We start from the raw sequence: 144,179 nt of genomic DNA on the forward strand, positions 1-144,179 counted from the left end.
GATTTAGCAGTGAGGAGATCATTGGAGACTTTAGTAAGAGCAGTTTCAGTAGAATGCATAGGGCGGAAACCAGATTGCAGGGGGTCAAGGAGGGAGTTAGCTGAGAGAAAACGGGAAAGTCGAGAATAGACCAGGCGTTCCAGGAGTTTGGAGATGAAAGGGAGGTTAGAAACTGGTCGGTAGTTAGCAGCACTGGATGGGTCCAGGGAAGGTTTCTTTAGTAAAGGGGTAACAATAGCATGCTTGAAAGAAGAGGGAAAGACACCAGAAGAGAGAGAGAGGTTGAAGATTTTAGTTAGGTGAGAAGTGACTGCTGGGGAGAGAGACTGTACCAGATGTGAGGGGATGGGGTCACTGATGCAGGTAGTGGGGCGAGCAGAGAGAAGAAGCCTGGCCACTTCTTCCTCTGTGACTGGCTCAAAGGAAGAGAGTGAACAGGGTAAGGCATCAGAGAAAAGTGGATTTATGGAGTTAGTGGACTGAGAAATTACTTCCTGGCGAATGCAGTCGATTTTATCTTTAAAGTAGGTGGCCATGGGTTTTGTGATACTACCCCAAATATCATATTGCACCTAAAATTTTGGTAACCATGCCACCTAAGCTGGAGTGAATGGAGGAGGTGAAAGGGATTTTGGTACAAACACTCTACATATGGATCATATATTATGCCACAAGAGTTTATTAATACTTCTCTGTGTATAAGAAACAAAATTCAGACTTATATACAAGTTTTGTTATACATCATCATGCAAAAACAAAAAAAATAACTTATGTTAAGCTCACAAATCTTATGTTTTGTATAAGGCGTATCTCACTCAAACGCAGACTGAAATATCTCCTGCCCTATTTTGATGTACGCCTCTCTCTCCTCATCAGTCATAAATGACACCAGACTCGGATTCTGGCTGACTTCACTGTACACATGGGGCTGGCCACCGACCATGACCACTGGGTCGTCCGCTTCAGCTTCTTCCTCCTGCTCGGCGCTGCTCATTGTTGATCCTACTACCGGCTTTGTCCGTTTTTTTTCTTCGTCGGACTCGCTGGTATCGCTTTCTGACTCGCTTTTGGCAATTTGAGTTGTTGTTGGACCAGGTCCAGATTTCATTTCATGTATTAAGAGAGTCCTTATCACTTCATTGTCGGCACCACTGTCCTTCTTATTGCTGTTTTCATCTACACTCTCAGGTTCTTCAGGTGCTTTGGATACAAAAAGATAAAAATTGTTAAAAAAATGTTAAAGGAAACCTACCAGTACAGTTTCTTACAGACCAAAGCAGCCATAAGCAGTATATATTTGTTAATATAACTCCTTAATATAACTGCGCATGCGCCGTCTGCTTTTCACAACACAGCCACACTGACGAGCAGCCGGCTCAAAGCATGATCCCTACATGCAAGTCATTGTCTCTCTGGCTGCCACGGAGAAGAAAGGAGGTGGGCAGTAAGCTTGCTGGCGGTGTGAATATATTATGACAATGGAACCTCAAGGGGCTCTGGTGACATCCCTAACAGCCCCTCGGGCAGCGGGCTCATTAGCATATATATTTTTTAAGTTAATTCTTTTTTTTCTGGGAAAACATGACTATGGGAAGGAATTATATGAACAGATAGGGCATGAGCAGTATGTAAATGACGCTGCTTTATATTACAGGAATGTGCTGGTAGATTTCCTTTAAGATTTTTCTGGGCTCACCGGAAAGCCCTTAGAACTGGTTGGGCTGGGAGTTAAAATAGACAGTGCAGGGGAAGGGGAGGCAGAAAAGGGTGATTTTTGCCCAGTCTTGGTCTTCCAAGGGTTTCCGAGTGAGACAAGAAGATTCTTACAATTTATGTGACATCAAGAAAACCTTTGGTTCTATTTTAACACTTTTAAGTGAAATTAAATCTCCAATGCATAAGAGCACATTGGGAAATCAACCTCAACCGACAATCACCAATCCCAGTGACCATCACCTTGTTCACACAGAGGCCGTGGTGACTTCATGCATTTCCCTCAATACTCACAGAGTTTAGGCTGGACTTCTTCTGGAGGGACATCGATCACCGTACTTTCCTTCATCCACACCGGCTGCTCCTTCCCCTTCTTCTCCTTTACCTTTTTAAGTTCCGTCTCGCGGACATTTATGGTCACATTTTGGACATACATATTGTCCCCAGATGAAGGTCTGTTTGCCCATCTCCCCTGGTGCATTTGCATATCAATAACTGACATGTCAGACATCTGTTCACAGCTAAAGTAAATTATGGAAAATTATAAAGAGTGGCCTCCAGAATTTGGCTGACGTTTATTAGTTATCATAAAATATAGTTAATTAGTTGCATGATCTTGTATATTAACAGGGTTGTACAACTAAAGTTATGGCCTTTCCCTCTGGGATCTCCAGCAATCCGAAGAAACGGGGTCCAATTTTCACCAATTCTTGGAGTTTAGGTATAGCATGTGACTCTCTCTATTCAAATGTTTGGGAGTGTTGGATATTGTGGAACACAGGCTTATTGTACAATAGGGTGATATGGATACTGATGCCATTATAATATGTGGACTATAGATGTGCACAATAGCTGGTGTCAGTGTATATGGCTATGTAGGGGACACTACAGCAGCATTCCCTATTGATGCCGGCAGACACTCACCTGTTAGCCAGCTCTGGGATATACGTGGGTTGTGGTTCCAGTAAATCACATGGGAGCACAATGTCTTCCGTTTCTCGGAGAAGCAGAAAAATCGGTTCAATCTGCTCATTAAATCTAGCGAGCAATGTCCTGGCATCTCTTTTGGGCATTGATGAGAAATCCTCTTCTACTTCAGCATTGCAATAAGTACAGCGGAACAGCTCTGTGTATGAAAGAGAATGATTATTAAAGAGTTACTTTACTGGGAACTGATATGGATCCTCTGTACATCTCATCAAATGCTGCATGCACCACACAAGCTGATGGGGTGTATATTCATGGACAGAATGGGGGAGATGCACCAGAAATATACGGTAGCATGTTGAGTCAAGAGAACAGTGTACACTTTCTGCATCAAATGTATGTTTTAAATATTCTTTTTTGCCCATCAAGATGTCCATTCCTTGGCTTTAAGAAGTATTCTATTAATAAAAGATTAGACATCAGACAGGGCCGGCGCCAGCATTGGGCCTACCCGGGCGAGTGCTGGGGCCCTGAGTTGTTGGGGGGCCCACAGAAGGAATCCATGGGGGTGAGGGGGACTTTATATAAACAGGGCCGCATATGCCATGAGGCGGGATGAAAATTCCACCTCAGGCAGAAGATGAAAAGCCCTGAAGGCGGCGGCAAACAGCTGTGGGCGATTCAGGCACTCGTCTAAATCACCCATTAGCAGTACGGACCTGCCGCTGGCAGTATTTAAATGAATAATATATATATAACTAAACTGGGGGTTGAGGGGACTATTTATGGGGGGATAGATATAAATTGAACTAGGGGTGGGGCTGATGGGTTGGTGTATATAGCTTAACTGGGAGGTCAGAACTTAAATAAAAGGGGGGAACAGAAGTCACAGCCTTGCTCACCTTCCTCACTATTATAAAAATGAGCTCCAGGACTAAATAAAAGGTAGTTTACAACAATTGGATCAACAAGTTAAAGACTGGGGTTGAATCCTTGTGGGCTGCTCTAAAAGCTAGTGGTGTCAGAATTAGTGAGGGAGAACAGCTGACAGGTTCCCTTTAATCTTGTCTGCTCTCCGTGAAATAAAGTTTACCGTTTGTTCATATAAACATATTTCTGTTTGTTCATAGTCTGGAGCAGTTGGCTCCACGGTTCGGTAGTGGCTGGGTTTTGGAAACAAGCTGCTACAGAGATATAGAGCCAACATGAGGATGTTATAAAGGTTGTCATAATTGTCACATGTGATTCTCCCTTTTAAAACAAACAGAACAAAGCCCATAGTGTGCGGCTCACCCTGTTCTTTCCAGAGTTCTGGCATTTTCTGTTCTGGAGCTGCTTCTCAAAGATCTATCAGTAGCAATTAATTGGGTGGAGACTAAACGGTTTCTGTATCTGCCCTAAAGCAGTGTCAAATTTCGGCTCCCTGCAGTTCCCATGATGCCTTGTGTCCCCCTATTAAATGAAGTCTATCATCAAAATCCATCATGATAGACCAGGGACACTTGTAGATCCAGGCACCGTGACTGTGGGCATCATCTCATATTTGTTATCCATGGCCTCCATCCTTTTAAATCAACTTTCAAAATTATGGCAATGATCCAGAGGAGCTAACCTAGCCTCTCTGTGATCTGGATTTACAGAATATTACACTGTCTCACCCTCATCTCTACTCCCTCAGCAGTTCCTACTCACTTTGCTTTTCTTTTACATTTTGAAGTGCAATTTAAACACAATAGGGAACTGCTTGGCTGATCTCATATGCGTTTCCAATGAAAGGCATGGGATCAGAAACAATGCGTTTTGCATTGATTAAAAAAAACAAACAAAAAAAACACAACCAAACAAACATCTTAGATATCGCTGTATCCTGATCGAACAATATATTAAATGGATATTAAAAAATGGACATAAATGGACATAAAATACTGTGCCTTAACCCTAACCTAAATGTCAGAATCGGCACTCTACATTTTATAAAAAGTGATCAAAAGGGTTTACAATCAAAACATGCCATCATGTCCCGCAAAAAAAAAAAAAAAAAAACAACACTTACACAGCTCTATAAGCCAAAGGGTGCAAAGTGATTAGTGTCAGAAACATGGCAAAACAAAAGGGTTTAAAATCTAATAAAACCTATATACAGTAAATGTGATATCCCCATGAGTGCCCCAACCCAGAAAATAAAGGGGGGTTGTAATATAGAGCACACAATGAAAGCTGTAAAAAAACAGCCCACATGGAAATATCAGTTGCATTTTTTGGTCAGTTTCACTGCATTGGGAATTTTTCGTCACTTCCCAGTAAACGCCATGAAATATTAAATTCTGCCACTAGGAAGTAGAATTTGTTATGCAGAAAACAAGCTCCAAACATGGAAAAATAAGAAGTTGTGGGTTAAGGAGAGGAGCAAACAATGGAAACACAAAACCGAAAAAGGGCATCGGCGGCAAAGGATTAAGATACTGTACAGGACGGATTCTACTACTTTATTTTAGTCTGTATAAAACCTGATCAAAACATGAACATGTAATAATAATTCCTTTATATACAGCACACAGATTACGCAGCGCTGAATATTCCCCTACCTGTGAAAGGGTCAAACAGTTGGTTGACCTCCAGGTCGGAGTAGGTGCTGTGACACCCGGGACACTTGAAGGAAGCCCTTATGGTGGATTCCCTCTCATCGGACTCAATCTTCCGGCGCACATGATCCAGTTTATACTTGACCACATCCACCAGCAGTTTGTAGTTGATGTAATAATAGTTGTGTTTCGTGCTCTTTCCGTTGGCGCCGGTTTCTATCCGAATGCGACATTTGATGCATTTATCAGCTTTCAAAGTGTTGAGGATTCCTCGGAGCTGCTTCTTCTCAAACTTAAGGAGCAGAGCCATGTCATCCTCCTTGACACAAGGATACCGGATCAGAACATCAAGGGCCAGCGAATGTTCTAGTCCATAAAATCCTCGCACTATGTACTTGGCCAGGCGCTTCAGGGCGGCAGGCACCTCCGTCATGGTGTCGTTATCTCCCATTGTGAAAGGTCAGGCATTAGGTTCCTAAAGAATAGAGAAGACGGGAATGATGGGATATGGATGTGATGAAGATGTTCCTATACATATTATGCAGCATCAGGAATTGCCATGGGGAATACACGGCCACCCTCCTCATCTCACATGTGAGCTCTGCTGTGCATCATCCTCCCGCTGGATTCCCTGATGGCTCTTCTGTACATGGACTCTGGAGTGTACCTGGCGTTCATGATTTCAGCCCTTTGCATCATTCACTTAAGTCTGTGTTTTGTCACTGTCAGATCTAAGTTTGGGAGTGTAACTAACGGTGTTATTGAGATGTATAAGAAAAAGCTATTCAGCTCTCCTGATAGGACACCGCTCACAAAGCTTTCTGCACGGAAGAAGCACAGTCAGTAAAGCAGAAAACATATGGAAGTTCCAGCAAAAGAGTCCTTGAAAGAGTTGGGTCCTGGGTTAAAAACACATATTTAATATTGGATTAAGTAGGAGAGACAGGGCCCCATAGCAGACTTCTGAATGGGCCCCCCCCCCCTTTTCCCTTAAAAAAAAAAAAAATTTATATACTCACACATGTGAGTTACAATCACACAGTATATACAAACACATATATATATATATATATATATATATATATACACTCACCGGCCACTTTATTAGGTACACCTGTCCAACTGCTCGTTAACACTTAATTTCTAATCAGCCAATCACATGGCGGCAACTCAGTGCATTTAGGCATGTAGACATGGTCAAGACAATCTCCTGCAGTTCAAACCGAGCATCAGTATGGGGAAGAAAGGTGATTTGAGTGCCTTTGAACGTGGCATGGTTGTTGTTGCCAGAAGGGCTGGTCTGAGTATTTCAGAAACTGCTGATCTACTGGGATTTTCACGCACAATCATCTCTAGGGTTTACAGAGAATGGTCCGAAAAAGAAAAAACATCCAGTGAGCGGCAGTTCTGTGGGCGGAAATGCCTTGTTGATGCCAGAGGTCAGAGGAGAATGAGCAGACTGGTTCGAGCTGATAGAAAGGCAACAGTGACTCAAATCGCCACCTATTACAACCAAGGTAGGCCGAAGAGCATCTCTGAACGCACAGTACATCGAACTTTGAGGCAGATGGGCTACAGCAGCAGAAGACCACACCGGGTGCCACTCCTTTCAGCTAAGAACAGGAAACTGAGGCTACAATTTGCACAAGCTCATCGAAATTGGACAGTAGAAGATTGGAAAAACGTTGCCTGGTCTGATGAGTCTCGATTTCTGCTGCGACATTTGGATGGTAGGGTCAGAATTTGGCGTCAACAACATGAAAGCATGGATCCATCCTGCCTTGTATCAACGGTTCAGGCTGGTGGTGGTGGTGTCATGGTGTGGGGAATATTTTCTTGGCACTCTTTGGGCCCCTAGGTACCAATTGAGCATCGTTGCAACGCCACAGCCTACCTGAGTATTGTTGCTGACCATGTCCATCCCTTTATTACTACAATGTACCCAACATCTGATGGCTACTTTCAGCAGGATAATGCGCCATTTCATAAAGCTGGAATCATCTCAGACTGGTTTCTTGAACATGACAATGAGTTCACTGTACTCAAATGGCCTCCACAGTCACCAGATCTCAATCCAATAGAGCATCTTTGGGATGTGGTGGAACGGGAGATTCGCATCATGGATGTGCATCCGACAAATCTGCGCCAACTGTGTGATGCCATCATGTCAATATAGACCAAAATCTCTGAGGAATGCTTCCAGCACCTTGTTGAATCTATGCCACGAAGAATTGAAGCAGTTCTGAAGGCAAAAGGGGGTCCAACCCGTTACTAGCATGGTGTACCTAATAAAGTGGCCAGTGAGTGTGTGTATATATATATATATATATATATATATATATATACACACACACACCCAATATCCTAGATTCTGGGCCCCCTAGAAGCGGAGGCCCCATAGAAGCCACAATGCCTGCTACCCCTGTAGTTACGCCCCCGATTTAATAGGTATGCATTAAAAAATAATCATGAGGGGGTAAACTAATATACTACGACTAAGACTTGTCTAGAATCAAAACACGTCAGATATTTTACCCCCCTCATGGCGCCATGATTATTTGTTATTGCATACCTATTAAATATGTGTTTTTAACCCAGGACACACCCCTTTCAAAGACTTTTTTTCTGATGGAACTTCCAAATATGTTTTGTGTTCTTTAGATTATCAATAGGCAGATTACCCACAATTTAAATGTAAAAATATGGGACATAGACACCCTAAGGAATCTCGTGTAAACATGTTACATGAGGGTGCATCCACACATTCAGTTTTCCAGATGCAGTTTTTGAAGCCAAACCCAGGTGTGGGTCATAATGGGTATATAACATACAGAACAGTATATAACATATAGAACTGCTCCTCTTCTTTCACTCCACTCCTGGACATCAAAAACTGCATCTAAAAAATTGAATGCGTGGTTGCACCCAGAGGGCTATGTTTGGCTGCTTTGAAAGCTTTTTCAATATTGCTGGAAGAATAAGCAGCCATGTTAACTTTGGGACCCAGCTGCTTACACTTCCAGCAATGAAGAAGAAAAGCTTTCAAAAACATGCATTTAAAAACACATCCAAAAACATCACAGATGAACGCACCCTCTGCAACCCCTTTTAAACTATTACCTACAGCTGCTCTGGGGATTATTTGCCACCGTGATTGCATGATTATTTGCCACCGTGAACGCCATGTGTGTCTTCACCCTAAGGGTGATGTCACATATGGCGTTTTTAGGCCGTTTTTAGTTAGTGCGTTTTCAGATTGTAAAAAACGAATGCGCTTTTTACGATCTGAAAACACACTAACTGAAAATGGCCCAAAGACGGCCAAAGGGTGATGGCAAACGCAAATGCGGCCCGATCGCATCGGCGTTTCTATGGAAATGCCTGTGATCGGGAACAAGCCACCGGTGTTTTGCATTAAATTAAATTTGCGTTTGAAAACGCAAACGCAGACAAAGCGCTACGTGCGATCGGGCCGCGTCCCGCCCTGGTAGGCGCGTCTTTGTCTGTGTTTTCAAACGCAGACAAAGCGGAGCGTGTGGCACCAGCCTTTACATTTTTGGCTGTATTTACATTTTCACAGCTGCTCACACTTACACAAATAAGGAAAAACAGATTTAAACCAGCCAAACGCATGGTAAACATGCAAAAACAACTTTTTAAACCGCATGCCTTTTTTGTCTGTTTTTCTTAATTGCGCAAATTCAGAAAACCGGATGCGTTTTTTTTTTTACGATCTGCAAACGCACTGCAAACTAAAAACGTCCAAAAAACGGCCTAAAAACGCCATGTGTGACATCACCCTGAGGGCGCGTTCACACGTTCCACTAGCGCCGCGTTCATAACGCGACGCTAGCGCACAGGGGGCCGAGTTTGGGGCGATCGCATATGCGTTTCCAGAGAAATGCATGCGATCGGGTTATTAATCGCATGCGTTTCCCGGGAAACGCATATGCGATCGGCCCGGGCCCGCCCACTGTGCGCTAGCGTCGCGTTATGAACGCGACGATAGCGGAACGTGTGAACGCGCCCTTAGGCCGGCGCCACATGTGCCACTTTGCCCACCGGGACGGGCCTCGGCCCGATCGCATCGGCGTTAATTTAACGCTAAACACCAGCGGCGTTTGCAAGCACAGACATGCAGACGTGTGGCGCCGGCCTTAGGGTGAAGACACACATGGCGTTTTTGGGCCGTTTTTACTAAGTGCGTTTTCAGATAGTTAAAAACGCATGCGTTAAAAAACGCATCCGGTTTTTAAAAACGCATGCGTTTTTCAAAACGCATGCGTTTTTGTCCGTTTTTCATTGCGCAATTTCGGAAAAACTGACAAAAACGCATGCGTTTTCAAAAAACGCATGCGTTTTTAACGATCTGAAAACGCACTTAGTAAAAACGGCCCAAAAACGGCCCAAAAACGCCATGTGTGTCTTCACCCTTAGGGTGCATTCACACGTGGCGTTTTTGGATGCTTTTTTTAAAACGCACTCCAGAAAGGCATGTGTTTTGCTTTTCATCATTGTTGGAAGTGTAATAAAGCAATAAAGAAAAACGCTTTCAAACCAGCCAAACGCATGGTAACATGTAAAAACGCATGCATTTCTGGAATACGCTGAAAAAACGCCACATGTAAAATAAACCCTCTGTAACACCTTTTAAAGGAAACCTACCACTTGAAGTGACAGGTTTCAGATGGAAATGCTGAGCACCAGCTCAGGGTGAGCTGGTGCCGGAGCTTATTTTTGTTAGTGTTTTAAACCGCGGTATCGCGGTTTAAAACACTTTTTAAACTTTATAGCCAGCGCAGGGAGGTACGCGCTCGGCGCTTAACATGCGCGCGACCGTGCACGCGGCTACATAGGAAGTGAGGGAGAGCCGCGCGCATGGTAAGCGCCGAGCGCGTACCTCCCTGCGCTGGCTATAAAGTTTATAGCCGGTTTAAAACACTAACAAAAATAAGCTCCGGCACCAGCTCACCCTGAGCTGGTGCCCGGTATTTCCATCAGAAATCTGCCACTACAAGTGGTAGGTTTCCTTTAAACTATTGCCTACACCTGCTCTGCACTGGAATTTATTTGCAACTTTTACTAAAGATATAACAGGAGCAAATCATATAAACTTATTCACAGTGAACCTTGCTGGGCGAAGTTGCAAATTTTGTCACAATTACATAAAAAAAACCCTGCAAATAAAAAGGGACCCCCATAAATGTACCCCAAATCCTGTTCCTAATAAATCAGCCCCGTAGTGTTCACAGCCACATTGTATCTTTAGGTTTTATGCAGATAGCAGCTCATATTTTGGATTTCGGTTTATATTATGTATTGAACCTATAGTGGCATCACTTTCAGCTTATGTTTAGAAAACTTGCACTTTATACACATATAACTTACCTTAGTGACTTTTAGATAACTTGTTTGAGACGGCACAACTTGGGTAGTGGTGAATGACACCTCCCTGCTCCTTCATTATTAGAAACATCCATCAGCTGTGATCATTCAGGGCTTAGGGCGCGGTCACACAGTGCGTTTTGGTTGCGTTTTTAAACGCATTACAACAGCTGAGATGAGGTGATTTGACTACTTCCATTGCTGTTAACATTTGCGTTTACAAAACAAAGTGTAAACGCGATGTGAATGCATGCATTAACCAGGCGTTTACATTTGCGTTTTGTAAACGCAAATGTTAATAGTAATGTAATTAGGCAAATAACATCATCTTAGCTGTTGTAACTAAATGAAAACGCAACCTAAATGCACTGTGTGACAGCGCCCTTATGGGTGAAGACACACGTGACGTTTTTAGGCCGTTTTTAGTTAGTGCGTTTTCAGATAGTTAAAAACGCATGCGTTTTTAATTGCGCAAATCCGGAAAACCGGACAAAAACGCATGCATTTTCAAAAAAACTGATTTTCAAAAATGGATGCGTTTTTCAAAAACGGATGCGTTTTTCAACGCATGCGTTTTTCACTATCTGAAAACGCACTAACTAAAAACGGCCCAAAAACGGCCTAAAACGCCACGTGTGTCTTCACCCTATGGCTGCGTTCATATGCAGTGTTTGCATCACATTTAAAGGCCGCGGTCACACGTATGCTAGGCGTCCATTCATAACACGACACTAGCGCACAGGGGGAGGTCCCTGGAAACGCATGTGCGTTCGGGCCGAGGACCTCCCCCTGTGCGCTAGCGTCGCGTTATGACAGACGCCTAGCAGTACGTGTGACCGCGGCCAAAAACGCACCACAAAAGCCCAGGGACAGGGCTCGGTCTGATCGCATCTGCTCCCTGGCGTTTGCATTTGGTTTGTAACTGCGATACACGTGACATGTTTTGCATGCGTTTCAAGCAGATCCCCCTCCCACTTTCGTTTTGGATTCGTTTAAAAATGCAAGAAAAACGCCACGTGGAAAGGTGCCCTGGGGGCAACAGCTGAGGAGAGGGTAAATTACATTACTGTTAACATTTCCGTTTACAAAACGCATCATAAACACAATGTTAATGCATGCGTTTTGTTATCGCATGAGCTAACATAATGTTAACAAACGTAAACAGTAACGTATTTAGGCAAATCACCTCTCATCAGCTGTTGTAATGCGTTTCAAACGCAATGAAAACGCAGGCCAAAACGCGCCCTTGAGGGCGCTGTCACACGTTGCGTTTGCAAACGCAGACGCAGACCAAACCGCGCCCACCGGGGCGGTCCGCGGTCCAATCGCATCGGCGTTTCTCTATGTTTCTATGGAAATCGCCGATGCGATCGGCACGCGGGCCGCCCCAGTGGGCGTGGTTTGGTCTTCGTTTGCGTCTGCAAACGCAACGTGGGACAGCGCCCTAAGCCGTGTTTATACAATGTCTTTTATATTGCCTTTTTAATGCTTTGGGAAAGACGATCCCGTTCCTCCTCATTTAAATGCACAGCTTTTTGGCCCTTCTGTCTATGGCTGTGGTCACACGAACCGCTAGGCGTCCGTTCATAATGCGACGCTAAGTCCTCGGCCTTGAACGCACATGGTTTTCCAGGGAAATGCATGCGATTGATAAGCCGATCGCATGTGTTTCTCTGGAAACGCATGTGCGTTTGGGCCGATTAACGCCCCCTGCACGCTAGCGTCGCGTTATGAACGGACGCCTAGCGGTACGGGTGACCACAGCCTCTATGTTTTGTTTTTGAAAAGCACACAAACTTCTAATTGTGTTAAGTTTAAAAACACAAGTCAAAAGCACCATGTGAACACGGCCTAATGCACAGGGCGGGCCGCGGCCGATCGCATCGGCGTTTCTATGGAAATGCCTGGGATCGGGAACGCGCCGCCGTTGTTTTGCATTAAATTAACGCAAAAAACACTGGCGGCTCATTCCCGATCACAGTCGGTTCCATAGAAACGCCTGTGATCGGGCTGCAGCCCGCCCCGGTGGGTGCGGCTTTGTCTGCGTTAACGCTTACAAACGCAGACAAAACGGCACGAGTACCCCCACCCTAACTGGACCCTCCACCTATAAGGTCATGTACCTAGTTCTCACCTCTCCCCGTGTAAGTACAGGACAGGTCCGCCAGCGCTGGAGAGGGGAGCACACTCTTATTTTAGATGGTCCATCTCTACTGAACATTACAGAATCCCTATGATAAGTTTTATCCTTCTTACATCCTTATATTCTATTCATATAACAATAATCAAAGACATAATAGATAAAAAACTACAAACATCAAAAAACTATTGGCCATGTGTTCAGTGAGATGGAGATATGTCACTATGCATGAATGTCTGACCCCTGCTGCAGCCTCCTGAGTTCAGGGGACTGGTAGGTGGTCCCCGTGTACATAGGGAAACTGCTGTGACATGCTGTGGAGGCTGATGGCTCCGCCTTTCTCCGCCATTGCCACACCCCCTTTTTGTAAAGTAGAGAGTGACTTTTTGCACACATGGTGGGCCGTGGTTACACGTAACAGCTAGGCGTCCGTCATAACGCGACGCTAGCGCCCAGGGAAATGCATGCAATTGTTAAGCCGATCACATGCGTTTCTCTGGAAACGCATGTGCGTTCGGGCCGAGGACCTCCCCCTGTGCGCTAGCGTCGCATTATGAACGGACGCCTAGCGGTACGTGTGACCACGGCCTGGGAAAGAATATTTTCTAGATGCCCCCCATTATCTTGTGTGTGGCATCACCCTAAAACCGACTAAGCTTTCAATAATGACACAACATGAGGAGTTTAGTAATAATTTATTTCTTAATCTGTTCCCATAAAAGCGGCAGATTTCTCACAATTAAATAAAATTTTTATCTTCCATACAGTAAATGATGAAGGAAACAATAGATTTCTCTGTAAATTGACACATTATACAGAAATGCCCTAATACTGGGCACCTTTCATCAGTTTTAGGGCGTGTTCACACTTGGCGTAAACATTGTTTAGGTTGTGTTTAGAAATGCAATACAACAGCTGATGAGGAGCCGTTAACATTTGTCTTTACAAAACTCAATGTTAACGCATGTGTTAACACTGCATTGACACATACATTTTGTGACCTCAGTGTTAACATAGTGTTAACTGTAGTGTTTTTGTAAATGCAAATGTTAACAACAATGTAATAAGACCTCTCCTCTCATTAGCTGTAATGTATTTCAGAACACAATGTAAATGCCACATGTGAACACGCCCTTATGGCTTTGGCTCCATTTTTGTTCTAGACTCAGACAGACAATATTCACTAGTGACATTAGGGGTTGTAGAACTTTTTCCTGGATAGAGTAACCCGACTGGTGAATGGATATTACTAGCAAAATATATCTTAACTGAGACTGTGTTACTATGTGGCGTCTCCATTGGGTTTTGAAACATCTGAGAAGAGGAGATTTGCCTAATTACATTGCTCTTAACATTTGCGCTTACAAAACACAATGTTAACACATACATTAACATTGCATTTGTAAATACAATGTTAACAGAATATGAACACAATCTTTTATCTTTCCTCCTCTCTTGTATTTAGTTTCAAAACGCAATGTAAAAGCCACATGTGAACGTAGCTTCAAACTACAAATGTACACAAATGTATTTTTGGCTGTGTGCTAGCTGTTGTTTCACGGCTGTCATATATGCATGGGCTGTCATATATGGCTGGGACTTCTAGCCCGAATGAACGAGCGAAAAATGGTGGTGTTTCCAGGCAGTCCTTTTCTATAGTCACTGGAGCGTGAGCGGATCTCATACGCCAATGACACAAGGACCACAAGTGCAAGTGGTCGTACACAAATTCCAAATCTTCGCACTCAATGTAACTAGAGATCCACCAATTATTGAAAAACAAATACCGTAATTGTTTTGAGGATTCAGTATGTCATGGGGCATTAAAGGAATGTCAGAAAATACTAAGATAATAAAAGCCATTGTCCCCCCACAAGTAGATCTGCTGCCGGATGTGCATCACACAGACCACATGTGTCAGTAGTTCACACTTGGCCTTTACATTGTGTTTTGAAAAGCAATACAACAGCTAAGGGGAGACAAAACCCAACCATTAATGCAGCGTTAACAATACTTTAACACAGTGTTCACAAAGTGCATGCGTTAATGCATATGTTGACAATGTGTTTTGTAAACATACGCGTTAACGACAATGAAGTTAGGCAAATCCCCTCTTCTTAGCTGTTGTATTGCTTTTTAAAACGCAATGTAAACTCCACATGTGAACGCAGCCTCATTGTTGGCCCTGGTTTCTACAGTAGAAGTCTCTGACACTGCTTCTACATGAAGCCACAATCATGGATCCTATCTGCCCATGGGGGGAATGCCACAAAAATCAATGTACAGAACATGCTGTGTCACGCCTGAAGAGCTCTTATTGCTCCGCGAGAACATGTATGAACACAGGCCAAAGGTCACTTTATTCTGACCTGAGTTAAAGCCCTAAAACATGCTCTGATCAGAGGATGGCAAATACCTTGCAGTTATTCTTCTCGTAATATGTGGAGTATTATTACCGATACAGTCAGATAAAGCGATAAATATTTTTAGCTCATTCTAAGGCATGTTTATCATGAAGACATGAAAAGTCGATTTCCTATGATTTCCATGGTTGGTATCCCTAATGGTCGGCGTTATTCTGGGACTACAGCCTGAGATATAATGAAAACCCCTTTATAAAATGTCTGTATAGTTATAGGAGACTTTCGGGCTCCCATTATGTGTGAGCAGTATATATTATCTGTCTATACAAGGCGTCTATCCAGTGATTGGGATTTGCACTGCAGCATGTCAAGAATTCTGGAAGCTCCACTAACCTTAAAGTGTCAGAGGTCGATTGTAAAGATTTTACTGATAAAATCTGATTTAGATGGAATAAGTATGATAGGGGAGGAAGTATTAAGAAGCGGCCCCTAGTGCATTTGGCTTAGCTACACATTAGCAGCAGTCTAGAATGGCTTGTTACTTTGTCCTGTTCAGTAAGGTGAAGTGCACTTCTTCTTTCCCCTGTATGTAGCACCGGGCTTGGATTACTTCGTACAGGTTTTCCTCACCACGGCATGCAGGGGTCGGGGCAGTCCCGCAGATAGGCTTCAAACTTACTCTCAGATACGGACATCAGCGTTGTGTATGTGGTAAGCTGTGGACAATACATAGAGCGAGATTATGCTCCATAACATGATGGATGGCAAACTGTTACTACTGTATATTTCATGGTTTTCCAGGCTTTCAAAGAGGGAAGTGGCTTAGGACCATGAGAATCAGATGTGAATATCTGGCACAACTTGGATCACACTACGACTACAAAAACAAAAGGCACGAGGAGTAAAATCGGAGCAAGCTCAATCAAAATCAAGTGGGAATTGTACAATTTGACTTCTGGTTTGTAGACAACTGGTGATAGAGCTATAAGATGCCATATAGAGAGGAGATGAGAAAACGTTTACCTTGTTGAGAACAGGTTTCGTTGTGAGCATATTGTAGATGGTGGCAAACGAAATATTCTGTAAAATACAAGTACGCAGTGATGACGACGCAAATTGTGGTTATGTTAAGAAGTTTCGCAAAAACATGGTAAAGCAATTACACAAAAGCAACAGAAAACGGCAACAGCGCTACAGTATATGGGGACATTATGGAGGTTACTTGTTGTTATAGAAAGGAAAAACTACAATGATCCGTGAAATAACTTGAAACTGAATAATTCTTTATAGCAGAAATTTACAGTAACAGTCATCGGGGGCGATTTATCAGAGCGTGCACGCCAGTTTTATCACGTAAAAACCCTTAAATAATTTAAATTCCTAGTGAACCGCCAGGAATTGTGATTATTTTACCCTTTACGCCAACTCCATGCCAAATAGTTGTGGAGCTGTGTGAAGGGGGCATGCCTGGGGCTGTGTGGGACAGCAGGACGAATTCCTGCCCCGCTTCTGTGCACTGACAATAGCCTGCAACCCGGGTGCCCCCTTACAGCAATGCATGCTGGGTGTCAAGATCGTGTGACCCAATGCTGCTCCCTGTACTCCTATATTAGAACTGCTTTGGTCCGGAATGCATTTCTTCTTTTAATACAATCTCCCATCCACGGTGCTGACAACCATTGATACTGAGAAATGAATGAGCCTCTTTTTTTGCACAACACAGACCACAGCATCTCTGACACTCACATAGATAGTGTTTGGGAATGGCAGAGATACTTGAGAAATGTGCTCAGCAATTTCCAAAACTGCTATACTACTCCCATGCTCAACCTACTGTTACACCCATCGGTGAGAACAGGACCCACATTGCTGGGGCTCCCGTTTTTGTAATCGGTGGGGGTCCCAGCAGTCAAACCCTCACCGATCAGCATGTTATCCCTATTCTGTGTATAGGGATAACTTAAATAGTTAGTACAACCCCTTTAAGATGCAAAGAATTAAAACTGCATGGTCACTAACACTAAATTACCTTTTGGGTAGTCCTATTCATGCACTTCATAGCTGGTGCTCTTCTGTTATCAATGGGCAGTGGGGGCTTCCAGTGGTCATAATTAGTTTCCAGGACATACCACTGGCCTTTCTGAAGATTGAGCCTTAAATTCACAAAGGATTAGTATTCAGCAAGTACAATAAACATATGTTTTTTTTCCCACTCACAAAATACTTACTCCCAAATATCAAGGCACAATTGTCTGGAGCGGGTGATCACACAGGCCTCCCCGGATTTGCTGCCACCAAGTATGAAGTAAGCAGGAGCGAGTAGCACGGTTTTAGACAGTAGGTTTTTCGCTTCCTCATAACTGTGTGGTGTAAAAAACAAAAAATGTCAAGTTATGCTTCCTAGAAGGTGACAATGCAAAATGTTTTTTTTTTTTTTTTTTTAAATTTGGTATCTTTCTATTGACCCAGAGAAAAAAGTTTTTATGTTAATTAGGTTCCATGATAAATGTATACATTTTTTATTGGCTAAAACAATATCAGATATGTTTTTTTTAAACTATACTGTAGAGAAAGGGTTAATAAACATTCATGAGTAGAATATATGAAACTTAAATTTAAGCTATTAAAAAAAAAACTACATTTTGTCGCAACAAAGACCTCAAAAAGAAAATGGAAATGACCAGGTCATTAAGGTGGAGATAAGAGGTTAAAAAGTCTTGCGTCTAAGGCCCCCTGCAGACAATGTTTTTTTCCTACGGCCGCAAAAAACTGTTCTATTGGCTATTTTGGGCGACAGTATTTCCCCAGTGTCTCCTCAAAGTAGGTCCATGAGTATTCCTGGTTTAATCCTTTTTTGTGGATTGCATAAAAAAAACGAGAGGTTGTTACCTAGGAACCGACCACAAATACAGACGAGACACAGATGACACACTGTGGGGCAGCAGCTCCATTGAGTTCTATGGGAGGTTAGAACCGCAAACACACCCAAGAATCGGACCTGATGTGAGTTTTTTCTCATGGGCACTAGACTGGGGACTATATGGAGATGTGTGTATGAAATGGGTCTATGGGTCGAATCACCTGAGGAAACACCGATCCTGTACATGAGGCATAAGACAGAGAATTCTGGTGCAAATCTGTGGAGTAACTCTGCACCATAGCGTGTACTGTAAATACGGATAGTACATGACATATAATAGATATTTACCTAGTAGCGTTTTCCAGTACACTCCTAGTGAGGAAACTCATCCAAGCCCCTTGCCTTATTCCAAGGATCCATTCAATTACACCTGTACATGCAAAGAGAAGCAGGTCTGAGACATCCAATCACAGGAGTGATATGGAAGATACACATCATTATGGCTGTACTGAGAACAGTGTCACTACAATGTACAAGTACAAGTGCCACTTAACACGTAAGGAGTCAACTGTTCCCATACATAAGTGTGTGCCTAGCCGAATGCATAGATGTCCCGGGCACTTCAGGATAAGGAAAGCAGGAAGGTTTCATGGGGACGTGTTGTACTAATATAGGAATAGGGCGTGCAAGACCTTGTGGAGATCAAGAATTTAAGGTACAAGAGAAGACTGGAGAACAATACAAAGGACACTGGGGGAATGATCTGCATAACAACCCTGCAATGTCTTCCATGCACTCACCTATATAGCCGCCATCAAGACTGAATCGCTCGTTCATGGTGAGAGTCAGTACACCCTGACAAATAAACACATACTGTGAGGTCCGAAAAAGTGATGGATTTGTCACAAAAAAAGCGAAGATGATTTTGCAAAGGTTTTAAACACAATAGTAAATCTGCAGCATAGTGTTTGCATGGAGAGAAAAATATATAGTGTACCACATCCTATATCCATATAAGTAAACTATATACCTATGGGATTGGGATCAGGCATTTACATGACAGTCACATTACCTGCCATTCCAAAACAGAGGGTTAGTACAATACTGGCAACTGTATACTGGGAACTTACTGGTTTCATTCCAGTTAACATTCCGACATATCCAGCAAAACTTGTAGACAAGAAAACGGTTTTATTACTTCGCTGGAAATTCACATTGACAACTAAAGGTCTGAGCATCTCAGTGATCATCCACGAGTTATTCTTCACATCCCACCTGCGGAACAAGGAATAAGAGACATAGAACATTACCGTCAATGTATATAGAACAGACTAATATGGGGGAGATTTATCAGAAGTCTTTGAGGCAAAACTGTTCTAGTTGCCCATGGAAACCAATCAGAGTTCAGTTTTCATTTTATAAACAGATGTGGAAAAATGAAAGCTGGGCTCTGATTGGTTTCCACGGGCAACTAGAACAGGCTTGATCTCAGACACTTCTGATAAATCTCCCCCGTAGAATCTGTCATATGGACTGTCAACTGCTATTTGCTTTTTTGTATACTACAGATGGAGTCTCTGATAAAATGATATCACAGGTCCCTTGTGTAGACCGGCCAATGCCAACATTACTCATGCTCAGAGATTACAGCAATGTTGAATATGTCAGCAAAATAGGATATGGGTAAAATCAGTAGGGCTGCACAGTGGCTCAGTGGTTAGCACTACGGCCTTGCAGTGCTGGGATCCTGGATTCAAGTCCCATCCAGGTCAGCATCTACAGAGTTTGTATGTTCTCTTGGTATTTGCATGGATTTCCTCCGGGTCTTCCGGTTTCCTCCCACACTCCAAAAACATACTGGTAGGTTGATTACATTGTGAGTCCCATTGTGGACAAGGACAAGTTCTGTGCTGCGTAATATGTGTGCTGTATAAATAAAGGAATTATTATTAAAAGCATTGAACTCACCCAAGGAATAATCCAAAATCCAGGTTTCTGGCATGGAATAACTTGCCTGTATAATAAAAGGATTGATATTAGAAGACATTCAGCAATCATTGATGTACGTAATATGTAACAGATAAAAGGTAAAGGGTTACCAGACGTATCCTCCGCCACCACTGATGTGCACACAGTGAAGACTTCATAGAAGATATTGAATAACATGACTTCTCCTGTTATGATATAGAAAACAAAAGCCACTATTTAGCAATCTACTTAAATGTATAACCAAAAACTATGGGGGGCATTTATCATGCTTTGTACACTAGTTTTGTGGTGTACAAGGCATAAAAAATTTGCAATGCCTGGTGCATAGCTAGGAATTTTATCCTTTCCCATGACTTTTTCCCTGTTTGCCAAGCTTGTGCCACGTTTTGGCTAAATTTACAGCATCTGGCGCCAGATTCTAGGAGCCGACATCGACACCAGGAGTAGATATCAGCTATGTGCAGGAAATACTATGGTCAGCACCCAATAGTAATTATGGGGTTTTGTGCTCCGATGTGGCGAGAATTAAGTCTTGCTCATGATGCACCGGTCTTAATACATTCCCCCCAAAATATTTAGCCATGTTTGCAAGAAGCTTCTTTGTTTTCACTAGAGAGAGAGCTTCAACCACAACATTTATTTGACATGTCATATGTATCTTATCACTGTGTGTGAGTGGCACCCAACATCAGGATTTCTATTAAATGCAATACCACGAGGTGACTGATCAGCTGCCCCATGTGTATGTAACAGTTCACACATACCTAATGGCAGTCCAGATGCATCTGCTATACCTTCAATTTCTTCATCAAAAGGCGGTGGCAGTTTTCCAACAAGAGCGGGCTACAAAGCAAATGTCAATTGTTAAAGCATTAGATTTTCTATATTCCAGGTTTTGCAACCCAATAAAACCCAGTAGGTAAAAAGGGGCTCATTGGGTAAAGTTAGTGTGTAGGTGCTGAAGCACAGCAACAGAGACTATCTGCACAGATGTGAACAGCGTCATAACAAATTCCTCTGCTTCCACAGTTGATCTTTTATAAGCCGCTATGATACAGACCAGAGACACTAGATACTAGCACTAGCGCCTTATTATATCCCTACAGACCGGGGCCTCCATAGTGCATTTCTTTTCAACTTATTCGATGGGTTTCACATTTTCCTTTAAGATACACACATTTTCAGACAGTCAGTAATAGCACCCAGGTAACTTTATAACTAACATTTCCCAAATGTCTTCTTCATAACCACATGGCTTTTTATGCATCCTCTCTCTTTTCTAGGTTGTCAGGAGGTTCAGAATTTTGGGTGCAATTTTTCTGTTATCAAAATGGATTCAATTGTAATCGATTGTACAGTACAATCTGCGGTAACATGTAAAATGACCTGGGCTTACTAGAACCATGTAGGCATCTACCCCTGAGGAAGTCGCTGTTTACGACGAAATGTGCGGGATGCCAGTTACCTCACACATGGTTTCCCCCTGTGGTTGTTGTATCACTGGATCTCTATAAGGTTCTAGAAAGCCCAGGCAATTTTTCATGTTACCACAGTTTGTACTGTACTGTTGATTACATTTGAAGCCATTTTGGTAACAGCTTGTTCTCTGCTTATATCTGTTGTGCACATGACCTAAGGGTGTGGGTAACGGGACTTTCTTTTTTTATTTTGGATAGGTTTTCAATGCAAAAATACATTTTGTATGTGGACTATAAAGTGTCTGAGAGCTCAGCTTTCATTTTCTAACAGCTGCTAATAAAATGAAAGCTGAACTCTGATTGGTTTCCATGGCCAACTAGAAAAGTTTCACTCAGAAACTTCTGATAAATCTCCCTCATTTACTTAGTCTGTTTCAATTCCAATACGGACTGTGGTACGTTTTAATGTGTTTTTAGAGTTATTGATCTTTTTGCCTGTACACACTTTTATTCCATTGTAGTGGTGGCTTCTTGTTTGTGGGTTGGCTACATTAGATGCTATTTGGCTGTTCAGACCTTCTTTTGTTCTAGCTTTGTCAGACACTAGTAATAATTATGTCCTGCACTGATAAATCATAACATATCTATTACTTTACACTATTCACTGCACAAATATCTGCATCACCTCTATGCTATAGATGGCCAACTTACCAATTTGGTGTCTACTAAGTCGATAAGTTTTTCGCTGTGAAAGAAATATTTTGCCAGGTCCTTAATATGCTGAATCATGGAGGCTAGCTATGGAGAGGAGGCAAAGAAGAAATAAGTCATCTGTAAAGTAATCTATAACACATTGCTGATGTCCTGCATTTATAACAACATAAGGAGAGATATAGAAAACATGGAGGAAAAAAACGGGAATCCGTCGCAAAACCAATAAAAGGTCCGCAGTAGGAACCATAATTCGGTGGCCACAATCCCATAGAAAGAGAGATAATGTTATTAGATATTAGCCAGCCAGACGTGCAGCAATGTCCTTGTATGTGGTCCAGTTATCCCACAACTATACCGAGTACATGAGCTGAGCCGCCATGGACTTGCAGGATATTGGGCATAAACATAAGAAGCCCTAGTACTGTACATGTAAAATTGGGGATTCTCTATATATAGCGTTTCTCCAAAGATAAAACAGGGTCTAATATTAGTTCAGTTTGGAAGATGTGAAGCCGGTGGAAGTAACTAGGGATTATTCTCAAAGGACTTTCACTCCCACTCCGAAGAGGCTGAAAATCCTACCAAGGCTTATTTGTGAGGAAACGCTGTACGCCTATGTACTGGTATACACTCACCTGCTCTTTCTTATCTGTTATTATCTTCTTCCATCTTTCAGATGGTGGCTGGTCCAGATTAACTGTGTACCACGGTACATTTCCCTGGAACCTGTAAGGGCGGCAATGGTGATAATGAGCACAAGCTCATCCGGCTAAATCTGGCGCGCTATGAAGTAATGGAGCTGCATCATCTAGTAAGAGGAAGCAATTCTCCAGCTCCTATGGGCAGTAATGGTGGCCATGATATCAAAACAAGTGATTTCACTATAAACAGGGAACATATACTGCATGTCAATTATGGGGATCATCAGTGACCAGGCATTAACATGAACAGTGGACATACAGATGTTAAGATCACTCTAATTTATTTATTTACAGGCAGTCCCCCGGTTACGTACAAGATAGGGTCTGTAGGTTTGTTCTTAAGTTGAATTTGTATGTAAGTTGGAACTGTATGTTTTATAATTGTAACTCCAGACAAATTTTGTTTGGTCTCTGTGACAATTGGATTTTAAAAATGTTGGGTTGTCATAAGAATCAGGATTAACACTAAAGCTTCATTACAGACACCTGTGATAACTGTTATAGCTGATTATTGTAGCCTAGGACTAAAGTACAATAAATTACCAATATCCAGAGGTCCGTTTGTAACTAGGGGTCATCTGTAAGTTGAGTGTTCTTAAGTAGGGGACCGCCTGTATTGGATGTATTTACCAACTAGCCTATGTACCCCTAGGTCTCTATACACTGAAAGGGAACCTAACCCACACTAACTAAAATATCTTTTAAAACAGGCGGTCCCCTACTTAAGAACACTCGACTTACATACGACCCCTAGTTACAAACGGACCATTGGCTATTGGTAATTTATTGTACTTTAGTCCTAGGCTACAATAAACAGCTGTAACAGTTATCACAGGTGTCTGTAATGAAGCTTTAGTGTTAATCCTGGTTCTTATGACAACCCAACATTTTTAAAATCCAATTGTCACAGAGACCAAAAAAGTACTGGCTGGGTTTACAATGATAAAATATACAGTTCCGACTTAAATACAAATTCAACTTAAGAACAAACCTACAGACCCTATCTTGTATGTACCCGGGGACTGCCTGTACAACTATCCCTATATTGTCCCTCCACATGCCTTTAAACTTCAACAGTCCGTTCGTAGAGTAGATTCACTGAGTTTGCATATTCATATTATATTATTCCAGCTCAACCACATCTCCAGCTTCCATATTGATAAGGGACCTGCTTTCTCTTCAGCTCAGTCAACTCGGCTCTGCTACTTCATTTAGCCCTGGTTGTGTGACCTGTTAAAGAGAATTCCTGAGGGAGAGTGGAGGTAGGAATTGATTTCTCTTCAGCAAGCGTCTCTCAAGTACGTCTCTGTGTACAAGTACACAGGCACGGGGCAGGAAGCCTCATTTGTGGCATAGTTGCCAAAATAATCACAAATTCTTGCAGAGCGCAAGAATTCACAATTATTTCAGTGCTTCTACACCAGAAAGCTGTGGTACAAGCACTCATATATCCTCCCCAGTGTCTCCATCAGGCAACTGAGCTGGAAGAACATGAATATGCTGGACATATGAGGATAAAGAATGATCGGACTCACATGGGGTAATTTGCATAGATGGCGACTCAACTTTACAAATGGATTCATCAACTCTACAGGGGTGGGGAGAGGGAGAATTTAGGGATAGCTGTAGTGCGACATGAAACGCCTTTCCACTGCAGATGTGTCATCCGCAGCAAATAAGTGAAATGTGACAAGTTCCAGTGTGCGAATCAACCAGACAATTGTGGTTTGTTTCTGAGATTTGCAGAATGGCTGCACTTATTAAGGCTTTTAGTTTGTTGAAATAGAAGTTATACAGTTCCACAGTCCACCCCTAAGTGTAATAGAATGCCAAGCACATTATTTCCCACCTAATAATGCTATTAGTCCCTGTGACCAGTCCCACCACTGCCCATCATGGAAGGTGCACGTGTGCAGCAACATCAGAAGGGGATTCTTAGTGGATCATGTAATGATTTCCATATATATCTTTGTAGCTGAAAGAGGGAGGACCAGGGTTAGGGATTTAGGATTTATGAGAGGGTGATCTCTGCTTCATAGCAGAACCAGGTGGGAGAGAATGCTAGAGCTGATGCGGGTGGTGGACACTGATGATATAGATAGATGGAAGAAGAAAAACAGATCACATAAGTACAATGACATAAATGAATGATAGTGAAAGTGGGGATTTGTTTGTGTTTCTTTACAAGCTTACCATTCTCTTACCCTATATATATATATATATATATATATATATATATATATATATATATATATATATATATATATATATATATATATATATGAGCCAGCGGCTTATCTCCTTCTATACAGATAACATAGCGGAGCAGGGCAGGGCCTTTGTTCCTACAACCACCTTATAAGCAGTGTGTAAATCCACTGAAAATACTGAGTTAATATTCACTTCCTAAAAACACTTACGTTGGTCCAGCGGGAGGGTAGGTTCCACTTCTGCAATCTTCTGTGTACTGTAACAAATCATTTCCAGTTATCACATATTATCAATTTACATTAATCAAAAATACAGAAAAGCAAAGATGTCCAGAAGTTCTAGGTGCTTATTTAGGCTTCCTTTAAAATTTATGTCCATTAAAGGGAACCTGTCCCAGGGACCTCATTTTCATTAAAGACAGGTAGCCGCAGCCCATCACACTTGTAGTGCAAATAATGCGTTAACTAAGAATTTGCATTACAATATAATTGTGAGTTATAACTTACCTTGCACCCTGACAAAATCCTCTATGTAGCCCCAGGGGTTGGGCTTTGGTTTGGATGCATTTTAAAAAAACAACATGTGACTTGTCTTCACTGCAGACTGCTCAGCTCTTGGCCCCCACCTTTGTGCTCCTGTACAGCTCCTCCCTCCTGCTCTTTCACAGAGGTCACAGCCTGATGTCTGACATCAGTGGGAGAGGGAGGAGCTGTACAGGATCACAAAGGGGTTGGCTGAGAGCTGAGCAATATTCAGCACAGATAAGCTACATCTTGTTTTTTGAAATACATGCAAACCAAAGCCCAACCCCTGGGACTACACAGAGGATTCTGTCAGGGTAAGTTAAGTAATAGCACACAATTATATTGTAATGCAGATGCTTAGAGAAGGCATCTATGCATTCCAGCCTTTATGGGCTTCTGCAACCTGTCTTTAGTGAAAATGAGGTCTCTGGTGACAGGTTCCCTTTAAATGATCATTAAAAATCTTATACTTTAGTGGAAGTCAAAACTACCCAAAAGAACTATGGGTCACATTACTTATACAAACTCACATGCACTGTATGATCACCATGCCACAGCCTTACAGCGGAATAAGAAATAGTGACACACTGATACAGGTGAGCGGATTACATGTGGATCGTGATACAGTGTATGGGACAGATGACGCACAGTAAAGAAAGTCCAGAGAGAAAACATTTTCCACTGTAGATTTTGGATCAGCAGCAAAAAAGTGACATGTCAGTGTGAATAAGAATCTAATCATTCATACTGCATCAGGCTTGTGGTTCTGTAAGCTAGATCTAAATTTTGCTTACCTGAAAATTTCTTTTCCTCGAAGTCCAAAGGCAGCACTGATGGGTTAGAGTCTGGAGTCCTAATTATGACAGAAGAACACAATAACAATGTTAATTAACAATAAATCAATTAACCAACTGCCCTATAAGTATCCTAAGAGTCAAGGAAGAGGCGTGTTTTATGCAGCAAAAAAATTATTTTATTGGGAGGGAATATAATAGTGCTGCCTTTGGACTTCGAGGAAAAGAAATTTTCAGGTAAGCAAAATTTAGATCTTCCTCTCGTCCTACAGGCAGCACTGATGGGATTTAGGTAGCAAATCAAAGGGGGGGACAAATTTTCGAAGCCACTGTAGATAGCACCGATACGCCAAAGGCTGAGCCAGCTGAGGAGACATCCAGCCTGTAATGTTTAGCAAACGTATTAGAAGAAGTCCAAGAAGCTGCTTGACAGATCTGATCTATAGAGAGCATTGCATACTCTGCCCAGGAAGTAGCGGTAGATCTTGTAGAATGAGCCCTAATCTGTAAAGGTGAAGGTTGTCCCAAGGCTCTGTAAGCCATAGAAATACTCTGCTTTATCCATCGAGAGAGAGAGAGGCTGCAGAGGCCTTCATCCCTTTTCTTGGACCTTGAAATTGGAGAACAGAGATTCAGATTTTCTAAAAGATTTTGTCTTCTCTAGATAAGTCAAGACGGATCTTCTAACATCCAGAAGATGCAGAACTTGCTGATGAGCATTAGCAGGAGTTGGACACAAAGCTGGAAGATAATATTCCTGATTTAAATTAGAAACTGAGGCCACTTTAGGAAGAAACGATGGAACTGTTCTCAGTATGATGCAGTCTGGTCTTATCTGTAAGTATGGCTCTTTGCAGGATAAGGCTTGCAGCTCTGAAATTCTTCTAGCAGTGGAAACGGCAACTAAAAAGAAGGTCTTCCACGATAAACATTTGAGAGAAGCTTCCTGTATAGGCTCAAAGGGAGGTTCTGTGAGATGATGTAGGACCAAGGCAAGATCCCACTGTGGACATGGTGGCATAATAGGAGGTTTGATGTTCCTTAAAGCCTTGAAGAATCTCCGTACTAAATGATTAGATGAGAATCTATTGTTATTTAAAGCATTGATTGCAGCAAACTGAAGCTTCAAGGTAGCAGGTTTTAAACCTTTATCAAGGCCATCCTGTAGAAAAGTAAGAATATCTGAGACTGAAGGTTCAGATACAGAATTATCTGAACACCAGGATGTGAAGACTTTCCAAACTCTACCATAGGACTTAATGGTCGCTGGTCTTCTAGCTGACAACAATGTCTTTATAACTCTGGATGAAAGACCTAGACCTGTTAGGGTCTTCTTCTCAATCTCCAGGCCGTAAGCTGTAGCTTCTGTGGTGATGGATGGAAAAACCCCATCTGTTCCAAGAGATGTGGAACTGCAGGAAGTTTCCAATATTCGCCCTTGGACAACCTCATTACAAGAGGAAACCATACTCTGCGTGGCCAAAATGGTAGGATCAGAATTGCATTCGGTTTCTCTTCTTTGATTTTGTAAAGTATCCTCTGAATGAGCGGTATCAGAGGAAATATGTAAATTAACAGGTTGGTCCAGGGAAGAGACAGGGCATCCACTGCATAGGGTTGGTCTGACCTGTAAAGAGAGCAAAACATTGGCAACTTCGAGTTCTGTTTGGTCGCCATCATGTCCATTTGTGGACAACCGAACCGACTGACAATCTGTTGGAAGATAACACTGTTCAGGGACCATTCCCCTGGTCTTAGTTGAGAGCGGCTTAAAATGTCTGCCTGAGTGTTCAGAGACCCTCGAATGTGGACTGCTGACAGACTCTGAAGGTTTTCCTCGGCCCAGGAGATAATCTTTTGACACAGTTTGATGAGGGGTGTGCTCCTGGTACCCCCTTGCTTGTTTATGTAATAAACACATGACAGATTGTCGGTCTGTACCTTCACATGCTGTTTTTTCAGCTGGGTCTGAAAGAATTTCAGGGCTAAATAAATGGCTTTCAATTCTCTTTGATTTGAGGACAGAGTCCTGTCTGTGGAATTCCATTTGTCCTGAACCCAGAGATTGCCGAGGTGGGCCTCCCAACCTGAGGATGAGGCATCGGTTGTCAGGATCTGGGGTTGAACAAAACGTAAAGATCTGCCGGACGCCAAATTATTCCTCAATCACCAACCGAGGCTGACTCTGGTCTGAGGAGTTAGTACAATCGGTTTGTCGAATCCTGCTGGAGATTTGTTCCAAACAGCCAGAATGTTGAGTTGTAGCTGTCTGAAATGTGCCTTTGCCCAAGGAACTGCTTCTATTATTGAAGTCATCAGACCCAGGACCCTCATGGCTGTTCTGACCGTTCTGCATCTTGTCTTGATAAGGTAGTGCACGGACTGCTTGATTTTCAAGATTCTCTCCTGAGGAAGATGAATAGTCATACTGCACGAGTCGAGAATAAACCCCAGGAACTGAATTCTGGTTGTTGGAATAAGAAGGGATTTTTCCCAATTGATTAGGAAACCCAGTTGTTGTAGAAGATCGATTGTCATCTGAAGATGAAGTTTCAAGAGAGATTGATTTTCTGCTATGATCAGCCAGTCGTCCAAATAGGGCACGATCTGTATCCCCCGAAGTCTCAGTGCAGCCGCCAGAACTATGGTGGTCTTGGTGAAGACGCGAGGGGCTGATGTAATGCCGAATGGCAGACAGGTGAACTGGTAGTGAAGAGTTCTTGAATTGGTCACAATTGCTATTCTCAGATATTTTCTGTGACCTCTCCTGATGGGAATGTGGAGATAAGCATCGGCCAGGTCTATTTTGGCCATGTAGTTGCTTTGCTGTAGAATGGCGGTGGCTGATTTTATGGAGTCCATCTTGAAAGCAATTTTGGTCAAGAATCTGTTTAGATAGCGGAGGTCTATAATTAATCTCCACCTGTTGTTTGGCTTTGGTACAGCAAATATGGCGGAGTACACTCCTTTTCCTCTTTCAGACAAAGGGACTTCTTCTAGAGCTCTTTTTTGGATAAATTCGTGCAACAAGGGAAGGATCTGAGATTTCTCGATTTTTGCACTCAAAAATCTTTCTGGTGGAATCTTGTCGAATTCCAAAGCATATCCGTTTTTTACTGTGGACAGTACCCAAGCATCGGATGTGATGTCTGTCCATAAGTGAGCGAAGTCTGCCACCCTTGCACCTACTGGAGACAGACCTGGCATGGCGTCAGAAGTCAGGCTTCTCGTTTTTTTTACTGTGGAAGACAGTTCTGTCTTTAGACTTCTGAACTCCTCTACGTCGGTTACGAAATGCACGAAAAGGTCTATCCGGTCTTGCTTTTCTAGGTGGAAAGCTCGGTTTTTTGGAGGTACTGGCTACTTGTGGAAAAGAGTTCCCCTTATCTTCACTAAGATTCTTCAACACCTCCTTCAGGTCTTTCCCAAACAAGGAAGATAGGTGGAAGGGAAGTGAACAGAAGTGATGTTTGGAGGCTACATCCCCTGTCCAGGGCTTTATCCACAGGGCACGATGTGCAGAGTTAGCCTGCAAGAGTTAGCCAGAGTTAGTTTTAAAGAGTCAAGAGAAAAATCACACAGAAAATCGCCTGCAAGTTTAACAGAAGACAAATTCTCATAAATTTCTTCTCTAGGGACTCCATCCAAATGTCCCGACCAATCTGGCTTAGCCATAATCTTAAGGCTCGTGCAACAGGCACAGTAGCAAGAGATGCCTTAGCCATGGCTGCTGAGAGCTGATAGCTTCTGCGGAGCATAGCGTCAGCTTTCCTGTCAAGAGGGTCTTTAAGTAAAGAAGATTCATCTGCAGGAAAAATAGATTTTTTAGATCGTTTAGCCACTGGGATATCAATCTTGGGAGGCAATTCCCATTCTTCAGATTCTTTAGGGTCGATTTTGTATACTGCTCGAAAACGAGACCCCAAATCAAATCTTTTTTCAGGCTTAGACCAACCCTGTTCAAAGAGGACTTTAAGATCAGGATGACTAGGCAATACTTTGGCTTTTTTCTGGGAAAATAAAAAAGTGCATCTTGGTTAACAGAGTCATTATGAGACTCATCTGTCTCCATTACACTTTTAACCGCCTTGATCAATTTAGAGGTTTTATCTTTGTGAAACAGAAAAAAATCCTCAGATACATCTGGCCCAGAACCTTCCGATTCAGGGCTATCCCCAGAAATTATCTGGGCTTCTGAGAAGCTACTAGAAGGCAAAGATATAGAAGATGATTGCCTATGATGTTTTCTACGTTTATGATGTCTTTTAGACTTCTTTTTCTTTGAACTCATCTCATCAAATACAGCAGACATTTTTTCCTTCATCCACTGAAAAAATACGTCTCCTCCTGAAGTCTGAGCAGGAGCTGCACAAGGGGCACAAACATCATCAGGGCAATCATCTGGTATAGGCTGCTCACAGCTAATACAGTCTCTATGATGAGACTTTCTCTTCCTTTTACCAAGGCTGGACATCTGTAACACAAACAACAAGTGTTAGGACATGCCAAATGAAGGAACAAGGGCACTCATGAAAGGAACAAACCTTAAGCTCAGACTGACTCTGCTGCCTGGCAGGTGCAGAGAGCATACCTGAGCAGTACAGCCTTAAAACATTCCCAACAGGAAATGCAATGCACCTGGTCAGAGGCGACAGCCGGGCTAACAACCAAATCCTTCTAACATAAGAAAAGGATGCAGGGGACGCGCTGAGCCCTAAGGTTAGCAAGAGCTTTGTTCACAACAATATAGAAACCACCTTACGGTACATTGTAGATGGTGGCTTCAGGAAGGGGGAGATGCGGCAAAACAGCAGCTATATCCCAAAGTATTGAGTGCAACACAAATCTGACCTCCACTTCTCTGCTTATTCAAAAGCCGTACCTGAGAATACAGCGGTTCCCGCTTCCAATGGGAGACGCAGTAGGAGGGGAGTTTATCCAGAAACTCCGAAAATACTGGACTTCCGCCACCACGGGGGGAAGGACAGCCTCAGAATGTAGTTTCACCAAGATTGCCACTGGTAAGACATTTGCTTCTACCCTGCTGGACGTGCACCACAGCCCAGGCCTCAGGGGAGCAAGAGGATACTGGCAGTAAACCTAATTAGGACAGAAGAAAAAAACACGCCTCTTCCTTGACTCTTAGGATACTTATAGGGCAGTTGGTTAATTGATTTATTGTTAATTAACATTGTTATTGTGTTCTTCTGTCATAATTAGGACTCCAGACTCTAACCCATCAGTGCTGCCTGTAGGACGAGAGGAACAGAGTTATACACTTCAATAAATAGACTATAAATGAATCTTTATGTGCAGCTTACATTAACAACTTTGTATTTATCTACAAGTATCTTTGTTTCTTTAGCTCACAGTTCCTGAACTGAAAGACACAATCCTTATCTTTAATATGACACCAAAAGCAGGTTTTTAGGTGCTATAAAACTGAAGATAGAGGTGTCCCATGCGGCCTCTAAACTTGACTCATCTCAGGCTAATATGACTCTTCTCTACTTGTTTTCTAAAGACTTTGCTGGAGTTTTTTTTTTTTATTGGTAAACAGCTGAGATTTCACATAAAGGAGAGAATACTAGAAAGGACATTCATCCCCTAAATGAGGGGGTTAGTAGTTTTATGGGGTACATTCTGGAGACAGGTTCCCTTTATGTAATGCCCCAGTGTCACAGCATTAATGGACTAGTATGGTTGGACTGGAGATACCTACCTCCTACTTTGTGGTGGTGGGAGGGTTTTGATTATTGGGGTCCCTATGCTGCTGGCTGTAGCGCCTCCTGCAGGGCGCTGCCCCTCATTACTAGCAGTGTACCCGGAAGCACATTACACAGCACAGCCTGCACATAGTATGGTGTCCCACAGTATCCCAGCCGTGTACGACAATCCATTATAAGGTATAGACTTACCGGGGGCACGTCCTGCGCCAGGGTCAGGGCACCCACCACCAGCAGCGCGATCACCCTCCGCATCTCCCCAATCTCAGGCACACAGTAAGACAATCTCCTGACAGTCACATGACCGCCCTCGGGACGTACCATTCTCCAGCGCGGGGGACGCCTGTCATATGATTCAGAAGTCACTGCTGTGCGTGTGTCATGAGGCAGTGTCTGTAATAAGTGACAGTGGAAGTAATGCAGGAAATATAATAGCAGCTAGTGGTGTAATAATGCCTGTCAGCCGTGCACATCCAGCCGGGAATTCTAATGATACAGAGATGGATGTCCCATCCCCTATATAGAAGCACTGAAATAACACATTTATAAAGTTTGGTTGTGTCTTAATATCAAGAAAAAATCTAAAACCTAGAGATGCTGCTTTCATTGATACCATTTTGACAACTGTCCAACTAACTCTGGTACCTTCAAGGGGTTTTCCCATAAAAGAAACTTTTTAAATTTCAATCCCCTAGTGATGTGTACACAATATAGATCATTTTAACCCCCTTACTTTACAATTTTACTCAGTTTTATTGCTGTTTTAGCTCCTATCGTTGTGTATCGATAGTCGTTGTGTGGGTGGGGACTGTCTAAGCAGACACATCATATACCCTTTAGTGCTGTGTGCTGACAATGTGGTCAGGGTCCAGGTTTATATACACTTTCATTTAGCTTCTGAACATTCACTAGTATCTAACACATAGAAAGAGAGAGATGAGACAGATCAGAGATGATGAGATCCATGAGATGGATATAACACATGACATTCTCAGCTCTATCACTATCTATCAGCTCTATCACTATCACAGCCATAACATACACAGATCTGCTATATACCTCCCTCTCCTCAAATAAAGATCTTATCTGCCTGTGACGTGTAGCTTAACTCCCCTCACAATGTTGTTGTTTGCCGGCAGGAAGTCAGTGTCTGTGTGAGCTGGTCTTGAAATACAAGGATGGGTGCTTGAGGCAGAGAGAAGCTCATCATAGTGTCAAACAGGAGAGCAAGATGTCTGCTGTCCCTAAACTCAGATGATCCAGGGGCAACCAAAATTGTGTACACCAGCACTGATAGAGACAGGTTAGAATTATATGTGTGAAATGCTGTACTTTTGTTAATAACAGTGAATTAGAGAATGTGTTATTTTATTTTCCTGAGAATATTTAAGATTCTTGTCATCATGGGAATACCCCATTAAGAATCCCAGTACCAGAACTGCAGTTCCTTCGGCCGACAGAGGGGCGATATGTATCTTTGGCTCTGGCTGCCTGTGATACATGCATCTATATGGTTTTTCTTTACATCTGAGTTTTTCTCTTCTTTTGTGACAATTGTAGGCTCCATGGGCAAAGATTTCACAAAGCCGGAATCTGAAAGTGCATGTGGGGTATAGAATTACACAAAAGAAGTTGCTAAGGCTAAGTTCACTTTACCGTCCAATAATCATTTTTTTGTTTATTTGAAAAGTAATGAACAAATGTTTAATGAAAAAAAATGTTTTTAAAAATCCCATTAACATCAATGTAAATTTTATGCCATCTGTTCTGTTCCGTTTAGGGAGGTATCTGTTAGCCATATGTTTTTTTAAATGAAAAAATGGATGGTGGCTGCAGTGCTTTCCATGCATGGATAACGGATACTCGCCAAACTGACCATTACAGATGACATAAATTTTACATTGCTGTCAATAGGATATTTAACCGATATGTTAAACCTAGTATGGTAAGGTACAGAGTTTTAAACGGTAGTGTGAACTTTGTCTAATGTTGAACAATACATCAGACACACACTGGCGAACTTCTTGACACACACGGAATAGGTGCAAGAAAATGTGCAAAGAAAGGAAAGAACAAGCCAAAATAAAGATAAATGCCCCCCTGGGGACTACTTGCATCATATTTATGTACAGTATAATACAAGAACTCCCATCCTGTGCAACGTTTTCAGTCTCTAGAATTTGAACATCCTGGTTTGTTTCTAGCGGCTGCACATATTTCTCTACATCCCGTCTATGGGTTACTTCCTAAAATGTCGAGGATTATATTTTACGACTAACGAAATACAGTTCCTCTTTTGAGTCATCGTGGCGTGACCCAACTCATGATACAAAGGATTAGGTAAAGGATTGTTGCATTACATGGCTTCCAATAATATAGTTATATAATAGCTAGGGTATCTAATACTAATATCTAGGGTAAAGGCTGGCCTCTTATGCATTTTTCACACCGATTATCCTGTGATTGTTGAGGTCCGACGCTCAGACACCACCTTGGAGCAGCTGATCTACATCCTCCTGGTGCCAGAACCTTTAGGGTGCAGCCACACATTCAGCTTTTTAGATGCAGTTTTTGAAGCCAAAAGCAGGGATGGATCATAATGGGTTATCATTAAGAAGTGCTTCTCCTCTATTTTCATTCCTGGTTTGGGCATCAAAAACTGCATCTGAAAAACTTAACGTGTGGACGCACCCTAACTGTGGATGGAACTAGTAGCAGATACCCCCGTTATTACTGGGGAACCACAGCTCAAATATAAAATGGGCTAAGCTACAGTACCCCAGCACCACCACTTGTAAAATGAAGGTGTATGGAGGCCTGTCTGCTAGCTAAATTACAAAGGACATTTCAGTAATTATAAAGATTCACATGGCTTGTGAGCACCGAGTATGGTGCACAGGGAAGAATTCCATTACAGATCTAACCTACTGTCAGGTAATCCATTGTGCATCTTCTATGAGAGCTTTCACGTCAGTCTTTGGCAAAAATTGACTTCCCAGTCTTTCTATGGTCTGACTACGGAATAGAGTAATATAGCAAACACATGACAACGTCTTCATTCAAATTCCTCCTTGACCTGCAATAGGATGTATGGTAATGCCATTCTAGTGATTGGTGGGGTTCCCAAAATGTACCCCTACCTTGTGCATATTTGATAAAAAATTTTTACATTCCATCACACCTATTGGTAGATTAACCCTTAACCCTGATGGGTAGCTCCCAGCAGTGCAAGCATAACTGTATGTTTATTTATATATGTTTATCGATATGTTTATTAGGAGCTCCACTCCTTTACTTAAAATTAACTTTGTTTTTATGCCAATATAACCCAGATGCTCCAGGGGGTGTCTCCAAAGCAACCTCTGTTGTCAAGGGGTTGTGGTCATTACACGCCTTTGACGCACTTCTCCCCCTCCCAAATATCACTGCAGTAATATCTTCTCTGTACTGCCGCAATATTTCATGAGAACTGGACCCTATTGCAATCCGGAGAATGGGGGGTCCCGTTCTCACTAATTGATAAAGGGGCAGGTTGAGCATTTTCCAACAGATCCTTACAATACAATGGAGCAGCAGGATGCATGCTCAGACTCCATCACCACCCATAAGGGAGACCATTGCCCGTATTCTCCAGATTCCTGGGCGTACAGTTCTTGTGATCATTAGGCATCCCAGCAGTCAGACCCTCACCTCTCAACTTGTTACCGAGTGTTATTCAGTTTACATTTCATCATTTTAGTCTTTGTTTGACTAGAGGAATATGTCCTATAATGAGGGATAGAAATGTTGCTGTGTTATCACATAGTTCAATATGCCATTTTAGGTGAGTTGGGTAAAATGACCTTGTTCCATCCATTAATACGGCAGGCCTTCTTTATAGTAGTAGGAAGTCTATCCTGTCCCATCAGTAGCCACTGTACATACATTTTTAATTAAAAAAATCTTTAATGTGCCATAGAGTTACATGAGAAAACAATACTGAAATACAACATAAAAACAGTTTCTCTCCATCCACAGCAATGACATGTATAGCGGCCATCTTTACTTGCAGTATCGATCTGCTTTCAATTTTGATCTCCTGTAAGAATAGAAACAATATAAATAAGAAGCTGATAACGCATTTCCGTATTGTACTAATACTCTGTGTTCTAATGAGAATTATGTCAAGGCAACATCCCACTCATACGTTACTACCTGCAGACACTTGCCGGGTGCTAGCGGTGGTTACAGGCTGCTCTGACACTTGGCGTCTATATAGCGTTTCTAAACACAATGCAGCAACTGAAGAGCAGAGATTTGCCCAATTACATTGCTGTTAACATTTGCGTATACATAACACAATGTTATTGCATGTGATAGCATCACAGTAACATTTGTGCTTTGTTAAGATTATAAATGCAACTGTTAAAAACAATGCAATTAGACAAATCTCCTCTACTAAGCTGGTTTATTGTGTTTCAAAACCCAATGTAAAGGCCACATGGAAACAGAGCCTCAGTGGCTCCCGACTTAGTCTATTTCAATAGACTCCACATATGGCCCTCGTTTCCGCAGCCCCAAGTATGAGCGGACTGCCCAATCAGCAAATTATAGAACAAGCCACATGTGTCCTGTGTTCACAGATCTATAGTTATACTGTGATCTGCATGTGAGTGGAAATCTCAAACTCCAATAACATACAGGCTGCAAAGAAACTACAGGTTGTGGCCTGAGATTGTATGTTGATGTGAACTGAACTATAAGAATCCATTCAGTGGCTGAAAGTGTGCACTTTAAGAAACTGCTGAAAGCCTTTTGCTTAAACAACAGAAAAAAAAAAAATAAAAAAAAAAAATATATATATATACATACAAACACTGAATTACTTATTACTTCTTGTGTAAAGAGTTGTAGTATTTTTTCTGTGTGCCCAAATTGTGAGAGAATATACACATCACTCATCAAAAACTGCATTTAAAAGGATATGGTAACGGCCCTGCCTAAAGCAGATATATCATTAGGACTTAAGTAAAGCCAGCCAGGCAAGTAATAGAGGAGCCCTGAAGTGTGAGCCGCCATGATCATTGTAATGACTTCTCCAATTACTGCAGACAGAAGAACTGTCCAGCCATCAAACACCGTGCAGGATGGAAGGTAAAATCAGGGCACGTCACACTTACTGTATTTCTGCTATGAGTAATTAAAACTAATTATAGTTAAAGTTTGCAAGAGGACATACAGTAACACCTTAAAGAAAATCTACCATCAAAATCAAGCAGGATAAACCAGAGGCAATTACTCATAGATCCAGGCACTGCAACTGTGGCGCACTGTACTATAAGGTACACCTTTGATTTCTGAGAAAATCAAAGGATTTTTTGTGCGCCTTATAGTCAGAAAAACACAGTATTAATTTAATGAACCAGATGAGCTCTGGGTGGGGAAGGGGGGGGGGGGTGTTACCAGAGCCCTGCAGTGCTGCAGATTCATAAGCTGTTACACTGTCTCCCCTCCCTCTCAGCACTTTCCCTCTTCAGCAGCAGCAGAGTAAGTTTTAGCACACAGTGGGAGGGGGGGATCTCCTGCATAGTGTAAATCTTTTAATCTCCATCACACAAAAATTCTATCACACGTGATCAAACCCCAAATGCGAAGAAAGTCAGAATATTTCTAGTTGCCCATGGCAACCAATCACAGCTCAGCTTTCAGTTTTACCAGTGCTCATGAATATTTTAAAGGGGAGCTGTGATTGGTTGCCATGGGCAACTAGAAATATTCTGACTTTCAGACAGCTTGATAAATCTGCCCCAATGTCACAAATTTGCATTCTTTTTTTAATTACCATAAACGGCACAGAGAGTGTTAATAAAAGTTCAACGGTAGCAAGACATGCAAAACCCAAAATTGTGCTGTTAAAAATGACCTTTATAGCCTGGGCATTAATATGGAATATAGGTGTGGAGATAAGGGGTTAAAGAGAATATATATAACATAATCACATAAAAACACTGCATTTCCCATAATTCACCTGTCCAGTAGTGCTTCGTGGAAGGAGCCATCTTTTCGGGCCTTTTTGAGCTCCTTGTGGTCTTCCTTGCTTACTTTAAGTTTACGGTCCTGAAAACTTTGAAATTTCTTTCTGCAGAACAAGAAAGAAAGACCCATGAATTTACAAATGTTAGTCTAGCCCACGGTGCGGGAAATCAAAGGATCGTCTTCCCTGGCATTGATCTGCCCCAACCCATTGATATGCCCTCATTCACATCAGCCTCTAACAGAAACAAAATGAGGCCCATATTCTGGTGCTGGTCACAAACACATTCACAGCAGCCTGGGGAGGAAGGATCGTGGCTGTGCTTGCCCCGTACAGCTCTACTACACCACCAGACAAGGGGACGTGTATTTTCTATAACTTTTTTATGCTTGTACAGTGATTGCCGCTCACATGAGCTAATGCTAAAATATCACCAGTCCTGCAAGACATAATGGGCCTAAAAGGATCCCAAGTCTTCTCTATGTCCTTAGAGGAGCACACAATTGTAATAAAATAACCTAGACAAACGTACTCTAGTACTGAGGAATAGTAGCCATAATTTACACTAATGAAAATCTACATTCAATATTCCCAAAAAAAAAAGGGGAACATAATACTAACATATGATTTAGGTCAAATGTAAATGATTGGGAAGCGGCATCGGCATTTTGCTGCTTTGGAGAGGATGGAATGGGCTGTAATCCTCCCAGTGATGCTAATAGTTCATGTGTGACACGGGTGACACGGGTAATGTGCTCTGGAGCTTATCTTCTAGCACAGGACACTATTTGTTTAAGGCTTGTGAATGGGCTTTCACTGCACCTGACACAAGTGCTTATTCAACACAGACGCTAAAACCTACAAGCCTTCCAGTGTAGCATTTCCTGGTATGTATCTGATTACTGGTCACCCCCATTATGAGTAAGTGATCTCATGACACCCTTCATGTGCACAGCAAGCCAATGATCAGAGCACCTTCTGGTATAGGACACCTTCATGACTATGGCACAGGCTTTGCTTCAGGTTTTTGCAAAACATAGGTTCACCATTGTATATTCAAAAGTTCTGCAACCTCCCAATATCCTCTGTGCTTTCACATCTTACTTCAAGATCTCTGCTTAGATCCCAGTACACAGAGGTGGAGACAACGGCATCCAGTTTAGGTGATGCTCACATTTGTGCTGCTTCCTATCCTCTCTCGACTAACAAACAGTTACAAAAATGTATTCTCATCATTTCTGTCTGATTGTAACAAACTATGTGATTATGATTATGATATGATTATGGGAAAAGAAAAAACAAGTGTTTTTTTTCCCCAGCAAACCCACAGAAAAATTCAATGCATGTTGTAGTCGCTGTAGCAGTCTTGACTATTATTATTATTATTTATTCATAAAGCACCATGATGCTGTACAATCAATAAGGGGTTCACATACATTACATTAAAGGAAATCCACCATCCTGATAAACCAGAGACACTTACTCCTAGATCCAGGCACTGTGACTGTGGTAATCTACTTATATATTTTTTTTTTATCTATGCCCTCCTTCCTTCTAAAATGAACTCTTAAAATTATGCTAATGACCCTGAGGGTAAGTGCCCGTGGTTTATTACGTTTGATCTTGATGGTAGATTTTCTTTAAGGCCTCAAGGACAAGAACATATGCTACACCCAGACTCGGACGCAGGCATGCATACAGCCGGCTGGAGTACGCCATACTTTGGCGTACTTCTGGGCTGTATTTTACAGTAAAAGACAGAGCATGTACTGCATCTTTTTGCCGGCAACGGCACAATATGGTGACACGTGTGTACCGTGCCATGCACAATGCACATCTATGTCGGCTGTATGCTAGCTACCGTTCGTAGGGCTAGCAAATGGCCACCATATACAATCATGTGCATAGGGCTTAAGACAGGAAGAAATGCAAGTACTAATTCACTACAGTGATCAGGAAACAAGTGAAAGGAGGACCCTGCCGTGAGGCTCATAATCTACATGGGAGGGTAGATAAAGACAGGAGGTGAGAGAGCAGAGCAGTGCAGTTATTGTGTATTGTAGGCGATCCTGAACAGATGACTTCTCAGATTATGTTTGCCGGGTAGGGGGGGGGGGGGAGTACCATCTGTCCCAGCAAACCCTGACGGTTCCGGTTTATATATCTACTCTAAAAAAGAAGTAAAGATTCCTCCAGAACTCCTTGTTCCACAGAAACAAATTATTTGCTCAATCCATTAAAAGCATAGAAAAGTACATTTTCATTAAATATACCTACGCATTTTGAAGCATTTGCAACATAATTTCAAGTCAAGTCATGGTCAGAATAAGACCTTCCAAATAATGTGAAATGCGTAGGTCTTTTTAATGAAAATGTACTTTCCTATCCTTTTAATGGATTGAATTTGAAGAATTTGTTTATATGGAACAAGGTTTCCCGGAGGAAATCGTTACTTCTTTCTTTGTGTGCAAAGAATTGCCTGCACTGGATACAACCGTAATGTACAAGGCTTTCAGGCTGGCAACAGTCTTATACATGGATAGCAAATGCCCATCTTGGAAATAATAAGGAATGTAAATATGCTACTTTGAGACAATTTATACAACTTTCCCCTTACTTACACATAATTCAGTTCACACTGTTTAACGTTGCCCCTGTCTTCATCTGCTAAGTCGTCTTCTCTCTTTGATTCTCTTTCTGTACAGCATCGGATCTGCAAAAAGGGCAAAACATGAAGAGAGGTGTTATACATAACATATAGTACATAAGGGCGGGCGCTGGTCATTAGGCATAATAATGTCTTGTCTTACTGTGTGATCTAAGAACTTGGATGACGTGAAGGATAAAGTTTTTAAATCCTTTTTTATTAAACTTATGAAAACAAACATCTGTAAAATTCTGGACCAGGGGAACGAGATTGCAATAAGGCTTTAGTTAACCCATTTAAGGTTAAATTCACATTAACATGTCCATATATTACAGACTGGGGTAAAAAAAATAATTCACTGGACCTATGGGCAGGACATGATTTGTTGAAGTACTGTATTTTAGGGATGTATTTTGGCTTTGTGAATTAAGCCTAAGCAACCGGTTTTATTATAAAACAACTGGTTAAGTTCCCACTTGCCACCATGTCATGTCAATAGGGTGCACTTGTGAAAAGGCAGTGTGACTTTGTGGTAGAAGGGGGATGTGTCATAAATTCTGAAATTGTACCAGATAAACTAAACCAACTAAAAGTAGGTGCAAAGTCCTACTAGACAGTCTTATACTACAACACATTAACCAGTGATAAATCTGGTGCAGCAGAAGACTGTCTAGTCTTACTTTTGATAAATATGCCCCAAATAGTTACAGTGAAGTTAGTTCAGAAGGTATAACTTATGGTTATGGATATTGAACCTACATACCTTTAGCATCTCACCTTCACCTGCTGTCTTACTATGTGCTACCAAGTCTCCTTCTTCATTGCAGCCGACAAAGCAGCTGTTTGATGCCAGCAAGGCCATTTTGCCCTAAAAGTGATCAGATGACCCGGGATCAGAAGAATCTATTACCGTTTATAGTACAATATCACATGAAATACATAATAATAATAATAGAGTACAAATTTAAAATGTTAAAAGAGCTGCAGCTGTCCTGAGCACATGTACTGTAGTAGTAACCTACAATGCACTGCAGCGATATGCCGGATTTCTGATTAACAATAAATGTACAATCTAGTTGCCTTACTCGTAAATTGGCCAGTAAATCAAAATCGGTTCAAAATTTGTGCTGATAAAGAATATATCCATATCAAAGTTCATTTTTGGTCTGTTTTAGCACTCTATACCCCAGGCTCCTGCATTGCTCCGTTACCTCTGGTTTTGAGAGTCCCATGGGAACCGTGAGTCAGAGTGGGGAGAAGATAGGAATTCTGTTATTTTCCACCTGGCCTCCTAGGGTTTTTACAGATTCCTGGAATACCCCTTTAATGCGTAGTCAGCCATCAATTGTACAAGTGCTTCCACTTAAAAAGATGAGAGACCTGTAAGTGACATCATAGGTAGAACCTCAACTATGAGAGAGAAAATGTGAAAACAAATCAAGAACATAAGATTGTCTGATTTTTAAAGAATTAAAAATTATGGTGTAAAAGAAGTATTTGGTCACCTACAAACAAACAAGATTTCTGGCCCTCACAGACCTGTAACTTCTTTAAGAGGCTCCTCTGTCCTCCACTCATTACTTGTATCAGTATAAAAGACACCTGTCCACAACCTCAAACACTCACAATCCAAACTCCACTATGGTAAAGACCAAAGAGCTGTGGACGGACACCAGATACAAAATTGTAGCCCTGCACCAGGCTGGGAAGACTATTTCTTCTGTAGGCAAGCAGCTTGGTGTGAAGAAATTAATTGTGGGAGAAATAATCAAAAAATAAAAGACATACAAGATCACTGAGAACCTCCCTTGATCAGATCATAGTGATCACAAGAATGGTGAGAAAAAAATCCCAGAAGCACGAGAGGGGACCTAGTAACTGACCTGCAGAAAGCTGAGACTAACGAAATAAAGGCTACTGTCAGTAACACTACACCACCAGATGTGTCCCCCTGCTTATGCCAGTACGTATACGGCTGTCTGAAGTTTGCTAGAGAGCATCTGGATGTTCCAGAAGAGTATTGGGAGAAAGTCATATGGTCAGATGAAACCAAAGTAAAACTGTTTTGGTGGGGGGAACAACATCATGTACATGAAAGAATGAATGGGACCAGCCATCGTGAGATTTGCAAACATCCTTCCATCACAAGGGCACTGAAGATGAAACGTGGCTGGGTGTTTCAGCATGACAACGATCACAAGCACATCACCAGGGCAATGAAGGATTTGTAAGAAGCATTTCAAGGTCCTGTAGTGTCCTAGCCAATCTCCAGATCTCAACCCCATAGAAAACCTTTAAAAATACGCTGAGGGAAATTCTGTGTTTCCCAGTGACAGTCCCAAAACATCACTGCTCTAGAGGATCTACATGGAGCCAACATACCAGCAACAGTGAAGACTTACAGCAAACGCTTGACCTCTGTCATTGCCAACTTAGGATATAAAACAAAGTATTGAGAGTGAGACCAAATACTTATTTTCCGCCATAATTTGCAAAAAAAGTCTTTAAAAATCAGACAATGTGATTTTCTGGTTTTGTTTAAACATTTTGTCTCTCATAGTCATCTTTTTAGGTGGAAGAACTTGTACAATTGGTGGCTGATTACATACGTTCCCCCCCCCACTGTAGATAGCGCCACCTAATAATTGTAACAAGCATAAGGCATGTCTGCACAGACTGCTGTACCTAGATGTGAAGATGGGTGAGAAGATTCATTATGAAAATATTATACAAGAGAAAGAAAACTTACATCTTGAAACACGGGCTCCCACTGCTCCCTCGCACCAATGGCATCTGCACGGCCAATGACCAGGCCATCTGAGTTTATTCCCAGGTACTTCCCATATCCAGATTTCAGTGCAATCCTTCAAAAGATTTACATTTTTTTGTTTAGGAATAAAATGACATTCTATCAAAGTTTTATATACACAGCAGTATGATCCCCACTGACACCGGATGGTTATTACCTGGAGTCTGACAGCTTAATAGCGGTGAACTGCTCTGGTGGAGCTGGGCCATCATCATCTGGATGGAAAGATAAAAAATAATTCTTCTATTAAATAGTAATGAAAGCATAATCATATATATCGCTTTCACCAAGGAGAAAATCTAATACAATCAAGTCTCCAACTGACCCTATGACTTTGCATCAGAAAACACAGGCTGCTTTACAATAGCTGGTAGCTGCTATTTCCAGTACTATGAAGCCAATACGCCTCTTAAAAGGTCTGTGTGTCTGAAACGGATTGGAAAAGACTAAGATCTAATGCGAATGGAGTATTTGTCTCTTGCTGTCCAATACAGATTACATAAAGAAAATTGTGGGTGTGGCTGGCGGCATAGTGGGCCGGCGCATGGTGTACCGGTCCCGCGCCTGTGCACTAGCCATAGCCTGTGCACTATCACTATTGAAGTTTGTATTGTTTTACGGCAATTCTCTATCAGGCTGAGCTTGGCGTGAAATTGCCCGGCAGATACATGAAGAGACTGAAGCATCTGTTGAGATTATCCCTTTAGCCTCACTGTCACTTAAACCTTGCAAACTACTGATATCACTAGGAAAGGTTGTAGAGCACCATCCAAAAAAATGGATGGGGAACTGTTATAGGAGAATATTGTTCCTTGCATCATTCCCACTAGCTATTGACACACCATATTCATAACTCCAACACCCGAATTGGGCACTGGTTAGGACGTTAAGCACAGGGGGTTTTTGCCAGCTAACTTGACTTTGACATATTCACATAGCTTCAAATTAGTCACGATCTCATATTTGAAGGCCACCCAGCCTAGGGCATCTGTTTTTTTTTTTTAAACATATCTTTTGAGTCGAGCACTTAGTGGTTATTCCATAATATATTTTATATAACAATAAAAGCTAAGTTTTAGTTATCACTTCTTGTTGTCCGGATATGGGCTTCTCTATGTCGTCTTAAGACGGTTTTTGTAATTATTGCTTCTATCACTACATAATATAGACATGGTGAGATGATACAGTATATTCTGAGTTATCATTGTGTCATCAGATGCCAATGGCTTTCAGTTCAGGAAGAGACCAAAATAAACCCGGGAGACAAAGCAGCTGAGATTCTCTTACTGCACACACAACTCAGAGTAGAGAGGACCTTAACCCCTTCACGCTCCGTGACGGATATATCCGCCACGGAGCTGTGAAGGTTGTATGAAGAAGGCTCACGGGCTGAGCCTTCTTCATACAGAGATGGGCTTTGCTGCATATCGCAGCAAAGACCCATCGCTATCACCCGCGGTCGGTGCTTGCACCGATCGCGGGTGTTAACCTTTTCTTTGCCGCCGGCAAAGTCGCCGGCGGCACTTTAAATTTGGCAGCGCGTGGGCGCCGCCATCTTACCTCCGATCGCCGCTCCCCCGAACGTCATCGGGGGGCGGCGATCGGTTGCCATGGTAGCCTCGGGTCTTCGTTTGACCCGAGGATACATGGCTTCTGCATATGCATTACAATGAGCCTGTGGCTCATTGTAATGTATAGTGAGCAGAAATGCCATATACTGCGATACAGCAGTATTGCAGTATATGGCAGGAGCGATCAGACCATCTAGGGTTAATGTACCCTAGAGGGTCTAAGAAATAGTGGGAAAAAAAAGAAAAAAAAAAGTTTAAAAAATGTAAAAAAATTATAAAATATTAAAAGTTCAAATCACCCCCCTTTCCCTAGAACTGATATAAAATATAATAAATAGTAAAAATCACAGACACATTAGGTATCGCCGCGTCCCAAAATGCCCGATCTATCAAAATATAAAAACGGTTATTGACGGCGGTGACCTCCGGAACGGCAAATGGCGCCCAAATGTCCAAAACGCGACTTTTACACCTTTTTAGATGACATAAAAAATGTAATTAAAAATGATCAAAATGTTGCACAGTCCTCAAAACGGTAGCAATGAGAACGTCGCCTCATTTCACAAAAAATGACTCCTCACACAGATCCATGCGCCAAAGTATGAAAAAGTTATTCGCGTCAGAAGATGGCAAAATTTTTTTTTCTTTTTTGTACACATTCGTTTAATTTTTGAAAATGTATTAAAACGCAATAAAACCTATATAAATTTGGTATCACCGCGATCGCACCGAACCAAAGAATAAAGTAGAGGTGTTATTTGGAGCGCAGAGTGAAAGTCGTAAAAACTGAGCCCACAAGAACATGACGCACATGCAGTTTTTTTCAATTTTTCCACATTTGGAATTTTTTTTGCGGCTTCCCACTACATGGCATGGAATAATAAATAACATCATGGGAAAGTAAAATTTGCTACGCACAAAATAAGCCCTCACACAGCTCTGTACACGGAAAAATGAAAAAGTTATGGATTTTTGAAGATGGAGAGCGAGAAATTAGCGAAAATACCCTGCGTCCTTAAGGGGTTAAACAGGTGAAGCTAAAAAACTCTCTGTTCTTCCTGCCACCCCTGGACGTACAGGGGATTATTTGTGTATCTATATAAATATACGGAGTATATATTGTATATACATACACATCACTGGGTATCCAGGAGGCCGCAGTGTGTTCTGTTACCCAAATACTCACCCTTGTGAGGGGCTCCAATAGTAAACAGACCAGTGTCCAGTGCATGGATATACGCTCCTTTGTCCATCTCAATAGCCACCGTCCCCGTAATGTCACCCAAACATTTGACTGCCCACCAATTTCCTGAAATAAATAGATTATTTCAAATGATCATGTAACATATCACTGAACATCACGCATATTCGGGTCGGTGGATACAAAATCCGGTCCAAGACTGGTTGCTGCTGATTTAATTCCTATGAGACTGCTGGAGACAGCCAAACACTGTACTCTAATACTCTTCAGCAGTCCAGCAGTACAAGACCCTCTACCTATGAACTGCAGTCTCAAAGTTACTGGAGCTGTCCATTTGACAAAGTGCACTTACAGTTAATAATCCCTATCTATGGTGATGGTAGAACCTGCTCTCCTCTAGGTGTAGAGGATGTCCCCTGTCTATGGTGATGGTAGAACCACCTCTCCTCTAGGTGTAGAGGATGCCCCCTGTCTATGGAGATGGTAGCACTGCCTCTCTTCTAGGTGTAGAGGATGCCCCTTGTCTATGGTGATGGTAGAACCTCCTCTCCCCTAGGTGTAGAGGATGCTCCCTGTCTATGGTGATGGTAGAACCACCTCTCCTCTAGGTGTAGAGGATGCCCCTTGTCTATAGTGATGGTAGAACCTCCTCTCCCCTAGGTGTAGAGGATGCCCCCTGTCTATGGTGATGGTAGAACCACCTCTCCTCTAGGTGTAGAGGATGCTCCTGTCTATGGTGATGGTAGAACCACCTCTCCTCTAGGTGTAGAGGATGCCCCCTGTCTATGGTGATGGTAGAACCACCTCTCCTCTAGGTGTAGAGGATGCCCCCTGTCTATGGTGATGGTAGAACCTCCTCTCCCCTAGGTGTAGAGGATGCCCCCTGTCTATGGTAATAGTAGAATCGCCTCTCCTCTAGGTGTAGAGGATGCCCCCTGTCTATGGTGATGGTAGAACCACCTCTTCTATAGGTGTAGAGGATGTCCCCTGTCTATGGTGATGGTATAACCTTCTCTCCTCTAGGTGTAGAGGCTGCCCCCTGTCTATGGTGATGGTAGAACCACCTCTCCTCTAGGTGTAGAGGATGCCCCCTGTCTATGGTGATGGTAGATCCTCCTCTCCTCTAGGTGTAGAGGATGCCCCCTGTCTATGGTGATGGTAGAACCGCCTCTCCTCTAGGTGTAGAGGATGCCCCTGTCTATGGTGATGGTAGAACTGCCTCTCCTCTAGGTGTAGAGGATGCCCCCTATCTATGGTAATGGTAGAATCTCCTCTCCTCTAGGTGTAGAAGATGCCCCTGTCTATGGTGATGGTAGAACCTGCTCTCCTCTAGGTGTAGCGGATGCCCCCTGTCTATGGTGATGGTAGAACCTCCTCTCCTCTAGGTGTAGAGGATGTCCCCTATCTATGGTAATGGTAGAATCTCCTCTCCTCTAGGTGTAGAAGATGCCCCCTGTCTATGGTGATGGTAGGACCCGCCTCTCCTCTAGGTGTAGAGGATGTCCCCTGTCTATGGTGATGGTAGAACCTCCTCTCCTCTAGGTGTAGAGGATGCCCCTGTCTATGGTGATGGTAGAACCTCCTCTCCTCTAGGTGTAGAGGATGCCCCCTGTCTATGGTGATGGTAGAACCTCCTCTCCTCTAGGTGTAGAGGATGCCCCTGTCTATGGTGATGGTAGAACCTCCTCTCCTCTAGGTGTAGAGGATGCCCCCTGTCTGTGGTGATGGTAGAACCTCCTCTCCTCTAGGTGTAGAGGATACCCCCTGTCTATGGTGATGGTAGAACCTCCTCTCCTCTAGGTGTAGAGGATGCTCCCTGTCTATGGTGATGGTAGAACCTGCTCTCCTCTAGGTGTAGCGGATGCCCCCTGTCTATGGTGATGGTAGAACCTCCTCTCCTCTAGGTGTAGAGGATGCCCCTGTCTATGGTGATGGTAGAACCTCCTCTCCTCTAGGTGTAGAGGATGCCCCTGTCTATGGTGATGGTAGAACCACCTCTCCTCTAGGTGTAGAGGATGCCCCCTGTCTATGGTGATGGTAGAACCACCTCTCCTCTAGGTGTAGAGGATGCCCCCTGTCTATGGTGATGGTAGAACCTCCTCTCCCCTAGGTGTAGAGGATGCCCCCTGTCTATGGTAATAGTAGAATCGCCTCTCCTCTAGGTGTAGAGGATGCCCCCTGTCTATGGTGATGGTAGAACCACCTCTTCTATAGGTGTAGAGGATGTCCCCTGTCTATGGTGATGGTATAACCTTCTCTCCTCTAGGTGTAGAGGCTGCCCCTGTCTATGGTGATGGTAGAACCACCTCTCCTCTAGGTGTAGAGGATGTCCCCTGTCTATGGTGATGGTAGATCCTCCTCTCCTCTAGGTGTAGAGGATGCCCCCTGTCTATGGTGATGGTAGAACCACCTCTCCTCTAGGTGTAGAGGATGTCCCCTGTCTATGGTGATGGTAGATCCTCCTCTCCTCTAGGTGTAGAGGATGCCCCCTGTCTATGGTGATGGTAGAACCGCCTCTCCTCTAGGTGTAGAGGATGTCCCCCGTCTATGGTGATGGTATAACCTTCTCTCCTCTAGGTGTAGAGGATGCCCCTGTCTATGGTGATGGTAGAACTGCCTCTCCTCTAGGTGTAGAGGATGCCCCCTATCTATGGTAATGGTAGAATCTCCTCTCCTCTAGGTGTAGAAGATGCCCCTGTCTATGGTGATGGTAGAACCTGCTCTCCTCTAGGTGTAGCGGATGCCCCCTGTCTATGGTGATGGTAGAACCTCCTCTCCTCTAGGTGTAGAGGATGTCCCCTATCTATGGTAATGGTAGAATCTCCTCTCCTCTAGGTGTAGAAGATGCCCCCTGTCTATGGTGATGGTAGAACCTCCTCTCCTCTAGGTGTAGAGGATGCCCCTGTCTATGGTGATGGTAGAACCTGCTCTCCTCTAGGTGTAGAGGATGTCCCCTGTCTATGGTGATGGTAGAACCTCCTCTCCTCTAGGTGTAGAGGATGTCCCCTGTCTATGGTGATGGTAGAACCTCCTCTCCTCTAGGTGTAGAGGATGCCCCCTGTCTATGGTGATGGTAGAACCTGCTCTCCTCTAGGTGTAGAGGATGCCCCCTGTCTATGGTGATGGTAGAACCTCCTCTCCTCTAGGTGTAGAGGATGCTCCCTGTCTATGGTGATGGTAGAACCTGCTCTCCTCTAGGTGTAGCGGATGCCCCCTGTCTATGGTGATGGTAGAACCTCCTCTCCTCTAGGTGTAGAGGATGCCCCTGTCTATGGTGATGGTAGAACCTCCTCTCCTCTAGGTGTAGAGGATGCCCCTGTCTATGGTGATGGTAGAACCTCCTCTCCTCTAGGTGTAGAGGATGCCCCCTGTCTATGGTGATGGTAGAACCTCCTCTCCTCTAGGTGTAGTGGATGCCCCCTGTCTATGGTGATGGTAGATCCTCGTCTCCTCTAGGTGTAGAGGATGCCCCCTGTCTATGGTGATGGTAGAACCTCCTCTCCTCTAGGTGTAGAGGATGCCCCCTGTCTATGGTGATGGTAGAACCTCCTCTCCTCTACAGAAGGATGGAAAAACTTGTAGGATAGGATAGAAAGCTTCCTGGATATCTACCAGAAATATTGCAGAGTCAATGCCTAACCCATAATGGAAAGGATATATTTCCTAGAGGAGGCCACCATTGGCGGCATGTGGAGACTTTCTTGCTTTCTAGAAGTGTATTTCAGAATATCCTAACACAGCAAAGAATTGTAGGAGAAGACATGGTAAAGGGGAAGCAGTGATCCGATTCCACTGATCCAGACAATAACTACATTCAGAACCGTCACTCACCAACCACATCCACAGATTCTTCTTTAGAGTCGTCTCTCTTCCTCTTGTTTTTGTGTTTTTTCTTGCTGGGAAAAAAAATCATTAGTTAACCTCTAATTACAATGCATCTTCTAGATCAAGAACATCACATATATATTATACTACTATTAATATTATATTATTACATGCTCTTACATGCTACAAGAAGTATTTCTCTATGGCAAGTTCTAGCTCACAGTATAATACTGGAGGTATAGAACAAGTCTGGTAAAGGGAGTTATCGGGACTACAGCACAGTAATATACATTTATTCGCTTCTTAATGCTAATTTGTATAAACTTATTTTCCTATGTGAGCCTTTAAAACAAAAGGGTATTGTCTTACTTTTTATCTTTCACTCCCTTCAGAACCAGTTTAGTGGATTTCACACGAGAATATTCAGCCATGGTGACAAAATTAATGGCAGGAAACTATGTCACAACTGATGGAGAGAAGAGAGACAACAATTATGCAAAATGTTACCCTCTTCTATACATGACCTATAGCTTCTATAGCGCACACACAGGCAGTAACACACACCTAACTCTCCCTGTAATGTACAACTTCTATGCTTCCGCCTGATGTATCCCGTACTGTAACTTATTCTGTCTGTATATATCTAAGGAAACCATTAAAGGAAGTCTATCTGGAAACAGGGGTAGATTTTTGATGTATGGCTCATCCCTGCACATCTTTAATAGTGTATTTTTCGGACTAGAAGGCGTACAAAAAAATTCTTTAATTTTCTCAAAAATTAATGGTGCGCCTTATAGTCCAGTGCGCCTTATATATGAACGGTACTTACAGACAACAGCCGCCTTGAACTGTGCACAGGTCTGCCACCTGTTGGTCATTCATCCTTATAATCAGGTGCACCTTATATATGAACCTAGACGTTTTAGCAAGCATTTATTGATGGTGCGCATTATAATCCAGTGTGAAAAATATGGTAATTTTTTTTGGAATGCTGGATATTAACTTCATCTGGATATGCAAACTTCCTGCAGAGGCTACTCAGGGCATGCAGTTGCCTTTTGTAACTCTGGGGGCTAAGATTACTTCAGCTTTGGGATCAGCCTGGTGTCCTCCAGTTATCTGTGATCACTGCAATGACTGGATGAAGCTGCTATCCAAACCCAGGATTAGTTAAAGGGGCTGTCTAGTGAAAGAGATAGAAGTGTTGGACCGCTAGGGATTGGGAGAATGAGAGACTTCAAGGCCCTGAATCCTCCCTGAGACTGGAGCGTGTGACCGGCGCTCTGGTCACTTGTCTGATATCACTCTGCCCCATAGCAGGTGCCCTTTCAATAACTATGGTGCTGACATAGGTCTTAAAGGGATTGCCTGGTAACAAAAACTTTTGTGAACAGCAGATAACTTGTTGTAACTGATCAACCCCTTTAAATGAATCCCCATTGTCCCACACTGCGATCCTAGACATATCAGCACTGCCAGGACCAAGGTGTGGAGGAAATGTCACGTGAAGGGATGTGCGCGTTACAGCAGGACTAGTTATATTATAGTGTATGACTGCTTTATATCACATTCAGCTGTGCGGTACCGCAGCAGTATTGTATACAACATCCCCAGCACAGTGTATACTATACTACTGCACAGCAAAGCCGCATCCTACACCAGACACACACAGCGACACTACTCACGTGTATCCGGAACTACTTCATCACAACAACACAGCGGAAGCTTCCCGGGAAACCGCTCACTGAGAGGACGACTATGATCTTACCCTGGGACTGGCAGGACGCTGCAGAGTGTGAACATCAAGCCGAGCAGCGCCCACTAGCGGCAATGCTAGGACCTGCTGCTGTGCATTACAATCGCTTCTCCTGTAAACAGCTGCAACAGATGCGATAGTGTAGTATAGACGACAAATATATATATATATATATATATATATATATATATATATGCTGTCCCATTACATATATATATATAGATAGATAGATATGTATATATAACATAGTAAATTTATACACATACACATAGTAAAATTATAAAGTCTGAGATGTAGACAGTTTGGAAAATTTGCCTACATCTGTATTTATTAGATATCCAGAAGCTTTCGTTTTGTGATCTATGACATGGGGGGTCAACATTGTGTCTGATAGATCTCATTGTTGATCCATTTGACTTATAACGGGGACAGTGAGATTTGGTTGAGGTTTCCCTTGAGTTGACACCATGGCTAAAGCTGCAGTAAGAGCTTATATGAAGGTAACCTCGCTGTAGACAACACCTCTCCTGTGCAGACTGAATGTAAAGATGTTCTCTGTGGACATTATTACTTGTACAGATTTGCGGCAGGGTCATGACAAGGGAGCTGTGTGTCCTCCCTGGCTGCAGGAGTGACCTACAGAACAACCCCACAAAGCTCTGTAGTGGCAGATAACCTTTGGGATCCAGAGGCAAATTGTTACTGTCCCTCAGACCAGTTTTCTACCTCATTTATTCTGCAGAATAAGAAAAATGTCAGCAGGAGTGAGGGAGAAAACAAAATTGTTATAGACTATTCCAGGGAGAGTCACTTCCAGACAAAACACAGTAATATGCGGCTTGGAACACAAAAGAACAGCAGTGCTCCAGATGTTAAAACGAAGATTTCACAATTATTATAAAGCAAAACCACACAGACACCTCAAAATCTTTGTTTCAGTATGGCATAGATTTGTGTTTACCATGTCTGAAAAGTGGCTCCTCTGCGCTCCATAATTTTGGGGAACATTAGTCTTTTACAATGCAGGTTTGGTGCAACAGATTGTATGTAAAACTCCATGTGCCAAGCGTTGCAGACAATAGACCCCATAAATGTCATAGAAATAGCCAGACATTGCAAAACGCTATCACATGCAGGGACTGACTGTACCCTCCTATTATAGCCAGAAAGACATCTCTAAAATTGTCACATTATGGAAATAATGATTGCTTCTTTTAGATATAGGGGGCAGTATGTACCTCACAGTATTGTGGAGAACATTGCATCTAAGACTAAGATACAAAAAAATTAATTTACTATTACATATTACACATCACATTAATCATATCGTGATTGTCAGATAAACTGCCTGATTCGCGAACTTTAAGGCTACATTCACACGACCGTATGATTTCTCCAGTCCCGTATTTACAGACCCCATATATACGTGACGTTTTTCATCCGTATGCAGCACGTATGTGACCCGTATTTTATACGTCCCCATAGACATCTAGGGCATACGGAACTAAAATACGGGAGAAAATAGGACATGCTCTATATTTTTATACGGCTAGTATACGGTACAGTACGCTCCAGTGTCAAAAACAGCAATATAAATGGTTAGACGTATTGTCCATTGAAATAAATGTGGCCGTATGTAACCCGTAAAAAAACGGTACGGATACGGACGTTTTCATACGTCCGTGTGAATGTAGCCTTAGGGAATTGTCCCGCAAATGACACTTATCTCTGTCCACAAGAATGACATGCCCTATGTAAATGGAGCTTCAATGGAAATTTGGAATCACTGATCCATAAAAGTAAATGGAGGGGGCAGGTCAGGTTATGCATCTGTGCAACTTTTATATGGGAGGGTGTTCCGAAGACTTGGGGATCCCTAATTGTTTTCCCACCTGCACCACATGACAGTTGAAGCCAATCAGCAGCTAAACATGTTGACATGTTGTGCTACAGGCCAGACTGCTTACCGCCACTCTGAGCGTATCTGACATGTCATCATTTAGTGATTGGTTTGCCGCAGATGTCATGTGTTGTCCACAGCCAGGGAGGCATGTCGAAACCAATTTTTTTACCATTTTAGCACCCTTAAAGGAAACCTACTACCACGGATCTACCTATTAAGGTATATCTGGTGGTAGGTGCCTCTAATGTATGTAAGGATACCTCTTTTAAAGGCTAATACTTTAGTCCCCTTTATCTTTTTTTAATCTTTAAATGTGGTAATATGCTAATTTACCAAAGAGGCTTGGAGTATGGGCATGGAGTAGCTGGTACTGAGACTACATGGCACGGCTACTCCACGCCCTAGTAGCATCCTTGATCCTCCTGCCAGATATCTTCAGTGCGCAGCCTGCGGCTTCTCGGACGAGGGCACGCAGCTCCTCATAGCTGCGCGCTGAAGAGGTCAGGGTTGGAGGATAAAGGAGGCTACTGGGGCATGGAATATCTGCGCCATGTAGCCTCAGCTCCAGTTACTCCATGCCCAGTAGCCTCTTTGGTAAATTAGCGTATTATCACAATTAAAGATTAAAAGGATAAAGGGGACTAAAGGATTAGCCCTAAAACGGGCTCTCCTTACATACATTAGAGGCACCTACCACCAGATCTACCTTAATAGGTAGATCCGTGGTGGTAGGTTTCCTTTAATGATTTTATTAAAAATAGATTGAAAGGTTGAATAGGTCCAAACTTGGAATAACGAAAACGTTAACTCAACCCACAAAAAATAATCACTTACGGGATACAGCTCCATATGCCAAAATTAAAAAATGTTAATGGTGTTAAAATATAACAAAGCTCTGTGACATACTAACCAAAGGAATAAGGTAAGATGAGGTCACCTGGATATCATAGTGAAAGAATTTGCGCCAAGACTAGAGAAAGCGCCTAATTGGCACGAAACGGCCCGTTGCTTGCTGCGGCTGCATGTCTGTCCGTATGCCACTCTGCTGAATAAAACATGAAAACACCTTTGGTGAGTGCCGCTTCACTTTTTTACTTTTTTGCCATATCCTCTAGAAAGTAACATTTGTCCTGGAAAAAAACATATGGTTCCGTAAATGGGAAAAGAAAAAGATTATGGGGCAAATTTATAACTCCGGTTTTCAAAAAATTGAAAACTGAGCACTTCTACACCTGGTAGAATTTCGCCCCCTAGCCTGCACTCAAATAGGCCCAGGCTATCGATAGTGAGCAGTTGTGGGCTGGAACGCTCGGTGCCGGCCCACTCCATTGCCGACCACCCCCCGCCACCTTCGCACCTTTCCATGCACACTTGGCGTGGAGGTGACATCAGGTGCGCAAGGAATTACACTTATTACAGGGCATGCACTCCAAGATTTCAGACACACAAACCCTGGTAAATGAGGTCCTATGGCTTTTGGAATACAAATAGTGAAAAATTTAGACACCAAGATGAAAGAAATCTGTGTCCTGAAGAGGTTTAATTGAATTTTGTAATGGTAGGCGTTTGCATTCTAAGATATATTCTTCTATCGTTAGAATAGCCGCAAATAAGGAGGTTTATAATGAGGAAAGGGGTGGATTTTGATTGATTGTACAACACTAAAGGAATTATTCCTGTAGGCTTCCAGAATACTTGTTAAGAAACAAAATCTCTCTTTCCAGGTTTAGAATTGGGAAGTCGGACGTTCTGCTCTGAAGAATAATTAGCCAGTCACTGGGAGTTTTGCAGCACATAATTCTCAGATGATGGCTCATTTTTACATCTCCTGCTTTCAGGAAGGTAACCTCTGTAATATTACAAATTCAAATTATTGTTAACTTTATATTTATTATGATTTACAAAAGCATTTTAGTGCATGTTACAAAATTGCCGCTTTCAATGTGAAAAATGATTGTGTGTCTAAAAGGATAAAATGCAAACACTTCAGAGCTAATTGCATCCCATTGTTGCTCTATGGTTCATATATTTCACATCTCCCCATAAAAACGCATTAGGAGAATGCTGATTCATAGATGTTCAGAGAAGACTATTGTACAGCAAAACATATTGTACAACCATCCCTGCAAGTCTGTTCCCAGTAATCTCCGCCTGAGGCTAAACCTATAACACTGAGCTAACACTGTTCCTCAAAAGGATCTGTTTACTGTGTGCAAATAAGCACAAAATAAAACATTTCTCGCGTTTTTCACTTCTGTTGTAACATTTTAACAGGACACTTGAAATGTAAAAATCTTGAGTAGATAAAAAAGTCAAATTGAAAATGATAAAATGCCAAACATCTTATGAAAGTGACTGCAGAGTTGTCCTTAAAGGGATCTATCAGCAATTCTAATAAATAGTTGACAAGTAGGAGCCCATTTTAACTGTATGAAGTACCCCAGTAGTACATAATAGTCACAGTAAACCCCCTTGATGGTCAGCCCTACCACTACTAACTAACATTGCGATATGTTTGAACAGTTTCCCAGGGCTTCTATATTGCTTTTAACTGTACTTTGTATTAGATAATTGTTCTAATACAATTAGATAATTGTTCTAATTTGTAGACTATTTATGACATACTGATAGGATATGTCGTAGATAGATGATAAATGTGCGGATAACCTCTGGGATCCCCACCTATCTTGGAAATGCCAGAATTAAAAGTGTGGGAAGGGGGGGTCAGCAGACCTCCATTCCCATGATTGTTGTGGGTCCCAGTGGTAGTACCCTCATCGATCATCTATTTATCTCTACAGGAAAGAAGCCAGATACTAAACATCTTGCGCGCCCTTAGAGTTGAATGGAAAGGGACTGTGCATGCGCAGTACATTCTCTTTTCAGTCGGCCTTCAGAAAGGGCGACAAGGTCTCACCAATCATGGGACTGATACATCCTAAATTGAATCGATGGGAAAACCCTTTTATATAAATTCAGCTCTAGGATGCTGCTGCAGAACTTCATCAATGTGGTTTTACAGATTACAAATTAGATTGATGGGGGTTGTAATAGTGCTGTTGTAACCTCCATCGATCTAGCCCTAACCCATAGATAAGTCTTTAATATAAACATTATTTTCCTTTCTTAGATGGTTGCACCAGTAAAACGTGTCTCGATCAGGAGCTTAACTTGAGGGGGTGCAGAGGTTGTGGTAGCACCAGGTCCCAAGAGGTTTAGGGGGCCCTTATGGTGTCACTTTCCCATATGAGAAGCCTGGCACAGACTTTGCACTGGGGCCCATCAGCTTCTAGTTATGACACGGGTCTCGATCTCCTAATAACCCCGCTAGGAAAACAAAAATGACACAGGGACCCACAGCCTTGCACAGATGACCCCATGACTTGATCTGAATGGAAATACGAATGTTTATTGTAATAGATGATTGATAATTAACAATTAGTATTACACAGCCTGTCATTAGGTCAAAATGTGAAATCCTGATGAGAGGTTCCCTTTGAATATGATTGAAGGACAGGACATTGAACATGAGCTAAGTCTGGAATTAATGCACAGTTTCATAATAAACTACAACTAAGTGAGGCCAGGCCCGAGAGCTGTCATCAGGAAGGTAAACATGACTGATATAAGTATCATATTCCCTGGAATAAACACGGTTCATATGCCATGATTCATGTGCAGTTATGTAGCTTGGCTGAAAACATGTCGTAGCACCTGCTTTGGCTCACACAAGATTTAAATACTAATGAAATCTGGACAGAATCTGTTATATCTCATTGATTTAACCGTTAACGGAGTAAAGTCATTTCAATCAATGCAGAAATTAATTGGTAAATTTCATAAGTAGTAGAATACGTGTTGATTGTTTTCAAATGCTGAAGGTAAGACTCAAGTAAGGATCTGAAAATCATTAGTAGTGAATTTCTATTCTATCTTGCAAATATTTGTGTATGTGATAAAAACACTTTCAGTCAAGTAGATCCTGCAGTGCCTGCCTCCGAGATGCTGCTCGGCGGAGCCGCTTGCTTCCTCGTTTTTGTTCTTCATAACGAAAATGAAAAAAAGTCAGAATTTGAAAACAACACTTTTTTTGGCAACTTGTGCACAGGTTGTTGCTATTAAAGACAGGATATATTTTTGTTCCATTTTTGCTAAAACACATCTTTGTAATCAGCATCAGTAATCACACACTGAGGTTCACGTTTTTAATCTACAAGGTACAAATCTTGACGCTGGACTGGACATGATAACTATACAGAAAAGTGCAGTGCGGAGCATAAATGTGCGAAAGAATTCAAATTTGGTGCCAAACTTTGTAACTTTTTCATACATTGAAAGGTCATAAAATTGGAAGGTGAGTACACTTTTTTTTCCTTATAGGCTGGGCAGGGGCAGTATACTGGGGGCTGCAGGCTGTATACTAGGGACAGGGGACTGCAGGCTGTAAACTAGGGGCAGAGGGCTGCAGGCTGTATACTAGGGACAGGGGGTTGCAGGCTGTATACTGTGGGCAGGGGCTGCAGGCTGTATAATGGGGGGCAGGGGCTGTATACTAGGGGGGGGGCAGGGGCTGCAGGCTGTATAATGTGGGCAGGGGGTGCAGACTGTATACTGGGGGACAGGGGCTGTATACTTGGGGGGGCAGGGGCTGCAGGCTGTATACAGGCGGCAGGGGCTGCAGGCTGTATTCTGGGGACAGGGGCTGCTGGCTGTATACTGGGGGCAGACGCTGCAGGCTGTATATTGGGCGGCATGCACTGGCTGGTTGTATATTGGGTGGCAGGCTGGGACCAATGCATTTCCTACCCTTGGATTGTACTCGAATCAATAGCAGATATCTATATTAGAGGACTTTAACATGAACATTTGCACAAATAGGTTTGTCTTTAAAACATAATTTTGGAGGTTTTCCCTTGTATAATGGGGCATGACTATTTTAAGAGTTATGATTTAGTATTCAAACCTTGGCTAGCAGGGGCGTTGCTAGGGTGGTAATAGATCCGGGGCACGGGCCCCAATGCATGTGTGTTGAACTTTCAGTAATGCCCCCTCCTGTACATAACCCCCTCACATGTGGTTGTGCCAATAACAAGGTTACTTCTGGTATATACAGCTACAGAGAACAAAGGAGAAATCCCCATCACCATCTTATGTTCCTCATTGTCCCTACATCTTGGTTCCCTGGCAGTGTTATCCTGCTGCCGCCCCTAACAATCTCCCCAAATACTGTAAGGCTGCGCTCACACATTTGTCTTGCATTTAAACAAAACCAGGTGCGTGTTACCCATCACATGTGTATTACTGGAAAATATATGTGATCAAACCAAGGCCTGTCCTATAAATGTCCACGCTCCAATAAATGTCCCCCACACAGCCCCCCAGTAAGTAATGTGCGTCACACAGCCCCCCAGTAAGTAATGTGCCTCACACACAGCCCCCCACTAAGTAATGTGCCTCACACAGCCCCCCAGTAAGTAATGTGCCTCACACAGCCCCCCAGTAAGTAATGTGCCTCACATAGCCCCCCAGTAAATAATGTGCCTCACACAGCCCCCCAGTAAGTAATGTACCTCACACAGCCCCCCAGTAAGTAATGTGCCTCACACAGCCCCCCAGGAAATAATGTGCCCCACACAGCCCCCCAGGAAATAATGTGCCTCACACAGTCCCCCCAGTAAATAATGTGCCTCACACAGCCCCCCAGTAAATAATGTGCCTCACACAGTCCCCCCAGTAAATAATGTGCCTCACACAGCTCCCCAGGAAATAATGTGCCTCACAAAGCCCCCCAGGAAATAATGTGCCTCACACAGCCCCCCAGGAAATAATGTACCTCACACACAGTCCCCCCAGTAAATAATGTGCCTCACACAGCCCCCCAGTAAGTAATGTGCCTCACACAGCCCCCCAGTAAGTAATGTGCCTCACACACAGCCCCCCACTAAGTAATGTGCCTCACACAGCCCCCCAGTAAGTAATGTGCCTCACACAGCCCCCCAGTAAGTAATGTGCCTCACATAGCCCCCCAGTAAATAAGGTGCCTCACACAGCCCCCCAGTAAATAATGTGCCTCACACAGCCCCCCAGTAAGTAATGTACCTCACACAGCCCCCCAGTAAGTAATGTGCCTCACACAGCCCCCCAGGAAATAATGTGCCCCACACAGCCCCCCAGGAAATAATGTGCCTCACACAGTCCCCCCAGTAAATAATGTGCCTCACACAGCCCCCCAGTAAATAATGTGCCTCACACAGTCCCCCCAGTAAATAATGTGCCTCACACAGCTCCCCAGGAAATAATGTGCCTCACAAAGCCCCCCAGGAAATAATGTGCCTCACACAGCCCCCCAGGAAATAATGTACCTCACACACAGTCCCCCCAGTAAATAATGTGCCTCACACAGCCCCCCAGTAAGTAATGTGCCTCACACAGCCCCCCAGTAAGTAATGTGCCTCACACACAGCCCCCCACTAAGTAATGTGCCTCACACAGTCCCCCCAGTAAATAATGTGCCTCACACAGTCCCCCCAGTAAATAATGTGCCTCACACACAGCTCCCCAGGAAATAATGTGCCTCACACAGTCCCCCCAGTAAATAATGTGCCTCACACACAGTCCCCCAGTAAGTAATGTGCCTCACACAGCCCCCCAGGAAATAATGTGCCTCACACAGCCCCCCAGTAAGTAATGTGCCTCACACAGTCCCCCAGTAAGTAATGTGCCTCACACAGCCCCCCAGGAAATAATGTGCCTCACACAGCCCCTCAGTAAATAATGTGCCTCACACAACCCCCCCAGTAAATAATGTGCCTCACACAACCCCCCCAGTAAATAATGTGCCTCACACACAGTCCCCCAGTAAGTAATGTGCCTCACACAGCTCCCCAGAAAATAATGTGCCTCACACAGCCCCCCAGTAAGTAATGTGCCTCACACAGCTCCCCAGGAAATAATGTGCCTCACACAGTCCCCCCAGTAAATAATGTGCCTCACACAGCCCCCCAGTAAGTAATGTGCCTCACACAACCCCCCCAGTAAATAATGTGCCTCACACACAGCCCCCCAGTAAATAATGTGCCTCACACAGTCCCCCCGGTAAATAATGTGCCTCACACACAGTCCCCCCAGTAAGTAATGTGCCTCACACAGCCCCCCAGTAAGTAATGTGCCTCACACAGCACCCCGGTAAGTAATGTGCCTCACACAGCCCCCCAGGAAGTAATGTGCCTCACACAGCCCCCCAGTAAATAATGTGCCTCACACAGTCCCCCCAGTAAATAATGTGCCTCACACAGCCCCCCAGTAAATAATGTGCCTCACACAGCCCCCCAGTAAATAATGTGCCTCACACAGCTCCCCAGGAAATAATGTGCCTCACACAGCCCCCCAGGAAATAATGTCCTTCACACAGCCCCCCAGGAAATAATGTGCCTCACACAGCCCCCCAGGCAATAATGTGCCTCACACAGCCCCCCAGTAAATAATGTGCCTCACACAGTCCCCCCAGTAAATAATGTGCCTCACACAGCCCCCCAGTAAATAATGTGCCTCACACAGCCCCCCAGGAAATAATGTGCCTCACACAGCCCCCCAGGAAATAATGTGCCTCACACAGTCCCCCCAGGAAATAATGTGCCCCACAATGTTCTCCCCCTTCCCTAGTCCCTGTCATGTTTCTCACCTCACAGATGCAGCTCTCTCTCTCTCTTTCTGTTCGCTGCTTTCCCCTGCAGGTCATGTGATCATGACATCATCACAGGTCCTTGAGCCTCTGGAACTCCCGGAGGCGAGGTCCTTGCAGGGGAAAGCAGCGCCTGCACTCGTTCTCATCACGATCTGAGGATACAGATCGTGATGAGAACGAGAGGGAATGAATCTCCCGGGCAGCGGGGCAGATGATCTTCTGACCCGAGGAGATTCGGGGCACTGGCCAAAAGATCCGGGGCACGAGCCCCGGATATTTTGACCTAGCGACGCCCCTGTTGGCTAGTATGCACAATAGTGTGAACATATCATATTATATTAAGTGAATTCTTGCCAAATTATGCAATGTATTCATATGGGAAAGGTATAGAGCTAGATTATGTCAATCTTTACGCTATGGAGCAATTTCATTTTCAGGCATAACCAGAGTGCAAAATGGAATATGGAAAAGAAACCTCTTACTAAATCACCACCAGAGTATTTAAGAGATAACTACAATTAAAAGTCCTAATTTCTCCTCATACTTACTTGATTTTAATAGATATTAATAGATATCTGCTCGCTTGTTGCTAACCATTTAAGCAATAATTGAGCTGCCACCAAATAACAAAGCACTCGAACCGGATCTGTTTATCCCGTCCTGACAGCCAAGTTTCTGTACACTCCTTGGGCTCCTTGCCAAAGCCTCTTGTGCTTGCATGTATAATTGCAGATCACTACTTGATAGCAATACTGACTGCCAAAGTTCCCATTAAAAAAAAATCTATGAAATTCAGAGCAAGCAGCCAAATCTATACTAAGCTACTTGTGAACCCAAAGTGTGGTGTACTCCTGACATTTATTGTACCCCAGTGATTTCCAACCAGTGGATAAGCATCATTTTTACGTCAGAGGAATTTATGTATAAATGAAGAAAACTATTCAAATCAGCAATTCTGATTATTTGTCAGTTTCTATATATATGTTATTGGAAAAATTCGCCCTTTAACAGGGATTAAAATTCTCTCTTGTAATTATTTTTTTTACTATTCAGTTTAATTGATTGCTGGGTTACATTGATTTGCTCCACTGCTACAGAGGCTGGGTGACAACCACAAACATCCACCATTCAGTGAACCATTATACCTTGTATTTGTCAGCTACTACATGTCATCCAATAAAGAAAATTATACTTTTATTATAGAGGGTTAAAGGAAACCTGTCAAGTTAATTTTTGTAAACTGAAAAATTCCATTTTTTTTAAGTTGTATGCAAATGACCTGAGTTGAGTCCAATCAGTATCTTCCCTGAAGCTGAGTTAGGCTTATTCATGAGTTGAAGGTAATGAGATCCAGCTCACCTTTAGCCTCCTTGTAAATTGGATATGGTACGGCACCAACCTTTCTGTGAAGGTAGACGTGTAACAATAAATTCCGATGGTCCAGCCAGATTCCAAAGAAATTCAGGTTTATTAAATCATTTTTTCCACAATGAAATCCCAAAATGATCAACACTTTTCAAACGTATAAACTGTTCCTAATCATGGTCCACTCTGATGCGCCCTTCTATTCAGGGGTATAAATTGCATAAAAGGGTGTATTAGAGTAGTCCATGATTAAGAACAGTTTATCCGTTTGAAACACGTTGGTTATTTTGGGATTGCACTGTGGAAATATGAAGTCATGATTCGATATACCTGAAGTTCTTTGGAATTTATTGTTATTCATGAGTGTCCTGTACAGCCTCGCCTCCCAGTCCTTGATTGACTGCTAATGGTGATTTTACAACAATTGATGTTTGGATCAACATGATAAAGACTGGTGTGGAATCCATGTGAGCTGTTCTTAAAGGTAGGGATGTCAGAATTAGTGAGTGAGAACAGCTGACAGGTTCCCTGTGCCTGCTGCTGTACTTAGGTTCCTCAGTAATCCTGTATTATTTATGTAACTGCAGTATATGTATAACTTTTAGCATAGTCCTAAGGTAGGGTCAGCTTCCAAATGGTAGTTTACTAACCTCCTCTACAAAACTGCAAAGCAATATACAGTACATTTCTATCAGATACAACCAGTATATCTATTCATAATTAATATAAAGTTTTGCTTAAAAGATCAATCCGTCACAGCACTGAATGTACTAGATATAATAGCTAGCAAATCTTTCAAATTGGTATTTTCAATTGATTCTCTGGAATGTGAATCTCTCTAATTGACTGTCAATCCTGAACCTGGGAAATCGATTACACCAATGCTAATGATGGCATTACTGTATCTTGTGAGAAGTCTATGATAAAATGCATTACCACAGAGAAAAGTCAACATCATGGTGTTACGTTCCTATGTTTCTAGTAAGTGCAGAAAGGAGGTGTGTAAGTCTTTCCTTTATATCACTTATTAGCAAATCCAATATGTGTTGCTGACCCAAATACCAAATTGGTTTTTTACTAGAGGAAATGTGTCTAATGGTCAGTAAACTTGCAACAGTTTTTTTTTCTTCTTGTTCGCTGTAAAACCTGATAAAAACCTTCATAATCACTAATCTCCTTTTCCAAAACTGAGATTTATTCTTAAAGGGAACCTACCACCACGATTCTACTTATAAAGGTAGATCGGGTGGTAGGTGGATGTAAGGGACGTGAGGATAGCCCTTTTTAGAGCTAATCCTCACGTACCTGCTATCTTTTAATAAACGGCGCGGCTACTCCACGCCCCAGTAGCCACGATACTCCTCCTACCCTGTGTGTGCGGCGCGCAGCATCCGACAAGCTGGAGTTCTGCGCATGCGCAGTAGCTCCGGCCTCGGAGCTGTGGCTGCTCTGCCGCGGACCTGCGTTCTGTGCATGCGCAGAACGCCAGCATGTCGGGCGAGGGCGCGCAGCTACGAGGAGCTGCGTGCCGAACACACAGGGTAGGAGGAGTAACATGACTACTTGGGCGTGGAGTAGCTGCGCCGTGTAGCCTCGTGCCCGGCTACTCCACGCCCCAGTAGCCGCATAAGTTAATTTACATATTAAGGGAATAAAGTTTATTAAAAGTTAGCGGGGACATGAGGATTAGCTCTAAAAAGAGCTATCCTCACGTCCCTTACATCCACCTACCACCCAATCTACCTTTATAGGTAGAATCGTGGTGGTAGGTTCCCTTTAAAGTGGTCCTGAATTGGCTCATAAAGTCCATTAAATAACCCATATAAGTCTTCGGAGAAGTCTACGGAGAAGTGGGGGAGGAGTTAGGTGAGAATGGAGTAATATACAGACAGAGGCTAATTCAGCAGAATGTATCTATATCACCCTTAGGCCTCATACACATGACCGTAAAAATGCCCATTTACCTTAATAGGAAATAGGGCTATGTATGAGGTCATCGTATTTCTCACTGCACCATGAACTGGCTGTCAGATCGCAACATAAAATATAGACTATGCCCTATTTTTTGTGTAGTAGATTAGTAAATTTTTTTTTAGATACAAGTAGGTGCATGCTTACCGTATTTGGTTGTGTAATAGTCACAACCAATTGTATTCACTTAATCCTGTGTTCCATCCACGAGGCAGCCTTTGTTAACCCAACGGCCAAAATCCAAAGCGTATGACCATATATCCAATAAAAAGAATGAGGGTAAAGCTCATAGAAAAAAATCATTCATAACGTGATTTGATGCACGGCCCAGTCCTGGCATTGAAAGGTGTGTTTCCACCCCATACATTTTAAGTTATTTTAGCCATGTGTAACTATCTTTTATGAGAAATCTTTTCATACAATAAAATAATAAACCCTACAGTAGGGTACCAAATGGTATTTTCTACAAGCTTTACGCTCATTCTTTTTATTGGATATATGTTGTCAGGATTCGGGATGCGTGGATCCACTGGATCACCGTGGGAGGTGGTACTAGCCGACACCTGGGACCGGAGTCTAAGTGGCACCTGGTCTTCACCAGAGCCCGCAGCAAATCAGGATGGTCTTGCTGCAGTGGGGTACCACCTGGTCGTTCCTTAGGTGCGACTAGCCCGCGGTGGCAGCCGAGGTCAAGGTACCTTAGCAGGAGATAGTCTCGGGGTCAGGTACAGGTACAGGGTCAGGGCAGGTGGCAGAGATGCAGGGTCAAGTCCAATCCGGGGTCTGCAATGGGAGGCCCAGGCAGATGGGAACGGGATCAGATCACAGATGTTTTTTTAAAAAAAAAAGAATAATTATGATGCAAAATGGTGCTACTCATCTGAAGCTCAGCTTCGGGGGTCTAGGACCGCCTGCTTCTGCACTTCAGTGAAGGGTGTGGGAACTGCAGCTCTTGTTCTCCACTATTTGGAGGAACCTGTACCCCCCGGGCTGAGCCAGGCTTCTGACCTCCTGGTCTTGGCATAAATTCTTCCACAACCAGGGCAATGATGGAAAGGACTCCAGGAGTTAAGGCTTCCAAGACCTTCTGGTCTCCGATCTTTGGATTTGTGTAGAAGTTTTCATGAAATTTGCATCAAATTCCATTTTGCCTGATTTCATTCACTGATTTCTAGTAATAATAACTGATCGGGATGATTAACTGCACTTAATTCTATATTACTGGGTAACCAAAACAAAAAGAAATCCAGGATCTAGAGTGTTATCTCTGAAGTAAAAACTTTCAGTGACTTTTCAGTTTCCTTCAAACTGCTGTTATCATTTATGGTCCATTTTTTATCCTGGATGTTTGATCATTTTTAATTCTTCCCTAGCAGGCGAAGGGCTCATATCCCTCACTCTCTACATTGTTGGCTTGACAAAGCAATTTAGAAAACAAACATGGAGTGTATAGAGCTCTGTCTTGTCTTCTAGAATGCATCGACTTCAGACTCCTCTATTAAATCTAATACACCTCAATAGACAGGCAGCCTATTCACTATATGCATCACTTGTCAAAAGTCTCCCCATTTAAGCGACTAAAATGTCAGTCGGATGTTAAATGTAGAAACGCATTATATATGTACAAAGTGCTGGCATCTATGAAACATGACCACCTCCGTGCAACAAATATCAGTTGACCTTCTTTCTTCTAGTTTCTTATTAGCAGAGACAGACAGCAGACTGACAGTGTCTGCATAGTCCCCTGTGCAGTGCACAGAAATTCTCTCTTGTGAGGAATCATTTATCACCTAGTACCCAATTTGTGTGACAGAAAATGTCCTTTCCTGGGATTTTTTAGGAACATCTTTACAAATGTTCTTTCTGCCCTCTTGATTAATCTCTACTTTCTAGATTCGGAACAAAGTTGCAGTTTAGATACAAATAAGATAATTGATTTTTATATTTACTGTCTACCGAATTACGTAAGAATTGTGGCTCGTTATGTAATAGAACTAGAGTTCTGCAAATTATTATCCAGATTCTGTTCTCTTCCAAACAAGATATGTTGTTCCCAAAGGACGAGCCGAAAGCCGAATGGCATTAACAGATTGACAAGTATTGATACTAGACAGTACTCACCATTAATAATTGCTGGAATATTGAGATCCTTTCCTTATTGTTGCAGAGGCTGTTATATTGTATTTTCAGCTGCACACTATAGGCAGAGAGACATGCTCGGATTAAAAATGAGCTCTCTAGCTGTGTTTGAAGTACTTAGTTCTCTGGAGGCAGATTCGGCTTCTCCAAGCCCAGGCATGGAAGAATGCTGTAAACAACAGTGAATCTAAATTAAAACGACTATATGGAATTAAATCAGGTCCCATACACTTTCCTGCACATTAATTTGCAAGTAACTATCTCTTCTTGCCAGCTTAATTATGGAAAGCAAAAATTAGTGGTTGTAATTAGATGGAATGTGGATAGTTCTTCCAACAGTCACACAATGGTTCAATTAAAAGCAATATTTTTAACGCTATATGTTTTGGAACAATTCTCATGGTGTTTGCCTTTTATAATTCTCTTTACATACAAGTTTTCAGACCCCTTCACATTTTTAACTCTTTGTTTCATTGCAGCCAAATGGTAAGATCAAAAACGTTTTTCATTTTATTCATTAATGTACACTCTGCACAAAATGTAAATATTTTTGCTAATTTATTAAACAAGAAAACCTGAAATATCACAGTCATAAGTATTCGGACCCTTTGCAGTGACATTTATATTTAACTCTTGCTGTCCACGCAGTCCATTTCCTTTTGAGATGGTTCTATGCCTTCATTGGCGTCCAGTTGTGTTTAAGTAAACTTATTGGACTTGATTAGGAAAGGCACACACCTGTCTATATAATACCTCACCACGCATGTCAGAGCACATGAGAATCATGAGGTATAAGGAACTGCCCAGGAAGATCAGAGACGGAATGGTGGCATGGCACAGATCTGGCCAAGGTTACAAAGGAATTTCTGCAGCACTCAAAGTTCCTAAGAACACAGTGGCCTCCATAATACTTAAATGGAAAAAGTTTGGGACAACCACAACTCAACCTGGTCTGATGAGATGAAGATTGAACTTTTTTGGGTTAATTCTAAGCAGTTTGTGTGGAGAAAACCAGGCACAGCTCATCACCTGCCAAATACAATCCCAACAGTGAAACATTGTGGTGGCAGAATCATGCTATGGGGGTGTTTTTCAGACAGGACGACTGGTTGCAATTGAAGGAAAGACGAATGCGGCAAAGCACAGATAGATCCTGGATAAAAACCTTCCAGATTGCTCTGGATCTCAGAATGGGCCGAACGTTTACATTCCAACAAGACAATGACCCTGAGCACACAGCTACAATAACAAAGCATTGGTTTCAGAACAACTCTGTGACCATTCCTGACTGGCCCAGCCACATCCCTGACCTTAACCCAATTGAGCATTTCTGCAGAGGCTTGAAAATGGCTTCCACCAACGTTCACCATCCAACCTAAGGGAACTGGAGAGGGTCTGCAAGGAAGAATGGCAGAGGGTCCCCGAATCCTGGTGTGAAAAAGGTGCTTTTACTCAATACTAAGCAAATGTGATATTTCTGTAGAGTGTTACCTTAACAAGCAAAATAATTGGATCTTACCAATTGGCTGCAATGAAACAAAGAGTTAAAAATTTAAAAAGGTCTTAATACTTTCTGTACCCATGTTATGGTACATGTGCAGTGTTAGTGTTTTGATGTTAGTCAATTGATAGAAGAATTTGACAGATGATTTGGAATCATTTATTCTTTTTGAGAAATAAATGCTCCTGGATAAAAGTTACAATATGGCACCTCATGGCAAAGAACTCTCTAAGGATCTGAGAAAAAAATTGTTGCACTACATGAAGTTGGCCTAGGGCATAGAAAGATTGACAGAACCCTAAAACTGAGCTGCAGAGCAGTGGACAAGACCCCTCCTGAGAAACTGGACTGCAGGGTGATATTGCAACACGAAAATGATGGCAAACATACATCCAAGTCAATCACTGCCTTGCTAAAAAAAAGGTACTAGACTGGCCAAGCCTGTCTCCAGACCTACATTTTCTTTGGGCATCCTCAGATAAAGGGGCAGATGCACAAGGTCTCTCATCAGTGGCGTAACAACAGACGCAGAAGCCATAGCAGCTGCTACAGAGCCCGTGTTGCCCAGGGGCCCGGGATGGAGGACGGAACAAAAATGTATGAATCTCCATGTGTGACAGAAATGGGGTGCAGATACTTCCTAAAGAGGACCTGTCACCCTGGAAAACCCACCCACCAAATGTGCCCCCCATAATCCTCCTCCCAGCCCCTTTCTCCCTAGCCATTTTTTTTTTAAATTTATGTCCAGTAAATTCATTTAAACCTATCCGACCTTTTACTAAATAAGAGGTCGGATCGTGTATCCGGAGCGCTGGCAGTCGGCGGTATTCATTAGGGGGCATGCCGACACACCCCCAGCACGCCCCTGCCAGCGGTCACATTGTAGGAGAAGCTGGCAGCATCGATCGCTGCCAGCTCTCCGGATCTCATCGCTGCCGCTTTAAATAAGCCGGCGCGGCCGTCCGGTAATGTAAGTCCAGACTGTGGCCGCAGCCGCTGTTAGTGAGATGCGATGCTGCCGGCTTCTCCACCAATGTGACCGCTGGCGGGGGCGTGCTGGGGGTGTGTCGGCACGCCCCCTTATGAATAAGGCTGACTGCCAGCACACCAGATACTCGATCCGACCTCTTATTTAGTAAGAGGTCGGATCGGTTTAAATAAATTTATTGGACATAAATTTAAAAAAAAAAAGGCTAGGGAGAAAGGGGCTGGGGGAGGATTGTGGGGGCACATTTGGTGGGTGGGTTTTCCAGGGTGACAGGTCCTCTTTAAATCCCTGTGAAAACAGTTTGCACCCAAACAAATGTGCGAAGTCCGACAGAAAACTGGCGCAAGGATTGTATTGTGATTGTAGTGTGTGTGTACAAATATGTATACAATTTTGATGGTACGCTGCACAAAGTTACTTGGCCGATGCATTGTATAATATGAGGAACATGTTTTCATAACTTCAGGAACTACAGGAAGCACTTTCTGCATAAATTGCTAATTTTTACTTACGGGCATAAATACTTTCCGAGTGGTTTAGACATTCATGGCTGTGTGTTATTTTGGGGGCATATCAACGTTACACAAGCCGTACATTGGGGCAGATTTACTTACCCGGCCCATTCGCGATCCAGCGGCGCGTTCTCTGCACAGGATTCGTGTCCGGACGGGATTTATGAAGGTAGTTCCTCCGCCGTCCACCAGGTGGCGCTGCTGCGCTGAAAATCATCTGAACGCGCCGGAATACACCGAGCTGGACCAGGTGAAGGTAAGCGCTTCCCAAGCAACACATTTTCGGTTTTTAACTGTGGCGGGTTTTCCGAATACGCCGGGTTTTCGTTCGGCCACGCCCCCCGATTTCCGTCACGCGCATGCCGGCGCACAATCCGATCGCGTGCGCCAAAATCCCGGGGCAATTCAGCTACAATCGGCGCAAATTGGAAATATTCGGGTAACACGTCAGGAAAACGCTAATCGGGCCCTTAGTAAATGACCCCCATTGACTACTTCACATTGTATCAAACTGTTATATCTCCAATGTTGTCCCATGAAAAGATCTAATAAAATAAAATGTCAAAAAATGTGAGTGGTGTACTCAATTTTGTATTTCCTATTGTACCGTATATAGGGAAGATCTTTTCCAGAGACAGAGGAGTTTCTTTACCTAAGAGGCTAAAGGGCTCATGTGAAGGCAGACCAGAAGATGTCAGCATACTTAATCCCAAGAGAACAAAGACGCTCCAGGATATTGCATTCCCAAGTAGGTGACTGACCTAAACCAGCTGTTTATTTCAGAATAATTGTTTCTGTGACTAGTCGAAATGAATGTTAGGTTGGCCATGCCATGCTCAGGACCCCCCTGGGATCTGGCCTTCAGTATATGAGAATAGTGCACAATGCGTGAGGTGCCTGAGAATGCTTGAGATGCTTCATTCAGAAGAATTGGATTCTGTTCTGTATTTACAAGCAGCACTTTGGTTTACATGACTGGCATATTTAGATCTCGGTTATCATAGTCTTAGATAAACTTTTGGTTACAATGCCAGACATGCATTGTGAAACGGAATCAATAGAGGAGTAATTGACACAGCGGTACTCAAGGTATTATTCAGCATACACAGCCATTACATTATAAAGAAAAATGAGGAATTGATTGGTTTGTTATTTACAATGCTGCATTACAATGGACTGAATGGTCCTAGAGAGTTGCTGTGCTGCAATGAATTGTCGTCTACTGAGATAAGTTTTTACACAATGCAATCCATTTATTTGTGTTTACTTGGAATTGTTTATTGACAACGGCTGGCGATTGTGCGCTCTTTATGTTTTTTTATAAAGACATTTATAGTAAAAAATGCATGAGAAGAATTATAATTAAGCGTGCGGAGGCAGTGGGAAGTGCTTCCTGAATATTTCATTAAGGTTTGCTCTTATAAGTAATATCCGCCATATACTGCTACTCTGTGCCTGGTGCCGTACCAAGCAGATGGCCTGGAGGGCTGTTCTGTCCAGTCTGTGCCAGTATTACTGTGGTGGGTTGTGATGGTGCCAGGTCCACACTGTAGGGGACACAAGCCAATGCAGAGTCAGTTTTTCTTGTTGTTTCCTAATGCTTAGTATAAAACACTAAGGGTTCTGAATTCACTTCCTAATAATTTAGTATATTTGGGATATTTGTACTAAAAGAAAGAACGTTAAGGAGTAGAGAATAATGAGTAATATTGAGGGTCACGTTTAACAAGATTTAGGTAAAATGATGATAAAATGATTGAGGTGCCAGAATTGCACAGGTATGTGATGTAAGGGATGTGATGTTTTGGTTGCTTGAGGACTGGATTGGTTCTTGTGGACCGAAAGGGGCTTGTACAGATTTGTACAGACTTTGGCTTCTGTGAAAAGTCACCACTTATTCTTGTATCATCTTGTTTCATTGTGGTTTTCCAGTCTAGTGGTAATGCTGCTGGTTGCCTATCCTGCAAATGCCACACATGAAGGGTTTAAACTCCCTAAAAAATCATGTTTGCTACTGTTGCAGTCTACTGGCATTGGGGCAAAACAGGGTATGGAGAGTAAAAAGCCAAGGCCTTGCATGTTTTAAAGTTATTCATGTCATGTAATAGAAAGAAAATGCAGGCCATAAACTCACCCACAATACCAATTCCCTACCTAATTGTCCAAGCTGTGCTAGTGATAGAGGACAACCTGAAAACTATCCCTACTCTGAGTATGTGGCATGGAACAGACACAAATGGCAAATTAACAGAGAAACCTGACAGATAGATAAATAAATAAACAGACACTAGCGAAACAGGGAACGGAAACAGGATCGAGGGACAGGCTCAGGATTAGGGTACAGGATCCGAATGAGGTTCAGAGGACAGGTCCCGGTTTAGGGTTCCCAATCAGACAGGATATAAGGTACAGAGTTCTAGATTAGACAGGGGTTCAGGGTTCTGGATCATGCAGGTTCTAGGCTCAGGTACTGGTTTCAGGATACAGGTACAGTAAAATACAAATGACAGTAGTTCTACAAATAATAGAAGAACGAATAACCAGTGTGGTTTAGCTAGTTCTCCAGTTCCTGGATGCCACCCTGTCAGCTGATTGGCTATGCCTTTAATGGCTGAGACTAACACTAAGCCCCAGAATGACCTACCCATCTTTCCAGCGATCAACTACTGCATGGCAGCTCACAAGCTCAGAAGCCTACAGCCAGAACCCGTTCCCAGAGTTCTGACAATTAATTTGTTAATAAAGATGTGTGTTTTTAAATATAATGGTTGGTCCCTTCATTCTTAGTTATAATTGAGTTGTGCAAAGGAAAAAAAATACCTTTCCATGGAATTTAAGAAAATACATGTATGTACCCTAGTATGCATCTTTAGACATATATATAGCTGTGTGTGTACATATAATATATAATGTATATGGTGTGTATGTATATGCTGTATGAGTGAATATGGTGTATGTGTATATCCTGTATGTCTGTGCATATGCTGTATATACTTTATATATGTGTGTTTATTTGCTGTTTGTGTGTATACTGTATGAGTTTGTATAGGCTGTATGTATAAATATACATAAATGTGAGCGTATGAGTGTATACATGTATGTATGTGTTTATATAAGAGTAAGTGTATAAGAGTAAGTGTATGTGTTTATATAAGAGTATATAAAAGTGTGCTCATGAGTGTAGAACTTTATGGGGCAGATTTACTAAATACAAAGGGAAAAAATACCTTTCCATGTAATTTAAGAAAAAACAAAGTAGATATCCATGTATAGGAGTTATCTGAACGTTCAATGTGGGAACAACAGTACTTTCCTCTACCCTAGTGTCACGGATCGCTGGCACACCCATGCCCCTCTCCTTTGTGCGGCTTCCCCAACCCGCACTCATTCCTCCACGTTCCTGCTCCCGTCCAGGCCTAGTCTGGATTTAAAGGGCCAGTGCAACACTGATTGGCACTGGCACTTCCTGGATTTCTATTTAAACCGGCGGCTCCCATCACTCCCTGACAGATCTTTAAGCCCATTAGGAAGAAGAGAAAGCTCCCTCTGCAATTCTTTTGTTCCCGTGTTCCCGTGCTCCTGTGTTCCCATGCTCCTGTGTTCCCATGTTCCTGTGCTCCTGTGTCCCCGTGCTCTTGTGTCCCCGTGCTCCTGTGTTCCCGTGCTTCTGTGTTCCCGTGCTCCTGTGTTCCCGTGCTGCTGTGTTCCCGTGCTCCTGTTTCCATCTGCATTGGCCTTCTGTTGCTGAACTCGGACCTGTTTGCTGACCTTGCATCTCTCCCACCTGCGTTAACTACCAGCCTGCTTCTGACTATGAGCCTGGACTATGATTCGGTACTGTATCCTTGGCTGCCACCAAGGGCTAGTCGCACCTGTGAAACGACCTGCCGCAGCAAGATCATCCCGCTTTGGGGCGGGCTCTGGTGAAGACCAGGTGCCTGTTAGATTCCGGTTCCAGGTGTCAGCTAGTACCATCTCCCGCGGTGGTACAGAGGGTCCACTGAACACGAACCCTGACACCTAGTATGATTATCCTTGACTAGCTTGTAATTTTGATTAATAATATTGTTACTTTAATTATCATTCCACACTTTTGAATGTGTATATGTTTAGTGGTCGTATACTCTGTGCTGGCTTTATTTCCACAGTTACTCGGAATAAAGGACATTGTTTATGTGGCAGTAAAGGACTGCCAAGACATGAGGTCTACAGCTCACAGTAGGATTTGGGAACTACATAGTTGAGTATAATGTGCCATTAATTCAGATACATACCTCTTGCCAGTGGGACACAGGTAATGACTGTTTCAAGTTTGTGCCTGATTATTTGTGTTTCAGCCAAATTGCGATAGATAGACGGACCACATGGGCATTATAAAAACAGCAGAATGAGCACAATTAGACTTGTGAACCAACATAACAAGTATAATTAACAGGAGCTCACCTCTATAGACTGTATCCTTTTATATCTCTCAGTGTGAAGTTCTTCTTTTATTCAGGGTCTATTTTGGGCTCCTCGGGTTGTAAAATCAGCAGGAGAGAGATTTGTGCTGCCATGTTACATAAAAGTGTAATGTTTCTGCTTATATGACCTTATTCCTGTGTTAAAGGCTTTTATTATCTTTAACTGCTACTTTACACTTATGGAGAATTGCAGATCTTGAAGAAAAACAAAAATGTTTCAAGACCTTTTATATCATTCGGTTCTATATTCAAGTTAACTCTGGATAATAGGGAGGTGTACAGACAGATTTGCATTTGTTATTATGGGTAAAAGTTTGTTATGACCGTCAAATGTGCACTTTGCATACAATTTTTGTAAAGACTTGGGATATAAATTTACAAAATACTGTAGATGCCTCTTGATCGCAGCCCTACAGCCTGAAGTATTTTTGCCTTTTGGGCAGCAAACACATGTACTAAATACATAAAGCATTCACAAAAATGAAAGGAAAGCGACTTCAACTTAATTTAGTCTCAAAAAGATTTAACTTAAAGGAAACCTACCACCACGGAACTACCTATTAAGGTAGATCTGGTGTCAGTTTCCTCTAATGCATAGTAGTATAGCCCTTTTTAGTGGCCGTTAACTTTTATACATTTTAATTCCCCCAATATTAACATTTTCTAATGAGGCTACTGGGGCCCCAGTAGCCTCTTTCGTTTCGCCTACCAATGCAACTTCCCCCGCGCAGCTCTTGGTAGCTGCGTGCACTAGTCTGTGAAGCTGGCTTCTGCGCATGCGCAGTAGCTCCGGCTTCAGAGCCGAGACTGTCCATCGGCGTATGCGCAGAACCCAGCTACACAGACGTGTGCGCGCAGCTACCAGGAGCTGCGGGGTGAAGATGGCTTGGTAGGTGTAATGCAAGAGGCTACTGGGGCGTGGAGAAACCATGCCGTGTAGCCTCAGCTTTGGCTACTCCATGCCCCAGTAGTCTCTTCAGAAAATGCGAATATTGGAGGAATTAAAAGGTTATCGGCCACGAAAGAATTAGCCCTAAAAAGTGTTGAACTACTAAACATTAGGGGAACCTGCCACCGGATCTACCTTAATAGGTAGATCCATTGTGGTAGGTTTCCTTTAAAGGGGTATTCTTATTTCGACAAATTAATGTTATTGTTTGAATTTCAATTTCCCAATATACTTTCTGTATCAATTTTTCACATGTTTTCTAGATCTCTGTGTTCCTTTATATAGAAAGCTTCTATGTTTAATGTTTATGTTAGTATCACAGAGAGTAATCAGAGCTGTGTGCTATAACGATACCTGCACCTGTGTGACCATGGTCAGATTTATGTCCACTGGAAGTAAACATAGAGGATTTCTATATAACAGAAAGCAGAGATCTAGAAAACTGTGAGAAATTTATACAGAAAGTATATTGGAAAATTATATAACATTTTATTATTCAAACAATAGCATTTATTTGCTGAAATGGGAATACCCCGTTAAGTACTGTAAAACCTGTTACGACAAGGAATATTCAAAGAAATTTACATACACTCAACCAGGTGCTTGAGACCCTAGGGTTGCACAGCGTGGTGCTCTGCAGTGTGCGTCTCCGGTATACTATATAGTTTTACCTACATGCAGGCTGCATAGCTTCTGAACATTCTACTAGCATCTTAGGTATAGAAAAAAAGATGAGAAAGATCAGTGATGAGAACTGATGAGATCCATGAGATGGATATCCCCTAATCAATAAAACACAATCAGCTCTGCTGTATGCTTCCCTCCCAGATAAAGACATTATTGGTCCGTAGCTTGTAAGTAAGTCTCTGCAGACTGCTGCTTGCCGTGAGCAAGTGTCTGTGTCTGGGCTGGTCTTGTAACGGAGAGAGGAGGGGCAGAATGCAGAGAGCATTGCAGTGTGCAGACAAGAGAAGCTATTCATTAGAAGAATCCGACCGTAGTCAGAAGATTTACGGTAGTATCCCGGGACAACCAAAATTGAGGTTTGAATCATATGTGTGAATTGCTGTACTTTTTGTTAATAACAGTAAATTAGAGAATGTGTTATTTTGTTATCCTGAGTTTATTTAAGAATCTTGCCTTCACTGGACTACCCCTTTAAGGATTAGCTTCACAAAGATGGCGTGAGCCAAAGTATCACCACTATAACCATAACTTTGACTCTCTAAATCTGTGACTGAGCCTCTAACCAACCATGAGCTAAATATCGGGGGGGTTTTAGGGTCCTTTAGGTACTATGACAGAAGTAGTTTTTTCATCTGTGCTAGTGATGAGAAAGTATACAAAATATATAGTGCCATCAGAGTGTCTCACACAACCTGGCAGTGGAGCTTACGGCTCAAAAGTTTTTACAACATTAATTGGAGTTAATAGTTAAGTGTGATGACAAACCTGATGTTAAATGTAACACCTAATTGACACCTAGCTATGTAGGTAAAGAAACTTTTATAAATTGATAATTAATAAAAAAAAATGTAATAATAGCAGTTCATTAAGAAACTCAATCTTGTGTAATATAATTTTATTACTTCATTAGCACTATTCTTTCTGCGGTAAGGCAGACGCTTCCTGATCATTGGTGTCAAGTAATATGGGCATGAAGTAATCCTTTAAGATGTGTATATGTATTAAAGTCAAAGCATTAAATTAACCATTAAATTAATTGTCAGAAAATAAACATTTTTTTAACATGTCAGTGCAAACTCATAGAACCTCTTTAACTTCTGATTTAAATATGTTTTTGGCTCTGATTTTTTTCATACCATATGATACCATACATTTTTAGTCCTGTGATAATGGCAGTGTGGGAGGTTTATCATGAGGCCAGCTCCTTGGGACAGTTCTGTGTCTGACTTTGGGTCTCCGTTGCTCATCAGATTCATTAATGTGGCTTTGACCCATTAATAAATGTTCTTATGCTCTATATGTGTCTGGGATTTTTCTTTCAAAAAGGCGCAAAATGTACTAAAAGTTGCAGCACATACACCAGCAGGGGACTGGAGTGACTTTTCAACTTTTTTATGACTTTTTAAAAAAGGAGCAAGTCATAATAATTCCTTTATTTATATAGCGCACACAGATTACGCAGCGCTGCACAGAGCTTGCCAAACCAGTCCCTCTCCCCAATGGGCTCACAATCTAATCACCCTACCAGTATGTTTTGGAGTGTGGGAGGAAACCAGAGGACCTGGAGGAAACCCATGCACACACAGAGAGAACATACAAACTCTTTGCAGATGCTGACCCTGGGACTTGACCCAAGGACCCTAGTGCTGCATGCTAACCACTAAGCTACCGTGCCGCTCAACAAATCGGGTGTTGCACTAGCAGTAGTTCTATGTTCACGCCAGTATAGTGAAGTGGCAGAGATAGTTCTGTGCGACTTTTGAGCAATAAAATGTTGCAAAAACCCTTTTTTGTGACTATTGTACACCAAAAAAAAGCCCAGCAAAACTAATGATAAATCTCCCCAATTGAGGGGTTGGTTTTGTTTGGGTAATGGTTTGTTCTGTTGTTATAATAGGGAAACTGGTAGGGCAGTACAGTGTAGTGTATCTATAATGGGCAGTGTGCCACTAAATTGCTTTGGATTTAGGCTAATCTCTGCGGCGTTGTCCAAGTAACCTTTTCAGTTTTCATCCTATAACCATCTTAAGGGGACTTAGCTGTGACATGATCATGACATCTTAACGTTCATCATCCCAGGTGTGCTTAATGAATTGAAGGATACCCGACCTTACACATTAGCTATAGCTTTGCACAAGCCCAGACCAGGTGTAGAATTAATCTGGTAGCAGCTCCTTAGTATATTGGGCACATTATGCATTGGCATGGGTGGGGGTGGGGTTATCATGACTGGCACACAAAGTCTCCCTTTTGTGTGCTAAAAAAATCTAGTAGTCCCAGGTAGTAATCTCAGGTATTGCTTTTGAGCTTAGACTCCGGAGGTTTGTTCCACTGGGCAATGCAATTCACATTAAGCAGGAAGCTAGAACTGTAATTATCTTGTCAGATATAAAATGTTATATTGTAGTAATAGTCATAGCTGTAAAGACCTAAAGGTCGTTGTAAACAATTTAATGTGGGCATTTACTACCTGCTTTACTAATCCTCTTTTTATGCCTCCGACTAATGTGAATATGTCTGTCAACTGATTAACTGCATGTGAATGGGCTGTCCCATGTGTAAAATAGTCATTTACATATTTATGCTAATGTATTCTAGGAGCTGCATATAATTACATGATCAAATGACAAGATCTAAAAGATTATTTTTTTGACATAAATTAAAAAAGATGAGTTGTGTGCACTGAAATGTAAAATTGTCATAGTGTTGAAATACAAAACTAAGAAAACATCTTTATTAATTCTTAAAACATATAATATCGATACCTGCGCCAAATTAAAAGAGCAAATCTACAAACATATACAGAGCATTAGTAGGAGCCAGAGGTAGACACATCCAATCCACCACAGTATTCCAACCCGAGGAAAACAAATTAACATGAACTACAATCGTTGTCAAAATATGTTAAGGTAGTAGTGTGTTTGTGTTATTTACCTGGTTCCTATTGCACCGGTTCTTTATCAGTTTTCCAGGATGCTGTGATCCTCTTCAATCAAATAGCAATTTGATACTCTAAGTGGATATTGCTGTACTGCTGGGTTTTTTTGAAAAATCCAATACACTGTTGTCCACGTAGATGGAAACCCGTGGAGGAAAGCCCCGGCCGGTGGCTCTACCTCTACACTTGGTTCCGGCAGGTCTTCGTATGGTGACGTCACCAGTGAACTACGGTAAGTCGAGATGGACACAGTTCCTACGCGTTTCGGAGGATACTTCCTCCTTCGTCAGGGAATCCTGTTTCTGCCGATTAGTCGCAGTTTTATAGGCTGGAACCAGGTACGTGGATTTTGTGTAGTTGGATGAAATATTTCCAAAGTGCGGTGCATTAATATTAATATAAATAAATAAATAAATAGCAATGGCCATTGATAGTGTGTACTTTTGGTAGTAAAGCTAATTAAAATTAGGTTTTATTGTGTACCTCTAAAAAATACATGAAATTAAAAACAAAAGAGAGATGAGAAAAAAGGAATATATATATGTAATACATATGTATACCACAATGTGTGTATACATAAATAAATCAATATAATAATAATTAATATCTTTATTTTTACTTTTACATAAAGCCGAACAATTCTATTTCTTGATTAAGACCTATTGGAGCCAATGTATCCAATAAAAATATCCATTTGCTCTCTGCACGAGACATTTGAGCAATGTAATTTCCACCTCTCCAATTATGAAGAATCTTTTCGATTGCAAAGAACTGTGAGCCAGAGAAACATCCATGGTGGAACATTTTATAGTGTCTGGACAAAGGATGCTCTTCCAAACCCTTCTTAATATTACGACGGTGTTCGTTAATTCGGTCTTTTAGAGCTCTCTTTGTGCGGCCAACATAAAGTTTATTGCATGGGCACTTGATGCAATATATTACACCTTTAGTGTGGCAATTCATATGGCTAGTGATTCTATATTTATTACTGCATGGTTGGGGGCCAAATGTTTTAATGGTTTGTTTTGTATTTGTGATTTTACATGAAGCACATCGGGTACATGGAAAAAAACCATCCGCTTGTAAAAAGTTTTTTTGGCGTAATGTAGTAGTTCTATTGTTGTTTTTGACAGTTGGAGCTACCATCATCCCAATATTTCGTGCTTTTTTAAAAATAAATTTAGGTTTTTCCATTAAATGAGGTCCAATTGTTTTATCCTGAGTGAGAATACTCCAATGGCGATGGATAATGCGTTTTAAAACTACGCTGTCTTGTGTATATTGGGTAACTATGGGCACCTCTATTTTTGTTCCTATTTGTATAGGTCTTAGGTTTTCTTCATTTGAATCTATCTTAGTTTTTTCAACTAAAATGTCTGCCCTTTGTAAGTTACCAACATTGTTCTCTGTGATTTTTAAAGAAGTTTCATCGTATCCCTTTTGTAGGAACTTATGATGTACTGATTGAGCCTCTTCTTTATAGGTGGCCAGATCTGTGCAATTTCTTCGGTGACGTAAGAATTGACTTTTAGGTATGTTTTCAAGCCAAATCGGTAGATGACAGCTGGTTTTCAAAATTAAACTGTTGCTATCAGTGGGTTTTGAAAAAGTTTTAGTTTTAATGGCCTCTTCTTCAATATAGATGGTCTGGTCTAGAAAGTTAATGCTCTCCTGGCTAATTGTAGAGGTGAATTCTAAATGATATTCATTCTGATTTATTTCTTCAAGGAATTTCTGAAGGGATTGTTCATCTCCTGACCATACGAATATGACATCATCGATGAATCTATGCCAGAGGACCAGGTTCGCAGCAAGCACGCCGTTGGGGAAAATTTGGGAATCCTCCCATTTGCCCACATATAAATTGGCGTAGCTTGGTGCGAACCTGGTCCCCATGGCAGTGCCCCATGTCTGCAAATAAACGTCCTCCTCATATTTAAAATAATTATGGTTTAAAATAAATGTAATACATTCTCCAATATAATTTATTTGTTCTTCTGTCATAACATTAGTTTGTTTAAGAAAATAGTCCACCGAGTCTCTTCCTCGATTATGTTCAATAATTGTATATAACGAGGTAACATCGAGTGTACCCAGAATAAAATGTGGCTGCCATTTGATAGTGTTTAAAATCCGTAAAATATGGGCAGTATCTTTCAAATAAGCTGGTAAATTTTGTACATATGGTTGCAGTATATGATCTACGTATTCAGATAAATTTGATGTAAGGCAGCCTATACCGGATATGATAGGTCTGCCTGGAGGTTTAGTTTTAGATTTGTGAATTTTCGGTATGTGGTACATAATAGCGATTCTTGGTGTAAGGATGTTAATATGTTGATATTCTTTTTTATTTAAAATTTTTTGCTCTAAACCTTTTTTAGCTAAAGTTCCTAATTCTTTTCTATAAATAATGGTGGGATCAGATTTCAATTTCAAATATGTTTGTTGATCTCCCAAAAGGCGAAGAGCTTCCTGATGGTAGTCAGCAATATTTTGGACAACTATACTGCCCCCTTTGTCCGCTGGTCGGACTATGATCTTATTATTTCTTTGTAGGGATAGAATGGCCTGTCTTTCTTTACTGTTCAAGTTATTCTGATATTTATTGATACCAATGTCTTTAACTTTCCTGATATCTCTAATTACCATATGTTGAAAGACTCTAAAAGCTTCCGAATATTCATTTTGGGGATTGAACTGGGATTGCGGTTTGAGTGTAGTATGGACAAAACGATCCGGAGTACTAAGTTTAGTACTACACATTGGTTTTTTAAGGAAGTATTTTTTAATCGCTAAGTTTCGCATAAATTTCTTTATACCTATAAAGGCATTGAATTTATCAAACCGTGTTGTAGGTGCAAATTTTAATCCTTTTTGGAGTAATTCAATTTCTCCCTGGTTTAATTTATGGTCACTTAGATTAAAAATTTTTTGACCAGTGTCTAGTTTACTTATATCTGTTTCTTTATTATCAGGTTTTTTTATATCATTAGTTCTCATTTTATTTTTGGTGAGTTTCCCCGCCCGTCTCCCACGTTTGTGTTTCTTTTTTGACCCCCAAAAAAATTTGGATTTGTGGTGATCTTTTTCCCCGTTTTAGTTTTTATTGTTTCATTTTTTGATTTACGTTCTTTGTTATTGGAATTTGCATCTGTTTTATCATCTATTTTACGGTTAGCGATGTTTGATGTATTTCTTGTGATGATTTTTTCCCTACTGGGTTTTTCTACTGTTATTTCCTCAATTTCTTCATTAGAGTCTAATACGCTTACATTGCTTAATATTTCATATCTATTGGAAGTTGGTGTAATGGTTACTTCAATGTTTTGTTGGGGCTGGGGAACTGGAGTTTTTCTTTGATTAATGATGATGTTTGGAGTCAGTGGAATGAGGTTTACTGGTTTTTCTTTCCTAGGTTCAGAAGTTGTTATAGAGGTAATGCTATGTGTCGTTATATTTTCCATATTTATTGAATTACAACTTAAATTATCTATAGTATTGTATATTGCAGAAGTATTATTCCAATCCATTTCTGAGTGTTTTACTGGTTCTTTATCTAGGCTTTCGATGTGTGGGACAGAGTCTCTTAGAAATTTTCGTCTCTTTTTTTCTATAATTTCCTGTTCTTTTAATTTGATACGATCTTTAATATTTGATGCCAGGTGGGATATTTCTGGGTGATTTTTATATGGTCTTATTATTTCAAATAGGTCTAGTATATATCTGTTAATCTGACTCATTTGGTTGCGTCTTTTACTAATTATAAAATACACCGCCTGTTTGGAAAAATCATGGAACATATCGTTCCATTCATGTTGAATATTTGGATCCCCCATATCGCCAGAAAGGGTTTTATGTACCACCAAACCTTTTGGTATGGTGTCGAACTCCAAATATTTTTCTAATGATGCAATTTCCCAAAGGGCTTTCATTTCTAGTATTAAATGTTTTTCCAGGTTTTTTAAGGCTGATATTGCCTCGAGAAATCTTTTATTTTCAGATATGTTATGGGATTCTTTATTCTGATTTGAAAAATGAAAGAATTTCTGAATATTGGTGATCCTTTCCTTACGGTCTAACCATAAGGTACTCATTTTGTTCCACCTATGCAGCCGATTCCAGACGCAGGTCAAAAAATATGAAAGAATACAAATTTGTTTGGATTGGCGCAATAAGGTGAACAACCTTTAACGAGTGTCGCTGGTATCTATAGAGAGGTGACCTGCACCCAAATCTACCACGTGGTTACCACAGGTTGGAAGCCACAAAATACATAAAACATATAATATCGATACCTGCGCCAAATTAAAAGAGCAAATCTACAAACATATACAGAGCATTAGTAGGAGCCAGAGGTAGACACATCCAATCCACCACAGTATTCCAACCCGAGGAAAACAAATTAACATGAACTACAATCGTTGTCAAAATATGTTAAGGTAGTAGTGTGTTTGTGTTATTTACCTGGTTCCTATTGCACCGGTTCTTTATCAGTTTTCCGGGATGCTGTGATCCTCTTCAATCAAATAGCAATTTGATACTCTAAGTGGATATTGCTGTACTGCTGGGTTTTTTTGAAAAATCCAATACACTGTTGTCCACGTAGATGGAAACCCGTGGAGGAAAGCCCCGGCCGGTGGCTCTACCTCTACACTTGGTTCCGGCAGGTCTTCGTATGGTGACGTCACCAGTGAACTACGGTAAGTCGAGATGGACACAGTTCCTACGCGTTTCGGAGGATACTTCCTCCTTCGTCAGGGAATCCTGTTTCTGCCGATTAGTCGCAGTTTTATAGGCTGGAACCAGGTACGTGGATTTTGTGTAGTTGGATGAAATATTTCCAAAGTGCGGTGCATTAATATTAATATAAATAAATAAATAAATAGCAATGGCCATTGATAGTGTGTACTTTTGGTAGTAAAGCTAATTAAAATTAGGTTTTATTGTGTACCTCTAAAAAATACATGAAATTAAAAACAAAAGAGAGATGAGAAAAAAGGAATATATATATGTAATACATATGTATACCACAATGTGTGTATACATAAATAAATCAATATAATAATAATTAATATCTTTATTTTTACTTTTACATAAAGCCGAACAATTCTATTTCTTGATTAAGACCTATTGGAGCCAATGTATCCAATAAAAATATCCATTTGCTCTCTGCACGAGACATTTGAGCAATGTAATTTCCACCTCTCCAATTATGAAGAATCTTTTCGATTGCAAAGAACTGTGAGCCAGAGAAACATCCATGGTGGAACATTTTATAGTGTCTGGACAAAGGATGCTCTTCCAAACCCTTCTTAATATTACGACGGTGTTCGTTAATTCGGTCTTTTAGAGCTCTCTTTGTGCGGCCAACATAAAGTTTATTGCATGGGCACTTGATGCAATATATTACACCTTTAGTGTGGCAATTCATATGGCTAGTGATTCTATATTTATTACTGCATGGTTGGGGGCCAAATGTTTTAATGGTTTGTTTTGTATTTGTGATTTTACATGAAGCACATCGGGTACATGGAAAAAAACCATCCGCTTGTAAAAAGTTTTTTTGGCGTAATGTAGTAGTTCTATTGTTGTTTTTGACAGTTGGAGCTACCATCATCCCAATATTTCGTGCTTTTTTAAAAATAAATTTAGGTTTTTCCATTAAATGAGGTCCAATTGTTTTATCCTGAGTGAGAATACTCCAATGGCGATGGATAATGCGTTTTAAAACTACGCTGTCTTGTGTATATTGGGTAACTATGGGCACCTCTATTTTTGTTCCTATTTGTATAGGTCTTAGGTTTTCTTCATTTGAATCTATCTTAGTTTTTTCAACTAAAATGTCTGCCCTTTGTAAGTTACCAACATTGTTCTCTGTGATTTTTAAAGAAGTTTCATCGTATCCCTTTTGTAGGAACTTATGATGTACTGATTGAGCCTCTTCTTTATAGGTGGCCAGATCTGTGCAATTTCTTCGGTGACGTAAGAATTGACTTTTAGGTATGTTTTCAAGCCAAATCGGTAGATGACAGCTGGTTTTCAAAATTAAACTGTTGCTAAAAAAAACCCAGCAGTACAGCAATATCCACTTAGAGTATCAAATTGCTATTTGATTGAAGAGGATCACAGCATCCCGGAAAACTGATAAAGAACCGGTGCAATAGGAACCAGGTAAATAACACAAACACACTACTACCTTAACATATTTTGACAACGATTGTAGTTCATGTTAATTTGTTTTCCTCGGGTTGGAATACTGTGGTGGATTGGATGTGTCTACCTCTGGCTCCTACTAATGCTCTGTATATGTTTGTAGATTTGCTCTTTTAATTTGGCGCAGGTATCGATATTATATGTTTTATGTATTTTGTGGCTTCCAACCTGTGGTAACCACGTGGTAGATTTGGGTGCAGGTCACCTCTCTATAGATACCAGCGACACTCGTTAAAGGTTGTTCACCTTATTGCGCCAATCCAAACAAATTTGTAATCTTTATTAATTCTACTACTGTATTGACTTCATCTATTCATAGAAATAGATACCAGTAGTCACAAGTCTAATCCATTTCTCCAGATTTGACCAGTCCTTAGCTTCTTGGTGATTATGTGATTCTTGCTTATGAGCTCATATCATCTTACATTCTTTACTTATACATGAATGAAGTAGCAGCAACACTGTAAAACACATCAATATTTCTGGATTGTAGCTGGACTCTTCACTGCACACAGAACAGCCCCTCCTCTCTGCCTTGATTCACTGATGTTGGATTCATTTAAGTTATTATAACAGAGGAAAGGGACTGGGGAACAGATTGAACACAGTGATAAAAACACAGCAGATTGAGGAGAGTTTCCCAGTCCACAAAGTCAAGCAACAAACCTGGAATAATAATGTATTTTTCACAGGCCTGCTGTGAAAAAGATATGTTTAGACAAATCTCCAGGGCTCCAGTTTTTGCAGCTGTGCACTGTCAAAACTGCTGTATTTGTGTTATTTCAGTAAAAGGTATTGTAACATGTTTTGAGGCACATTGTTGGGCTATAGATTCAGAGTTATGAAATTTGAAAAAATGAAATACGTATTTGACCCTTTTAACTATTAATGACACAAATTATGAATATAAACGAAATGAACATATAATTAATCACTTAATATCAAAAAATTATTTTATTAAATTGAGAATTTGCAATTTACCTAATTTATAATTGCAAATTGTAAGTTATTCATGAAGGAGCTGAAATTAGAAGTAGGATGGAAAGTTTGCTCCCTAACTTCACACCCATGTATGATACTATAGATATAATATTCTCACCTACAATAGGTCATATAATGGATATGGAGGACCATAGGAAAACATGATTCCACAGATAGCAATGGTGGAGCAGACCATGGCACCATATGTACATTGTGGCTTTTATGGAAACCCCAGTATCCTCCAGGCCATCCAATGTAGGGGATTACTTCTCTGCAGTGGCTGGACAAGATGGAATAACATATTCATTTTAATACAGACTCATTTTGTAGTAGCAGTGGTTAAAAATGTCAAAGCCTCCTTGCCATGAAATAAGACAATTTTGGTATGCTTGGTATGGAACCCTATTATTAATTTTGCACTAAGATCCAAGTGCTTTAAACTGTAAAGTTACTTGACAAAAAATAATATTAGCGCAGATGGAGAGAGCCTTTAATAACAATCCCAACAATACCTATATCATGCTTCTGGCTGCTTCCTATCCTGAGATATAGCCTCATATGTCAATCAGCCCTATCTGTAAATTGCTCTCAGTTTCTCCTAAAGAGGTTGGGCACTTCCTGGTTGTGACATCAGCTAAGGGCACTGAGGCCAAAGCACTGAGGGCATTAACATCCACTCACTGTCAGTGCAGCCAATTAGGACACAGAATCAGTGTTACTGCCTTTTACAAAGATCTAGCACAGGGAAAGTCAGGGAAGACACAGACGTGACAGCACAGAGCACTGGATCAGAAATGATCATACAGTAATCTACTACACCACAAAGAAAAAGATATATTAAAAAATGTCCAACTACACTATAAAATACCGAAATAGGAAAAAGGATAAACACATGGCAACATCACAGTATGTGTACACTATATACAATAGTCCAAAGCAGCACTCCAAAAGTAGTGATAAAAGGGTGATCTTTATCCCCCCGCCCCCCACAACGTTTCAGCTGAACAGCAGCCTTTGTCAAGGCATTATATTCTATGGAGGCTGCCCCGAATCTGCAGAGCACTTCTTTTCTTTTGCTAAGATGTCTAAGATTTAACCAGTGGGGCATTGTCTGAAAGTCAGAATATTTCTAGTTGCCCATGGCAACCAATCTCTGCTCAGCTTTCATTTTACCAGTGCTCATGAATATTTTAAAGGGGAGCTGTGATTGGTTGCCATGGGCAACTAGAAATATTCTGACTTTCAGACACTTGATAAATATGTCCCATTGTGTTGTGTGTGCAGCATGTAAACCCATTCATTAGAATTGATGGTTAGCCTGAGCTCTGTCTTTATTTGCTGCATTCAAACTTTCACACGGTGGCTGAGTGGGTAGCACTTCTGCCTTGCAGCGCTAGGGTCCTGGGTTCTAATCCCAACCAGGTCAACATCTGCAAAGAGTTTGTATGTTCTCTCTGTGTTTGCGTGGGTTTCCTCCAGTTTCCTCCCACACTCCATAACATACTGTTAGGTTGTTTAGATTGTGAGTCCCATGGGGATAGGGACCAATTTGCCACACTTTGTGCAGTGCTGCATAATCTGTAGACGCTATACAAATAAAGAATTATTATTATACACAATTCTGCCACATTCAAACTTTCTAACACACCAAGCCCTGCTACATACCTTTGGGCAGTATGCAGAGGCTTCCTCCTAACCTGTAGCTCCAGACATGTTTGCAATTGGATGGTCTGAAGCATGTGATCAGTCACATGCTCGTAACATCACTCAAGGTCCTAGAGTTTTTTATATGCTGTCGGCAATAGTGCACATATGCACTACACAAACCTCTCCTAGTGTCCCTCCCAAAAAGATGCACCCATCTCACTCTCATCTCCATCTTACAGATACAAATTCCCATGGCAACCAATCCAAACAGAGGCAGGGAGAGCATCTGGGGGGATAAGATAAAACCCCTGCTAGCAGGCAAATGACTGCAGATAGCTAATGAGAGTGAATTAGAGAATTGCTTGTTTTAGCTTAGTGCATAATTAGGCAAAGGTTTTTATACTTTACAGTTGTTCTGTAAAGGAAATCTACCATCAAAATGAAGCATGATAAACCAGGGGCACTTACTCATAGATCCAGGCATCTTCTTATATTTGTTATCCGTGGCTTCTTTCCTAAGTAGTTGTCCATGGTTTATCCTGCTTGTTTTTGATGGTAAATGTATAGCTTCCTGTTCCATTTTACTTACTCCATTTAGTTGGGTTAAATGTTCTTATCCTGTTGGATTCTCTCCAGGTACTGCAGTATTATGCAATATATCGGTACTATATAAGTAAAACACCAAACATTAATACGTTGTTCTTTTATGTCAGAGGGAGTAAAGATAAGGTTTTTACTTACTGCTCACTCACATCTTACATCTTCATTGGGTTAGACATCCAAGCTTTCTATGCAGCCGTTGGAATTTCTCCCTAATATCTTCCGCTGTAAGCATGTGCGATAAATAGTAAATATGATTATCCCTTAATGTCACAGAGGACATAAAATGAAAACACAACTACTAGGATTTTAATGACACAGAAGTTAAATCTTCCCTTGGGGACAATACACTGCGCACTGTGCCCTAACAGCGTTTACTCATCTGAGTGCATTGATTAAGAAAGGTTTAATGAAAGCGATGAGGACATTCTATAATGTATAAAAGCCTTGTAGTATTCTCCTTCGCCAGCTGATGCTGCTGTGATTCCACTGGTGACTTACACATTGCCAATGATTTGAAGGAAATAGAACTTTTCTTTGACATACAGCTGTTAAGAAATCTTTTTTCCTCTTTGGCTGTGTCAGATGTAACTTATATTTGATACAGGTCATTAACCACAGAGGTTTACATTTTACCATGAGAACAAAAGCAAAATGTGAAGGGCAAGGGTATAGCCGGATAAGCCCTGTTCTGGACTGAGTGCTGTGTAAATCCAATCCCTTTTATTGTCTTGCAAACAGATGTACAGAAAATTACGCGCGAGTGGCTTTATCCGAATGAACAAAACTCCTTTGTTTGCAGGAGTTTACAGTAAAATTAAAAATAAACACAAACGATTTGATCTGAAAGAACATGGAGTGATAAAACTGGATGTGCACTTCACAACGAAAACATTCTAAATCTCTGGATTTCTTGGCGTTTAATAGACAGTACACAATGATCAATAGATTTATCTAGCTGACCTTATTAAAAGTTTGCAGTCAAGCTTGTAAAACATGCAAAATAAGACGACCCTCTTAATAAAGGTTCCTCCGTTCTAGTGCTGTGCGTCTGGTCTCTGGAGCATCTGGTTCCTATTATCTCATGTTCTTCGACCACTTAGCAAAACAGTGAGAGCTGAGGGTTATGCGTGCTTGAATAGTACATGACCTCTGAGACCAGCAAATTTCTGAGTGTCCTTGTGAACCATGATCATAGTATAATCCCAATTTTTCTCTCTCTCTATCAATCCAGTCCTTGCTCCATGTAACAAACAGGGGCACGGCCGCCATGCTGCGTTCAGATTCCAGCCACGCCCACCCATTCCGCATGATTCAATACTGGGAATAGGCACGGGTGGTCGTGGGCAGAAGCTGAATGCAGCATGGCTTCCGTGCCTCTGTTTGTTTACATGAGGCACGGAGCGGAGTGATGGCAGAGCGGGACGCCGGGAAGGCGCCGGGAGGATAGTAAATGTTTATTTTTTATAACCAGCACCCTCCTGGCCACCAATAGATTTGTTGCTGGACAACCCCTTTAAAACCTTTTTCCTTAGTCATGCAATTAGTGTTTCCAACAATTTAGATATTTCTTAACTATACTTACTTGAACTGTGTCAATGTGTCAATATGGGCTTCAATAACCAAATGATATAACAACCAAGTATCCAGTTTATATGAATAATATTAACTGCTAAGTGTATAGATTTTGGTCAATTTGATTCAAAACCGCTATTAGTAGTATAGTGGTATACAGGGCATAACCAAAAAGGCCGGGCAGTAGAATATCACAAAAAAAATGAACTTCAGATTGGAAAAATAAAATTATTTGTATCAAATATTTTTAAAAAATCTATTAAGATACCAGAATTGTCCTCCAACCCCCAACCACTGAGGTGGGATAGGGGGAAACTTAAAAATCTTAAATGGGAACCCCCATTTTTCCATTGATAGACAACGATGTACTGTATATATTCAAGTACAAGCCGTGTTTTTCAGCACAAAATTTGTGCTTAAAAACCCAAATCTCGGCTTATACTATAAAAAATTAATACTGTACTCACCTTTCTGGTGCCCCCTGTAAGTCTTCTTCTTGCATCCAATGCTCCGGTGCCTCTTCGAGTCCTCTTCGGCTCCTCTTTGGATCATTCCGCTCCTCTTTGGGTCCCCTTGCGATGCCGGTGGCTCACAAACAGTGATGTTGGCAAGCAGCTGACGTCATTATGTGTGCCAGGCAAGCGTGCAGACCTGAAGATAGCCAAACAGGGCTGGCAGGCTATATACTACAGGGGCTGGCTATATACTACAGAGACTGTCAGGCTATATACTACAGGGGCTGGCAGGCTATATACTACAGGGGCTGGCAGGCTATATACTACAGGGGCTGGCAGGCTATATACTACAGGCGTTTGCAGGCTATATACTACAGGGGCTGTAAAGCTATATACTACAGGGGCTGGCAGGTTATATGCTACAGGGGCTACAGGAGCCGAACAACTTGAATAGGAGCTGAAGAAGACCGAAGGACCCGAAGAGGATCTGAAACAAGAAGCGAATCTAAGGGGAGGTGGGCGGTGGGGTCGGAATGGTGAGAACAGTGTTCATTTTTTTTTTTTACTACAGGGGGGCTGGCAGGCTATACTACAGGGGCTCGCAGGCTATATACTACAGGGGCTGGCTTTATACTACAGAGGCTGTCAGGCTATACACTACAGGGGCTGGCAGGCTATATACTACAGGGGCTTGCAGGCTATATACTACAGGTGCTTGCAGGCTATATACTACAGGGGCTGGAAGGCTATATACTACAGGGGGAACAGGCTTGCTATATACTATGGGGCTGGCAGTCTATATACTGAGGGTGACTGTGACCAATGCATTTTCCACCCTTGGCTTATACTCAATTCAATAGGTTTTCCCAGTTTTTTGTGGTACCTCTGCTTATACTCGGGTTGCCTTATACTCGAGTATATATGGTAATCGGCAAAAATCAAATTGGGTAAAAAATTGTTCAAAAATGGGGATATCTCGTGAAATCAAAAAACAAAAAAAAATGTGGCAAATATTTTTTAAAAGTCTATTCAATGATACTAAAGTGTATACAATGATACTAGTGGGCAAGGTGGGGGGAATCAAAATTTTTATCTAGAAACTACATTCAGCTTAACCAAGGAACAACGATGTGGACGTAATAGTATTCTATTCTCTTCAGGGTGCAGGTTTAATTTGTTTCATTCTGTAGACAGGGCTTTTTAGATGGCCCCAGAAGAAAAAGTCTAATGGCCACTGAATTTGACTTCTTCTTCCAAAACATCATCTAAAAATTGTCTGAAAAAAATTTTGAGCTGTCACAGTTGTGTGATCCTGCACAATCTTTCTGAAACCATACATTATTAAGGTTATCACCTGCAATATCTTGTATGGCTGGAATTATTTGATTCCATAGCATATTCTTATACTGGGAAGCATTCAAATTGCCCTCAATAACAAATGGAACTATGCATTCAATTGCTGTGTATGGGTTTCGAGAGACCGATGGGGATTACTATCAGACTTGTCTGGATACTGTATATACTCGGCTTATACTCGAGTCAAGAAAAAACAAACAGTGTACTCACCTTCCGACACCCCCCAGCAGGTCCTCTTCTATCCATCGTGGCTCCGGCATCAGCTCTGTGTCCCTGCGTGGTCTGTTGCAGGCACCATGAAGTCAGCTGCTTGCTGACTTCATAGTGTGTGCCGATGCCGGTGCGCACACTAGAATGTCAGCGTGCGGCTGATGTCACGATGCTGGCACTGGAGCATCAATGGATAGTAGAGGACCTGCCGGGGGGCATCAGAGGGTGAGTACACTGTTTGTTATTTTGCAGGCTATATACTAGGGGGCAGGGGCTGGCAGGCTATATACTGCAGGGGCTGTCAGGCTGTATACTACAGGGCTGTCAGGCTATATACTACAGGGGCTGTCAGGCTATATACTACAGGGGGCTGACATGCTATATACAACCGGGGCTGGTTGGCTTTATACTGGGGGTGGCTGTGACCAATGCATTTCCCCCCTCAGCCTATACTCATGTCAATTGGTTTTCCCAGTTTTTGTGTTAAAATTAGGGGTCTTGGCTTATATTTGGGTCGACTTATACTTGAGTAGATACGGTAATTCAAAAGTGGCTTCATCAGAAAAAAACAATGTTAGTGAGAAAAGTTCAGTTCGCATCAATTCGTCTCATCATTTGTTCACAAAAATCTAAACGGAGATCACAGTCACATCTTAGCCATGTGACTGATGTCAGGTACTTGAGAAGCTTTGTTTGTACCGATTTGCGCCGATTTCCCCTGTATTGCCCCAGGATTTTGGCGCACGCGATTGGATTGTGGCGCATCGGCGCCGGCATGCACACGACGGAAATCGGGGGACGTGGCCGAGCGAAAACCCGACGGATTCGTTAAAACCGCCGCATTTAAAAAAAGAAATGTGTCGCTTGGGACGCGCTTGCCTTCACTCAGCCCGAGCCGGTGAACTCCAGCGAGTTCAGATGCTTTTCAGCGCAGCAGCACCACCTGGTGGACGGCGGAGGAACTACATTGATGAATCCCGGCCGGACCCGAATCCAGCGCAGAGAACGCGCCGCTGGATCGCAAACGGACCGGGTAAGTAAATCTGCCCCACTGTGTATTTATTGAAATACTTTTTCAATTTTTTGTACATATTTAGACTTTTGCTTGTCTCATCATAAATTGAAAAAGATCTAGGTCAAATCAATGTACTTTTCCACAGGGAATCCGAATGTTCAATAAAACATGATGATTCCCATTTAAGATTTTAAAGTTGCTTCCCATCCCCAGGGGGTAGGGTTAATAGGTCAAGTTTGGTATCATCGTATAGGAAAAATATTTGACCCATGTATTTTTAGTTTTTCAATCCAATGTGTATTTCTCAAGATATTCCACCATCCCAACCTATTTCTTACACCCTGCATGTTGTCACGGGTGCCTCTGTGACCTCGCAAGGGGCACCTGTGCCGTGCTTCATGGCTGCCCCGGTCCCCTGGCTTCTTACTTACCCCGTCCCGTTCCCACGCCGACTCCGCAGCACGGCGAGCGCGCGTCCCCGCCTCCTAGGGCGCGCGCGCCACCTTTGGCAAATTTAAAGGGCCAGCGCGCCACTAATTGGCGCTGGCCATTTTCACTAAAACTACTTAAGCCTGCCTCTTCCTGTATCTCTTGCCGGATCTTTGTGCCTCACAGCTTGAGAGAAAGCTTTACTGCGATTAGCCTGCGTTCCCGTGTCTCCTGCGTTCCTGTGTCCCTCCGTGTTCCTGTGTTACCTGAGCTCCTCCGTGTTTCCGTGTACCAGTGTTCCTCCGTGCTGCTGTTCTGTGTTCCCGTACCCCTCTGCTTGGACCTCCTGTTGCTGACCCCGGATTGAACCCTGACGTTGCATCTCTGCCGCCTGCCCTGACCCTGTGCCTGGACTTTGACCACAAGATTGATTGCCGTTCTTGTACCTCAACCTTGGCCGCCACTGCAGACAAGTCACGCCTGAGAAACGACCTGGTGGTACCATGCCGCAGCTTGTCTAACCCGCTTTGCGGCGGGCTCTGGTGAAAACCGGGTACCACTTAGACTCCGGTCCCAGGTAGTGGCTTGAGTCATCGTCTGCAGTGGTCCAGTGGATCCACTACCCGCAAGCCTGACACATGTATTGCTACAAAGGAATATAACAGCATCATCTGTAGATAAAAACTATATACACTACATCAGTAAGGTCAGCGGTGGGGCCCTACCTACTGTTCTCAGATCCTTTTGGTTTTAAAAGGATTAGACTGTATGCTAATATACTTAGTATGCCATAGTAGGCCTAAATACTGAACATATTATACTATATTTTGTGCAGGATTCATTGTTTTTTATTCATTTTATTTAAAATTTATTGCGGTAGATATTGATTGTCTTTTTATAAATTATTTACTGTGGAAGTAAATAGGTCTTTACATATTGAAACACTTGTTTCACATTGCATGTTCGGCTCTATTTTGGCTAAATATAATTTCCATAATATGTTTTTATTAAAGAATCAGCTTTGTTTGCCTTTTTAGATGATGTTTCTCACAATCGTCGTGGCTGCTTTTTTCCTTTTTGCAGAGAGATCCATCAGAGAAGCAGCCTGAGGTGTCTGATGTGTATCTCTTATCTGCGTGGAAGTCTGGCAGCGTAATACAGAACTGAAACTTGCTATCTCTGACTTCCCATGAGGCTTTGTAACTGTGCACTAACTTGGACCATTGTTTGTTGTGTTCACGATCATGCCTGAATAAACAAAATAATTCATCCATAGGTTTACATAGCCTTTCATAAAATCAAATAACAAAACTGCAGTAAAAAAATGAGAAAAAAACATGTATTTTAGAAAAAAAAGGTCCCCATAGACCCTAAAAGTTCAATAAGAAGAAATTTTCAAAGAACATATTCATAGTCATTCTGTTTCATACTCCCCTTATCTTGTGCCATAATACATTTGAATGACTGGTTATACAATGACTGTTATTTATTAGACTATTGGTTTGTATAACATAATCTCCGAGGTTGGCTTTGTTAGTATGCTTTGTTACCTTTATGAGCTCTGTTTTTCACCATGTATAAAAGTATTTGACTATTTGTACTATACAGCAGCTAAAAAGTTCTCCTGATATTTTAGAATCCCAATGATGTCCTCTTTTTATTTCGTATGGAGAGAGGATTGCTTTTGCACTAGTGTATTAGTAGCCACCGTACAGAGATGTACTATTACTATTTTACCACATCCATTAGCCCCTTAGCACACCAGGACATATTTTACATATCTTGATACTGGGGGGGATTGGAGGAGGGGTAGAGGGTGTTTGGGTAATGTATGGAGAGAGCTCATGGGCTGAACACTCTCCATACATAGCAGGTGTCAGCTGTATAACTCAGCTGACACCTGCCTCTAACTGCTGTGGTCCTATTAAGTGTCCTAGTCGAACCCGGTGGCTTTTATTAGAGATCAGCAGTAAAATCACCATATACTGCAATACAGTAGCTTTACAGTAAATTGTATGAGCGATCAGACCTTCCTGGGTTATTCCTGGCTGTGAAGACTGTAACAGAAAATAGTGACTAAATGTCCAAACCAGGCCTTGCCTGGCATAGAAATAAACATGTCCGGCGACTTATCACTACAGCGTATGACAGTGAGGTTCTGTGCAGGCCCACTTCTGGCTGGCCGTGCCCCCTTAACGTCCCTTCACATCTCACTGGCGTGAAGGTGGTGGATTGGGCTAAATAATCCCAAGTGCTAGAAATAAACTAGCATTTGCTATTAGTTCAGGGCTTCTACATCACTGACATAATGCAGAGGCCCTGATAAATATGCCCGCGATTCACTTACATTGTGTGACGGATATCCTGCATGTGTCACTTCCCTGCTCAGTTCACCTTCTTCTTCCTGGTGCATGCAAGTGCTTGGCTTGCGACACAATTTTAAAGTTAAATCCCGTGCTCTGTCCGAATCGGCCCGCCCCCCGATTTCTGTCGCATGAAAGCCGGCGCCGATGCACAAAAATCCAATCACAATCCCCTTCTAAAACCCTGTCCAAACGGAGTGATCCCCAAAAACGTAGGAAAACCTGATGGAAATGTGGCCAAGGGACCCTTAGTAAATATATGTCCCCATATGAAATCATTTAATGGACTTCATTGTTAGGTGAATGTGCACAGGTTTGTGAGGCTAGCTCATGGCCTCTGCACACAGGTATCTAGATGCTAGGAACTCATTTCCTGGTCCATGTTTCCTAGGTGGTACATGGAAAGTGTGTAGATGTTACTTGCAATGTCACCATGTTTTGTATAACATTGTTCTTACTTGGTAGTCATTTCTGAAATGTACAATCCAACTAATAAACTATGAGTAATATGAACTGTATTAAATGAACTCTTAAGATAATGAAAATAATAATCTACTTTTGCTAGTTTAGATTTCATCAGCAACTTTAAAAATGTATTTTCCTGAAATAAAGCAATGAGTTATATGGCTGTGAATATTCTCTGGATATCTTGTTATGATTTCCTATTTGATTTGCCTTAGGCTAACAGAATGCGCGAGCTGTAGGTATGTTTGACTATCCACACAGGTATACAAAGCAAGGCAGGAGAGAGATTTTGTGATCAGGTTAAATTAGGAAATTTAACTTTGTAATAAAAATTTGAAATGATTATTTACTTTTAACTTTTTGCAATGTACAAAATTGAAATATACCAAGTATAATTTTGCCTCCCGTGTGATAGAGAAGACTTAAAGTATAGGATCATTTTGAAAACCTGTTCTCATTCATTTATTTGTTTTTATTCTCCCAGGAGAGAAAAAAACCCAGAACAATTGCCAAATCAGTCCCTGTCCCCAATGGGGCTCACAGTCTAATACAACCTACCAGTAGGTTTTGGAGTGTGGGAGAAAAACCCACACAAACATGGAGAGAACGTGCCAACTCTTTGCAGATGTTGACCCTGAGACTTGAACCCAGGTCTCCAGGCTGTAGTGCTAACCACTAAGCCACTGTGCAACTCAAGAAAACGTCCCAATATCAACATAGATGGGAGGCACAAAAGCAGCACCTGATAGGAAGGGGGAGAAGCAAACTAGGAAAAAGGGACAAACATAAGGAGAAGGGAAGATTAACATATTGACTACTGCTTCAGACAATCGCGGTGGCTTCCAGCTCTGTCAATGTGGGACGGCAAGAAATCTATGGAGAGCATTCCTGCTCTTCATTGGCTTATATTGTACTTGAGACTTGAATCACAAGTGATCTGAAAACTTAACAGCCAGACTGGACTTGTGATATAGGAGATAAATGTCATTAAAGGGAGACAACCACCTATCGAGTCAACCAAAAAGGGAAACCAAAATACCGTATATACTCGAGTATAAGCCGACCCGAGTATAAGCCGAGACCCCTAATTTTACCACCAAAAACTGGGAAAACCTATTGACTCAAGTATAAGCCGAGGGTGGGAAATGCATTGGTCAACCCCCCTCCCCAATAGTATACAGCCTGCCAGCCCCCAGTAGTATACAGCCTGTCAGCCCCCAGTAGTATACAGCCTGCCAGCCGCCATGTAGTATTTAGCAGCCCCTAGTAGTATACAGCAGCCCCTAGTAGTATACAGCAAGCCCCTAGTAGTATACAGCAAGCCCCTAGTACTATACATCAGCCACCAGTAGTATACGGCAGCCCCTAGTAGTATACAGCAGCCCCTAGTAGTATACAGCAAGCCCCTAGTAGTATACAGCAAGCCCCTAGTAGTATACAGCAAGCCCCTAGTAGTATACAGCAGCCCCTAGTAGTATACAGCATCCCCTAGTAGTATACAGTAGCCTACCCCCACGGACCTTAAAAAAATAAACTTAAATACTCACCCTCCAATGTCAGCGCGGCTCCCCGATGTCAGCGCGTCCTGTCTTCTTTCTTCTCCGCGGCTCCTCTTCATTCTTCCGGCATGGACGCGGCCATCTTTTCTTCTAGCAGACGCATACTATGACGCGGCCGCTGCTGACATGCCATGTTTTCTTCATGGCCGCGTCAATGCCGGAAGAAAGAAGAGAGAAGAGGAGCCGTGGAGAAGAAAGAAGACAGGACGCGCTGACATCGGGGACACCGGTAAGCCGTGCCGACATCGGGGAGCCGCGCTGACATCGGAGGGTGAGTATTTAAGTTTATTTTTTTTAACTGGTTAATTTTTTTTTTAGAATTGACTCGTGTATAAGCCGAGGGGACGTTTTTCAGCACATTTTTTGTGCTGAAAAACTCGGCTTATACACGAGTATATACGGTATTTCTCAGCTTTCTTTCATTTTAAAGAGAATCCTTTGTTTATACTTTATGCAAATTAACTTCTCGGGGCACCAGGGGAGCTGCCATATGTGTTGGTGCACCTATTTTCTTTTTTTAAAACATTCTTACAGCAAAATATCTGAGTTGTTGATCAAAGAATTGTTTCTTGATAATGCTGGGAAGAATAGAAAGAAGAAAGCTGATGCACTAACCCATGTCCTGGAAAGTATGGAAAGCTTAAAAGTCCTCTAGGCTGCACTATATCCTCCCGTGGTTAGATTGGTGGTGGTAGAGTCTCTTTTAATGAGAAAACCCTTAAACAGTTTTTGAGACATGAACTAGAACTTACCATGATCAAATGTAATTTCTTTGATCCTAATAGCAGTCAATTTCACATATAATAAATAATATAATAAATGGGAAATAACGGGGAAATAAACAATGAATTACATCATATTCCAAAACCTTGTTCTCCATCTGCACATCTCCCAGACTTTGCAGCTTTGTAAGGGCTGTTGCCCCACAAAATAGAATAGTTTAGAAACCAAATTCATATTTTTAAGCAACTTAATATTTTAAAATTTGTAAAAATTTTATACAAAACTGTCCACCTTCCTAGCAAGTGCGCTATGTTTTCCTGAATTTATTTTCAGCCATGCGGTTATTATCGCTACTGAAAACTGTCTGATTTGGTGACCTGTCATTTAATTTTGGCAGTCTGGCATCCTATTTTTCTACTTAACCTTACAGAGACTGTGCCAGGACAACACAGCGTTTCAGCCATCATCCAGTGCCTGTTCTGATTATGTGCTGTGCATATTTTTATGTGCTCAACATTCCTGGCAAATTATAGGATGAAGTTTAATTACTTCCTTCAACAAAGCCCAGAAGGAAATCAACATGGCAGAGAATGCCCGTCGGACGGGATTTCTTCCTATCTTTCAGGCAACCATCAATACTTTAGCAGCTGGTGGAGATAACGTGATACATTTGGGTTCTTAAATTTTACTTAATGATTATTGTTGTTTATGTAACATAAATATTTCCTAAGGAAAGCCACGCTATATGCATCATTAAAGAATATGCAGTGATTTTTTAAGCATTCATTTCAGTCTTTCTTTTTTCTGAGTTCACACAACCATTTGTGGTGCCCGCCGCTTCTTTTTTCGTTATTTATAATGGCACATCTTTTCAAAGTGGATCTTTTTTTTGGATGATGTCACCATGCTGAGCAATGAAAGATACATGGTTCATTAGGTCAATTTCTGCTGACATGTTCTCTTCAATGTTATCAACAAGTAACTTTATATATATCTGCATTTTGGTTGCCATACATTTATTGCAGTTTGCACTGTTAGTAAATGTTCCCCATAGTGGCCCACATTTATTAAAGTGTTTGTGACATTTTTCTGTATGACTTGCACATGTATTTATGAAGTGTTTGCAGTATTGTTGCACAAATGCACTGTGTCCTCCGTGCCACAAACTTCAGCACCAAACGGGGCGCTCCAGAGCAGAGTTGAACCGTGCGCCACATTTATTACTGCGACTTGACAGAAATCTGTTGCATGCTGTATGTTAAAGGTTGTCATGGGTGGTCCCACGACCCATATCGCGGGTCGCGGGCTCACCCGTGCTGCCCTGCCCCCTGCCAGCGCGCCGCCAGCACCTCTCACCTGCCCTGGCTCCTAGCTCGCTCCCCTCCGCGGTCCGCGCGTGTCCCCGACTGCTAGGGCGCGCGGCTCCTTCTCCAGATTTAAAGGGCCAGCACGCCATTAATTGGCGCTGGCCATATTGCCCAATTCTATATAAGCCTGCTTCTTCCTGCAAGCCCCGCCAGATCTTTGTGCCTCACAGCCTGAGAGAAAGCTTTACTTCGATTAGCCTGTGTTCCCGTGTCTTCTGCGTTCCTGTGTCTCCTGTGTTCCTGTGTCCCTCCGTGTTCCTGTGTTACCGGAGCTCCTCCGTGTACCAGTGATCCTCCGTGCTGCTGTCCTGTGTGCTGTGTTCCCGTACCGCTCTGCTTGGACCTCCTGTTACTGACCCCGGATTGAACTCTGACGTTGCATCTCTGCCGCCTGCCCTGACCCTGTGCCTGGACTTTGACCACGAGATTGATTGCCGTTCTTGTACCTCAACCTTGGCCGCCACTGCAGACAAGTCACGCCTGAGGAACGACCTGGTGGTACCATGCAGCACCTTGTCTAGCCTTGTCTAGCACCTTGTCCAGTCCCAGGTAGTGGCTTGAGTCATCGTCTGCAGTGGTCCAGTGGATCCACAACCCGCAAGCCTGACAAAGGTGCACCAAAAAAAAAAGTTAGTGCACACTTTCCGAGCAGTGCAGGGTGTGCCAGATTAATGAAGACCATGGGGCACATTTACTTACACGGTCCTGCAGAGTTCACGAAAGTGAATTGACGGATGATCATGCACTGTGCCGCGATTCACTAAGATTGTACGCCCGATATCCTGCATGTGTCGCTTCCCCACTCAGGTCCGCCGGAGTTCACCTTCTTCTTCTGGGTGCATCTAAGTGCTTGATCTTACAACACAATTTGAAAGTTAAATCCTGCGCTCGGTCCAAATCAGTGGGATCATCCGATGGCTGCCCCCGATTTCTGTTGCAAGAAAGCCAGCGCAGCTGCGCCACAATCTCATCATGTGTGGCACAATCCCCTGCTAAATACCTGTCCCAGTGACGCAAATTCCAAAAACGTCCATAAAAATGACGAAAGTGCGGCCCCCACGTCACTATTCAATAATCTGGTGCACCCTGCACATTAGTGAGGTAACCTGCACCTAGTGCACTACTTTTGATTAATGTGGACCAATGTGTTAACACCACAGAACAGTATATACAGTAGGTATAACTATTTTTGTAACACAACATGTAACTAAGGATAATTGTAAATTGTGCTTTTTTCTTGCTTGAAGTAAACTGATTTACCTTTAGAAGATGTATATATTTGTCACTGTGGAAAAATGTGCAGCTGTGTAACCAAGTTATATTGCCATTTGCCATTATGCTATCATTTATTTATTTGCCTGTGTTTGTTTTAGCCTATTTCGTACAGTGTAATAAATGACCTGACATCTATAAAGATGCAGCGGTTTTATTGCATTTGTCCACCCTCTATTAGTCATTTGGGGGTGGGTAGATTTATATAATATTTTGCCTTGGTATGACTATAATTGGGAAGAGGCACCAGGGTACAGTAAATGAGTCAATGGTAATATACATACTGCAGAAGTGTGGAAGGAGAATACATAGGAAAATGGAAATGTATGTCTGTAGATCCTGCGTTAATTTAAACTTAGTATGTGTGCTCCACGGAGCAGAACTTGGTGATAGAGAACCTTATAATAGAAATCTCAAATATCCTCAAAATAGAAAATCGTGTGGAAAAATAAGATTTAAAGGGAACCTGTCACCGGGGACCTCATTTTCACTAAAGACAGATTGTAAAAGCCCATGACACATGCAGTGCAAATATGGCTCTCTGCCTTTGTATATATATTTATATTGTATTTGCATTACAATATAATTGTGTGTTATAACTTACGCTAGCATCCTGACAAAATCCTGGGGTAGTTACAGGGGCTGGACTTTGGTTTGGATGCATTTCAAAAAACAACATGTGACTTGTCTGAGCTGCAGGCTGCCTCCATCTTTGTGCTCCTGTACAGCTTGTCCCTCCCCCACTGATGTCAGCTCACCAGGGTGTGACCTCTGAGAAGGAGCAGGAGGAGAAGCTGTACAGGAGCACAAAGGTGGGGGCCAAGATCTGAGGAGGGAGAAGCACAGACAAGGCACATGTTGTTTTTTGAAATGCATCCAAACCAAAGCCCAGCCCCTGTGACTACCCCATGATTTTGTCAGGGAGCAAGGTAAGTTATAACACACAATTTTATTGTAATGCAAATGCTTAGAAAAGGCAGAAAGGCAGATTTGCACTGCAGGTGTAATAAGCTTCTGCAACCTGTCTTTAGTGAAAAATGAGGTCCCTGGTGACAGGTTCCCTTTAAGTAACACTATATGCAGAGAATCATTTTGTGAGTGAAATTCGTTGTAAAATATAGAACCCCCTCCGCCAGGTCTGTCTATCGCTAGCAATTGTGATTATTATAATGGCTTGTATGCCAGTTTGGAGCAGAAGCCCTGATAAATAAACCCCATAGTATTCATAGCAGAAGATTTGGAAAATATATCATACATTTTGATAGTTTAGTAACTCACTATTATACAATAGAAAATATCTGCCCATATTAGGTTGACCCTTCCTCATTGCCTTGTGTTGGTGTTGAGCTGATCATTCCCTGTTTTTAATCTTTCACTGCAGCCGGCTCCATCTAATCATTCAAAAGTCTTTTCCAATTATACATTTAATGACATGTCAATCAGACCAGTCATAGGGGTCACATTGGTTTGTGTCTAGAATCCTCACTGGTTTTTCAGGAAATGTATCCTACACTGAGCTTTATCATGACAGTAACTGGAGGCAACTTCTTAATAGAAATCAATTGGTCGTTATGGAAGCCGAGGGGTTAGGGCATGCAGAGGTCCCTGTAACTTTCATTGATGGAAGCCACCTAGTTTTATGTCTTGTTTGTTTCACCTTTCTTGAAAAAAAGAAACTGCAATACTAATTTCAGTGAATCTGTCAGCCAAATCAACCATGTAGGTAGAAGCCTTGGGAGATGCATAATCATACACATTCACAGGGGTGTGAACAGAGGGGTTCCTGCCAATCTATTTTTCAGAACCTTAGCAATCAATTTAGAATTGACGTCTAATAAAGAAATTATTCACAGTCCTGCTGCTACTAAAAACTTTTGTCTAAATTTAGATCTGCATTACGAGGTTTCCTTAATACATCTCTGTTATATATTTATGGTGTCACAGAAGCATGGTGGAACCTACCCATACATGTTACTATATGGAGAATGGAAGGTGAACATAAGAAATTCTTTGTAGAAGAGCATTACGAAAACATAAATGCAGCTGTGGCCTGGGCCTTGGCAAAGGTATGAAACATCTCTCCAGGAAGCATTACCAACAAATCGGCATGGTCAATATGGCTGAAAGAAGTTTGCATGTACCCTGATAGTTTAAGAGGCCACAATGAATTGAATCCTAAGGCGTCATGCGCCCATTTTTGGCGGGGTGGAGAAGGGGGGGCTAGCCCCTTACTATAGGGAGCTGAGCAGCTTCACCGCAAATATGGGTAGAAATAGGACCCGCTCATACACTATACACTACTATGGTGGCTGTGAGGTAGCTGTTGATTTTGTGGCTAGCTCACTAGCCAAAGATGAGAATACCTGTATAGCTATCCTAATGTTCAACTGAATGAAAGCTATATCTCTTGGTTTGGTCCATTCTACATTTATTTTCCTGTCCCCACTGATGTGAATAGGATATCCATATTATTGTTGAACACATGGTAAGTATTAAAATTGTCGTTTTGCATCTAGGCACTTGTTATAGATGAAATCTGATAATATTTATTGGAGTTCCTTTTATAGTATCAGATTTACAAATCCTTGTACTATTGTATACTGTTGTATGGGTATCTATTACCCCTTTCTCATAAAATGCTTTTACCACAATAAACAAGAAAAGCCTGTACTCCCATTAATCAGTTTACTTTAACTAAATCTTTTAATTTTCCTTTTTGTGGATCCTTGTTATGATTGTTTTTTTATTACTTTTTGCAAAACAAGAGTCATAAAAAGGATGGAAGAAAAACAATTTGCATGGTCTGATTGCCAGCGCATTTTAGCATTATTGCAAGGCTCCTGGGATGCTTTCACCACAGTAAACCTACAAGGTAATATGGAAATATGCTTTCAAGATATTTCTCTGTAGAGCCTTTGTTCAAACATCTGTTCTTTTGTCCATTTCTGTGGCATGTTCTCCCGTGTCTCAGAAAAGCAAAGAAATTAATGTTGACAGAATAACAGTTTGTTTGTATCTTTTCCTTGTACATACACTCCAGAAGAAAATATACTTTACTATGATTTCTTATGCTGCTAAATCTTATTATAGCTCCTATATCAATATCATATAATAATTTATATTTAATATAAACTGTTCATTGGATTTATGTTTATATATATTTGATATTTAGTTTGATGATTACATAATACATTGTGGCACCTTATATAAATATACACTCACCGGCGTCTTTATTAGGTACACCATGCTAGTAACGGGTTGGACCCCCTCTTGCCTTCAGAACTGCCTCAATTCTTCGTGGCATAGATTTAACAAGGTGCTGGAAGCATTCCTCAGAGATTTTGGTCCATATTGACATGATGGCATCACACAGTTGCCGCAGATTTGTCGGCTGCACATCCATGATGCGAATCTCCTGTTCCACCACATCCCAAAGATGCTCTATTGGATTGAGATCTGGTGACTGTGGAGGCCATTTGAGTACAGTGACCTCATTGTCATGTTCAAGAAACCAGTCTGAGATGATTCCAGCTTTATGACATGGCGCATTATCCTGCTGAAAGTAGCCATCAGATGTTGGGTACATTGTGGTCATAAAGGGATGGACATGGTCAGCAACAATACTCAGGTAGGCTGTGGCATTACAACGATGCTCAATTGGTACCAAGGGGCCCAAAATATTCCCCACACCATGACACCACCACCACCAGCCTGAACCGTTGATACAAGGCAAGATGGATCCATGCTTTCATGTTGTTGACGCCAAATTCTGACCCTACCATCCGAATGTCGCAGCAGAAATCGAGACTCATCAGACCAGGCAACGTTTTTCCAATCTTCTACTATCCAATTTCGATGAGCTTGTGCAAATTGTAGCCTCAGTTTCCTGTTCTTAGTTGAAAGGAGTGGCACCCGGTGTGGTCTTCTGCTGCTGTAGTCCATCTACCTCAAAGTTCGACATACTGTGCATTCAGAGATGCTCTTCTGCCTACCTTGGTTGTAACGGGTGGCAATTTGAGTCACTGTTGCCTTTCTATCAGCTCGAACCAGTCTGCCCATTCTCCTCTGACCTCTGGCATCAACAAGGCATTTCCGCCCACAGACCTGCCGCTCACTGGATGTTTTTTCTTTTTCGGACCATTCTCTGTAAACCCTAGAGATGGTTGTGCGTGAAAATCCCAGTAGATCAGCAGTTTCTGAAATACTCAGACCAGCCCTTCTGGCACCAACAACCATGCCACGTTCAAAGGCACTCAAATCACCTTTCTTCCCCATACTGATGCTCGGTTTGAACTGCAGGAGATTGTCTTGACCATGTCTACATGCCTAAAAGTTACAGGGAGAAACTGGGAGGGGCTACATCAGGCAGATAATACCAACTTCTCCCCTATAGATTAGTTTATGATAGTAGTGATGGCCGGGGGTGGGGGTGTGTCAAGGCTGCCCAAAAGTAATGACAAGCTTTACCTCTTTCAAAACTGTTCCCTGGCTGGATAGTGCAGTGATCACTGGTCCAACAAATAACCCTGTGAGCCGTCTTTGGTCTCCTATTTCTCCTACACTTCTTTCTCCTCCATTACAACCTCCTTCATGGCCTAAAGAGCATTTCGAGCAGGCAGAATATGGTGATGGTAGCGCTGATGATGGCGTTATCAGCACTGACCATATTAGGACATATTGGAAGCATTGCAACATGACACAAATGTCCCTCATGAAGGCCCAGTGCTCAGTGGTTAAATGGGTATTCCCATGAAGACAAGATTCTTAACCCCTAGGGGACACAGCCTATTTTGGCCTTAAGGACGCGGTCCCATTTTTCAAATCTGACCTGTGTCATTATAAGTGGTTATAGCTTTGGAACGCTATGAGATATCCAGGGGATTTTGAGATTGTTTTCTCGTGACACATTGTACTTCAAATTAGTTTAAAAATTTGGATGAAATCTTTTGCGTTTAGTTATGAAAAAAAACAAAATTTGGCAAAAATTTTGAAAAATTCTTTATTTTCAACGTTCTAAATTCTCTACTTTTGATGCAGACAGTCATAGCACCCAAATAAATTCATAACTTACATTTCCCAAATGTCTGCTTTATGTTGGCATGGTTTTTTAAGATTCCACATATTTTACTAGAATGTTATGAGGCTCAGAATTTGGGTGCCATTTTTCACATTTTTTGTAAAATCGCCAAAACCCGTACTTAGATGGACCTGATCAACTTCTAATTGACACTGAGAGGCCTAAATAATAGCAAGACTCGTAAATTACCCCATTGTGGAAACTACACCCCTCAACGTATGAAAAACTACTTTTAAGAAGTTTGTTAACCCTTTACGTGTTTTATAGGGGTTAAAACAAAATGGAGGTGCAGTCTGCAAATTGTAATATTTTTTCACAATACACTCATTTTGGGTGGAAAATTAAACATTTAAAATGGATTAAATTAAAAAAGGCTCCACAAAGTTTGATACCCAATTTCTCCCGAGTACACGGATACTCTATATGTGGTGGTAACTTCTGTATGGGCGCACGGCCGGGCATAGAAGGGAAGGAGGCGCCATCCAAATCAGATTTGCTATGTCACATTGTACAGGCTATAATTTTTTTCTTTTTTTTAATGAGGACCTATAGGGGCTTATTTCTTTTGCCACATGAGATGCACTTTTCTGGTATGTAATTTTGGGGCATCTACAGCTAATTGGTGAGATTTCATTAACTCTTTGTTGGTGGAGGAAATGAAAATCATCAATTTTTAGGAAAATTTTTATGTGTTTTTTATTTGGCCGTTAACCATACCATAAAAATAGTATATTATTTTTATTCTATGGGTCGCCACGATTATGAAAATACTTCATTTATATATATTTTTTATTTTTTACCATTTTTACTGAATAAAAAGTAATTTGGCAAAATTGTTGTTAATTTTAGCATCACCGTCTTTCATATGTATAACTTTTTTATTTTTCACCTCACAAATCTGTTTAAGGGCTTATTTTTTGCAAGAATGATAGCTCTTTTTAGTGGTCTTATTTTAGATTGCGTAACTTTTTAAAATCACTTTTTTTAGAGCATTTTTAAAGGGCATTAATAAAAAATCATCTTTTTCAGAGAGAGTTTTTTTAGGTTGTTTTTTACGGGGTTCACTTTGCGGATCTAATAACAATTCTGTTTTATTATACAGATTGTTACGGACGCAGGGATACCAAATATGTGGGGGTTTTGTGTATTTTATTCAATTGTACTGAATAAAAACTAATTTGGAGAAAATCTTATTCATTTTAGCATCACCATCTTTTCATATGCATAACTTTTTTATTTTTTGGCTGACAAATCTGGTTAGGGGCTTATTTTTTGCGAGAACAGTTGTTCTTTTTAGTGGGCTTATTTTAGAGTGCATAAAATTTGTAAAATCACTTTTTAGAGCATTTTTTATAGGGTATTAATTAAAAATTATCTTTTTTCGGAACGTTTTTTGCGTTTTTTTCCTCCGGCGTTTACCGTGCGGGTCCAGTAACAATTCTGTTTTATTATGCAGATTGTTATGGACGCGGCAATACCAAATATGCAGGGTTTTTTTGTGTTTTTATGTTTTTTATACTTTATTAAGTTTTTTATGGGAAAGTGACATTTTAGGGGCTTATATTTTATGTATTTATTTTTATTTATTATAATGTGTAGTGTTAACTGTTTTTGCATTTTTTTTACTTATACATACTTGAACTTAAACCAGTGATGCTCTGATCACTGGTTTAAGTTCAATACACTGCTCTACAATACTATTTTATTGTAGAGCAGTGTAAACTGTCTGAGCAAGCTTGCGCATGCTCAGACAGTTTGCAGTCAGACCCGGAAGGGGTCTGGCTGCCATGGAGACCGGGCAGCTCCGGGGCACATGCCAGTCCTCGGAGCTGCCCGGAAGAGGATCGGATCCCCCGGTAAGCGGCACGGGGGATCCGATCCACAGCAGGAACACCCTTACACGCCGCGGTCATGCTTGACCGCGGCGTGTAAGGGGTTAACACCCGCGATCGGAGCCGGCTCCGATCGCGGGTGTTACAGCGCGGTGTCAGCTGTGATAGACAGCTGACAGCCGCTGCTTCTGGTACCGGCTCCGTTCGTGAGCCGGTCCCAGAAGCTAGACGTTATACTACGTCCCGGTGCGCTAAGCATCTAGCCCCGGGGACGTAGTATAACGTCGTGGTGCGCCTAGGGGTTAAATATACTCAGGATAACAAAATAATTCTCTAATTCACTGTTATTAACAAAAATAAAGCATTTCACAGATTTAAGTCCAACCTGTCTCTATCAGTCCTGGTGTACACAATTTCAGTTGCCCCTAGACACAACTCTGTAACTTTTGACTTAGGGACGCGGATGCAATCTTGGATTTCTCTGTGACAGCCATGCTGATGAGTTTCTCTTACTCTCCTCTCTGCACTCTAGCCCTCCCCCTGAAGTCCAGGATGGAGCTAACAGACACTCAATCACTTCCTACCAGCAAACATCACATTGTGGGGAGAGAGAAGCTGCAAGCGACAGGCAGATAAGTTATCAGGGAGAAAGGGGAGGCAGGCACATATCTGTGAGAACAGATATGTAGCAGGGTTGACAGTGGAGGAAAGTATAAGATAATGGGGCACATTTACTAAGAATGCGGGAAAGTGCTCTGCCCATGTATAATGCTGGGTGCGACAGAAATCATGAATCTGTCTCTTCCCTGCACTGGCCCGACAGAGTTCACCAACTTTTTTGTGGTGTACCTTTAACATAGGGCGTGCAATAGACTTTGCATGTTAAATCAGGCGTCTGGTCGGACTGAGCGCTGAATGCGCCCTAATTTGTGTCGCATGGTGGCTAGTGCAACTGCGCCATAAAACGGTTGCGTGCAACACATTTGTGGTGCAGACACTTCTTAAATATCTGTGCAAGCACTTTCCACCTAAATGAATGTGCAAAGTCAAACAGAAAACTGGCGCAAAGCCCTTAGTAAATGTGCCCAAATGTATTTGCCTCTTAGTTTAAGACAACTGAAAACCCCCTTTCAAAGAAAACCCTGTGTGCAGCACATTAGGGTAAAAGTGACATAAATCTCCATAATAAAGCCTGACCAAAACAAACACAAATTTTGCATATGTAAATGCCAGAGGATAATAATATGCAAGCAATGTTGTCTGCTTTATTAAGGAAAATGTCTGAGCTGCCTGGCAGAGTTGCTGCAGGGCTCACAATGAAATACTGATATTGCTAGAGGTTCATCATCTATGTTGATGTGGAGTAGTGGAAAGACACTTTCATTTGTATTGTGTAATAAACTACTGAAATAATGTTGATTTATGATATGCAGAACATCAATGTACATAGTCTGTTCTGCTTTCATATCAGCATATTGGCTAAATTTTAACATAGCCATTTACCTTTTGATTTTCCTCAGATCGTTGATGTTGTATCAGTGAAGCCACATTTCATTGACAAATAAAAATAGATATTTGTAAAACATAGACAGAAGAAAACATATTAGCAGATGTAGAAGACATACTTGTCACTACCACAGTAATAAAAATAGAACACCAGGTCTAGCTGGAGTGAAGTGTTTATGAGTCTGTCTATGTTGCGGATTGTCAGGATAGTCATAAGCCGATTAGTCATTATGCACAGGGCTCCATATTTATTCATATATAATTCATAGAGATACAAGACAGGACTGTACAAAGAACCAAAGCAGTTTTGCTTCTGTAGGGAACTTTGCTTCTGTAGGGAACTATGTCAATCCTATAGTCTATAGCAGCGGTGGCGAACCTATGGCACGGGTGCCAGAGGTGGCACTCAGAGCCCTCTCTATGGGCACCCTTGCCATCACCCCAGGGAAGGGTTCTCCAGACAGGACTCAAGGCCTTTTGCAGTCCCAGGCAGCCCAGGACCCTAGAAGGAAGCTACAATGATACGCCAAACTTCCTCTCCTTCTTTCTACTGTATTGGTGTCCTCAGGTGCCTATACAATTTAAACCTGTGAAAGAGCAGGGAGTAATAAGTTACTGCTTAAATTGTCGACATTGGCACTTTGTGAAAAATACGTGGGTTTTGGTTGTAGTTTGGGCAATCGGTGTCTAAAAGGTTTGCCATCACTGGTCTATAGAATTTATAGACAGTAATGACTGGTAGGTATTGGTATTGATCAGTAATTAATATAGTATTGCAAGAGGATTGCCGATTATCAACACTCCCCGGCCAGAACAGATCATGGGTGTTTACGGCTGGGTGACTTAAATGCCAAAACTGAACTTCTGTCTGAAGTCTAAGTTCTAAGGTCTGGGGTCCTGTACCAGCAATCTTTGACATTGACTCGAACAATGCGGGTGCAGGTCCACTCATCATTAGTGCCAACACTTTGTACCTGTTTAAAACTCAGAAAACACACATGTTACTCAGCACTCAATGGACACTTCCAGGGATTCTTAGAAAAATATTGGTGTAAAAATCACACATCCAAAGAAGTTAAAATGATCAACTATGTCAATCCTACAGTCTATAGAATTTATAGACAGTAATGACTGGTAGGTATTGGTATTGATCGGTAATTAATATAGTATTGCAGGAGGATTGATGGCAATCTTTATATGGCTGCACAAATAGGATCCCATTCTATATGGAAAAGAGAACGGTGCACTCAAGTATCTTACTACTTTACTGCTCAGGCAATCCAACAGACATGTAACATATCAGTCCCAACTAGGGATGAGCAGACTCATTAAGGTTCTAGTTTGGCTGAGTTAGAACCCGAACAATGGTCACCCAAACTGGTAACACTCGCAATGGCACAGAACAGGGGTGTTACTTTTCAGTACATTCAAATGCAGCAGCGAATGCACACCACCATTTTCCCGATGATCAACACTCCCTGGCCAGCACGGATCATGGGTGACTCTGGATGGGTGACTTAAATGCCAAACCTGAACTTCTGTCTGAAGTCTAAGTTAAGGTCTGGGGTCCTGTACCATCAGTCTTTAACCTGGACTTGAACAATGCGGGTGCGGGTCCACTCATCATTAGTGCCAACACTTTGTACCTGTTTAAAATTCAGAAAACACACATGTTACTCAGCACTCAATGGACACTTCCAGGGATTCTTAGGAAAAATGTTGGTGTCAAAATCACACATCCAAAGAAGTTAAACTGATCAACATGTTTCTACGGCTTGCGTCTTTAGTCATGGAGGATCATGACTAAGACGCAAGCTGTCGAAACATACTGATCATTTTTACTTTTTTAGATGTGTGATTTGTATATTGAAATAAAGAGACCAAATTTTTTCTAAGAATCCCTGGAAATGTCCATCGACTGCTGAGTAACGTGTGTTTTCTAAGTTGTGTCTGGCGGATTTGGACTTTACGCTCAAGCACCGTGAGGAACGAGGGATATTTTCACTGAGGTTTTGGGTGATGTGGCTAATCACGTGCTGGTGTGTATTTGTACTGTTTGAAATTCAGGTACAAACATATAATCCAAAATAAAAAAGGGATGCTTTGTACCTTTTGGAGGGCTCTGTGATAGTGGCGGTGGAATATGGCATCGGCCAGTAGGAATATTTATTTTTCTAAGTAGCAACATTAAATGATACAAAAAATGTAAAGTTTTTAAACCATGCAAAGTGACTTTCTTGTTCAGCCCTGTTTGGTAAATGTGCTGTATTTCTATATGCTAATGTATCTGACCCCAAATGTTTGGTGTGGGGTGCAGTGATCTCATTTAATATAATACAGCAGCTGTTTTTTTTTGTGAACTAGAAAAAAGTAGCGGTTTATAAGTTAATTTGCATTAATGGTACTGGTGTATCTTTGCTGGTGGGAATTGCGAACATGTGTTTGTTCAGTGCTTTTTCTAATGTTTACTTCTATTGTTCTCTCTTTTCCTTGCATTTACTTTAGACCTCTAGACAATATTTGTTATAATTAGACAGAGATTCTGTCTCACAGGTACTTTTCTTTCCAACATTAGCAGCTGTTCCAGAGCACACAAAAGAGCTCACTCGTCCTGCCGATTCCATCTTTGTAACGCCGGGCTAATTTATTTCCTAGTTATTGTTTGTGATCTGTGATACCGAGCATTAGCTCTATAACAACACCCTGGGTATAGCTTCTTTATGTCAAGTGGGTACTTTATATGATTGATTGGAAAAATAAGCGTTTTCATTTTATATACTTTATACCTGTTTTGTGGCGTAGCATCAGCGAATACCAGTAATGTAAAATGCCTTGTAAGTAAACCCTGGTTTATGGGAAACAAATTCATTTCTGTGTTGTGTAGTCAAATAATGCAGGTTATTATGGGCTTGCCAAAAGATTAGTTCTGTGCCCTGAAACTGTTTGCACACAAATTATACATAACTAACGGTATATATTTTTAAATGTTTTAGCTGTGAAAGGTTTTCTGGACAATTTGCACCTCTAGTAGAAGGGATAATTTTCACATCTGAAAAGTACAAATAAATAGGAATTATAATTGTTAAACAGCCAACAGCACAGTACAGCCTAAGGCCTTAAGTGTGGGCATTTTTCCCCCCGCTGATAGACCACCTGATATTGTTGAGTGAATGCTGCTTCCCCCACCCATGTCAATAGACATAGACCGCTCCGTTGCAAAGCATGGCAGCAATAGGACCTGCTCTATAATTTGCACTCTGGCTGGTTACTTTGGTAGTGGTGCAGTGAGGAACGGTGCATGCGACATGCCTCACCAGACCGTGAACGCACGCAACAGAAGTCGACACACAAACTACAGAGAATAGTCAACTCACCTTGATGCAACAAACCAATTCACTGAGGCTTTAGAGCACGGATCCACCGGAGCCTCAGGTATGTTCAATACAGATAAAAAGCAAGAGAAATCAAGCTCCCAATAATTTCTTTAGATAAAATTTGATTACTTCAATGGAAAATGGATTAAAAATATTGTATGATAGATCCAACATGGAAGAACAAATAAGGTAGGCAAAGCCCAGGCGTTTCGATGAAATATCTTAATTGTGGCTAAATACAATACAAATATAGATTTCATATTATGCTGAACATAACAATCTTGAAACTGAATGCAATGAAAAAATACATCCATTAAAGTCAAAAGAGGTATGTCAAATCCTGTTTTCTATGTGTCTTTAGGGTAAATATCCAAAATGTCTCTATATTTAAGAGTTCTTTTTGCGATCACCTCATAGAAGTTGCCTTAGGCGCAAAAAGTCACAAAATTTAGCAAAAACAGAAGAAAAAGCCAGTTTAATTTGAATAAGCCACCGTTTGTAATGCTACCTTATGGCAAACATATACGGTTTGTGTGCATGAGACCTATGGAGTAAAAAAAAGTCTGATCATAAGCTCATAAGATCATATGCCCATGCAAATACATAGAAAATGAGGCCAAAAAACCCCCCACATGGCTAGCCCATAATTCTCCTTATGGAGACTGACAATTAAGGTCACCTTAATCCCGCATCATGTCATAAGGCCTCTTGTAGGTCATGCATGATGTCAAGGGAGCTGCCTTACAAGGTAGCTAAAAGAGGCGTGGTTTTCCTTATCCCATCCTTGAAAACTTTGCATATTTTCCCAGTAGCACATAATTCAATAGCTCTGTAAACAAAAAAATATAAATGTTATACCTTTCTCACCAAATGAGTTCTGTCTTCATTTAAACAAGTCAACCATTAACAGCTACATATATGGGGTATCGTCGTAATCGTGGTGACCTATGTTATTTTTATGGAATGGTGATCGGACAACAAAAATAAGCTAAAATCCTTAAACTAGAATTAATGATTTTCTTATCCCCACCAAGAAGCAGTTAATAAAATCTCATCAATTACCTACTGATAGAGATGAGCGAGCACTAAAATGCTCGGGTACTCGTTATTCGAGACAAACTTTTCCCGATGCTCGAGTGCTCGTCTCGAATAACGAGCCCCATTGAAGTCAATGGGAGACTCGAGCATTTTTCAAGGGGACCAAGGCTCTGCACAGGGAAGCTTGGCCAAACACCTGGGAACCTCAGAAAAGGATGGAAACACCACGGAAATGGACAGGAAACAGCAGGGGCAGCATGCATGGATGCCTCTGAGGCTGCTTAATCGCACCATTATGCCAAAATTATGGGCAACAGCATGGCCATGACAGAGTGACCGAATGAGGCTAGATAGCATCTAAAACATCCAATAATTGACCCTGACACTATAAGGGACGGCATGCAGAGGCAGCGGCAGCAGTGGCAGGCTAGAGAGTCTCATGGCGACATACCCTAAATGGACTCAGGTTTCACCAAAGGAGGTGAAATGATTTCCTATGTGAACAAAAGGTTGAAGGTATATTTAGTCGATAACACAGCATGGTGGCGACATAGTGACCAAGTTCCATAATGTATCTGGTGAAACACCCGAAAAATGAGCCTGACACAGCTCTTTTGACATGTGGAGGCAACCATGGAGACAACTTCCATGATTAAGAGCGACAGTATGGGGCATTCATATTGCGCTGCTATGATTGCAACTTCAGGTCTCCAGCATGGCGGCGACAGATGGGCCGAGTTCCACTATGTATCTGGTGAAACACCTGAAAATTCTGCCTGACACAGCTCGTTTGATAAGGGGATGATGTGCTGCATATGCTCTCGTGCTCGAGCGTCTGGGGTATAGAGAGTTGAAATGAGACATTGGTGGACGCTGTGGAGGATCGTGGAGGCAAAATGGACAGGAAACAGCAGGGGCAGCATGCATGGATGCCTCTGAGGCTGCCTAATCTTGGGATGGAGCTGGCGGTCCACCGCCAGGCGAGCTTTCGCCTGTCCAAGCCCCTGTCTCTCGGCTCCTCCCCACCCAAAATGGGCCTGGGGGCCAGAAGCGTTTACTTTGAAAAAATTATAATTTTCAAAGCAGGCCGGGTCGTTTGAATATTTCACCTAGGAATAATGGAATAGCATAGTGGTTCTATTTTTAATTGTTTTTACGGAAATGGTTCCATGATTAAGAGCGACAGTATGGGGCATCCATATTGCGCTGCTATGATTGCAACTTCAGGTCTCCAGCATGGTGGCGACAGATGGGCCGCGTTCCACTATGTATCTGGTTAAACACCTGAAAATTCTGCCTGACACAGCTCGTTTGATAAGGGGACGATGTAGGGAGGCAGTGAACTAGTAGTAGATTAAAGGTGCTGCAGTTAAAACTATGTTAGTTGGATCTTGAGATGGAGCTGGCGCTCCGCTGCCAGGGGAGCTTTCGCCAATCCAAGCCCCTGTCTCTAGGCTACTCCCCAAACAGCACTTCTAAGAACCTTTTGTATAAGATCAAGTGTAGTAGCGTTCTTATAAGTTTAGGATATGGCGGGTGAGGGGAATGTAAACAGATGCGCAAGAAGCGCTGAAATAATATTGGTAAATGATAAAAGTTTGCCAGTATATTTTGTGGATTACACAGCAGGGTGGTGACAAAGTTAACAACTTTGATGTGGAATGCCCTGTAATAGCTCTTGGGCGGTGTGCCTTTTATTGCCTAGGCTCAGCAGTTTGAGCACCGCCTGCTGTCGCTTAGCGACGGCACTGCTGCTGTGCCTAGAGCTAGCGACTGATGGCGCCATGCCCACGGATGGTAGTTCGGAGGAGGAGGTGGAGGAGGGGTGGGAGGAGGAGGAGGCATAGTAGGCCTGAAAGACCTGGACCGAGGTAGGCCCCGCAATCCTCGGCGTCGGCAGTATATCACCAGCCGCAGGGTCAGACTCGGTCCCAGCCTCCACCAAGTTAACCCAATGTGCCGTCAGCGATATATAGTGGCCCTGCCCGGCAGCACTCGTCCAGGTGTCCGTGGTCAGGTGGACCTTGTCAGAAACGGCGTTGGTCAGGGCAAGGATGATGTTGTCTGACACGTGCTGGTGCAGGGCTGGGACGGCACATCGGGAAAAGTACTGGCGGCTGGGGACCGAATACCGAGGGGCGGCCGCCGCCATGAGGTTGCGAAAGGCCTCGGTCTCTACTAGCCTATAGGGCAGCATCTCCAGGCTAAGCAATCTGGAGATGTGGACATTAAGGGCTTGGGCCTGCGGGTGGGTTGCACTATATTTCCGTTTCCGCTCCAGCGTCTGGGGTATGGAGAGCTGAACGCTGGTGGATGCTGTGGAGGATCGTGGAGGCGACGATGGGGTTTTTGTGCCAGGGTCCTGGGCAGGGGGCTGACTATCAGCTGACACAGGGGAAGGAGCAGTGGTGTGCACGGCCGGAGGTGAACGGGCTTGGTGCCACTGAGTGGGGTGTTTAGCATTCATATGCCTGCGCATACTGGTGGTAGTTAAGCTAGTAGTGGTGGAACCCCTGCTGATCCTGGTTTGGCAAAGGTTGCATACCACAGTCCGTCGGTCATCCGGTGTTTCCTTAAAGAACCTCCAGACTTCTGAAAATCTAGCCCTCGCCGCGGGAGCCCTCGCCACGGGAGCTTCACTACGTGACACATTTGGCGCTGATGCACCTGCTCTGGCCCTGCCTCTCCATCTGGCCCCACCACTGCCTCTTCCAACCTGTTCTGGTCGAGGACTCTCCTCCGTATCAGAAGCACTGTGTTCACCCGGCCTCTCAACCCAGCTTGGGTCTGTCATCTCATCATCCTCCGATCCCTCAGTCTGCTTCCCCCTCGGACTTCCTGCCCTGACAACAACTTCACCACTGTCTGACAACCGTGTCTCCTCATCGTCGGACACCTCTTTACACACTTCCACTCTTCCACTACGTCAAGAAGGTCATCATCACCCACAGACTGCGACTGGTGGAAAACCTGGGCATTGGAAAATTGCTGGGCATCGGAAAATTGCTCAGCAGCAACCGGACAAGTGGTTTGTGACTGTGGGAAGGGTCCAGAAAACAGTTCCTCAGAGTATGCCGGTTCAAATGCCAAATTTTCCTGGGAGGGGGCAGACTGGGGGGAGGAGGCTGAGGTGCAGGAGCTGGAGGAGTGCCGATTTCGGTGACATGGGTGGATTGCGTGGAAGACTGACTGGTGGACAAATTGCTCGAAGCATTGTCGGCAATCCACGACATCACCTGTTCGCACTGTTCTGGCCTCAACAGTGCTCTACCACGAGTTCCAGTAACTTCAGACATGAACCTAGGGAGTGTAGCTCTGCGGCGTTCCCCTGCTCCCTCATCAGCAGGTGGTGTCTCACCCCGCCCAGGACCACGGCCTCTGACCCCTGCAGTAGTTGGACGCCCACGTCCCCGCCCTCGTCCTCTACCCCTAGCCCTCGGGTTAAACATTTTGAAAATGAAAGTTATAACTTTAATTTTTTTTTTACTATCCAATAGGATAGGATGCTATCCTATTGCTATGGCTATTTTCTAGCCAAGTATGAAAGCACACTGCTATGCCAGATGAGATGATGCTGAGTTATGAAAAAATAAACGTAAAATAAAAAGTAAATGGCAGACTGTGCCTAATTGAAATCAAACCCCTAATAAATTTTCCCACTTCGGTCTTTGCGATGGATATGTGCGTCACTAAGCGCTAAACACAACGGTCGCAAGTCTCACTACAAATTCCTCACAATATGGTAGTAGATGCACTGCAGCAAGGACAGCCACCAGCAGATCAACCAGAAATAAAATATATATAACGCTATTGTAGGCCTAAGTAAGCCGTTTGGATTCTCCTATGGCTATTTTCTAGCCAAGTATGAAAGCACACTGCTATGCCAGATGAGATGACGCTGAGTTATTAAAAAAATAAACGTAAAATAAAAAGAAACTGGCAGACTGTGCCTAATTGAAATCAAACCCCTAATAAATTTTCCCACTTCGGTCTTTGCGATGGATATGTGCGTCACTAAGCGCTAAACACAAAGGTCGCAAGTCTCACTACAAATTCCTCACAATTTGGTAGTAGATACACTGCAGTAAGGACAGCCACCAGCAGATCAACCAGAAATAAAATATATATAACGCTATTGTAGGCGTAAGTAAGCCGTTTGGATTCTCCTATGGCTATTTTCTAGCCAAGTATGAAAGCACACTGCTATGCAAGATGAGATGACGCTGAGTTATGAAAAAATAAACGTAAAATAAAAAGTAAATGGCAGACTGTGCCTAATTGAAATCAAACCCCTAATAAATTTTCCCACTTTGGTGTTTGAGGTGGATATGTGTGTCACTAAGAGCTAAACACAACGGTAGCAAGTCCCCCTGCAAATTCCTCACAATATGGTACTAGCTGCAAATAAAAAAAAAAAAAAGTATAACGTTATTGTAGCCCTAAGAAGGGCTGTTGGGTTCTTGTAGAATCACTCCTGCCTAACACTATTCTAATTGAACAGCCTAACGCTTTCCCTGACCAGCAGCAGCTCTCTCCCTAGCGGCATCCAGACACAGAATGATCCGAGCAGCGCAGGCAGGGGCTAGTCTATTCTAGGGTCACCTGATCTGGCCAGCCAACCACTGCTATCGACGTGTAAGGGTACCACGTCATGCTGGGTGGAGTGCAGAGTCTCCTGGCTTGTGATTGGCTCTGTTTCTGGCCGCCAAAAAGGAAAACGGCGGGAGCTGCCATTTTCTCGAGCGGGCGAAGTATTCGTCCGAGCAACGAGCAGTTTTGAGTACGCTAATGCTCGAACGAGCATCAAGCTCGGACGAGTATGTTCGCTCATCTCTACCTACTGAGTCTCCCTAAATAATGTACCTGAACAGTGGATCTCGATCCCGAAAAAAAAAGTCCCCGGATTTCTATGTTAAAGAGTCGGCAAGGTAATGTTTTAGTGATTGACAATCTTACCGGTACCTAACTCAGTGTACGTACAGACATAATTATCGATTAATACCTATATAACCCACTGGCATTGGAATGATTTTACTAAATTCACTTTATTAATCCTGATGCCTTATTGGTTGCTTACAGTATGGCTCAGAATGCCACTATACAGAACTATACCAAAGAAGCTACAATTCATGACTTCAACAAATACATTAGTTTCAACTGTTACCATAATTTATAAATGTAAGTTGTGATTTTTAACATGGATGATTTGGGACACGGGTACATTTGTTGCCAATCTCCTAAATAAAGAACCTCATACCAATAAATTGCATTTGCTAACATAAAGGGGAAATAATAACGCTGTGCTATGCAATCATCATGGCAGCTTGGTTCCAAAAAAACACCCAAAACAAGCCTTCATAAAAATACAAAGTAGTATTAACTGAAATTAAGAATACTGCTGCGCCCTGGTTGTTAAAGGCCTTCTACAAGGTTTGCCTATTATCCTCTAACCATAGGACAGGGGACAACAAGCTGCTCCTACATTCATTTTTATGGTAGTATTGAAAATTGATGAGTACATCGGTCAGTTATCTCTAGCATTCACAGAAAAAGTGTTTGTGAGTCATGGAGATAGCCATGCACTGTGTGATGCAACTGGACGGACACATGATCGACCTGTCAATCGATAAAGTTGTGAAAACTCCGTTCTCCAGGTACCTAGAAATTAGGAAATTAGGAGAAGGAGAAGCCAATTTGGTACAACCCCTTTAAGGGTTTTAGGTGTTTATCATGAATTAATAGTCTAGATGAATGTTAGAGGCTTTGTGCATTGTCTTACTATAGACACATTTCTATTGAGAAAGACATTTTTCCTGCTTCAGCTAACAGTAAGTTTTCTTTTTTACTTTAGTTTATTCTCATTGATACTACTACATATTACTCTATGGACTTCAGTCTGTCTTAAAATATAAAATATATTTGATTATTGTAGTCCAGTTTTTTGTTGGTATAAAATATATTTGATTATTGTATTCCAGTTTTTTGTCGGTCTTGGGGCCATAGTTAGTGTTTGGTATGCCTGCTCCATATTTATGAATTGTCAAAAAAAATGTTTTCCTGACTCTCATTCTTTTATTTGGTTACACAATTTGGGCATAGATTTGAAACACCATCACCTTTTCTGCACTTCTAGATTCCTGGCACTTTTTTGGTGCAATTTTGGCACACAATTACACCAGCTATTAGCTGGTCTACCAAGTTCTATATCACCTTTATCAATGTGGAGTTAGTTCAGAGCATTTTCGGTCATGCACCAATTCATTAAAGAGGACCTGCCATTGAAATTAATCCACCCCAAATAAATAGTTTATAAAAACTATCATTAAAAAGTACTTGCCCTTATACCTAAATGGATTCTTTAGAATGTTAAAATAATCAGTTTCTAAACTCATATGCAAATCACCTGATGTGAGTCCAATGTAGCAGAACCTACACCCTAGTCACATGACATGAAGTGCTGTATAGGCATGGGCCATGGGAAGGAGTAGATGGGAGGGGCCGGCCGAGCAGGACACTCCCCCTCTTATGCTATAAGATGAATATAAGATAAAGTTGACTTATGGGGATGTAAGGGAAACAATTTTTACCTAATAAGAAGGGTGTTAGTTAGTTATTATGTTTTTATGGAAACCTGTCACTAGCTGTATATGTGAAAATGTGATGACAGGTTCTCTCTAAGCCCTTGCACCACAATGTAACATCCCAGCATTAATTACCGCATGATTCATGGACCCTGCAACACTATTAATGAATGCCCCCCATTGGATTACCAATGTGTGAAAAGATTGCAAATAAACAAAAATGACATTTACATGTTGGGGCACATTTACTAAGGACTTTGCGCTGGTTTTCTGTCTGGTTTTCTGCACCACAAACGTGTCACATGTGTCCCTTTAGTGGCGCAGCTGCACTAGGCTCCATGCGACACAACTTAGAGGGCGGAACGCGTAGTCGCACCGCGCACCTGATTTAACATGCACAACCTATGTTAAAGGTGCACCACAAAAGTTGGAGAACTCTGTTGGCCCAGTGCAGGGAGATGCCAGACTCATGATTTCTGGCGCCCGTTCTTAATGAATCGTTATACGAGCATTATACACAGGCAGAGCACTTTTAGTGAAGTTTCCCACATTTTTAGTAAATGTGCCCCATTGTGTTTAGTTTGATTTTTCTTGAATTTTGCAGCAAGGTAAAAGGTTCTAGAGGAGAATATGTCTGTATGGATATCATTTGCAGGCACTACCCATACAGATATTGTGCTGCCAAGAAAAAAAGCTGCGGTGACATTTCATATATTTGAGTGGAAAAGTGTCTACCTGTAATCTTGACAATTTTAAATTACACAGTTCTTGTTCTGTGACTAGAAAACTAAGGATTTCAAGTGTAAAGTGGGGAATTTAAGCACTTAAACTGATCATTTAATGACGCTTAATACGCATGTAGGACTCCATTAAGTGATGGTTTGTTGGCCTTTCTGAGTAATCAATGTTCTAAAGCCACACAAAGCTATAATTTCTGGATTTTATATGGCTGAAGCCCGAAGCCTCAATGTAAAAAATGTGTTTCGTGCAGCAGATCGATGTTCAGTACATGAATTGATAGCTTACTGAAAAGACACTATTTGGTTTATAATGGACAATAGCCTCAGCTTATCACCTACTTTATACGTATAAGTATAAAAGTAACACTTTAACATATAACACAAAGGTATAGAAAATATGAATCTGGTGATTTTAAGGCGCCAAATTGTATCCAAATATTTTAGTGTTGGACAAATATTTTTTGTAGGATAATAGTAAAAGTCTAATGGATCAGTTACACCGTAAATGTTACGCTTCAGTTATTATCATTTTAGTGAAAACGGAACATTTTATAAATTCAATATGGGTACATTTCATTAAAAAAATGTGTTTTAGAGGACTAGAGTGGGTTTAATGCAAATATCCAGGACAATTAAAGCAACATCAGTTGCACCGAATAGAAATAAACTCAAGATCAGTCATTGATCACGGACGTGAGAAGTGCAGTGCAGTGCACTTGTCACATCTGTAACCAGTCTCATTATGGAAAATTGTAAGTTCAGCCTTAGTCTATGATTCAAAGTATTTAAGTACTAACTTTTTCATAAGTTTTCATAATTTGGGATGTTAGAACTTATTGCATGATAGCTACACAGAGCCTTACCTAAAGGAACTCTAGGCACTGAGGTTGTTATGCATAGATTGGGTACAAATTAGTATCCACAGATTTGGTACAGTTGTTCACTTATACTCCTATTTAACAGTGTAGTCAGCACCTTTCCGTTATAGCTGTGGCTGTATGTTTAGGGTTGTTGGAAAGTGAACCTACAATGTATCCTAGTCTCGAGTCTTTTACAGCCTCTTACAGTTTTCCCCCCAGGATTGCCCTGTATTTATCTCCATCATTCTTCCCATCAGCTCAGATCATCTTCCTAATCTCAGCTGAAACAGAGACTTCACATTATGGATGGTTTGAACTGGATGATGGGCATTGTTTGCTTTCCTCTACAAAAATGGCTTTTTGTCATGCTTCCCTAAAGGCCAGACTCAAGAACTACACAACTTATAGTTGCCATGTGGACATATTCTTCCACCTGTGCTGTGGATCTCGCAGCTTCTCCAAAGTGACCTTGGGCCTTCTGGCTGCTTCTCGAATTAATGCTTCTCCTTGCCTGGGCTTTAGGCTTAGGTGGACCACCATGTCTTGGTAGCTTATCAGTTGTGCTCTACTACTTCCATGTATAGATGATGGATTGAGCAGTGCTCAGTGGGATGTTCTGTGCTTGGGCTATTTTTGCAAACTAACCCTGCTGTACATGTTGCCACCATGTCTGTAACAAAAACATTTAAGTTTGAGGCAGTTACATTTTAACATGAGGAAAAGTTCAAGTGTATGGACCCTGTGGGGCTTACTTACTAAGGGTCCCATTGACTCATTGTGCCGCTGGGACAGGCATTTAGAAGGGGATTGTGCTGCACGCGTTCGGATTTTGGCACACCAGTGCCGGCTTTTGATTTTTTTAACAAAGAGGCCAAGGATAACAAATATAAGAATATTACCACAGTCACGGTGCCTGGGTGTAAGTGTCCCTGGTTTATCATGATGGATTTTGATGGTAGATTTCCTTTAATGAAATTTTGTGTTATTGTATCCAAGTTTACACTGAATATAGATACACTGAATACACTTAGAAAAGTCTCTATGGATATGTGCATATTTGTGCATTGGCGATGGATAATTTTACTGCACAGAGCAGAAGATGGGAATGTAACTAAGTGATAAGTTGTACAAAGCTTATGTGAAAATGATGAGAGATTATGTCTAGAAGTACTAGCAGCACGCTTGTGTATTTCAACCATCTGCAACCAAGGAGTTAATGGCTCTGTATAAGTTAGATGATTGCTTTTCTGTTTCTCCTAAAATATTGGTTGAAAAGACATTTTGTTAGCGCCTGGGGAATTACTAAAGCTGCAGTACCCAGTGCAGAGGATCATTAGCAGGAAGATAATCATCGGTAAAGGCAATAAAGTGCCTGAAGCACAGCCAAGAATGCTTATCCTTCAAGGGCTTCAGCTCACCTATAGATGTTACTATTGTTCTACATCACTTTTTTCATCTTAGTTGTGTGTTTCTGCGAAATAAGGTCCTTCAAGGGTAATTGAAATGACAGTGCTGTGACTTTTCCCGAAATCTTTTCTTTACTTTGAGTATGAATATTTGGTTATAAACACAACAACATTTTCTCTTTAATATTAATAGGTTTCTTAGCTTCAAAGATTGCCTGATTTTTTTTTATAGAAGTTCTCCAAAAATGTTCTTCTAAAAGATGATGTTCTTTGTTGATATTCAATATTCCTTGTAATAGGAATACATGCTGGAATAAAAGAAGTGGTTTTTATATTTTCAAAACCAAGATAAGAACCTTGGTTGACTTCTCATTTGAGCAATACAAACTAAAATACCAGGAATCGAACAAACGTGCTGCTTAGTTTCAACCAAATTATTTCATTGGCAAGGTAAGAGTCAGACAACGCGTTTTGGGGGTGAACTGCTCCCTTCATAAGGGTAAAAACAGAATAACATCCAGGAGTTTGAATAAGGTGATCCCCGAGAGTGCTTCTCTATTTTCTCTTACTGCGGGGAGTTGCCTACACACACCGACTATATCCTGCGTGTTATTCTGTTTTCACCTCATGAAGGGAGCAGTTCGCCCCCTTCATGACCTCAGCCGAAAATGAGCAGCTTTTTTTTGTTTGTATTGACAATTCTACAGTCCGGTCTTAGTCAGATCCAGAAACCAATTGATGCTGCAGCTCCGCAAAATACGTCACTGAAATCTATTTTTAGAGAGCTTCTAATGTGTATAATTACCAACAATAAAGATTCACCTGCTTTGTAATCTTGTGTGCTGCGTGTATTTTTTGTATTTTATTATTTTGTTATCATCCATAGACATTTTAATAGATCAGAAAAAAAAGTTTTTTTTTTGCTTTAAAAACATTTTAATTGTTTGGGTTGTTACACGTTTGTGGATTTACAATTTTTTTTGGTAGTGTAGACATGTACTATATTTTTTGGTAGTGTAGACCTGTACTGTGCCAAAGAAGAAATCAGGCAGGGCCGATGCCAGCACCAGGCATACCTAAGCAAGTTCCAGGGCCCAGAGCTGCTCGGGGGGCCCAGGTGGGGCTTTACATAAAATGGTCTTAAAGGGACTATTTGGAATAGTAAACTAGGGAAAATTTCAGGGAACAGGGAACTGTTTTAGTTTCTTTTTTTTTAATATTGCTACTTGAGTTTACTGCAAAGGGGCGTACTGAGGCGCTGTCACCCAGGGGCCTACTGAAACCTGGAGCTGACCCTGAAATCAGGCAATACCTTTTTAAGGCTTGCTGAGTGTTTGAGCTTTCAAGATTTTCATGATTTTAACATAATTTCTGACTAAAAAAGCCTTGAAGCCTCAATTAGCCTCAGTTAGCCTCAAAAAGTAGCGCCTGGTTTCTTAGCTAAGTTAAGCCACGATAAGCTCAACTCAGATAAGTTGTAAGAGCACAGATGGAAACAGTTCTATGATTTTTGGTATTTGATCCCATCTTTTACTGTGATATTGATTAGACATGTCACATTTCCATTTATTATTTGATGTAAATAATAACAAAGAAAAAATAGATTATGTTTGATAAATGGTACAAGTAGCTAATATGGTTGTATGTTACAATCACATTTCAGCTGAAATGAATTCTATAATGGAAATGCCATTGGGGCTTATTTACTAAGGGTCCCACAGCCGGTTTTCCATCGGGTTTTCCAACATTTTGGCGCCGCTGGGACAGTCATTTAGAAGGGGATTGTGTTGCACGCGACCGGATTTTTGCAAATCGGCGCCGGCTTTCATGCGACAGAAATTGGGGGTGTGGGACGTCGTATTCGGACTGAGCGCGGGATTTAACATTTAAATTGTGTCACAAGACATACACTTACATGCACCAGGAAGAAGAAGGTGAACTCCGGTGGAACTGAGTGGGGAAGCGACACATGCAGGAAATTGTGTGCTCTATTTTAATGAATTGTGCTGGAATCCATGATCGTCGAACAACGCATAGCGGGGATCACGACAGGACCGGGTAAGTAAATGTGCCCCATTATATTTTATTGATGGGATGATCGTAGTTTCAAAAAATTTCATATTCTACTTACTTTTAGTCTTAATGACTATTTAAAGGAAACCTGTCAGGGAGCGGTTTAATTGCATAAAAAAATTAAACCTATATACTTAGCCATTTTAGACCATTTTAGCGGTTTAATTGCATAAAAAATTAAAACTATATACTTAGCCATTTTAGACCTCTGGACACCTGGAAAGTGACTCAATGAAGTCAGTGTAGTCCACCCTGGCTTCACTGTGCATGACTTTAGTTTTCCAGGAATAAGTAACTCATATTCGCACAAGTCCATATCCTTTGTAAAGTAGGTAAATTAACAATGGCCAGCACCACGGGCAAAGTCGCACCTGTGGAGCGACCTGGTGGTACCCTGCCGCAGCGAGTCCATACCGCTTTGCTGCAGGCTCTGGTGAAAACCTGGTGCAACTTAGACTCTGCTCCCAGGTGTCAGCTTACACCATCGCTTGCGGTGGTACAGAGGATCCACTACCTCAGATCCTGACAGTAAGATCCATCCATGGATCCCGTCAATGTTCCGCTACCAGAACTGGATGATCTCCCCACCATCGTGGCATTCCCAGCGAATTGCCATACAAGGTCAGTAGCTAGGAAAAGCCACCACCATTTTACAGCGGCTATTGTCCTCCCAGCAGCCACATCAAGTTCCTGCGGTTCCACCTGCTAGCCTTCTACAGAACCTAGGCTGAGGCTCTCTCTGCCTTCCAAATATGATGGGGATGCGAAGTTGTGCAGAGGCTTTATTACCCAGTGCTCCGTGCATTTTGAACTAATGCCTACATAATTCGTAACTGAACGATCATGTAGCATGATCATGTAGTGAAATTACAAAAAGCATTGATTCAAAGGTTCTGGCGCTGTTTTCTGTTACGCTGGAAATAATTGTTTTTATATAGATCAGACAATTTGTGACTCAGCAATACCTTACATACTTATGATACTTTACCTGTTTTTTTCTATGTGTTTTAAGGAAAGTGATTTGAATTTTTACATTTTTTAAAAAAATTTTAAACTTATTTTAATATTTTTCTTTTATGTATTTTACATTTTATTTTTAGGTTTTTTAAACTATTATTTCTGTCCCCTTAGGGTAGTTTAATCCTGGGGGGGGGGTTTGATCACTTATACAATATACTTCAATACAAATGAATTGCTGTATACTGTGAATATACTGCTTCTGTTTTACAACCTCTGGCACAATGCGAAAGGACAGAATGCCTAATGATAACTATAGGACTCCCAGCTGTCATGGCAACTGATGACCTCACAATGGTGGGCTATTTAGCCATCCAAAATGGCATTGCTCCTATGTAGAGCACTGTTAAGTCAAACCGACCATGACATCTAACAGGGTAACTGCCATGATTGGTGCCAGGAGGTTACCAAAAAGTGTCACCTGTGTAATACAATTAAAAACCTGGGAACCAAATTATGGATACAAGGATACATGATTACTTCTAAAACCAGTGGTCCCCACTGGTGAGACATTCACAATTTTTGTTTAGATATAACTTGGTCCTCAGATTTGACAGAAGAGATTACAGATAGACCTTTCTCTGGTTATACTGCTGTCTGGTTTAGGAACTTGACTAACTGTAAAACGGTGCAAGCCTTAGACTTCCCACATCCTCTTTTGCTGTGCACTTGCCCACACTGGGCTAAACCTATAAGTGACAACTGGAAGACAGTCACTACTCTGGTTACATGCATAGAGCAAGTATACAAATAAAGAGACAGACTGACAAAATTTATTTGAGACTAATCAGGTAAAAACAAAGATGGCTGCAAGGTACAGAATCGTGAGGAAAAAAGAATAGCGAAATGGTCTAAGTAATGTTTAGAAAACACAGCAAATACCGCATTATAGAATATATTAATTCAAGATCCAGGCCAGGAGACACGTTTAACCAGTACCTAATGGAGTGAATGGTGGGTATAAATAAATATCCTGGATGCCGCAACTAATTGGTTTGGCAGTGTATCAATGCAATTGCACCTAAGTCACAACCCTAGCTCTGCGATGAAGCAAGATCAAGATACTAAACCTTCCACAGAGCAAAGTGGAACTAGTAATTAGAAATTCTATATAGCTGCCCTAGCAGCAGATTAAGACTCATCACATTTTGTGCCAATTTTACTGGATTCAGCAGGCAAATTTTAACATGACTATAGTATATGGTATTCCTAGTAATGCTTGGTTCCAAGTCCCTTGTTTAGATGTTGTATATGATTGTCCTTTAACATGTTGGTCAGTATAACTTCCTCTTATCTGTATCAAATAAATTTGTTTGCCAGTTTGTAACAAAAGGTTTACCATCATGGCTTAGAGTAAGAAATCAATGCCTGACATAAGATGTTGTACACCTGGGACATGATTAAAGTGATTTTATTAGTTCGAAGATGAAAGTTTATCGACATATCAATCCGAAAGTCCAGCTGAAAGTTTATCTCATCTAAACAAATCTCAAGGGTCCACGAGATGACACATACTACATTTCCACCTAACAATATTTTTTGCTGTTCACGTCAATAGCATAAATCACCAGGTCAGGTCTCTCTTCTCGACAATGGTATGAAATTTATGTTTGCAGTACTGTTACATTTATTTGGTTACCAGTGCAAAAACATTTTAGCTATTGACAGATTCAGATCCATCAATTGATCTCCAATTATACTTTTCCAGTTGTCTATTACAAGTACTCTATTTTCATCATATTTTATGTTGCCTTTATTCATCACTAAATCTCTATATATGTTCAGCCACAAAAATGTCTGGTTCAGTCTGTGGAATCGCTGCTGTTTGTATGATGCCGTCTTGAAGTATTGATTTACTACTTGGCCTGGAGACTATACGAAGTGTAGATTTAATTGTTTTCTTCACTGTTTGCTGAAATACATATTTTCTGACAATAAGAACATTTCACCATTACAGAAATGCCTTCAAGTTTCCAATTTAGCAAAATCTCAAATTTGTTTTAGAGCAGCATAAACATATGGGTTAAGGTTATTCTTTTATTCAAAATGTACTACATCTGTTTTGCGGTATTAAATAAAATACCATGATTCTTCAAATAATGCACATTTTACAGTTCAGACTCTTAAGATAGAGGTTTATAGATGTTCCAAGGCAACGTACAGGTGTTGTGGCTGCAGGTCATAAATTATTTACCGCCACCAGCACAAGTAATGGATATTCTGCAATATAATAAAGATAAATAACATTTGTGCTGTCAAATTGGAATGCAGCCTCTCACCTTCCTTGTCCTTTTACCCGTTGTTTGTAAAAGTGAAGTTATAATTGGTATAAAACATTTCTTTTTTTGGCAGTTCTTTATGGTTTCTAGGAACCAGATTTTTTGGTGTGTCTATTACAGAACAATAGATTTTATCCCCAATTTATTGTATAGTGATTATGGGAGATTGCAAAAATCAACGTCCAGAGGTCCGTTGGTAACTGGGGGTTGTCTGTAAGTCGGGTGTTTTTAAGTTGGGGACTGTCTGTATTGGCAAGATGAGTTAAATTAAATCTGAATGCTCAAGTGAGAATGCCAGTTTTATAAAAATTGTTTATGGGCTGGAATTTCACAGGACCTTTTGTAATAGCTTGATTTTTCTATCACTTTTAAGGTGACCAAAACAGCAATTCTATCCTTTTTTATAATGTTTATTGTACAGGCTGAATAGCATAATAAGGTAATTGTTCTCATATTTAAAGAGGCAGCTAAAGTAAATTTTAATATTTTTTTTGGCATTTCAAAATTCATAAAAAACATTTTTCTTCCTTTTTGTATTTTGTATATATTTATATTTTGCTCTATTTTTAAATATACAAAATACTTGTACCATACTTTAATATCACTGTTTTATTATGACTAGCCTATGCTCATTGACACCATGTTAAGATGCTGTGAAGGCTGTGAATTCACTTTAATTGGAGTCTACCACCTTCATTAAGATTTAGTAAAACACTTAAGAAAAATAGATGTGAACAAAGGACCAACAAAGCACATAATGGAGAAAAATGATAATGGCATTGAAATTATAGTGCATTTCTCTTCAATATGCTGCCAGCAGATAACATTTAGGCAGGGGATAGACGCCCTCTAAGAACCTGCTTTTCCCATTAATCTTTAGGCTGAGATGTTATGGTTGCTAATGACCATGAACTCTAACAGGTCAAACACCTTTGCCTTGGCAGTACATGTATATGGAATGGGCCCTTGTGACCAATTATGTTCTAGTATGCCCTTAAGGGATCATTTAGATTATTTGGCTTCATTCTATCACTTCACAGAAAGAACTAGGAGATAAGCTAGAAATGCACACTTTTTAATAAATGCAAAAACTTGCCTAGTAAATTAAAAATTGGTAACTATATACATTTGCAAAAATTTAGCATTAGGTATGTGGTTTACTTATCAATGAAGCTAAAACATCAACCTGCTATCATTATCAACTAGTTCTTGTGTAACTGGTACTGGCAAATCCCGATAAAATTCCAACAGTCCATGCTACTGATGCTAATATTTCTATATACTCAACAAGTATCATGAGAAAAATACATGGGGGAAAATGACCTACTAAAAAAAACAAACTAAGATACATGCCTCCATTGTTTGCTCATATTTACATTGTTCACTTAAAGAATTTGTCCCACGAAGCAAGTTAGGCCCTAGCCACAGGAGAGGGGTCTGATCTACCCCCTGTTGACCCACTCATTGCACCCTGAGATGAACAGAGCAGCCAGTCACGCATACCCTGTGGATACAGCCTAACCTAGTTCCTGGGACAACCCCTTTAATTATGTTCCACCTTAAGGCAAAATAAGATCATAAACAATGTAAACAAGTAAATTTACATTTCCCACTGATTATAAGGAAAACAATATGAAAACTATTTCAAAACAAGATGCACAATACAATTATGTTATATTTTTGCAGGTACAGTATGTCTGGTACATAGTTGGTTCATGAAGTAGATTAATATTTCAAATCAAGGTTCTAAATGGTTCATTTTCTCTGTTGACTCAAAAAATAAAATCACTTTAATATTTTATCTTAGATTTTGTTATTAACAATACTAAGACACTCACTTAAAAATATTACCTTGTTTTTACAGCTTCCCATAGCTAAGCTAAAACCAGTATCCTAACTGGCAAGGGGGGCACCTAGAGTTTTTGGATCAGGATCTCCATATACATAGGATATTAGATGCATAATGTGCTGTGGTATTATATCCACTACATATGCTCAAATATGAGCCATTTGATAAAAACAAAAAGTTCTAACCTCCCAAATGTATCCTTTTAAAAGATAGATAGATAAGATAGGTCCATTCCATGAATCATGTGAGCTCAAAAATATTTCCTAAAAATAGGAACGTGCCATTTAAAATTAGAGAAAGTATGAAGACAATGGGGGTAGATTTGCTGAGCTGTCTGCACCAGAGTTCAGGAGTAAATTGGGTCAAAAATCTGTTTGGGGTGCATTGTGCCACATTTATTAAGGGTGTTAGACAATTTATTAGCCACTTTTCTTTTCTTCAATGGTCTCTGAAAGAAGGGGTGTGGTATTGCAACAAAAAGTTGATAGGAGACTGTCTAGCCTAACTCTGCACTGGTCTAATGTCTGACAAATTGATAACTGAAATAAATGAACTGTGGCAAACTGTTATCTTATAGTTTTTGTTATGCTAAAGTGCATCACAGTAATGGCATGACTTTGGGAACAAAAATCTACTGTATTGCCTGGGCTCAGAGATGACAGAAAACAATCCCTCACAGATCTCTTTAAATGGAAAAATAAAAATGTTATAGATTTTTGAAGGTGGGGAGTGAAAAATAAAAAAGCAAAAATTAAAAAGGCCCTTGGCTGGAAGGGGTTAACAGTAGAGTATTATCAGGGGTTCACCAGCCATGAGGCGTTGCCTCAGGCATGATCACAGGGACAGCATCAGGGGCAGTTATCTGCTAAAAAGCAAGCAGGGTCTGCCACTTGTAAAATTGTGTATCTTTGAAAACTGATGTCATGATCGTTGTGAGAATCGATAGAAGAACCAGATATATGACTATTGGATGGGGACTGTACTACAGTTTGACTCGGTTCACCCCGGAGTATAATGTACACAAAGGGGCACATTTACTTACCCGGTCCCTGCGCAATCCCCTAACTGGACTGTCCGACGTGGATGAACTCTGTCGCGATTCATGAAGATCGGGCGCCCAATTTCCTGCTTGTGTCGCTTCCCTGCTCAGGTTCGCCGGAGTTCACTAATTTCCTCCCAGTGTATGTAAGTGCATTTGATGCGACACCTGCTTGTACCTTCATTGTAAGAGTGTGAGATAAGGGAATATTTAGGTACTGGTTGGGAGGCAATGAAATAACTGATACAGAAGTTCTCCTTCACTCTCTCACTCGGCTTCTGTTTGTAAACTGAGGCTGCAGTTGCAATATGTCAGGGCATTAATGTTGGGGATGTTATAAGAGTTACCCCTGATTCTGCGGGCTTCCTGCTAGGTGCCGGTCTGTGTTCAGGGTGTAAGTGTCAGCTCCAATAAGATCTGTTACCTCACAGGTGACACATCTTATCATTTGGGTCCAGAAGTGCTGATGACTTCTCCCTATCATGACTTATGGCTGAAGAATTTTTTACCAATTGTCTTGATGTCTTCATCTCCAAAGCTGCAAATGTCTGTGTAACTAAGGAAAACCACAGTCACTTATAGTATAATATCACTGCAATGTACCAAAACGTGCTCCTAAATAATATCCACCTACACAACCAACCACATTGTGCCCCCACATATCAAGCACACACCCACAATAACAAAACCACATTGTTCCTCACCCAGACTCCTCTGTCCTCCTCCTCCAGACCCCTCTGTCCTCCTCCAGACTCCTCTGTCCTCCTCCAGACCCCTCTGTCTTCCTCCTCCAGACCCCTCTGTCTTCCTCCTCCAGACCCCTCTGCCCTCCTCCTCCAGACCCCTCTGCCCTCCTCCTCCAGACCCCTCTGCCCTCCTCCTCCAGACCCCTCTGTCCTCTTCCTCCAGACCCCTCTGTCCTCTTCCTCCAGACCCCTCTGTCCTCTTCCTCCAGACCCCTCTATCCTCTTCCTCCAGACCCCTCTGTCCTCCTCCTCCAGACTCCTCTGTCCTCCTCCTCCAGACTCCTCTGTCCTCCTCCAGACCCCTCTGTCCTCCTCCTCCAGACCCCTCTGTCCTCCTCCTCCAGACCCCTCTGTCCTCCTCCTTCCAGACCCCTCTGTCCTCCTTTTCCAGACTCCTCTGTCCTCCTCCTCCTCCAGACCCCTCTGTCCTCCTCCTCCAGACCCTTCTGTCCTCCTCCTCCAGACCCCTCTGTCCTCCTCCTTCAGACTCCTCTGTCCTCCATCCAGGCTGTCCTCCATACAGGCCCCACTCTGGTCATTGTGGGCCCTTCTGTCCTCCATCCAGACACACTGTCCTCTATCTAGGTACCCCTGTTCACACTTTAGGCCAGGGGTGCACAACCTTTCTCGGTTCAAGGGCCACATTGTCATACTGCTACCCTTCCGGGGAGCCGAAACCCTGATCCTGCCCCCAGTTCTATTCCCCCTTCTGCTCCCAGTTCTATTCCCCCCCCCGACCTCAGTTAGAGTTCCATCCTTCTGCCCCCAGTTCTGGTTCCCCCCTCCTGCCCCCAGTTTTATTCCCCCCTCCTCTTCTACAGAGTTATATTCCCCCTCCAGCCCCCAGTTCCCCCCTTCTACCCCCAGTTCTATTTCCCCTCCCCTCCTGCCCCCATATTTAGTCCCCCCCTGCAGCCCCCAGTTCCCCTCTTCCCCTAGTTCTAGTCCACCCTGCTGCCCTCCTGTTCTAGTTTTCCTCTCCCCCATGCTGCCCCTGCTATATAGAGGAGAAGCCAGAGGGTCATGTGATGATGACATCACCACAGGTCCTCCAGCTTCCCCTGTATAGAGCAGGAAGGTCCTGCACACATGTATTATTACATTTTTGCTGTGAATCGAGGTAAAAATATAATACATTCGGGCCCTGGTGTCCTCCATTTAGGCCCCTCCAGTCCCCTGCGTCTTCTGCTCACCTGAGAGGTGAGTTTCTGAGAGGACTCTTTTCTCCTGCAGGGGATAAGATGTGCGGCCGCGCATCCTGGGTCAAAGTGCAACGTGCACCGGGGAAGTGTTCCGGCCGTGTCGCACTGTGACTTTCAACGGCATCGGCATCTGTAGATGCCGATACCATTGATAAAGATATCAGGCAAAGGTGCACGAGCGGCCGGTGCTAGAACTGGCAGGGGCCTCCTATCGGGACAGAGGCCCCTGCCATAGAGCAAGTTGCTGGGGCCCAGCAGAGAATGCTCCGGTCCTCCGCTGGCCCAGTCCGAGCCTGGACACAATCCCCGGCGCGCCCCCGAAAAGTCGGCAAAACCGACGTAAATGCAGCCGCAGGACCCTTAGTAAATAAGCACCATTATGACTATGAAATGAGTGCATGCTGCAAATTGTGAAATCCACAGAAAGATCTGCAGTAAAAGGCATCTGCAGCACAACCAAGTCTGATTTCTTCCCTCTTTCTGTTCCTGACGTATGATGTATCAAGAAGATAATTCAACAACTTCTGCATTTAATGTGTATGAACGGTTTTAGGCTCAATTTGTGGAGATATACACTTGTATATTATAATGTGCTGCTGTTGTTTGTTACTTTTTTTTTTCAAATTCAAGGAAAAAAAATAACTCAATAAAAAGTTTTGATTTTGTTTCTCTAAGTTCTCTTTAAAACAGATGGCTAATGAGTTAATGGGACAGTTTAGGAAGAAATACTGGTGAGAAAAGACTATGTGAATATTTCTTCAGTAATGAGGAAGTAACAAGATTTCTAGAGAAATAGGATGTGAACCATGAAGAAATTCAGATCAGGAAGACGGTATAAAAATAATAATATAGAATGAAGGTGTAAATGACACCACTTGGAATAAATAGAGGCTTTAAAATAACTTTTATAAGTCTCACTTCCAAACTTGATAAATAACTAAAAAAGTTCTTAGATCTACAATGTTATTTAGAATGTCTGAATGTGTTTTACCCACTGCAGAGAATATGACAAATACACTTAAGGCGAGCACCATGTTCCATCATGGACTTGACCATCAAGCGATACATTTACATTTCAACAATGTACACCTGATTTCAAAAGCCAAAAAAATTTCTACAGAAAACGCCAGGTGATTGATGCTTTAGTGATGCATGTAACTAATAAAATTTTTATAGGATGAGTTTCACCAAGTGAATATACTCAGTTTTATTGCTGTTTTGGATCACTTGCTAGGCTGCTCAGTGCAAAATTCCATAGTGTGGGAAGGGACTCTCTAAACAGAACATTATGATCCCTCTAGTGCTGTGATATGCTGTGTGCTGACAATGTGCTTAGATTATCATAGTACAGGTTTATATACACTTTAATTTAGCTTCTAAACATTCACTAATATCTGACACATAGAAAAACAGATGCGAGATGATGACATCCATGAAATGCATATAACACATGACATTCTCAGCTCTGCTATCACAGCTATACATTGTCAGCTCTGCTGTGCCTCCCTCCCCTGGATAAAGAACTTATCTTTTTTTTGTAGCTTTTAGCTTTACTCTCCTCACACTGCTTGCAGTCAGGAACTCTTTCTGTTTGTTTGTGCTCGTCTTGGACTACTGATTTATGGTCAGATCCCGAGGCAATGAAATTATGTACTGCAGGACTGATAGAGACAGGTTGGAATTATATCTGTGAATTGTTGCATTTTTGTTAATAACAGTGAATTAGAGAATATGTTATTTTGTTATCCTGAGTATATTTAAGAATATTGTCTTCATGTGAATACCCTTTTAACCAAAGGAGTGGCCAACCGTTTAAATCCCAATAACCACAGCTGTTTTGTGTATAATGATGCAAAATAAATACCCATCACCATTATAACACTAAAGAACAGGGGCTATCCTTTTTTCTTTACAGGGTGCCATGTGTCTTCCGGGTCTATAAACAGTGCTGTTCTCAACATGCTATGTGATGTAGTGTCAGCCCAGTCTCTTTAAAAAGGTTGTGCCAAGATCGATATTATCCCGTATGCACATAACATGGGATAAGATTCTGATCAGTGAAGGGCTGACTGCTTTGATCCCTATGATCACAAGAATGAACCCCCACTAATCTCAACAGCAAAGGTTACGTTTTCATTAATTGAAGCAAGCAGCAGGTGGAGCCTACGTCCTGCTGCTCCAGTCAATGCTATGAAGTGCCTGAAAATGTTGAGAACATATCTGACACTCTCATAGACAGTGAATGGGATTACTGGATATAGCCAAATGCTGTGCTCAGCTATTTCAGATGCTCTCATAGAATTTAATGGAGCAGCAGGACCTATGCTCTACTTGCCACTTCATTCAGTTAGTGAGAATAGATATCGGCAGCAGCCAGTTCTCATGATCGGTGGTTTTCCCATCAGGCAATTTTGTGATTGTAGACTCCTTACATAGCATACATGATATCATGGGAGAGAGAAGTGGTGAAATCCATTACTTTCTTCCCTACAGTGGTGCCTGGTGGATTTAAACCTTTCCTATACATCTATTGTTAACCACTGAGAATGGGTTCACAGTTGCTGGTAGCGATGCCGGAAAACGTTCCATGAGAAATAACTCTGATATGTGTTTTTCTTGCCAATTTCCCACAATTGGCATCACTTGTATTCTCTAGAAATGCTTTTTACATGTGTCTTTTTTATGGTGTGTTTTTACCCTACTGAAGCCAATAGGGCAAGAGAATGGAAATACAAGTGGGGACATTCTTCTGTTAAAAAAGAAATTCTGCAATGTAAAATCTATAAGAAAACTTCTTCAACATAAAAAACACTGAAACTTTCACATCTGAGCACACTCTAGATTTTGACCGCTGACAAGGATCGCATTAATTTATTTATTACAAGAGAAATTTATGTTTGGATCCACAGTATACATTGATGTATAAAACATGTACTTTTTCCCTATTCTGTAAACTCAGGAACTGGAATACATATGTATTTTATTTTATCTACGGAAGGTTTTGTTCAGCGAATATGTGTTAACACATAAGGAAAACCCATCACGTCTCAATGCACAGGATACATTTATTACATTTTTATAATGCTATAACACATGTGAAATGAAATCAGATTTTACTGCAGTGTAATGAGCCTAAACAGTGGCACTCACATACAATTAACCCAGCAAGAGAAACTAGGAATATAGCTGGAGGAACTGGAATAAGCTCAGATAGGTCAAAATATCTTATAAGTCACCCATGAATTATTATAGTTTAATTCATAGAGCAATATAGAGTGGGGAGGGGGGTTATACAATATTTCATGAATTCATGGGTTGTTGATAAGAATAAAAGATGAAGTTTTTTTCGTGAAATACCATTTCTATTGGCAATATTGATAGAGCGTGCTGATATATTCCACAGCAGCTCCATTCAAGGTAACTGAAGCAGTTTATTACAGGATCATCAACAGCAAAGGTTATTCTTGAATTCATGAAAGCACATTATTTTTGCTACTTTTTTTTTAAAAAAAGCTTTGTATATTATCTTAAGGGCATTTTTCTATGTCACCAGGCACAAAAGGTTCTGCGGAGGTAGCAATACATTTTTCCTGATCATGGATGGCCTATCTGGCAAGATGGATTAGTTGTTCTCAAACTATGATAGATGATAATGGCATTGATGTAGTACCCTGACACTATGTAAGGATTTTTTTTTGCTCTCTATCTTTATGCATGATTACATTTTATGATCAATGTATACATTGGTTACCTGATTGACACCTTCTCATTTCAACCTTTTCGTTTGATAAACCAGAATATGTATCTTGGATGTCATATTAGAACAGAATTAACAGAATCCTTAGTGCTTTCAGGCAAATACATTTGTCTTCCGAAGTCAAGTGGATTGGGAAATTTCATTTATAATAAAAACTACATCCATTGTAGCATAATGTATAGAGCAGCAGTGCAATCTCTGTCATTGGTTGTGGAGATTTTGTCGCAGTAACATTAATTCGCCTGCAGGAGACAGTGCTCCTTGAAGGAAGATTAACCCTGGAATTTTTCCTGAGGAATATGTATAAGAATAATATTTTCCCTAAAAAGGAATTGATATTCCATTATGCATCTCCATTTGTATAGATGTGTTTTGACATTTAATAAATGTATAGGTCCAAAAATCGAGACTGACGATTCGCAGATCAGGGAACTGCAAGTCCTCCTTAGCTGCCTTCTAAAGAAACCGACTTCAATGATAGTAATACGGGGATTGACACCCAACCGTTAGACATTTATCCCATTTCTAGTGGATAAAAGGTTAAAATGATTTTCATTTCATTGTGTTTTCGTGGGAAAACCCCTTTGAAGACAAGTTTGTTTAGATTTTCTGGGATACAGTTGGGTCCTCAAATACCATGTCCAGATATTTCTGATGAAATAATCAGGTGTTCATGATGGTGCTGTTTCATAATATCGTGTCTGCGTGATTTTTTATATTGCCTTTTTTTGACAGTCTCTTAGAGCTGATCCATTCCGATAGGAAGATGATACTTTTTGTGATCAGTGGGTGATAGGCTATGTTGGTCAACAAAACTTTTTAAAGGGAACCTGTCACCAACCACATTTTTCATAAATAGAGCTAGTGAAAATTTCCCATAAAACCCTATTCTTTCACTCACTTATGGCGCAAATGCATTTTTTCACAATTTTCACTGCATTCAGAATTTTTTTCCCATTTCCCAGTACATGGCATGGAATATTCAATATTAATACTATGAAGTGCAATTTGTTACGCAAAAAATAAGCCCATACTCAGCTTATACATGGAAAAATAAAAAGTTACAGATTTTTGAAGGTGGGGAGTGAAAAATGAAAACGCAAAAACCAAAAAGAGCCACGTCCTTAAGGGGTTAATCATAGTTTTCTATGAGGTATGTATTTTGGGTGAGTTCATTTAAATGGCAGTCTGCCTTTAAGTTTACATTACATCATGCGACACAGCTTCTAGTTAGATAGTCCCCTAAAAACAAAACATGTATGTCCAACTATCAACACCAATGGGACATTCAACAATCAACTTGGCATCAAGCGTTTCATGGAGAATGAAGCATTATAAGTTGTGCACTCTTTGTAATTACTCTCCTCTTAAGATGATGGATATGGATCCTGGTCTATTTTTTCAAAATTGTGTTTGAAAACAAGTCTTCTAACCTGGACATAAAGACAACAAGAGTTGGCTTCTTACATGTTTTTCTACCTTTTTTTATATCATACTATAGAAATAACTCTCTAAGAAATTACATGTACGATATTTCAGAAAAGCGCTATTAACAAGAGTGAGAATGATTTTTCATGCTGTAAGCTCTCATGGGAAAATCTTCCTGTCAATATCTAGCTCTACCGAGTCATTAAATTTGTCAACTACATGACTGTCTGCAGAAACTACAGCGATGAAAGGTGAAAAATACAGCATACAACGATTATAGAATAGACGTGGTATTAAGGTTGTACAACAAAGGCTTTCTCCATGGAATTCTAGATCTTTATGTAATTAGTGATCTACAAGCATGAAGGTCAAAAATGTGAAGAAAGGACATGGTTTTTAAAGGGTTCTCCACCTAATACTATATACTGTAAATTATATAGAAATATAGAAGTACTTCCCACAGACCCCAAAAGCTTCATTTTTGTGATGCTATTGGCAGGGCTGGCAGATTATATTGACATTGTATTTCCCTTTGCTTTGAGAGTACTTAAAGGACACCTGTGATCAGGTCTGTGTCACTTGTCCTGTCACTACTACCTGTTGGAGCAGCTCACAAGGATCCCATCCCAGCCTTTATCTAGTTATTTCATACATTAATCATTGTAAAATCATCCATTTTTTATCATGTAAATGAGGCTGGTCACATGGTCAGAGGCAGTGTTGTCACCCCTGTTACCCCTCCCCTCTCCTCTCCTCCCCCTGCTCATGTCTGTGTGTAATGTATAGTAAAGTATTGCTAGTGTGTGTGCTGCATCTGCTGACATGCTGCATCCTCCTAATATACAGGTGAGAGACACAGACATCAGCTACACAAGTACCTGACATGTTCTGCTGTAACATGGCTGCCTGGAGCTGCTGTATCTCTCCTAAACACACACACATGCACACATGCACACACAGGCTGCAGGGGGCGTGGCCACCAGCACCAGGAAGCACATCATTATACAGCCTCACATCATTATACAGGCTGTCAGTCATGCACTGGGGGTGTGGCTGTGCCTCCCACTCATGAATAAGGTGGACAGCCTGAATATGCTAATGCTTCATTGGACATTTCACAGGTGATTTGCATACAGCTTTAGCACCTCATTGCTTAGGTTTACAGGCATGTAGAGGGACAATGAATGGATAGAGGCAATGCTCTCTAATGGCAGTTTATGAAAATATATTTAGTTTAGGGGGGTTATTTTGCATGACGGGTTCTCTTTAAAAGAAAACCACAAATGAATATATTCTTTACATACCAATCTAAATTACTTTAGCCTAAAGGCAGTCTACCATGTCTCACCAGTGTTCTAATCTACTGCCATTTCTGAGAAATTCCCATCTGATTCCATATGCTAATATGCTAAAGAGATAGTTGGAGCACTATTACTTTTCTTTCCTGGACACTTAACGTTTCCATCAGATAAGCAGGAGATTTGTCTTGCGAGCAGCACTGGATGGCACTAGAAGAAGAAATAAGTGATATAGATGGGATTAGCAGGGCTCAGAGTGCTGAGGACAAATTATTGGTTCATACAGATTAATATAAGAAATTTTAGAAATGGCATAATAGTCAGAAATAATATATATTTTTTTTTAATTAAATCACAACAAAATGTCTCTAAAACATTCTGCCAGTAGATGATAATACTTGGTGTAGGTGCAGAACTCCCTTTTAGAGCTGGACTGACACTTAAATGACCTTTTGCAGTATCCTGCCATCACAGGCTTGCATAACTAGTGCACTAGAGTGCAATGTGGCAACATTTTGCTAGATGTGTAGTGTAGGACTTGCTACAGTGGGGCAATATGATCTACAAGTGACTATTACTGCCCTTGTTAAAAATTGAAAACTAACTGAGAAAACTGGTCATAGGTTGTGGACAAAAGCCCTGCAGTGTTCTAGTTCTTCTATGAAAGGACTATGAGAGCTGTGCCATTTCAGAGACTGTTCTGTGACCACCAAGCCAATTGCCTTTACTAAGAATGTGTGTAGTCATCAAACCAGTTTCCTCTTTGTTAACAACTGCCGTTGCCGCAGCAGCCTTTTGCTATTTATGTTATTACTCCTAAAAGCCAGACATTACGTTAACAGAGATGTACGAGGGCTTGTTTTGTGCCTAACAAATGTTACTTTCCAGTGGCATTATATTTGACATGCCATGTACTGGGAAGCTCATAAAAATTCCAAATGCAGTTAAAGGGCACCTACCACCACAAATCTACCTATAAAGGTAGATTGGGTGGTAGGTGGATCATTGGGACGTGAGGATAGCCCTTTTAAGGGCTAATCCTCACGTCCCTGCACTTTTTTGAGAACTTTAATTTGATATTTATTCAAATTTACTTATGTGGCTACCGGGGCGTGGAGTAGCCGCTTATGAGATTACACGAGGCGGCTACTCCACGCCCCGGTACCCACTTTACCCCTCCTACTCACCCATCTTCGGCGCGCAGCTCTGCGTAGCTGCGCGCCCTCGTCCGGCGAGCCTGCCGTCTGCGCATGCGCAGAAGAGCAGGCCCGCGCCTGCGCGGTCACAACTCCGAAACAGGCGCGGGCCTGCTCTTCTGCGCATGCGCAGACGGCAGGCTCGCCGGACGAGGGCGCGCAGCTACGCGGAGCTGCGCGCCGAAGATGGGTGAGTAGGAGGGGTAAAGTGGCTACCGGGGCGTGGAGTAGCCGCCTCGTGTAATCTCATAAGCGGCTACTCCACGCCCCGGTAGCCACATAAGTAAATTTGAATAAATATCAAATTAAAGTTCTCAAAAAAGTGCAGGGACGTGAGGATTAGCCCTTAAAAGGGCTATCCTCACGTCCCAATGATCCACCTACCACCCAATCTACCTTTATAGGTAGATTTGTGGTGGTAGGTTCCCTTTAAATTGATGAGAAAATCCATTTTGTTATGGAGTCTGTTTTAAGAGCTTTCACTGTGCAGTCCAAATGACACATCGCTTTATTCTTCAGGTTGATACAATCACAGATATACCAAATTAGAACAGGTTTTATTTTTTATAAATACATTAGCAAAAATGTAAATCTTTAGTACAAAAAAAAATCTTAACGTATCGCAATATTTTGACTTGATTAATGTACACTCTGCGTCCCATCTTGACAGAAAATTACTACAATGTACAATTTTTTGGTAATTTATTAAACAATTTCATGCTTCAGTGTATGGAGCTGTGCAAGGTGTTATTTTTTGCAGGATCAGCTGAGGTATCAATGATACCATTTTGGGAACTGCATGACCATTTTGATCACTTTTTATGAACATTTGCATGTGTGGACGAAATGGTGAAAAAGTGCTGTTTCTGACGTTGATGTTTTCCTTTCAGTTACGAGGTTCACCATATGGGATAATAATTCTAATATTTTGATTGTTTAGGCATTTTGAGGTGCAGGGATACCTAACATGTTTATGATTATGTTTACTTATTGCTTTATATTCAGTTTTATGGTAAGGGGGTGTTTTGAACCATTTGAACATTCACCTACCATCAACCCATGAGCCCTCTCCATTTGTTAGGGCTGTGAGTATGTGGACCCTCTGGACCACCGCGGGAGGTCATACTAGCCGACACCTGGGACCGGAGTCTAAGTGGCCACCAGGTCGGTCCACAGGTGCGACTAGCCTGCAGCCAAGGTAGTAATGCAGGAGACAGTCTGTACCCAGAGGGACAGCGGGAGAGCAGCACAGGTAGGCACACTAGGACTCATGTCAGGAATCGCAGGAGCTGGCACATGGATCAGGAACACAGCAACGGACTGGCACACGGATCAGGATACACAGGAACGCAGGATACACAGGAACGCAGGATACACAGGAGGGCTTTCTCTTCAGGGTATGGCTTGAAGACAAGGGTCACAGGAAAGGGCAGGAATTTATGGCAGACCAGCGCCAATCATCGGCACGCTAGCCCTTTAAATCTTTGCGAGCCGGCGCACGCGTGCCCTGGGAGATGGGGACGCGCGCGCTGAACCGCAGGAGCCGCAGAGACCACCCCTGGAGACAGAAAAGGTGAGTTCCGCTGGGCTCCAGGGGCACAAGGAGGGACACGGGTGTGCCCGTGATCCGAGACAGGGATCGCGGGAGCATCCGTGACACCATTCTTCCTTTACAACATAAGCCCAGCAATTTACGATGAGGTGTTAACGTTCATCAATTGTATCTACCTATGTGTTTACCCCAGACTGAATGGGTCCCAAGATATAGAGTTTACTTTTTTAATAGGCTCTAAAGGTTATAAAATACTTTCTCTGTTGAAGGGTTTTATCATGATTATTGTTCTCTGAAACTTCAAAAAGTTCTGGTTTCATATAATACCCATATAATGTGCATTAGTCCTTGAGCTATAAATCCATAGCGGTAATGGTGACCTAACCGCTCACTAAATTATTACATATAAATCTACCTGATAGATGCAAGTATTGTTCCAATCGTGGATAATTCCAGATTACTGATTGTCTAGAAGAGAGGAGTCAAGGCAAATGTTGTTAGATTAAATAACCCTCCTATTACTCTACTTGTTAGGTTGAAAAATATCCTTCCCTCCAGAGAAAATGGAACTGTTTCTTGTGGTCTCTGCTAGTGTGAGTTCTGAAACCTATTATCATCAATAAAGTGTAATGTAAGTGGAAAATGTACTTGAGATGCCATTCACTGGCAACCTGGAATATCTATCAGCCGTTTAGAATTAATTCTCTGAGCACAGGCTGCAGCAACACTTAAACCACTTCCTCCCCAGGGAAGAAGCACTGTTTTAAGAGAGATCTGGTGCATTTCATCACAATTTACAAAACATGATCATAACTCTTACTTTACAAGAGAAACAAGCTGCCTGGACTAGAGATTTAAGCATATCCTGAGTTATTGTATTTCACTTTATCCTCTGGCTTGCCAACAACTGAGGCCTTTAAATTTACCCTTGACTAAATAGACATATTATATATATATATATATATATATATATATATATATATATATATATATATACACACTCACCGGCCACTTTATTAGGTACACCTGTCCAACTGCTCGTTAACACTTAATTTCTAATCAGCCAATCACATGGCGGCAACTCAGTGCATTTAGGCATGTAGACATGGTCAAGACAATCTCCTGCA

General features: G+C 41.7%; 3 protein-coding genes across 5 annotated transcripts; all 3 read right to left on the minus strand.

The window, feature by feature from the left end:
- Nucleotides 1-661: 661 nt before the first annotated feature.
- LOC140076003 (general transcription factor IIE subunit 1-like) lies at nucleotides 662-10,720 on the minus strand. The gene is made up of 5 exons (XM_072122501.1): nucleotides 10,611-10,720; nucleotides 5,226-5,697; nucleotides 2,638-2,839; nucleotides 2,008-2,234; nucleotides 662-1,200 (listed from the first exon to the last, which is right to left on the minus strand). Exons 2-5 carry the CDS (start codon nucleotides 5,671-5,673, stop codon nucleotides 812-814), a joined length of 1,266 nt encoding a protein of 421 aa, XP_071978602.1. The 5' UTR covers nucleotides 5,674-5,697; nucleotides 10,611-10,720; the 3' UTR covers nucleotides 662-811.
- A 2,705-nt stretch (nucleotides 10,721-13,425) lies between these two features.
- ASAH1 (N-acylsphingosine amidohydrolase 1) lies at nucleotides 13,426-32,390 on the minus strand. Its single transcript, XM_072122515.1, has 14 exons — nucleotides 32,240-32,390; nucleotides 25,213-25,259; nucleotides 22,727-22,817; nucleotides 22,089-22,175; nucleotides 20,724-20,802; nucleotides 20,070-20,144; nucleotides 19,939-19,984; nucleotides 19,101-19,245; nucleotides 18,771-18,825; nucleotides 18,319-18,400; nucleotides 17,339-17,470; nucleotides 17,140-17,263; nucleotides 16,134-16,190; nucleotides 13,426-15,826 (listed from the first exon to the last, which is right to left on the minus strand). The coding sequence occupies exons 1-14, from the start codon at nucleotides 32,369-32,371 to the stop codon at nucleotides 15,737-15,739; spliced, it is 1,242 nt and encodes a 413-aa protein (XP_071978616.1). The 5' UTR covers nucleotides 32,372-32,390; the 3' UTR covers nucleotides 13,426-15,736.
- A 3,588-nt stretch (nucleotides 32,391-35,978) lies between these two features.
- On the minus strand, nucleotides 35,979-67,029 carry FRG1 (FSHD region gene 1). 3 transcript variants are annotated; one of them, XM_072122541.1, is made up of 10 exons: nucleotides 66,914-67,029; nucleotides 50,483-50,579; nucleotides 50,120-50,184; nucleotides 46,274-46,396; nucleotides 43,674-43,731; nucleotides 43,457-43,571; nucleotides 41,471-41,575; nucleotides 40,682-40,773; nucleotides 38,055-38,165; nucleotides 35,979-36,125 (listed from the first exon to the last, which is right to left on the minus strand). In XM_072122541.1, the coding sequence occupies exons 2-10, from the start codon at nucleotides 50,542-50,544 to the stop codon at nucleotides 36,089-36,091; spliced, it is 768 nt and encodes a 255-aa protein (XP_071978642.1). In that variant the 5' UTR covers nucleotides 50,545-50,579; nucleotides 66,914-67,029; the 3' UTR covers nucleotides 35,979-36,088. The 3 variants fall into 3 exon arrangements, with proteins under 3 accessions (XP_071978642.1, XP_071978651.1, XP_071978631.1); XM_072122550.1 differs by lacking the exon at nucleotides 66,914-67,029 and adding an exon at nucleotides 51,882-51,988; XM_072122530.1 differs by lacking the exon at nucleotides 66,914-67,029 and adding an exon at nucleotides 51,799-51,946.
- Nucleotides 67,030-144,179: the final 77,150 nt, after the last annotated feature.

This window comes from Engystomops pustulosus, chromosome 1 (genome assembly GCF_040894005.1).
Source record: "Engystomops pustulosus chromosome 1, aEngPut4.maternal, whole genome shotgun sequence".
NCBI classification, from domain to species: Eukaryota; Metazoa; Chordata; class Amphibia; order Anura; family Leptodactylidae; genus Engystomops; species Engystomops pustulosus.

Coding starts and splice junctions, on each gene's coding strand:
- LOC140076003 (XM_072122501.1), bottom strand. CDS start 5,673: ATGGGAGATAACGACACCATGACGGAGGTGCCTGCCGCCCTGAAGCGC. Junction 2,235..2,637: donor ATCCCAGAGCTGGCTAACAG/GTGAGTGTCTGC, acceptor AATTTACTTTAG/CTGTGAACAGATGTCTGACA. Junction 1,201..2,007: donor AGAAGTCCAGCCTAAACTCT/GTGAGTATTGAG, acceptor TTGTATCCAAAG/CACCTGAAGAACCTGAGAGT.
- ASAH1 (XM_072122515.1), bottom strand. CDS start 32,371: ATGGTACGTCCCGAGGGCGGTCATGTGACTGTCAGGAGATTGTCTTAC. Junction 22,818..25,212: donor TACCCTCCCGCTGGACCAAC/GTAAGTGTTTTT, acceptor CCGCCCTTACAG/GTTCCAGGGAAATGTACCGT. Junction 18,826..19,100: donor TGTTAACTGGAATGAAACCA/GTAAGTTCCCAG, acceptor TTTATTTGTCAG/GGTGTACTGACTCTCACCAT.
- FRG1 (XM_072122541.1), bottom strand. CDS start 50,544: ATGGCTGAATATTCTCGTGTGAAATCCACTAAACTGGTTCTGAAGGGA. Junction 43,572..43,673: donor ATTAAGCTGTCAGACTCCAG/GTAATAACCATC, acceptor AATCTTTTGAAG/GATTGCACTGAAATCTGGAT. Junction 38,166..40,681: donor CAGTGTGAACTGAATTATGT/GTAAGTAAGGGG, acceptor CTTGTTCTGCAG/AAAGAAATTTCAAAGTTTTC.